The sequence below is a fragment of the Phoenix dactylifera genome, chromosome 3, assembly GCF_051530095.1.
Source record: "Phoenix dactylifera cultivar Ajwa chromosome 3, Ajwa_hap1_PhDact_Kaust_v1.1, whole genome shotgun sequence".
NCBI lineage: Eukaryota > Viridiplantae > Streptophyta > Magnoliopsida > Arecales > Arecaceae > Phoenix > Phoenix dactylifera.
In genome coordinates this window covers 14458103-14590113 of record NC_143192.1, presented here as the reverse complement: position 1 = coordinate 14590113, position 132011 = coordinate 14458103, and the positions used below count along the sequence as shown (strand labels likewise).

Sequence of the window (132011 nt, the reverse complement as noted above, 5' to 3'; positions counted from 1 at the left end):
ATTCGTGGGTATCTTTAAATAAAGAACTCCAGGTTTCTTAATGGTCGGGTGAGGAAGAAAAGAAACGTAAGATTTGGTTTACAAACAAATCACTCAATTAACCTTCTCTGATAACACGTAGCACAACAAAATAAATTTTAAGTAAACCAAACAAAAAGGAACTTGTAAATTTCTATTTATCAGCACATAATTGAGAAATCCGGGTGAAAGTGCCGAAAAATGTAACAGTGGTTTGGCAGCGGTGGTGTTTGGCGGAGGGAGATATAAAGAGGGAGGGCAATCAGGACCATCGGCGAAAATATTATTCTAAGCATGTAATGGCAACATTTTTTTTTTTTTTTATACTAAGATGGGTGTTTCACACTATTCGAATATGAATACATCTAAGAGAGTTAGAAAATAACAAGTTTTGAAGAGCCCTCGAAGCAAACATCACATTAGTCCAGAGCACTCCACCGGAGTGGTCAGCCACGAAGGAGGCTACCTAATCTGCATCCTTATTTGCCTCCCGATAGATATGCTTCATCATAAAGGAGGTGCTCTCTCTCGGGGGGGTCCGAGGGACGAAAGCACGGACCACCCCTTGATTCGGGATATAGAGATGATGACGAGAGATGGGGTGGCCATCTAGGCCAAGTATGTATTTAGAGAGGCCAACGGAGCGGCCGACTGGGTGGCTGCCTACGTGGCTCACCACTCAGAGTACACCCTGTGGTCAGGGGAGGAGGAGCTGCCATTAGCACTCCGCAAGCTTGTGTTTTTTGATTTTATTGAGTGTATTCGTACGCGCATTGTATGAAGACCTGCAAGAGCAAAAAAAAGGTGCTGCTCTCTCTCGACAGACTCTAAATATTTTGAAGCAGGAGGTTATCCCGCTCCTAGATCTAATCGATAATCATAGCAGATTTGTCCTCAACCAGGATGAAATCAGTTCTCAAAGTGCGTCGAGCAAGCTAACACCAGCCTCAACATCCCTCAGCTCCACTCTTGGAACTGAGGTGTTGAAGATCGGGCTATTGCCAGCTGCGATGAGTTTGGAGTTCGAGCCTCTAATTACAAACCTTGTGATGAGAGTACAAAAGTGCGATCTACACATCACTTAAATTGGTATTATTGCTAACAAATAATAATAAAAGTGCTACATTAATATTATATTTTTGTTGGATGCAGTTAATCGTAAATCAGAGTTAAGATGCGTATTTGGTACAGATTGGGATGATGCATAACTCCGAACCTGATCATGCTGAAGCATAATTAATCTGATCAAGTACACTTGCACTTGAGCAACACTTGGCAGTCATCCGGAGGCACCGCATAATGGATTCGCCAAGGGCCTAGTTTCATTATCCGAGAGGATCCAAAAGCCCGTGGGGTTCACAGCAGCGGATCCGTGATCGCGATCCATCCGCGCCTCCCAACATCCCACGCATCCGTCCGTTCCTTCGAACTAGCTTCCGTGTCCGCGTCTCAAGCGTCCGCGTCTCACCCTCCGTGTCACAGATCCCAGCATCCCGCGTCCAAGCCTTCTGCGATGGAACAGCGGCAGACTTTGGATTCGCGATCATCCCAACAGCCATTCCATCTCTGCGTCAACCTTCTTCTTCAATCAATTCTAGCTGATCAGCTCCTCCCGCGATGCATCTACTCCATCCACCCCTTCCGAATCAGCTTCCGGATTAGCAAGCAATCAGCCTCCCAGCTCTTGGTCTCCACGATCAACTCGCTTCCCAGCTGTCCATGGTTCATCTCCCGCGCACATCCTCCGTTCCTAGATCCACTCTCCCGCATCCCAGCTCCTTCCCAGCCTTCCGTTTGCGTGCAATCCTCCGCTATCAGCTTCTTCCCGTGACACATGCCAAAGATCCCGCTACAATCTTCTTCTCCAGCCATCCACGATGCTTGTGGAGCCCGCGATGCATGCCAAGCGTCCGCAATCTCCCGAGCGTCTTACGCGTTCCAGCTTCCAGCCTTCCAGCATCCCGCGATCAACGTTCGAGATCCCTCTCCGTTCACCCATCTCCACCGCGTGCACTCAGGGGGGGATCGAATGCTATCTATATAGCTCTCTCGGCTGAAGAGGGAGGGGGATGACTCATTCGGAAAAACAGAGGACGTTGTTTTGGTTCCCACACAAAAAGAACATAGGAGGGAGGAGAGGAGAGAAACAGGGTATGCCCTGTTTTTGAAAATAAAAAGAAAAAAAAAGGGAAGAGGAACAAGGGAGATTTTTCATGTTGATGGCCGGCTAATCCCTTTGGTCAAGGGTGATGGGAGAATCCTTGACTTGTTATTTTCTTGATGTAAACTCTAAACTATTGTTCTATTTAATTTAGATCTTTTGATATGTTTTGGTTTCTTGCTTGCCTATGTTGTAGATAGTTCTTTAATGATTTATATCTATTGATGCATGGATTACTTTATTATTTGATTTGTCGTAGACATAACCGGCACGACGAATGCTTAGAAATTGAGTTCGTGTGTTCAAACAATATATTCCATGATTAGATCTATCCTACATTTGAACTTTTAAATCAGAAACCGTAAAGTTTATATCTTGACTGTACTATTGTCAAGGGGGATTCCGGATCCCTAACCATCTCTTTATTATCGAACTTAATCTATTAATTAGTTTCTCTAAACTTCTATAAACCATCTGAAATCACATCTGAAATTAAAATGATAATTCATAGACCGCTCCCTGAGGAATTGATCTCGGACTTCCGAGTTTTACTGCTTGTGCGATTCTCCTGCACTTGGGAGATTAGTTTCGCGAAAGCATTTTTGCTAACACATCACCTTGCTCCACCTCCACTGCTACCATCCATCACATACCATCGAAGTTGACCTCGAGAAAACTCGAGAGTGAGGACTCTCAAGTAATGAATACCATCCGAGATGCTGCAAGAGCTAAAGTAGAGTCTTAAGAGCCTTGAGCTATCAAAGGTTCTCCAAAGGACATGAGTGGATCTCAATAGCCTGCACTCGAGCCCTTTCTAAGAAGAACCTCGGTGGCTAACTGCTCTCCTAAAAAATTCAGATATTTCTGGCTAGCCAAATATGATAAGCAACATAGGCAGTCATAACTATTATAGATCTGGAGTGTAGCCTGCTAAAGTTGCCTCTCAAGTATTCTAGAAAGGTATCAACTCGAGTTGCCGACTAGAGTAATTGCCAACCAATCACCATACCCACACTACTCTTCCACATTTGAAGAGGATATGATCAACACACTCCTGCACCTCGCAATAAGGGTAGGTTGGCGAGATGCTCAGTCCTTGACTGTTAATAATGCCCTGATTGGAAGGCGCCTCCATGTAACCTTCTAGATGAGCTACTCTCGGATGGACACCTAGCTTCCATATCCATCTATGCATAATCTAACCTTTGTGTAGGCTCTCCTATGAAGAGATCGTAGAGATCCTTGGTTCTAACCCTCAAGTTATAGGTGGATATTCGAACCCTCACATTAGGAACATTAAGCCCAGGGATTGCGATGGACTGCACCCTCTCGGCCAAGTGCTCTTCAAACAACTGAGCAACCAAACTAGTGTCCCACCTCCTCTCTTTAGGCAAGAGCAAGTCACAAACCTGCATGCTATCCGCCATCTTGGTGCTGATCGTGGTCGACCACTACCTCAAAAGAAAGTCATCCACCTAAGTATCCCTCATGACATTCACACTCCACCCATCCCCAATCAGCCATTTTGTGTTGGCTATCATTATTAAGGCATGCATGCAAATCTCCCTCCAGATAAAAGAGCAACTCTGGCCAGCCTGAATCTCCACATCTGATGTCCAAAGGTAGTACTTGGCCCTCATCACAGAACTTCAGAAGTTATCAGGCTCAAGCAAATACATCACATCATGCCTACCAATCAATACCTCTCTTCCGATCAATAATGACTGAATGCCCCGTCCACTTTCTTGCAACGACTGATAATCAAGCCCTAGGCAATAAGATGCATCCTGTGTCCACCGCCATGTGAAACCCATAGAAAGTTATGGAACATCTGCTCATGAGCGAGGATTTTGATATGATGGTATTGGACAAAAGATAAAGCAGCATAGAGCTAAGGACAGATCTCAACAAAGTCAGCATGTCCATCATAGATAAAGATGTCTCCTGCTAACCCGCCTGCCATTCCTAAACATACTAGCACACTCGGCCCTCCGGAGCTTCCGCCTGGTGATGGGAACACCTAGGTATCTTCATGATTCCTCCTACTTCCAGATCCTAAAGAACTCCCTAATAGTGTGCTTCACATGTGGCTTTGTGTTTAGGCCAAAGTGGACAACAGGTTTGAGCAAGCTGATTTTCTATTATTTGATTGACTATTTTTGTTTATGAATAACAAAATGGTAAAAATTCTTGAAAAATCTTCTAGATCTCCATTTTGGCATTCTTCATTAGAACTTTTTTTCTCTCTCATCCATATTATTAGCATTACCACTTGTTTATTGCTTACACTTAAATCTTCAGTTTCAATATAATATTAGCTTTTACTAATTGTTGCTGGAAATTGGACCCGGGGGCGACCATGGGCTGAGAGGGGAGGAGCTCCGCTGCTGGAACAGTAGGTGGCGGCGCGTCAGCTGATGGCGTCCTCCTGGAGAGTCCTGCAAGAAGCCGGTGGCCGGGATCTCCGGTGCCGGCCTTCCGATGCTTAAGTCAGAGGGTGGCTAGTATATGAGTGGAGTAAAAGAGGAAAATGTTTGTTCTTGTGTCCCCCCCTTTTTTTCCCCCCAGGTTTCCTTTTATAGAAGGATATTATGTTACCTGAGAGGTGACAGGGTAAATTGTCTTTTTCGTGATAATTGGGCACGATCATGCTCATTAATGGCGTTGTGGAGAATAAGACCGGATCAGACCGGAGTCAGCGAATTGTCATGGTTGATCGGACCTGTTGGAGTGGTTGAACCGCCGGCCGTGGTGGGCCTGGGGTTCGTAGATAGCAAGTGCATTAATTGCTGAGTGAACCGGTGATCAGGGAGAGCCATACGCTTTAATAGTCTAGTGATCTGGAGATCATCTTGAGCTGTGTTCATTTAATGGTTGAGTGCATTGGAGGCCCGCAGGGGTCACACGCATTAATGATAGGGCGTGCCGAAAGCCTGCGGAGGTCACGTGCCTTAATGGCTTGACAACGGCAACAGAGTACGGTGGAGTCAGGTATCTAGTTGTCAGATTCTCTAAGGGATTAGGCTGGGGTCGAATATTTGGACAAGGCATGGGCTCGGCACCTGGTCGGGTGCCGAGCCGAGCCAGTTGCTCAGCGGAGTGCCTCCAGTTTGAGCGTTGTGGGGTCGGGCGCCTTTATGGCCGGCGCCTTCCTGGTCGGCGCCTTCCTGGTCGGGCGCCTTGGTCGAGCGCCTTCCTGGTCGGCGCTCCCTGGTCGAGCGCCTTTCTGGTCGGCGCTCCCTGGTCGAGCGCCTTTCTGGTCGGCGCTCCCTGGTCGAGCGCCTTCCGGGTTGGCACGACTTGGTTTTTCCCCCAATACTACCCCCCGACTTCCGAGTTCCAGCTGGCCACCAGCTCGAGCGCGGGAAGTAGTTTTAGTCGGGCCATCATGAGTTAGGAAATTTCGAATTATCGCGTGCTTCAAGGCGCTTTTAATGGGCGGCGTCTCTTCTTTTCCGAAATGTCTCATTATTAGGGTGCCTTTCTCGAAGCGTCTTCGCGTCGTGGGCTCATGATAGGGCCACACGATCCGACGAAGCGCTTCTGCGTTCGAAGCGTCAGCTTGAATTAAATGCGGTGCTCCGGCTCTCGAGCCTACACGCGTCATGATCTGAACGGGGAGCAGCATTTTGCTCGCTGATCTGAGCCGTTGGAGGAACCTATATAAGCCCTCACCTGGCCTCCAGCTACTTTCTTATTGTCTTCTTCCTCCAGCTTCTTCTCAGTCCGAAGTTTCCAATCTCCGGCGTCCTTCACAGATCCCTCCTTTTTTCTATCCTTCCAGAATCCTTTCCTCTCTTCTTCCTAATGGGTCCCGGTCCGAGCGATATCGAGTCCACAATGAGTGAGCTAGAGGTCGAGATGGTCGAGGAATGGTTCTTTCCTCGACGAGGGTTCCGTTTGGAGCCCGCGGGATTGGGGGATCGAGTAACGAATCCCCCGGTAGGCCGGATCGGAGTGTACCTAGAGGCACTCTGGGCTGGCCTATGATTTTTCTTTCACGGGTTCGTAAACGAGTTGCTTACGGAGTACCAGTTGGTCCCGGCGCAACTCACTCCGAATGCCTGGAGGACAATTGTCGGTTTCCTGTCGCTGTGTTTGGCGTACGGGATTCCGACCTCTGTGAACGTTTTCCGGCGACTTTTCATGTTAAAGTCAAACCCGAGAGACGGAGAGTGGCTCTACGTCGCCCTTCGGGCAGGTCGGCCACTCTTCCAGGGCGCCCCATCATCCATTCATGAGTGGAAGAAGAAATTCTTCTTCCTGGGCTTCGAGCGGACATGGGGGTTTGACCCTAGGTGGAGGTCGAGCCGACTTAGGACCGTCAACAAAGTCCCCAAGCTTTCTACGCGCGAGCAGGGGATCCTTGACGCCGTTTGCAGCCTCGGAGACAGTATTCTGCTGAGTGGCCTCAAAAGCGAGGACGCTCTAGTGAATGTTGGCCTGAGCTCGGCGCGTCCTCAGGGTAAGGGTAATAATAGAAAGTCCTATTTTTTTCTGCTATCATTCTGCGTTCTAATCCTGCTTGTCCTTGCAGATATCGCGAAAATGGTGACCAAGAGCGAGGTTCTGTACGCCCGTTTTCAGAAAAGGGCGGCCGAGCTTGCGGGAGAACTGACCGAGCCAAAGAAGAAGGCAAAGGTCTCGGCCGCCGTGGTCACCGAGAAGGGTGCTCCCAGTACCGCGCACTCCGAGGCTGGTCGGGGGGAGGGCCCAGGTTCTAGGGGCGTGAGCTCTGGTGGAGCTACGATGGCACTCCCGTGCCCGGCGCCAATTTCGCAAGTTCCTGGTCGGCAAGAAGCCCCGAGCACCGACCAGGGAGTGATTGTTTCTGCGGCGGGTTTGGCGCTTGCGCACCCTGCTCCAATTTTGCGGCAGTCAGATCGGCCGTCTGTCCGACCCCAATTCCCCAGTCCTGAGCCGGGGAATAGCCAAGGAGCCACGGGGCCGCCTCCACCCAGGCCAGCAGAGCCCAGTCTTCCGGGTTCGTCGGGTCTCCGGGAGAGGGTGCCTTACGCTCCCGGTTGGGCGGTTTTCGAGGGCGACTCAGCCCTCGATAATCCCCAGATAGCGCGCGAGGTTCTTCGGGTCGCGCTGCTCCCGGCCGACCAGGCCAAGATCCGGTCCATGAATTATGGCGCCTTCATGGACTCAGCCCTTTGCTCTGCCATCCGGGTAAGTTAACCTCTTTATTTGTGCAAGTTTATTTCAAATTGGATTCGCTTCTCACGTCCCTCTTTTACAGCATCTGCACGAGACCGAGACGCTGATGCACATAATCCAGGATTATCGAGAGCGAGCCCGAAGGCATTAACGGGGGCACGAGGAGGCCGAGGCGAGGCGTCTGGTGTTCGAGGCCGAGCGCCAGGAGCTCCAGACGAGGATAGGGGCGGCCGAGGGCGAGATTCGGGCTCTGACCGCCGAGCTCGAAGAGGAGAAGGGCGCGCATACACTGGTCAGATCCGAAGTGCGCGCCGTGGAGGCTCGTCTGGCCGAGGCCGAGTCGACGCTCGCTATCCGCGAGCAGGAGGTGGGGGAAGCTCACCTCAAGGCCCAAGAGCTCGAGGCCCGTTTGCTCGACGCGCAGTCCTTGCTCGTCGCTCGCGAACGAGAAAAAAAGAATCTAGAGCGGAAGGCCACGTATCACGAGGCTCGGGAGAAGGAGGCTCGGGAGCAGGCCCAGGACGCCGTTAAACTCTTCCGTGAATCGAAAGAGTTTTGCGACCTACTGGAGGAGGAAGGCGTAAATGGGCTCATCCAGGGCTTCAAGGACTTCCGCAACCAACTACGGCGACTTCTCCCGGACTTCGACCTTAACCTGCTTCAATCAGGAGCGGGGGTCGAAGAATCGGAGGCGGAGGCGGAAGCTCCGGCGGTCGACGAGGCCGCCCAGGAGGGCCCGGCCGAGGCGCCCGAGGCTGCTCCCGAGGTTGCCGAGGCTACTGAGGTAGAGACCTCGGTCGCGGAGGAACCAGCCGTCCCTGAAGTTGCCGAGGACAATAGAGCCGAGCCTTAGATTTTTCATTTTCTTCATTTTTGTAAATTGGGATGGCCTTCATATTGTTATAAGGCCGAGCCTACACTTTGTACTTAGCCTTCGGGCTCCTTTAAATGAATATCTTTTCGTAACTTGCAATCGGTTTATGTTTCGATTTTTGGTAGACCTAGGTTTCTTCAATCGGATCCGCTTTAGGTTCCAAGGACTTGGGCTCTGCAGCCCCAATTTCGTCTGCTACGCAGTTAGACCTGTATTTAGGTTCGGCATATTTGTCCAGTCCGGGCTCAGGTCCGAGTTTCCGCTGCTCGGACCTTCGACCAGCGATGTCGCGATGCTTAGGTCTGAGGAGATGCGCTTAGGCTCGGCAAGCCTTCTCGAGCTTAGCTCAGAATTCGGCCGAGCCCTAGGACCAAAGGTCACTAACCCAACTCGAATTTTATTCGGACTCCGAACTCGAACCTTAGGTTGCCGAGGCAGATTGTCGGACCTCTTCCGACAAAACCAAGTCGGATATCCCGAGGCTCGGGATGGGAGTTCATCGAGCTGCCGGTATAGACCAGGCTATAGCTCGTTGTCGAGCAGTGCATGCGGGACGGGCGAGGCCAGGGAGAGGCCCGGCAATGATTGGCCCGGCCAGGTACCTTGGCGCTAGTCGGTGTTTCATTCAGGTACTTAATTAATTAGGAATGAAGTAAATGAAATAATGTAAGACATTAATCGAAAGGGTACCTGGTACCATGAGCGTCTTGCGATGAGGTTGTGAACTTTGCTCGGCAATTTTAAAAACGCTCTTCTGCTCGGAGTCCGTTCTCTGGGGACGCCGGCATGATAGAAGAAACCAGTTGCCATCAGAGATGTTTCACTGACCACGAACAGATGGAGATCGAGCCGAGCTCGATGTTTGATGGAGATCGAGCCGAGCTCGATGTTTGGTGGAGACCGCATCTCGAACTCACGAACATCTTCGGGGAGACCACGAAGGTGCTCCATCATCCCGAAATATCGGGGCATCCCGACCGTAGTCGAGGTATTTGATGGAGATCGAGCCGAGCTCGATGTTTGATGGAGATTGAGCCGAGCTCGATGTTTGATGGAGATCGAGCCGAGCTCGATGTTTGATGGAGATCGAGCCGAGCTCAATGTCGACACTCTAAGGTTTCGTAAAGGCGTTCGGCTTCGCTCTATGCTGATTGACGAGCTGGGCCAAGTCGGGCTCTACCCGATTCTTCTGAGGGCCGACCCGTGCCTCCAGGGTTTCAGCCGAAGGCTGGTCTGTTGCTGGGACCGACACCTCGGCTGGTCGCTTCGCCTCATGGGTCGCCATGTAGCATCATCTCGCTACCGCCTGGTCCCTACGGACTTCGCCAACTCCTTGGCTGGTGGAGAATCGCATGAGCAGGTGGCGAGTTGAGACCACGGCTCGAAGGCGTTGAGCCCTAGTCTTCCAAGAATGGCATTATAAGCCGAGGGCAGGCGTATCACAAGGAAGCCCATCCTCACGGTACTTTTCTGGGGGGCGAGCCCGACTGTGACCAGGAGATCGACCTCGCCCTCTACTGGGACCGAGTCTCCAGTAAATCCGACCAACGGAGCATTCATCATCCGTAGTTGCTTTTCTGTCATCCCCATTTTACAATAGGCATCAAAATACAAAACGTTCACCGAGCTTCCATTATCGATTAAGATGCGTTTTACATCAAATCTATTCATGACCATAGAGATGACCACAACATCATCGTGGGGAGTTTCGACTCCCTCCAAGTCTTCATCTGAGAATGAGATGGCTTCCGAGGCGCGTAGGCGCTTCGAGGAGGTCCCTTCCCCTGAAGCTTCTACGACCGAGGCCCCGCCTCGGATGGTGTTGATGGTGCCGGCGATGGGCCTGTTGGCGTTTGGATCTTCAGGCTGTGCGGCCCTCTCCGCTGGCCTTTTCTCTTCACGCCGGCCTCGTACAAACCGATCGAGTACCCCTCGGCGAATGAGTGCTTCGATCTCGTCCCGGAGCTGGAAGCAGTCTTCCGGGGATCGTGCCGGGCTCCGGGATCTCGTCTCGGGGGCGGGGGCCGGAAATAATCCCGGCCCTCAATCTCCATGAGGATTTCGGTCCGAGGAGCAGTAAGGGGAGTGTAGTTTTCATACCTCCTTTCGGGTATGCGGGCCCGTGGTGGGAACCTCGGGCGGAGCGGTGACCTCTGCTGAGGTGGTCCCCGCAATCGAGGTGGACTCTTCACACGGGGCGGATTCTTGGCCCGGCGCGGGGACGGGCTCCTAGGATGGCCACGCTCCTCGCGGCGTCTTTTCTGCTTCTTGGAAGTCTGCTCGGCCCCGCTCCGTCTAATGGCAACAGCTTCCTCGGCTTTCGTGTACTTCCGCGCTCGAACCAGCATTTCGGTGAGGTCCGTAGGAAAGTTCTTCTCGATGGAGAAGAGGAACCTGTAAGACCGGACTCCAGTCTTTAGTGCTGACTGTTAGATGTATGCCCTAGAAGCCAATTTGGCTGACACATTGTTGATTCTAAGGACATAATTTTGTACTTGACTATTTATTATTGAATAAATAAAATGCATCTTTTTCATTCATATTATTTATGTGTCTATGAATCGTCCAAGAAATTAATAAGATGATGATACATATTCTCAAGAGTTGAGAATTTGAGCCATGTATTATTGGTGATTAATTTCTAAATGCTCCTGATCAATGGATCATCACGAGGACGGTGATCGATCCGATCAGTGCACAGATCACTTTCCTTCTGGATGGACGAGACTTGAGTCCACAGTGTAGGGACACTGAAGTGATAGTGCAGGTGCTTGTTAGAGAACAAGGGTACTGAGCGTGACCAAGACAAGAAGTCACTTGGATGTCTATCCACTCGTCAGTGACTTACTTGATGTTGCAGTAGTGTGACTGGTCCTTTGACCTGCGGTGCTTCGGCTACTCACAGTGAGGTTATTGTAGTTTGACTGCACACATACATGGTCTCTAGCCATATGGGTCCATGCAGTGTAGATTGGCTGCAGTAGGTTCACTGTAGGAGTAGGGTATGCACCTATAAGGAATCTATCGACCTTGATAGAAGAGGAGTGATCCTATGTGATTTGTTAGACTGAGTTCTAAGACCTTGGCCAGGGCAGTAAAGTGGAGAAAGAGTTTTCCACTATCGAACTCAAGTCGAATAAATCTTGACATATGACAGACGATGGGGTTTGACGAGTTGTCCATGACCTCCGTCCTGTAGGGATCCACGATAGTAGGACTGTATCACACGTTAACTGCACCTAGAGGTTCATCATTCCATTCTGCTGGGTAGCCACTACATGCTGCTAGGTGTCACTGGTGGATGGTGGGACTCATAGGGATTATCTTGATGATCGATAAACCCTAATGAGTTGAGTTGGAATCGTTCCAACCCATTGAAAGGAGTTTTCAATGATATTGAGATAGAGATCACAATATATCTCACTACCAGTCAGAATAGAACCTATGGGGTCACACACACTAGAAGTATTGACCGATCCGATGGTTGAAATCGTGATTAGGAATCACAAGAAATCAATTTGATTGATAAGAAGTTGAAGAAGGAACAAAGGGAATGAATTAATTGGACTTGAACACAAATCCTACTTCGGGTAGGATTCCTAGAGTCCTAATTGGATTAGGGCTGGGAATCCTAGTTGGAGTAGGACTGGAATTCCTACTTGGAATAGGATTCCTACAATCCTAATGAGATTAGGAATTATGAATTAAAATTGGATTCCTACTTGGAGTAGGATTCCTAGAAATCCTAATTGGATTAGGACTTCGGATTCAAATAGAGTCCTAATTGGATTAGGACTAAAATTAAACAAATCCTAATTGGATTAGGATTCCTTAAGTCTAAATTAATTATTAATCTAATGAATCAACATGACTCCTAATTGGATTAGGATTGAAGAGTTCAATTGAGTCATGATTCATTCAAGTCCTAATTGGATTAGGACTAGCATAGATTGAACCTAATTGGCTAATCCTAATTGGTTTGGGATTAAACCATGAGAGAGGCACCTAATCCTCTTTGGAAGAGGATTAGGTTAACCAAGTAAGAGGGAAATCAGCCCCTCTCACATGGCTAGGGCGACATGAAGAAGAGGGGGCCGGCGCCCCCTCTTTGGAAAATTGTCTTGGAGCTCCTAATTGTTAGGAGCTCCAAACCTTATTAAAAGAGGACTAGGGCCGGCGCCCTATGAGAAGCTTTTTCTTCCTCCAAGCCGTGGCCACCCTCTCCCTCTCCTCCCTTGGTTCAGCCGCCATTAGCTAGGAGAAAAGAAGAGGAGGCGTCTCCCTCCTCTTGGGCTTCTTCCTTGGCTTCAGCGCATGTGAAGAGAAGAAAGCTGCGAAGGGATTTGATCTTCTTCCTCTTCTTCATCTTTCTTCTTCCTCCTCTCAAGTGCAATCAAGAGTTGATTGAAAGAGAGGACATCAGCCATCAAAGCTATCTCTGCAAGGGAGCTAGCACTCCGGTGAGATAGAGAGCTTGGATCGGATCCTGCTTCGTGTGGATACCCGTAGAGACCGGACGTTTGAACGGCTTCAAGCCAACCCTCTTCCTAAAACCACGAATTCAGATTCGCGGTGATCATCTACCCGCGCAAGGTAAAGATTTGATCTTCCTATTAGTTTTAAAAGTTTTAATTCTTACCTAATTACGAAAGGTCTCGAAACAACGTTCATGCGATGAACGTCGAACTCGTGCATGCCGATTCCGCTGCCATCTGAAAATTTTTGAAATATCAGCGGCATGGGCGGGTTCCCAACACTGACATGGCAATTGACTGGTCAAGTTTCCGGACTTCTCATGTCGCGGCGGTAAATCGGTCCAAATATTCCCTAAGGGACTCTCCCTCCTTTTGTTTTATATAAAGGAGGGAGTCCGATGTCCGTCGCTGGGGTTGGCTGGCAGCGAAGTTGCTGGCAAACTGTCTGTCAAGCTGCTCGAAGGAGGAAACAGTGCTTGGCTTCAGCCCGGTAAACCAAAGCCGGGCTGGTCCTCGGAGTGTTGCTGGGAAGGCTTTGCACAGCATGGCCTCCGAGGCTCCCTGTAGGGCCATTAGGGCTCGATAGCTTTCCAGGTGGTCAAGGGGGTCGGTCCTGCCGTTGTAAGGCTCCACCTGGGGCATCTTGAATCGTGGCGGGACCGGCTCATCTTCAATCTGTTGGGAGAAGGGGGACTTCGTGGTGAATTAGAAGTCACCATCACGTTCCGACCTCCTTCTGTGGAGTGCCTGAATCTGGCGCTCCAGCTTCTTGACCTTCTTGTCGAGCTCATCATTCTGGAGGATCGCCGCGGCGGTCCGCTCTGGTGCAGGTTGCCCTGGGACCGACTCAGCCTCTGATGGTTGTGGCCAGCCACCAGGACCCCTAACCGGATGCTCTCTCTAGAGGGAGGCCTGAACTTGAGAATCCTGACCTCGAAGGGAGAGTCCGCTTGTAGGAGGCACCGGCTGAACTGGGGCTGGAGGGAGCGGTGCTGTCGGGATGCCCCTGGGTTGCAAGCTTTGGACAGCGGTGGCCAAGGCCTGGACTTGTTGCACCTGGGCATCAAACTGCTCTGGCCGAACTTGAGGAGTTGACTCGGCCGGAGGTGGCGAGTTCTGGACGGAGTGTCCGGGACTGAGTGGAGGACGTCGAGAGGCATTGGAAACTCCTTTACTCCTCAGTTTCATGGCCGCGACTCGGGCCCTTCCTCTAGCGCCACCTGTTGCTGGAAATTGGACCCGGGGGCGACCGTGGGCTAAGAGGGGAGGAGCTCCGCTGTTGGAATAGTAGGTGGCGGCGCGTCTGCTAGTGGCGTCCTCCTGGAGAGTCCTGCAAGAAGCCGGTGGCCGGGATCTCTGGCGCCGGCCCTCCGATGCTTAAGTCAGAGGGGGGCTAGTATATGAGTGGAGTAAAAGAGGAGAATGTTTGTTCTTGTGTCCCCCCTTTTCTTTCCCCCCAGGTTTTCTTTTATAGAAGGATATTATGTTACCTGAGAGGTGACAGGGTAAATTGTCTTTTTCGTGATAATTGGGCACGATCATGCTCATTAATGGCGTTGTAGAGAATAAGACCGGATCAGACCGGAGTCAGCGAATTGTCATGGTTGATCGGACCTGTTGGAGTGGTTGAACCGCCGGCCGTGATGGGCCTGGGGTTCGTAGATAGCAAGTGCATTAATTGCTGAGTGAACCGGTGATCAGGGAGAGCCATACGCTTTGATAGTCTAGTGATCCGGAGATCATCTTGAGCTGTGTTCATTTAATGGTTGAGTGCATTGGAGGCCCGCAGGGGTCACACGCATTAAACATAGGGCGTGCCGAAAGCCTGCGGAGGTCACGTGCCTTAATGGCTTGACGACGGCAACAGAGTACGGTGGAGTCAGGTATCTAGTTGTCAGATTCTCTAAGGGATTAGGCTGGGGTCGAATATTTGGACAAGGCGTGGGCTCGACACCTGGTCAGGTGCCGAGCCGAGCCAGTTGCTCAGCGGAGTGCCTCCAGTTTGAGCGTTGTGGGGTCGGGCGCCTTTATTTCCGACGCCTTCCTGGTCGGGCGACTTTCTGGTCGGCGCCTTCCTGGTTGGGCGCCTTGGTCGAGCGCCTTCCTGGTCGGCGCTCCCTGGTCGAGCGCCTTTCTGGACGGCGCTCCCTGGTCGAGCGCCTTTCTGGTCGGCGCTCCCTGGTCGAGCGCCTTTCGGGTTGGCACGACTTGGTTATTTTAATTTAAAACCGTTAATTTTTTAGCATCATTAGATAGCATGGGTACATATGCAAAAACAAAAATAAAAAAAAGGGTAGAATAGCAAAACAAGTGTTTTACGAGGATATACATGCAAATATCAATTTTGAAAGGGTATTCATGCAAAATCCGATATTTAGGAGGGTATTCATGCAAAATTTTTTTAAAAATGATTAAAAATTAGAGAAAAGAAGTGGCAAAATAAAAAATTTATGAAAAGGTGTGAACGGCATCTGTAAATAGGCGGGGTCCTGAAAAAACTCATATTTTTGAATTTAAAAATTATTTTAAATTTTTTATTGAGACGAATGGAGAGTTAATTTTTTTTTAAAATAAGTATTTTATATATTGTGTGAATGAATACACCTAGTAAAATCAGCAAAAATTAAGTCACAGTGCCCCAGGTAATTTGCCCTTCTCTGTCTATAGGGTGTCTCCTGAGTAGCATGCCATATACGCCGCCACCTAATTCGTTTCTTTGTTGGCCTCTCGATACACATATTTATTAGTCTGAAAGGCCACTCCATCACTCACCATGTTTTAAATATCTCGAAGTAAGAAGTGTACCCCTCCTCCGCTCGGGCCTTTTGAACCCATAGTTGAAAGTTCTTGATAGCCAAGTTACACATCCTGCTTCGGTCCTTGTGCTGGAAAGTTTTTTAGGGTGAATTCACTCTAGATCGCAGGGATGGGGTTGGATTGGATAGGTGGCAAATGCTAGATTAGGCCCTTTTTTTCCCTTTTTTTATAGGATGACCGGTTGCAAATATTTTCTTACCTTCCTATCTCTCTCTGGAATGTGTGGGGCAAAAGGATGAGAGAGGACTTAGAAGAGCGATGCAGGGCCAGCACATGTGGAGGAGGAGAGCATAGAAACAAAAGTCCTTGTGAGTTGCTACCTTTTGTTAGACTCGATTCCGATCTGCTCCAATCTTTAGATCTACTTTCTAAATATCACAATCCAATTCTTCCCTCAACAATTTATTATTTTTTTCTGCAATAATTATGTTAGTCATAGGTAAACTGTATTCACATAGAGGTGCAATTTTTGCTGAATATTTTTTCAGTTCAAATACAACATGATTTTTCAGTTGCAATTCCGAAATTTCTAGATTATAAAGAACTAAAATATTTCTTAATATGCAAATAATATTATTTAAATATATTTTTAATAATTTAAGCGGATCAGCTACCTCGTAATGAATGACAAAAGTCACAAAATACTGTCTTAATTCAGATGAAGTCGCCTAATTAGAAGCTTCATTTAATGCTTCGTGTCATTCCATGTCATCTCCTGCAGATAAACCAAGCACATTATATGTTGATTGCAATATGGGAGAAACAATGTTATTAACACTCTTGATTTCATTGTAATTCCTCGATCTTTTTATCACATTTAGAAGCATTCTTAAATAACATAACTCGCCAGAACTGGGATAAAGGTAGATGATTTTGCCTTTTTTTTTTCTTTCTAGTCCATATTTTATCTTTGGTATTCCATACCTATTTTATGAGCAATTCTGGATAAGTTAGATGACATGCATCCACGATCGTTTTATTAGTTTCCATCCACTCAGGAAACATATTTTTTTTTCTTTTTTTTTTGACAAAAAGGATGACAAATTCTAATTCTCACGATAGACAACTGTATTCATGTAAGATAAATGAATAACCAAACACTTAACTGTTGGTTTTTTGAAATATATGTCAAATTGAAATAGTCTCCAAATAGAATTATATGCCGACAGATATCTACAATCTAAATAAGTTTTTTTATTTCATCGACCTTTTCATATCGCTGTTCTCCCGTATTATTGTTGAATAGCATATTTTTAGTTATAAGCACTCTTATTCTATCAAAATCTTTATTGACATATTTGAACTAATTAAACGCACCATTCAACATTGATATGAGCTTGATATCGGACAACTAAATTTCGATTATGAGGAACAACAAATTTGTTATCAAGCTCGATTCCATTCTTGATCACACCACAACCATCATTTCTTCTTTTATAAGTAGTGAATTTATTTTTATCAATAATTATTTTTGATTGAATTTTTTTCGAAAAGTGCTTCGAATCCGAACTTTTGACCATACATGGAGATTTAGTATTCGCTAATCTGCAAGGAACATGCATCATAAATTTCACAATACTTTTATATCCTATCAGATCGGTATCTTTATCAAAGATTTCTGCAGAAATTATGGAATCTATATCTGTAGGTGTTGGATACTTATGAGTTTCATTTAACCAAAGCAATTTATGAATATGAGGCAAACCATGTTTCTAAAATTCTACCATGTATAAAACTGTAGGAAAAGAAAATGAACATGGAAAATAAACTACCCATTGGTATTAGCTGGAAGAAATTGCAACATTGAAAGGAAGCAAACCATACCGGAAACAACTTTTCCAAAATATTCTCTTTTTTGTTATATCAAGTATTTATTCTTCTACTTTCATCTTGAAAGCTCTGCTGATAATATCAGGCCTATCCTCCAATTTTTGCCCTGGTATGAAGCTTAGTTCGAAATGAATTTTAGGCCACTAAGCATTGCAAGTGAATGTGATAAATAGATCAAGATGTCCATAACATCTACAAATAGCTAATGCATCTTGATAATTTTGAATATGTATCTAGGACTTTCAGCAAAATTTGAGGGTAATATAATTCGTTTGCCGATTGCATTGCCACTTACATCACCTCTTGTTACAACATCTTTGATACCTTGATAAATTTCTGATCTAAGATAATTTTGATTTTTTCTTATATAATCAAGCCTTTCTTCTTTAATGCATGAGTAAGCATCAAGTCATCAACTATATATTGCTGAAACAAATGACCTCCTCTAATCAATGTTTTACCTTTATTTATTCTCTGCTGCAAGCTATAAGCGTAGAATTCCCACATAGTAACATACTATCTAATAGTAGATTTTTTCTGGAACATTTCATATATTTGATATTAATTCTAAAACCATCCTCACCAAAATAAAATAATATCGGATATTGCATCACCATGAAGCTACGGTGCAAATTACTCAATCCTTCTATTTTATGCTCAACAATGATGTCATGATGTCGATCAAATTGACCTAAATCACCTACTATCAATCTAGCTATTTCAGAACACAATGGAGTATTATAATGCAAATTATCTCCTTGACGCTTGTCCAATAAATTTAATTTGATAGGTAACAATTCAGATTGTTTGAATCGATCCCTTGCCATTCTAAAAGCTCCTACAATTTGATTTTCTTCATCAAACATTTTTATCAAACCTTCAATAATTTGTGGATCTATACCCACAAATCATGATCTGAACTTAATATTTCATCCAATTACTGATTTAATTTTCAATATCGTATATGTATAGCTAAGTAAACTAAGGACTTCCTCCATTGACAGGCAACAGAGAACCCATTCTATGATGATACTGATCATTGATCCTGAATACATACAAGTCCGATTTAGAATTAATCATGATCTGAACTTAATATTTCATCCAATTACTGATTTAATTTTCAATATCGTATATGTATAGCTAAGTAAACTAAGGACTTCCTCCATTGACAGGCAACAGAGAACCCATTCTATGATGATACTGATCATTGATCCTGAATACATACAAGTCCGATTTAGAATTAATCTTGTTATCGACTTTTGCATTGATCGATGTAAATGTAAACATCGAGTTATACACCCTAATATTTTTTGCAAAATTTCGAAGATCTTGCACCGCTGCTATAATCCAACAACTCATCCAAAACAAGAGGAGTTTGTTTAAGCAATGATAAGAAAACCTTTCTTTCTTGTCAACATAGAGTAGAAGCTGGTATAGATGTATTTCGTATTTTTTTTAGAGATTCATTGTACCATAATCCAAAATTCAATATCTCTCTAAATTTTCCAACATAAAAATAGCTATCTTTTCTTAATCAACGCAACATAATAAAGAACAACTTTGAAATAGGGAAATTACTTACCTATTTTTTTAGAGAAAATGTCATGTTTTTTGCCGACAAAAAGAATGTGGATCAGCCACCACTTCTCCAACATTTTTTTTAGAAAAACCAAATATCAGATAATTTTCCTAATCACGTAAAGTAAATATATATTTTTGTGAATGTGAAAAATATATATCTTCACTTATCGCAGGTGTGAGATCTTCCTCCTGAAAAATAGCATCAATCCTAGTATCAAAAATATCCTCATCCAAAATAATCTTATCAGAATGATCATGATTACCCACTGATTGCGCAAAAATACTTTCAGAAGCAAAAAATACATGTTCAATCAAACCAACAGTCTCCTCGCATCTATCGTCATCTATACTTCCTTTGTTCTAAGCAATAGAACTTGAACTAATATCGGCAGCTTTTTTTTGTAACTACAGGACGCAAACATTTTTTTTTCTTTTCTAATCTTTGAGCTCTTCGTTCAATAATAATATTCATTCTTCTTATCCTATGTTGTTACCTATTTCTGCAGACTCCATTCTACGCCATCTAGCAAATTTTAAACAATGTCAAAAGGAAAACAAATTGCAAAAAAAGAAAGAAAAAGAAGATGTAAAAGATATTAGTAGACTATGTTTTCACACCAAGCATTTTTTTTTCCTTTTTTCCCCTATAGATACATACAAACATATACAAATATATAGAAAGATATGTAAATACGTATGCGGATAAGCATGCTTATACATACATACGCATATATATGCATAAATATATAAACATGCATACATATGCATAAACATACGTGCATAAATATTTTTCTTAGGTTGTTTATATTTTCTGCAGCATTTTTTTTTATTTTTTGTATTCTTTCCATTCAATTTTCAAGCTATTTTAAAAAAATAATTACGTGTATTCTTGAGTTCTTATTATACACAAAAGCTTCGACCAAAAAATAATCTGATTTTTCTCAAATATTTTTCCCCAACATCCACATGCACATAGAACATTTCGATGTATGGCTTATTTACATAAACAACATTACATGAACACTACGAGATCTTCTCACAATTTCAAAAATCCAACTCTAGTTTTATGTATTCCTCATTTATCTCGCTCTCGCTCTCTATGTGTGTGTTTTAACAAATCAATCAAAGCTCTCACTACCGTCATTGAAATTGCAACTGTATTGTACTTTTTTATGTTTAACAGAGTTTAGACCATTAATATTTAGGTCTTATTTCTTTTTCAATTTAGCATTTATTCTTATTTTCTTTCCTTCAATCAATGCTATAACTGTATTTCCAGAGATTTTGTGCGTGCGCGCTTTTTTTTTTTTGGTGGGGGGCGGGGGTCGGGGGGCGGGGGGTGAGGGGTAGAGTAATGCAAGAATCCCTCATTAGGTTAGGCGGGAATATCAGAAAAGGAGAGAAAACGAGAAAAAAAGTAAACATCAGAAGACATAAATAGACATGTAGAATCATTAGGTAATGTTAGATAGACATACATTAATACATTGATTAAGATAGAATTCTTTGAACATTAATTAAGCTGATTTTTTACATTTTTTTTTGATTTACACACATAATAGACATACATATTTAGGCGGGAACATCAGAAAAGGAGAGAAAAAGAGAACATCAGAAGACATAGATAGACACATGGAATCCTTAGGTAATGTTAGACATAGATAGACATACATTAATTAAGCTGCTTTTTTACATTTTTTTTTTTAATGTACACACATAGATAGACATACATAAATAGAAATACATAGATATACTTTGATACAAGAGAGGAAAGGAGAACATCAAAAGATACCAAAATATTTTCATCCAGAATTTTCTCTAACAGGTGATTTGCACAACATTTTCTATACTCTATCAATTCTTTTTGTATTTCACCAAATTCAGCAATTAATTGTTTGTGCCTTCCAAGAAATACTTCATGATCCCACTTTGATTGTCTGAGCTCGATCTCAAATGTATGAGCATTATACATCCTTTGATATATATGTTTAAAATATTCTTTATCAGTAAAATCAAAATCTTTAATTTCAAATTCAAATCTTTTTTTCAATCTTTTAATAGCAAGTAAGGCAGCATCTTCATCCGATCCAACCTCATCATTACCGGAGTATTCGCCCGATTTCTCCTTCAGTGACGGTCGACTTAGCTCTTCTGTGGTCGAGAGGGAGGTTGCACCATGAAGTCGCCACTCCGCCTGTCACGCCCCGAACCCAAAGTGTAATAGGCACCGCTACCTGTATGGCGGACCATACAAGTATGCAAGACTACATATCATATCAAAGCAATAATAATTCTTAAAAGTTATTTAATCAAAAACTTATTTAATTAATTCTTACAATAGTTCCAAAGTGACATAAGTCAACATATGCTAACTATTTACTTAAATCAAATAAAATATTCTAACTAGTCTAAATAGTCTGACTAAAACTTTAATAAATAAAAGTATTTTCAGAAGACCAAGCACACTCCCCAAGTCCCGAGCAACCATGCATCTGGATATGAAAAATAGGAAAAAATAAAATAACAAGCTACACTAGCCCAAATAAACAACGTAATACCCAAAAGTAGGGTCTAAGCATGCCAAATAATTAGTTAAAGAATAAAATATTGACTGAAAAATAAATTAATTCTCAAACAATGCATATTTCTCTTTTTTTTAAGTTTATCAGTATTTTCATAAATTGATACTAGAAACCCAACATCAGGCAAAAATCACGTAAGCCATTGGCATGAGTTAGAATGCATAGAGTGCTAAATACTACTATTCATAACCACTGATGGTACAGTATCCAAATATCACAATTCTAATCATTGGTGGTTCAGTGTCAAAATCAATTTCTTAAATTATAAGTCGACAGGGCCAATAAATAATCTCCATTAGCGGGGCCAGATCATAGCCATGCTGAAAATACATACACATAAAATAAATTTTTTATAATTTGCCCAGTCACATTTTTCATAGAACGTAACATAATTTAAAATAATTACTATTATAACATTAATATGCCTGACCCATTTAACTAAGTACAAACAAATATCATAATCAAATTTAATCAACTAATTATTATTTTATCAAAAATTTAAAAAGCACACTTTGAAACATTAGGTTACTTACCTCTGTTCGCTTCAAAACACTACTTCATGTAGGCAGGTCAAGTTCACCTATTTTAATATTATTAAAATATCATTAATTTCATCATCATCTTATAAGCAAGCAAGGTTAAAAATTAAAATACTATTGGAAAACAACCTCATGCCCCCAAATCAGGTCGATCAGGTGGCAGTGTCGAACTGTCCAAGTCGGTTTGAGCAAAAAGAATTCAACTGATCAGGTGACAATTAATAGTGGCCAAATTTCAAAAGAATCTAGCGGGGTTGAAGTAATAGGCCTATCACCGCCAGGGTACCAGGGTGATTCAGGGCCTCAGGGTCAACTTGGATCTAAGCAAAGAAAGTCAGGGCTTTGAGCTAGGATCCCTGGGTCTCCCTAGAGAGAGCAAGAGGGAGAAGAGAGAGAATCTCAGTCTAAGTCTCGGTCTAATCCTGATCATGAGCCTAGTCCGAGTGGTCCGGGTCGATCATTAGGGAAAACGTCTAGTCTAGTCGGATAATGGGCTTAATCTAAAGAGATAAGATCACATCAGGAGATGTTTATATTATAATAATAATAATAATAATAATAATAATAATAATAATTGAGGGAAAATAGGGAGAAACGAGGATAATTGAGAAGAAGATGATGATGAAACGAAGAGGAGAAGGAAGAGAGGAAAGAGAAGGCTGGGGGTGGGTGCCAGGGATCCGGTGGCCAAGCAGGGTGGAGCCAATGGTAGCTATGGCGGCAGCCTCTGTGACAACGATGATGGCCAAGGACCATAGCCACAGGCGAAGATGGTGGTGATCTGTGAACAGGTTGAATTAAGGCCCTGTGATGGATTTCAAGCTAAGTAGGGCTCGACTTGAAGGAAGAAGAGGAAAGGAGGAAGGGAGCTCACCGCCAATGGCGATGGCAAATCTCTGTCGACTACGATGGTGGATTTTGTTGGATCCCATCGAGATAGGTCTCGAAATAGAGCAACAAAGCAATGGAGAAAAATAGAGAGAGGAGGAGGGAACTTTGAATGGCGGTGCCTAACCAGGGTGGCACACCGGCCATTGGAGATGAAGATGAAGAAGAAGAAAATGGGAAGGGTCTCGGTAGTAATCTGTCATAAGGGATGAAGGGATTTAAAAGCTTTTGGATGAGCATGACTTAACGGTGGGTTAGGTCGGCCTTTCACCGATTGCACCAGCCCTAAACGGTCGTCGGTCGTTCGTGAAAGTGAATCCTAGGTTCTTCGGTGTTTAGCATGCTGAATTTTTTTTTAAAAAAAAACCATGGCTGAACCTGATCGGGTTGCCTATGTACCCCTTCATAAGGGGGATCAAGCCATACGTAGTTCTTTTTAAGTTTTAAAAAATACAGCGGAAAATCGAATCAAATAATTTAATTCATGCATGTTTACAAGATCAAATCTAGAAATCAGCACCTTAAGAACACATAGGATTATGCCGGAATCGTTTAAACAATTATGCTAAAACTTTCATGCATGATTAACTATCAGATCTGAAACTTGAAAACTCTATTCCAATTAATCTCCAAATATCCATCGAATGGATTTTGGAAATATCTCCGTGAGGAGCCCCAAAAGAGGGTAAAACCTCGAGAATCAGACCTAGATTTGACACCATAATAAATAATTAATGCTAGATTAATATCTTTTATGATGGATGAAAGTTGTGGATCTGATCCTTGACTTCGCAGCCACGCACATGAATGGCCTCTACGAGTAGTACACGCGAAGTTCCTAAAGAGATCCAATCCTGCGGAAGTGCTAGCTTGCGCAGAATTTCTTGAGGCTGAAATTTGATCTTCCCAACGCTATCAACTTTTGAACTGCCTTCTTGGAAGAACTTGGACGAAAGGTTTGGAGGAATTGAAGAGGACTTAGATCTGATCTAAAGTCTCTTATCAGGGACCCCTAACACTGACGGCGTGATGGACTTAGAGGAGGAAGAAGTCAGCTAGATTGAATGCAGAATTTTTTCATGCATGAACTAGAGTTCCTCTCTTTTCTTTTTCCTTTTTTCTTCTTCTTTTTTCTCTTTATTCCTTTGAATTCGACCACCAGCTGATGGAGGTCATTTTAATGTTGCTATCCCCTTTAACTTCATGCCAACCATCCTATATTTGTGGAGGATTTTGTGGGGTTTTGAATTTTGAATTCAAAATTCAAGTTCATATGCCATTACATGATGAAGCTTGATCTAATCTAAACCATTCATCATGTTGCCACTTCCCTCTTTCAATTTCAAAATTTCCATGCCCCCAATCAGATTAGAGGGTCACGTGGTGATTTTGTGGTGATTAGATTCGAAATTCAACCTTAATTAGAAGTGAGATAAAGATAAAGATGACATATGTCATGAAGAGAGAGAATTTGATCTTATTCAATTCTTTTCATGAATTTATCTCTCCATTTCGACCCATCTAATAATGAAAGAGGTCCCTGATGTTGCCAAGTATCCCATGGCACCATTAAATAAATTAAATTAATTTTTAATCATATTAAAAATCAATTTATGGCGCCATGCATGGATATGTGAAGTGGATTTCAAGATCTAAACACTTTTAGATCAAACCCATTTAATTTAATTAAATCCTAACAATTAGAATGATCCAACTACCATGGGTTTAACCTAATCCAATTAGGTCAATCCCTAATTAAGCACAAATTTAATCTAATTTAATTTGGTCAACCTAAGTCCTCTTGATTCAGACCTAATCCAATCAGGTCAAAAACCCTGATTGAGCCCAGAATTGAATCTAATTCAATTTGGCTCATTCTTAGTCTAATTACTCAATCCAATTGAGTTCATTAGCAATCTAATTACTAATTAATCCTTCGATAATTACTTTAATTATTTTATAAGATAATTTGCCAATCGAATTGACCAAATTACCTCGAATGATTCTTAATCATTCATCAGCCTTCTTGATCAATCAGAAATCTTCTATGCGTGTGACCTCATAGGTTCGAACCTAAGCCGGTAGTATAAGAACGACTTTCTACACTAATCGATGTGACCATCTAGCAATAGTATCCGACGTCCGGATAGGCCGAATATATGCGAAGCAAATATTCTGGAACCCTGAACTATGGTTACTGTATAATTCAATACCTTTGACTCCTAATGCCAGGATGACTTAGAGCTCACTGTCAACCCTATAATTAGTACATCCATTATGTGATTAACTTTAGATATCCCGTGACTCCTCACTGAGATTACTCTGGCTAAAGTTTTGCTAAATTAATTACAAGACATTATCTCCTGTTTTCAGGAGGGGTCAATTCCATCTCGACTCACAACTGACTAGACAAGTACTTGACTGCACCCAGTGACCTTCCGTCACTGAATTAGAAATCCAGATAGTCTGGTACCAAAGTACAATGAGTTGCTTGCTAGTCACAGGTTGCAGTCTCAGGTCAGAGGGCCAAACTTATACCCATATCCACTCGGAACATCTCTTGACAGTAGAGCGTTCCGGAATTGGTCACGTTCAGTGAAATGTACTCCTACACTTCACCTGTGTGGCATACCAGTGTCTCCACACTCCTTGGTTAAGAGGACAACCAACATATATGTCACACAATGACCTAATCTCGATAATGCTGTCGTCCTTGTAACAACATATCATTTGGTCGCGAACAAGTTTAAGGAATCAAATATAAATCCTCCTTTATCATAACATAAGTCCTAAGGACTTCATCATATAAGAATTCATTTGAAGATGAAATGATGGATAATACCAAATAACACTATATTAATTTGTCAATTCATTTACAAAATTCAATCATCAATATGCTGACGATTGACATTTAGGATATAATTCCCAACAACTCCCACTTAGCCTAAAGCCAATCGGCATAGTATCTAATACCCATCTTCGACTTGTGTTCGTTGAACTCCTTGATGCCGAGGACTTTGGTAAATGGGTCAGCTAGATTTTTTTTTGTATCAATTTTCTGTAGAATCTGCCACTGTGTGCAGCTTGGAACTCTTCCAGCAGATAACACCACCCTTAAGAGTAAAGATATAACCTGACATGCTCTTGCTATCATCTTGATCTGACTGAAAACTTGAGTCGGTATATCCCTCAAGTTTTAAGTCAGAATCACCGTAGACAAGCCACTGGTCTTTAGTATTTCTCAAATACTTAAGGATGGTTTTTACAACCTTCCAGTGGTTGCTTCCTGGATCAGACTGGTATCTGCTCACTACTCCTAGTGAGTATGCCACGTCTGGTCTAGTACATGTCATGGCATACATTATAGATCCCACTACCGAAGTATATGGAATTCTATCCATACTCTCTCTTTTTTGAGGGGTTGTCGGACAATCCCTCTTAGAGAGGTTAATTCCATGGCCCATCGGAAGATAGTCTTTTGAAATTAATCATATTGAACCTCTTCAGTGTAATATCAATGTATGTGGATTGGGATGATCCAAACAATCTTCTAGATCTATCTCTATATATCTTCATCCCTAGGATGTAAGATGCTTCTCCCAAATCCTTCATGGCAAATTGAGATGATAGCCATACCTTTTTTCCTTGTAATGCCGGAATGTTATTCTCGATTAAAAGAATGTCATCCACATACAAAACAAGAAATATGATAACTGAACCATTTGCCCATTTATAAATGCAAGGTTTCTCTTCATTCTTAATGAAGCCATATGATTTGATCACCTTATCAAATCGTATGTTCCAACTCCGTGAAGCTTGCTTTAATCCATAAATGGATTTTTGAAGCTTGCACACCTTAGACTCGTCGGCAGATATAAAACCTTCAGGTTGCATCATATACACCTCCTCTTCTAAATCTCCATTTAGAAAAGTGGTCTTTACATCCATTTGCCAGATTTCATAGTCTAAATGTGCTACTATCGCAAACACAATCCGAATGGACTTGAGCATTACCACAGGAGAAAATATCTCATCATAGTCAATACCATAATGTTGACGATATTCCTTGGCAACCAGACAGGCTTTATAGGTCTCTACCTTTCCGTCTGCACCCCGTTTTCTTTTGAATATCCACTTACACCCCATGGGTTTAATCCCTTCGGGTGGGTCAACTAATGTCCATACATCATTGACCTTCATGGATTTCATTTCGGATTGCATGGTTTCAAGCCATTTATCAGAGTCATACCTCTGCACTGCATCCATATATGTGATCAGATCCTCATCGTTTTCATCAAGTTCGATAGGATCCCCGTTCCGGACCAAGAAACCGTAGTATCTGTCCGGCTGACGTGGTACTCTACCTGATCGCCTTAATGGTGCATCTAAGATGGGTTCTGGATCTGATCTAATCAAATCCGACTCAATTGGTTCAGTGGATGGTGTCGGGTCTTCTACATGTTGAACTTTCCTAAGCTCAACATTAGAGCTTTTAGTTCCTTCACTAAGAAATTCTTTCTCTAAGAAAACAACTCTATTGCTTACGAACAACTTTTGTTCTTCAGCAAAGTAGAAGTAATATCCTTTAGTTTCTTTAGGATAACCAACAAAGAAACATCTGTCAGACTTGGGTTCAAGTTTGTCTGTTTTCAAACGTTTGACATATGCCGGACAACCCCAAACCCTAAGGTGAGAGAGCATTGGCTTACGTCCAGTCCACATCTCATGTGGTATTTTATTTACAGACTTACTTGGAACCTTATTTAGAATGTGGCAGGCTGACTCAAGTGTATATCCCCAAAAGAATATAGGCAGACTCGCAAACCCCATCATGGATCGAACCATGTCTAATAGAGTTCGATTTCTTCTTTCTGATATACCGTTATACTGTGGTGTACCAGGAGGAGTCCATTGGGAGAGAATTCCATTCTCTCCTAGATATGTCAAAAACTTACTGGAGAGGTATTCACCTCCTCGATCTGATCGAAGAGTTTTAATACTCTTTTCAGTTTGTTTTTTTACTTCATTACGATATAATTTGAACATTTCAAATGATTCAGACTTATGTCTCATTAAATAGACATAACCATACCTAGAAAGGTCGTCTGTAAACGTAACAAAATATGAATACCCACCTCTAGCATCTGTGCTCATTGGCCCACATACATCAGAATGTACAAGGGTTAATAAATCACTGGCTCGTTCACCTTTTTCAGTAAAAGGTGATTTGGTTATTTTACCAAGAAGATATGATTCATAGGTTGTCAATGATTCACAATCATTAATATTGAGGATTCCCTCTTTACTTAACCTGTTCATCCTGTTCTTGTTAATATGACCTAGCCTATGATGCCAAAGGTAGACATCCGTGACATATCTATTCTAGGGTGCTTACTTGACGTGTACATTACATTAACAGGTTGTGATAACAAGTAGATGCCATTGCTCAATCGTCCATTTATTACAATAACACCATTCATAATGATATCACAAGAACATTTCTTTATTGAAATTTCATAACCGTTCATGGCCAAAAGGCCTACGAAAATTACATTCAATAAGAACGTAGGATAATAGTGACAATCACTCAAGACAACTATATGAGAATTGAAAACAAGTTTGAGATTTTCTAAAGCTAGAGCTGGAACAGATCTTCCATCTCCAACATTCAGGAATCTCTCGCTGTTTTCAAATCTCTCATTGACCTGAAGTCCTTGCAACAAATTGCATATATTAAACGAACTTCCAGTATCTAATACCCTGGTCGAATTATCACATATAGAGAAATTACATGGTATTATCATATAAATAACTTGATCAACAACTAATTGCCCTTTTCTCTTGCTTGGCCTGTTCGGGTCAAGTGAGGCAAGATACTGAGGACAATTCCTCTTTCAATGCCCCTGCTTCTTACAATAGAAGCATTCTGCCAGATTGTGGTCAGCCTTAATCTTTTTGGTCTGACTTGGCTTAGCACGTTGCACCTTTTTCTTGTGATTCTTATTTTTCTTCTTTCCTTTCTTAAAGGTACCACGAACCCTGGACGAACCTCCCACTAAATTCACCGGCCCTTTTAGGAGTTGGTGATCTTTCTCAAAAGTTTGTAGTAAACCCAACAATTGGTGATAATTTATTACAGATTTCATCATACGAAAATAAGTGAGAAAGGGATGGTATGATCCAGGCAATGAGTTTAGTATGGCATCCTTCCCCAATTGATCATGAAGGAGAAAGCCAAGAGTGCTTAGACGTTCGATCAACTCATTCATGTACAGTACATGATCAGTTACCGAGGTCCCATCTTTCATTCGGGCGCTGAAGATGGCACAACTGGTTTTGTGCCTTTTAACATCATCAGAAATACCGAAAGATTCATTCAACACTTGAATGATGTCTTCCGGCTGCGCATTCTCAAAATGCCTACTAAACTCATCATTCATTGCGGCGAGCATAATGCAACGGACAGTGATATGTGTTGGCGACGCCCTGCACCGGAATCCACTCACACCGGTACAACCACCAACGTCGGACAAGCAAAGAGAGAAGCAAACGGATAAGCACTCTCTCGCTCCCTCGACACCGGACTCAAGGATCACCGCTTCGCTTCCGCTACGAGGGCAAAAGATTACCCCGTGGTTTCAATAGGGTAAAACACTTGAGCACCGCAGCGGATTATCAAACCAAAGGAAGAAGAAATAGGAAGAAAATAGCAAAGCAAACACAAAGATGTAACGAGGTTCGGCTACAAGTAGCCTACGTCCTCTACCGCTCCAAATCTCAATTAGGATGAACAGATTACAGAGATAGCACACACCCGAACGATCACACGCGATCGCTCTACAAGAGATTCACACAGAATTCCCCTTGCACAAGAAGTAGGATCCCAATCCTCTTCTTCTCTAGAACTCTAGCCGCACAAAACAAGAGTCTCTCTCTCAAAATATCCTTGAATATCTCACCTCCTAGGGCTCTCATGAGTCCTATATATAGTCTCAAGACCTTCAGATGATCATAGCCGTCGAAACGCTACCAAAAAACACCAAAAGAAAATCGTCCGTACGATTTTTCGCGAGCCCGAGTCGACTCGGCTGTGGTTCGAGTCCACTCTGGCACGTCTGGACAAAACTGGCACGATCTAGGGTCGACTCGACTGTAGCTCGAGTCAACTCGACGATGCTTCGAGTCGACTCGACTGTAGCTCGAGTCGACTCTGACAGTCCAGACAGAAACATGGTTTTCTCGGTCTTCTGGTCTTTCTCCTCCCGGGTCGACTCGACTGTTCCCGAGTCGACTCGACTGTTTCCGAGTCGACTCGACTATAGCTCGAGTCGACTCCGACAGTCCGCCAGACAGAATTATGCAGAATTGATTCTCCTTTAATTCTCTTCATCACCAATGGTCTCCACATACCCCAACAATCTCCCACTTGGAGACCTTGGGTATATCCTCTTGTTACTTGGCTCTCCTCTGTGCTCCCACTGAAACTGAATCATCCTAGTGAGATAGGTACGATGCCTCCTCAACGTCTTCAAGCATGAAGACCAGCAGAAGCTGAACAATTCCTCAGCTTCTCCACCGTGACGACCTTTGTCAACATATCTGCAGGATTCTGACTTGTATGAATCTTCTCCAACTTGACGAGTCCCTGCTCGAGCAATGACCTCACGAAGTGGTACCGTATGTCAATATGCTTCGTCCTTGAATGGAAAGCTGAATTCTTTGCCAGATAAATTGCACTTTGACTATCTGAATATAACATGCAATCCTTCTGCTCCTTCCCAAGCTCCTTCATCAAGACCTGAAGCCATATTAGTTCCTTGCACGCCTCTGTGGCTGCCACATACTCCGCCTCCGTAGTCGACAATGCAACAACTGGTTGCAACCTGGAAATCCAACTGACGGCTCCACTGCCCAAGGTGAACAAGTACCCTGTCGTGCTCCTCCTGCCGTCCAAGTCCCCTGCCATGTTTGAGTCCACAAAGCCCTGTAACCGGATCTCAGAACCTCCATAGCACAATGACATGTGCTCCATGCCTCTCAGATACCTCAGTATCCATTTGACCGCACGCCAATGCTCCAAGCCTGGGCAGCTCATAAAGCGACTCACAACTTCCACTGCTTGAGCAATGTCAGGTCTCGTACAGACCATAGCGTACATCAAGCTCCCTACCGCCGATGCATACGAGATTTTTGACATATTGAGCTCCTCCACCCGCGTCTTCGGACTTTGTCCTTTTGAAAGCTTTAAGTGGGCACCTAGTGGTGTGCCAACAGGTTTGGCACCCTCCATGCAGAATCTCTTGAGTACTCGGCTGATGTACTCCGCCTGAGATAGTCTGAGGATATGTTTAGATCTATCTCTGCTGATCCGCATCCCAAGGATCTGTTTCGCTGCTCCTAGATCCTTCATTGCAAATTTTCTTGACAGCTTCAGCTTCAATTTTGCAATCTCATGCATGCTAGCTCCTGCAACTAACATGCCATCAACATATAATAGCAAGATAATATAAGATGTACCGAAGTCCCGGAAGTAGCAACAGTGATCCTCCTGACATCTCCTGTATCCTATCTCAAGCATGTAACTATCGAACTTGAGATACCATTGCCTGGGCGCCTGTTTCAAACCATAGAGGCTTTTCTTCAATTTGCAAACCAAGTCACCCGTGCCAGCTGCAACGTATCCCTCCGGCTGCTGCATATATATCTCCTCATCGAGATCTCCGTGAAGAAAAGCTGTCTTCACATCAAGCTGCTCTAAGTGAAGATTCTCTACTGCCACCATGCTCAGCACCGCCCGAATAGAACTCATCTTGACTACAGGAGAAAAGATCTCCGTGAAGTCGATACCTGCTCTCTGCTGAAATCCTTTTACAACCAGCCTGGCCTTGTACCGTTTCTTCCCATTCTGCTCTTCCTTCAGCTTGTAAACCCATTTGTTTGACAGTGCTTTCTTCCCCTTGGGCAGATCCACCAAATCCCACGTTTGATTCTGCTCCAATGACTCCATCTCATCATCCATGGCCAACTTCCACTCCTTCCTAGTATCAACCTCCAATGCCTCCGTGAAGCATTCAGGTTCGCCATTATCTGTGAGCAGCAAATAACTAAGAGTCCCATCATATCTTTGAGGAGGCTTCCCATGAGTACTACGAGTGGACCTTCTTAGTTGTGGAAAGGGTGCCAATACTTCAGGTTCTTGCTCTGACTGAGTCTTCTGACCAGAATTTGTAGACTCCTCTTCAGGATCCACAAAACACGGCTCAACAGGTTTTGTTTCTAATTCAGTGCTCTGCTGCATTTTCTCATTAAATACCACATCATTACTACGAATGATTTTCCTGTGTTCGGGATCCCAAAACCGATACCCAAACTGTTGACCTCCGTATCCAACGAAAATGCACTTCTTTGATTTGGCGTCTAGTTTGCTTCTTTGACTGGAATCAACATGGACATAACTGGTACAACCGAATACTCGTAAGTGCGCCAAATCAATCTTCTTCGCTGTCCATGCTTCCTCAGGAATTCCAAATTCAAGTTTCTTTGATGGCCCTCTGTTGATCAAGTAGGCAGCAGTGTTAACTGCTTCTGCCCAAAACTAATGTGGCAATCCAGCATGTATCCTCATACTCCTGGCACGCTCATTAATTGTTCTGTTCATCCTTTCAGCAACTCCATTTTGTTGTGGTGTCCCTGGAATTGTCCTCTGCCTGACGATCCCAGCCTCTGCACAGTAGTCCTCAAACTCCCTGCTACAATACTCACCACCGTTGTCTGATCTCAGGCATTTTAACCTCCTTCCTATCTCGAGTTCTACCATTGCCTGCCATCTCCTGAAGACCCCAAATACCTCTGACTTGTGCTTCAAGAAGAACACCCAAAGCTTCCTGGTAGCATCATCAATAAAAGTAACATAGTACTGAGATCCACCAATGGAAGAAACCGGTGCAGGCCGCCACACGTCCGTGTGCACAAGATCTAGCTTTTCTTGCTTCCGAGGTTTACCTTCTTTGTTGAATGAAACACGCTTCTGCTTTCCGAGAATACAATCCTCACAGAAGTCCATCTCAACACTCCTGAGACCCTGCAGCTTTCCCAACTGGTGCATCACCTCCAGTCCCTGATAACTCATGTGCCCAAGTCTGCAATGCCATAACTTGGCGTCCACATCTGCTGCAGCAACTCCAATAGAGTTCTCCGTGCCGTTGGCGATATAAAGTGTCCCAACCTTCTTGCCACTAGCCACCATCAACGAACCCCTGGATATCTTCCACTGATCAGCTGTGAAAATAGTCTTGTACCCCTGGCTCGCCAACTGTCCAACAGAAATCAGATTCCTCTGCAGTTGAGGCACGTGCCGTACGTCCTCAAGCTCAAGTGAAGATCCAGAAATCAACTTCACTTCCGCGCTTCCCCTTCCTTGTATGGTGCAAGGCTCTCCATCCCCTAAGTAGACTTTGCCGAAGTCTCCCTTCTCATATCCTCCAAGAAGCTTCCGTTGGGATGTAGCATGGAAAGACGCGCCCGAGTCTATCACCCAAGACTCGTCACTGGTAGATAAAGATAGAACGAGGGCATCCATGTCACCGTTTTCAGCAAGATTTGCCAGATCCTTGCTGACTCCTTCGGTGTGGTCGCCTTGCTTCCCTTTAGGAGATTTGCAGTCCCTCCTAAAGTGCCCCATCTTTCCGCAGTTCCAGCACTTCGCTCCCTTGTTCTGAGGTGCTCGAGACCTGCTGGATCTCGACTTCGAGTCGCTTCGAAATCGACCGTCCTTCTTTTGTCTTCCCCGATTAGAGATGTTTAGTGCACTTCCAGACGACTCCGTAGCTCCAGAAGATTTCCTTCTTGCTTCTTCACTCAGAAGCACTCCCACAACGTCATCAAAGATCAACTTCCCCGTCGCCGAAGAGTTGCTCACCGCCATCACCAAGCCCTCTGAGGATGATAGTGTTATTTTGATGATTAACAAGCATTTAACAAGAGTATGTTATAAGTTAAAACGATACTTCATTTATAAGTCTGTTACTCTCAGTATATTTGTATAAATTGATATAGATACATTTCATTGTTTATTTGAATGAATCTAACCTTGAGATGCAGCAAAGTGTGGATTGAGTCGACCCAAAGGATGATTGGGTCGACCCCGGCACATCAAGAAATCATTTGGCACACTTCTGCAAAAATGGCACAGATGAACAGTGTGTTGGGTCGACCCAAGGAAAGCATGAGTCGACCCAAACATCAAGATCCTCAAAACAACTCAGAAAATGGTTCTCTTTACTGAGAGGGTCGACCCAAGATGAAGTTGAGTCGACCCAAGCTTGAGTCGACCCAAACTCTGTGTGGGTCGACCCAAAGGCAAGACAGAACAGAAGACAGAAAAGGTTCTCTGGAAACCCTGTTAGGGTCGACCCAAGAAGAAGTTGAGTCGACCCAACTGAACCTTGAGTCGACCCAAGAAAAGGTTGGGTCGACCCAAGTGAAGGAAAGCTGAATTCCAAGTTTCTGTGTTTCTGAAGGTTGGGTCGACCCAAGAAAAAGTTTGAGCTGACCCAAGGTTTGGGTCGACCCAAGAAAAGTTTGGGTCGACCCAAGCATGGGCAGAAGCATAACGGCTAGTTGTGCAGAAGTGCTTTTTGGACTCCCAACGGCTATAAACGGCTAGTTTCTTCAATCCAACGGTCAGAAAGGACTATTTGGAGGTTGGAGAAGTATTTAAGAGGGAGTATTCATCAGAGGAAGTAAGCTTTGGATCATACATCAAGTGCATTCAAGAGAGAACCCTAGCAAGGCAAGCTTCATCCAAGTGCTTCATTCAAGAATCAAAAGAAAGTGGTTGAGCAGATTCAAAGAGTCATCAAGAGCTCCATCCACCCTTGAAGAGTGAAGCATCCTTGACAAAGAAGAGAGAAGTCACATCAAGCGATAAATATTCTCTGAACTCTTCTTTGTAGATTATATTGTTATATTTGCTCATCTAGGAGTTTAAATCTTCTTCCTTTGTTTATTAAACTACTTGTAAAGGTTGGTTGGTTAGCCCGCAAAACCAACGGAATAGGTTGATTGGTGAACCCGGAAAACCAATTGTAAAGGTTCGTTGGTGAGCCCGTAAAACAAACATAGGTTGTTGGTAAGCCCGTAAAACCAACGTAGGTTGTTGGTGAACCCGTAAAACCAATTGTATAGGTTCGTTGGTGAGCCCGTAAAACCAACATAGGTTTGTTGGTGAGCCCGTAAAACCAACATAGATTTTTGGTGAACCCGAAAAACCAAAGTATAAAGGTTTTTGGATTGTGAGCCCGGAAAACAATCTAACTGTAATCCGCGGGATTATAGTGAATTCCCAAGGAGTTGCTTGGGGAGTGGACGTAGGTGCTAAGGAGAGCACCGAACCACTATACTTCTTGTTGTTTGCATTGTGATTTGTTTAAGTTCACTAACTCATCATTTAACACAAGTAAGATAGTTAAAATTAAAAGAAACCAATTCACCCCCCCTCTTGGCTTGTCACCTTGGGCAACAAGTGGTATCAGAGCAAGGTGCTCCAATAGTACTCATTGATCTCACAATCAAGAGTTAAAGATCATGACAATCCAAGTGGGATGTTCTATGAGTGAGGGGCAATCCACAGATAGACCTCCACTATTTAATGGTATAAACTACACACATTGGAAAGCACGCATGCGCATTTTCATTCAAGCACATGACTACGATTTATGGAGTATCATAGTCAATGGGCTACATACAAATGCTAATCATGATAAGAAAATGGCTCAGCAAAATGCAAAAGCCATGAATATTCTATATTGTGCATTGGATGATAGTGAACTTAATAACATATCTTTTTGCATGACTGCTAAGGAAATATGGAGTATGCTTGAAGTTAAATATGAATGCACTAACATTTCTAGTGAATTTGAAACTAGCTCCGAAGAAGAAGAGCAGCAAACTGAAATTGAAAATCTATGCTTTGTGGCACATGAAGATGAGGTATGTACTCGAATACAAAGTGATTTCTCATTCAAAAATCAAGTACATACTGAAGCTCAATCTGATTTTACATTTGATGAACTTCATGATGCATTTTCTGATTTATACTTAGAATACAAGAAGCTTAATTTAAAGAATAAGAAGCTTAGTTTAAAGAATAAAAGGCTACATCTGAAAATGTCAGAGGAAAGAAATTCTACTGCTGAAATGAAAGACAAATTAAATTCTGAGAATGAACGCTTAAGATTAAATTCAGAAGAATTGATTCAAAAAAATCAGAATTTAATTAAAGAAAATCAAAACTTAAGTGAAGAAGTTAACCAATTGAAATCTTTTATTAACAAATTCACTGTAAGTTCAGAAAGATTAAAAACGATGTTTGAAAGTCAACATGCTGTTTTTGATAAATCAAGACTTGGCTGGATTTCTTTGCTCAACAATAAACCCCTAAAGAAAAATGTTATCAATTCGCCAAGCAAACCATTAAATAAGATAACTTATTTCAAACATAAAAAGATTGGGCATAAAAACTTTACCTATGGTTCCAATACGAATAAATCAAATGGTAAAGTTATTATGTTTAAACAGATTTGGGTTCCAAAAGGAACCATATGCACTAACCCTCAAGGACCCAAGCAAGCTTGGGTACCCAAAATGAAAATATGAGGGTGTAGATATAAGTGTGCCAAGCTACCCATGGAACAAATGAAACCTTCATACAAATGGGTGCATTGACACATAATTAAAAATAAGTCTCAATTTATTCATTAAATCTAGTACAAGGTTTAACATTCTACATCGTGTATCAAAATTATCTTTTTATGAAATTACGATACTCTCTGCATCAAAGTTCTTAAATGCCTCATATGTTGAATTTTTATCTCAACGATCTTAGCATAAAATTTTTCTAGTGCTTGCATGATAATAAGAAAACAATGAATGAATATGTATAACCTTCTCCTTTAAGTTTTTCAAAATCTAATATAAATGGTTATACTTATGAAATGTATTAATTCATCATAATATAAATGGTTGATGCTGATTTCATGCTAAAACTTTATTGAGCATAATACTTATGAAATCTTAGGTTATCCTTCGTGAAGGTATGAATGTAATTCATCATGTTATTATACCATTCATTCCTTATATGATTATCTGAAATGTATTATGATTTGTTTTATAAGTCTCATATATGCATCATAGGTTAAATCATAATCATTTCAAATTGGTTCAATCATAAATGATTAATGTGTTATGATCATAATAAGAAACTTACTTAAAAGTTTCTATAATAACAAATCGTCTTCCCTCTTACAAGTAATGCTCAAGACTATTCTAAAATTCAAAATCAATAAATCTGATCATTAAAAAAAAAATATTTCATTGAGCATAATCATTGTATCCATGATTAATATCTTTTCCCAAAAAGATCTCAAATTTCACTGATTAATTTTAACTCATCATGTTTAATCTGAGCATAAAAATCTGTTAAAGCATGAATATTAATTTTCTTGAGCTATCTCTCATAAGTCAAAAATATTTCTTATTTTTTTCTACAAGAAGATTGCTTGTCTTCCTGAAACAAGAGTATCTGTGTTGAAAGCTAAATCATAATCATAATTTTGATGGAAACAACTACTTAAGATAATCTGATTAAAATTCAACTTGTATACTTTATTGATAATTATCTTATGCAAATAGAATCTAAGCTAAATTGATTCTGAAAACAAGAAATTGATTTGACCTTGATGAATCTTCCTATTGCCTCATATGCTTGTTCTTGAACCATCTTGGTTAATGAAACTATCTCTTTAGTTCAAATGACATGTGCTTGCTTATATTTAGGCAATCTCTTGAGTAAAGTGACTCAACATTCAATTATTGTCATATCTTATGTTGAGTCATCTAGTTAAGAAATATGTTGTATGAATGTTTTGTATCTTGAAGCAACTAATGACTTTCTTTCAAAAAAGAAAAGAAGTTTGTTAATAATGCAGGATCCTTGAGCAAGAAAATGAGTGTTGCCCAAGGTGACAACCCAAGAGGGGGGGTGAATTGGGTTTTCTAAAAATTATGTTCCCTAATTTTTACTTTAAATTGAATGCAGCGGAATAATAAGATGTTATTTACTTAAGCTCTAGGCAATTACAAGTAAGGCAGTGGAAAATTAAGCTAGAGCAATTATACTATGGCTTTAGGGTGCAATTGATCTAAAATTAACTTATAGTTGTATGATCAATTTTAATCTATGTGTATGGTAAGGATGGAGTGGAAGCTAAGCAAATTCTAAACAATCACTTATAACTCTATAGAAAACAAAGCTAGAGATATTACACAATCAAGCATGAATGTAAGGCATGAAATACAAGAGATAAGGCATCACAAACACAAAGATGTATAGTGGTTCGGTGCACCCCAGCACCTACATCCACTCCCCAAGACCTCTTGGGAATTTCACTATAATCTCTCAGATTACAGTCGGTTGTTTTACAAGCTCACAACCCAACTTGTTGTTTTGCGAGATCACAACGAACTCGGTCGGTTTTCACAGGCTCACCGACTAGAACCAACCGATTGTTTTCACGGGCTCACAATCAACCCAGTTGGTTTTCCCAAAGGCTCACCAACCACAACCTTACAACGATTGTTTTCCGGGTTCACAATCAACCCAGTTGGTTTTTCCTAAGGCTCACCAACCACAACCTTACAAAGTTGGTTTTTTCTTTGGCTCACCAACAAACCTTAACCCCTTGATTCAATCCCTTGATTGAATCAAGTTACAAGATAATAGAGCAAGAGTTTAAATCAAATACAAGCTTCTCAAATAAGCAAATATAGCAAATATAAATAAGTAAAGTAAAGAGATGAAGCCCTCAAACAAATTTGTAGATGGAGGAACTCGGCTTCTTCTTTACTTGACCCTCTTCTGATTTTGCACGAAGTAGAGGATCACCGAGGCAGCACACGGATGGAGAGGAAGCTTTGGGATTCACTTGGATGCTCTTCTTCTCTCTATTTTACTTTGAATGGCCCTTTTGTGCTTATGGGAGATTTTCCTTGTAATCTCTTTGAAATCTCTTCTCTAAATGTTTTCTCCCACTTCCATACCTTCTTTCCTAGCTCTCCTCTTGATTTTATAGCTTTAGATGGCGTGGAAACAAGAATCTAGCCGTTAGAGACAAAAATAGAGCCGTTGGACACAGTCTGTACCTCCTGACAATATTTCCGTTGGGATCGGAGTCGACTCGCGCGATCTGGAGTCGACTCGCCTGTTGCAGGAGTCGACTCGTGCTTGACTGGAGACGACTCGGCCACTGTTCCAAATTTGAATTAATGTGCTCGCTTTGTCCTAGAGTCGACTCGGACCAAACTGGAGTCGACTCGCCAATAGCTGGAGACGACTCGGGCACTTAGGGGTCGGCTCATTCTCAGGAATCCAGAGGACATATTTTCTGATTTTCTTCCTCGAGTCGACTCGGATTCTCTTGGAGTCGACTCGGCTCTCAGAGCCCGAAAACTGATCCTCTGTATTTTGGGGTCGCGCTGCCTTGGAGTCGACTCGAACTGTCTTGGAGTCGACTCGCCTCTCAGAGACGAAAATACCGTCTTCTGTCTTTGGGGTTGCGCTGTCTTGGAGTCGATTCGGACTTTGCGGAAGTCGACTCGGCTCTCAGTGTCTGAAATTGGCTCTCTGACTTTTTGCCTTGTATTTCTCTGAGAGTCGACTCTCACTTTCTTTGGAGTCGACTTGCCAACCATCGGAGTCGACTCGCGTTCCACTGGAGTCGACTCGAATCTCAGACCCGAAAACTGCTCTTTGACTTTTCTGCCTGTGACTCCTAGGAGTCGACTCATACTACCCTGGAGTCGACTCGGTGAACATCGCAGTCGACTCGCGCAGTTCAGGAGTCGACTCGAGTTCCTCAGAAGTCGACTCGGGGACTATTCTTTTGGATTTTCCTTTGAATTTGCTCTTCCAACTTGAGTCCTTTGAACTTGAAACTTGGGTCAATAAATTGTAGCTTTCTTCCAACTTTTCTTGAGAGCTTTGGAGGCCTTCTTGTGTTCTTCCAACTTGCTATATTCCTTGCAAAATAACTATCTTTCTCCTTGCAACACAAACGTTAGTATTTATACTTCAAGGTTTTGTGATCATCAAAATCAATCTTTAAATCAATCTTTGGGTCATCAGTCTCCCCCTTTTTGATGATGACAAAACTTAGAGTATATGCAATATAAAATATATTGTGTTCTAGAAGTAGTGCATAGCTAAGTTGCATGAAGTAGAAAACATATATATTTAAAACATACTTCATGATAATGCTTTAGATTTAATCAGCTTAACACAATCACATATTTCAATTTAGGCTGATTTGTATTCAATTCAACACATAAAACATTATGAGCATATACTCATACTCAAATATTTCTCCCCCTTTTTGACAACATCAAAAAGGTTGCAAAGTAATGAAACATTAAGCACAAAGGTTGCAACAAATGATACTCAAATATTCTTTTTCCTTAGTGTACTCTGAGTTGCATGTCAAATTATTGCCAGAATATGAATCATATAACTCAAGAAAATAATGTTAGAAAAAGATTAATGAGCATAGATCAGAGCCAATTAGGATAATTTCAGAGGAGAACACATCGAATGTGATTCCAAGGATAGTTTTCAAATCAAGTGTAGGTGGAAACTTTCTCAAGTTAATTCAAGAAGTACCACGAATGATATTCAAAGAAAGCACGAATGGAAATCTAACCTCTCTTCAATAATAAGTATGAAAGCTCGTTCATTTAAGATCTTTTGCCCAATATATTAAGTATTTTATCAACATGAGAGCAATTTAATTAATTTTCAGAGTATAAGATCAAAACTTATATACTTGAAAAACATACCATCATGTTGGATCATTAGTTCTTAATAACTTCAAAGTTCTTTTATGATAATAAGAGCATTGGGGCACAAATACCAAAACATGGATTCAACACATTATTCTCCCCCTTTTTCATTAAGTTAGAGGCTCTTAAGATCAACTGTTTGAATTGCAATTTGGTTCATGATTTATTCATAAGATATATTAACCAAATAACAAGCCTCAAGGTGTATCATAAATTTTTTCTCTCTCCTTTAGTTATAGATTTATGCGATTAAGTTCCATAAAATTTCTTCTTCTGAAATTTTCTTTCTCCTCCTCAATTGATCATTCCATTTAAGAGTTTAGAATTTGAAGATAATGTTCAATAAAATTGTCAATCTCGAAAATATATTTTCTATAAGTTTCAGCTTATTTTCATAAGACTCAAGGTTTGAGATAAGATAATCTTTATAGAACTCATCTCAAAGTATAAACTTATTATATAATTAAAGCAAGTCTTGCAATATAAGGAGGTTCATCAAAATCAATCCATAAAATTCAAGGTATGCATCAAATTAAAGTAACTTTAGGATAAGATACTGAATATCTAAAGCTCTCCCTCAAAAGATGCATTCTTCTTTAATTATTCTTTTCTTTTGTTGAATTTCAGATTTTAATGATAAACATGAATAAAACTAAAACTTTATGATATCAAGAATGTAGAGTGATCTAGAATTATTCAAAATTTATAGCAATCACTTTTTTTAATCTTTTAAGAACAAGTTATGCTTCCTCTTAATTTTTGAAAAAATGTACTGAAATATTAATCAGAAAATGATTCATTTGAAGCTCAAATTCTTTCAAAAGCATTTACATTTTCTTTCCTTTAAGAATCATTTGAGTGAGCTGAAATATTTCTAGACTTAAGATCATTCACTCTTTTAATAATATATATATATATATATATTTTGATGGAAGTCTTTAATAATGTAGGAAAGAGAAAAACATATAGATGATCATTGAAGTATATATAGTTATAGAACTCAATTTCTTAATCATAGTTTTTCAGCAATGTATACATGAAGCACAATAAATCTTTTTAATATCAAAATAAAATTATATATTCAAAAAATATTTGTTTGCAATCAAGATCATTGAAAGACACATCATTTAGACTAATATTAGTACACTTTAACAATAAGAAAAGATATGTTTCGGATGCGTATCGAGACAATCAACCAAGGGGTCAAAATTAATTCTGTTTTTCTTATATTAAAATGTTCATTTAGAAATCATATTGAGTTATTCTCCTGAATGACGTGATCATTGAAGCATACAACTAAGGTTACAAAGATGTAATGATATAAGCATTTTTAAGTTAAGTTTAAGCTTTTATACAAAATCAGATTATGAAATTTCATAAGTATTTCCAAGAAGGCTTTCAAAATTATAATTTAAGATATGTATCTTCTACATTGTAGCTCATCTTAATTTACTAAGATTGAAAACACATATTTCAATAACATTAGAGCACTTTCAGAATATTTGTATTTAATTTTGAGTTTTGATACAAAATGGAGGATATTTTAACAAGTATTAGGATATTATGTATCAAAGTTAGGCAAGTAGAAAGATCAAGATTTCATTTTGCCTAAATAGAGATATCTTTTTCTTCTCCTTTTTACAAATTTATTTAACTTTCAGATTTTAAAGATGATTGTGAACGACAAAATCTGAAATTTCTTTTCAATAATATCCAAAAATTTATGCAGTATTTCAAACATTCAATCAAATTATCTAAGCATGGAGCATTACAAAATATTGAGAACCCATAATTCAAAACATCATTCCACATGCAACATATATTATGTGTTAAGTCATGCATTAGAATATTAAGAGTAAGCATGTCAAGGATCAAAATCAATTCTTTTCAAATAAACTCTCCCTATTTAATTATAATCTTGCACTGATTTCATCCTTAAGGTGTGTTTCTAAGTGACTAAAAATTTGAATTGATTCTTCTTATATATTTTCATTTACTTTGTCTTTCTTTTTTACTTTCTTATGCTCTATACTCTATTTGCTCCCTATCCGGTGGAGTTGGAAGGGGCACGAGGTACTACCACTAGCCTCCCTCTTGTGCCGTCCCTAATATACCCTACACCGAATAGTTGGGTCAAATAGTGCCGGGTACTACCACTAGATTTCTTATGTACGAACTTTTGGCTGAAGGAGGTCCTCTCTCTTGTTTGCATGTGAATGTTTATTGTATCTTACATGGAGATATCCTTCAAGTTGAAATCTCTCATTTTCTTGCTCAAGGATCCTGCATTATTAACAAACTCCTTTTCTTTCTTGAAAGAAAGTCATTAGTTTCTTCAAGATACAAAACATTCATCCAACATATATATATATTTTTTTAACTAGATGACTCAATATAAGATATGACAATAGTTGCATGTTGAGTCACTTTACTCAAGAGATTGCCTAAATATAAGCAAGCACATATCACTTGAACTAAAGAGATAGTTTCATTAATCAAGATGGTTCAAAGACAAGCATGTGAAGCAATAGGAAGATTTATCAAGGTCAAATCAATTTTTATTTTCAGAATCAATTGAGCTTAGATTCTATTTGCTTAAGATAATTATTAATAAGACATGTTAGCTAAGTTTTAATCAACTTTATCTTAAACAGTTGTTTCTATCAAAATTCTGATTATGATTTATTTGTTATCAATAAAATATGATTCATTAAAGTTAGATTGAAGTCTTGCACAAGGTCACATAATGAGCATACAATCTGGTCTACTAGCTGCATGATAAAATAATTATTCTATCATGCTTCAATACAGCTTTAAAACAATAGATCTACTTTGCTCATCCTTTTCAAATTCTACAAGATGGGGTCATAGACATACCTTCTTCATGCCAATCTTCTATAAGATTTTTCTTGTGGACTAACTTTGGTCAATGAAGATCCCCTTTCTTGTTTGTCTTAATTTGGAGTTTGAGAGAAGATGTTAATTCATTCATCATACATATTTTAAACTCACCTTACATGAGCTAAGTAAAATCTTCATATAACTCTTCATTAGTAGAACCAAAAATGATGTCATCAATGCATACTTTGAGCAAATAAGATATCACAAATTCTTCTTTTTGATGTATAGATTTATCACTATTACTTTCTATCAAAAAGGTTACTTAAGCTTTTATATCATGCTTTTGATGCTTGTTCCAAATCACAAATTGCTTTATCATATTTGTAATGAATGTTTTCAAATAAGGTGGTTATTTTACATAGATCCCTTTTTAATGAAATAACCACATAGGAGTGTATTCTACACATTCATTTGACAGAATATAAAGCTCATAAAGCAAGCAGATGATAATGGTGATCTTTACTTCTAATCATGCAAGAATTTCATCAAGATCTATTTCATCTTTTCTTGATTTAGTTTTTAGTTATCAATTTTTCTTCATTAAGTGCATTTCTGAAGAACTCAATTTGGTTCTAATTATTAACAAGTTTTCAGATTGTTATATGTAAAAGATTAACCATATACATATATAATTTGATTTTAGTATCTTGATAATAAATCATTAGTCTCATAAAGAATAAAATGAATTGATATTTCTACAACTAGGATCTTTTCATTGAATATTCTATATGCATTGCTTGATGAATGATATCCAAAGATAGAAGTATCTTTATCAGATTTGGCATTATTTTCAAAAGAACATATCAAGCATAACGTGTATGACTGAAAAATATGAAAGATATGCAATGGTTCATTTTCCATTTTTCAGAAGATCAAAAGGAGTTTTCATCAAAAAATAGATCTAATAGAAATCATATGTATGACAAGCAGTGATGATAGCTTTTAAAAATTATTTAAGTAGATGACTATCATACATAATTGTTTTTTTCATTTCTTCAAGAATTCTATTAACCCTATTTTACTTAAGGTGTCCTTGGTGCTGAAATAATTAATTTCTGTATAAACTTTATCAGAATTTTGGTTTTCAACACTGTGCCATGATACCTTCACAGTTTGGAAACCTTTATCATTTGAAACACTTTTACAAGATTTAGCAAATACAGAAAATATTTCAATTTTATTTGCCAAGAACAAATCCAATGTAAGCTTTTGAAAACTTAGTGATGGAAACAACATCTTTAGATTTAGAAATTGATTCTTGTTTGTTTCCTTAGTTAACATGCATAGCAAACTTTGACCTTTCAGAAGATAATCTAAGTAAGGCAATGGCAAGGTCTTTTGAGATTAAGTACATACTAGCATGAGTTGATTTTATATGCCAAAGATCGTTTCTTTAATCTTGGTATTCATAATGCATATATTCAAAAGCATACCAAGTACACATTATCATATCTATGATCAATAAACAATAATGCCATGGATAAAAACTCTCAATCAAGCATATAGAGAATTCATAGAGTTATTCTTAATAAATTGATTAATCATTTAGCAACTTATCCAATAGTGAGTAAAGCAGACTATAAAATGAAGTGATTTGATTATATTTCCAAAAGTATTATCACAAAATTGATCAATACTTGCAAGTCAAATCTTAATCAAATACTAAAGCAAAAATAATGATGAGATGCAAGGATTACTGATTTCATTATTATTATTTTTGTTAATAACTTTTCATAAGTATATTATAAGTTTCTTTTGTTCCATGGGTATCTTGGCACATCTATGTTTATATCCTCATATTTTCATTTTGGGTACCCAAGCTTGCTTGGGTCCTTGAGAGTTAGGACATATGGTTCCTTTTGGAACCCAAATCTGTTTAATAGTAATAACTTTACTATTTGATTTAATTGTGTTAGAACGATGGGAAAAGTTGTTATGCCCATTCTTTTTATGTTTGAAATAAGTTATCTTATTTAATGGTTTGCTTGGTGAATTGATAACCTTTTTCTCTAGAGATTTATTGTTAAGTAAAGGAGTCAAGCCAAGTTTTGATTTATCATAAGCAACATATTGGCTTTCAAACATCATTTTTAATCGTTCTGAACTTACGGTGAATTTGTTAATAAAAAATTTTAATTGATTAATTTCTTTACTTAAGTTTTGATTTTCTTTAATTAAGCTATGATTTTTCTGAATCAATTCTTCTGAAAATGATCTTAAGCTTTTATTTTCAGAATTTAGTTTGTCTTGTATTTCAGCAATAGAATTTCTTTCTTTTGAAATTTCCAAATTTAGCTTTTTAAGATTTTTATTTTTCATAGCTAATTTTCTACATTCACCATACAACTCATGAAAAGCATTTAAAAGTTCATCATAAGAAAATTCTTCATGAAATTCATTTGGTGTAAAATTAGATTCAGATTATACCTTATCTTCTTGTGCCATAAAGCAAAAGTTAGTTACCTCTTGTGGTTCCTTGGAGCTAATATCATCATTGTTGCTCCTAGCTTTTATTTTCTTGCTTGACTCTTCCTTGGTCAAAACTTTCTTCCTTTTTATCTCTTTCTTTCTTTCTTCTTGCTTCCTCTTCTTCTTTGTCTTTAGGAAGCTTTTGAATTTTTTGTTGTTCTTTCTTCCTCGAGTCGACTCGGGTTTACTTGGAGTCGACTCGACTGACTTGCGAGTCGACTCGAGATCTTCAGGAGACGTCTCGTTCTCAGAGGCCTAAAAGATGATTCTCTGTCTTTTGAACTGTTCTGCCTCGGAGTCGACTCGGGCCTTATTGGAGTCGACTCGGCTAACTTGGGAGTCGACTCTAAAATACTTGGAGTCGACTCGTTCACAGGATCTCCAAAACTAAGTCTCTGTTTTTCTCTAGGAGTCGACTCGGACAACCTGGGAGTCGACTCGGCTGAGGTAGGAGTTTCAACACCTTTCTCTGTAGTCTCATTGTTAGTATGTAATTGAAGCACATGTGAGCTAATCTGAGATTTATCATAAATATTTTCTAAAATATCCCAGATCTCCTTAGCAGATAAGCATGCAGAAATTTCATTAAACTTCGTTTCATGAATAGCACAATATAATATGTTCATAGCATTAGCATTCAATTGTGCTAAGTCCTTTTCATTAATAGTTTGAGAGAGTGTGTGAAGGTCATTTATTATGATTTTCCATAAATAATAGTTTTGTGATTGAATAAAAATGTGCATGCGTGCTTTCCAATATGTGTAGTTTATGCCATTAAATAGTGGAGGCCTATCAATTAACTGTCCCTCTCCTAGAAAACTATCTATTTGAGTTGTCATGATCTTTGGCTCTTGTCGGTTAAGACTATAATTAATAAAAGAGCACCTGCTCTGATACCACTTGTTGCCCAAGGTGACAACCCAAGAGGGGGGGTGAATTGGGTTTTCTAAAAATTATATTCCCTAATTTTTACTTTAAATTGAATGCAGCGGAATAATAAGATGTTATTACTTAAGCTCTAGGCAATTACAAGTAAGGCAGTGGAAAATTAAGCTAGAGCAATTATACTATGGCTTTAGGGTGCAATTGATCTAAAATTAACTTATAGTTGTATGATCAATTTTAATCTATGTGTATGGTAAGGATGGAGTGGAAGCTAAGCAAATTCTAAACAATCACTTATAACTCTATAGAAAAAAAAACAAAGCTAGAGATATTACACAATCAAGCATGAATGTAAGGCATGAAATACAAGAGATAAGGCATCACAAACACAAAGATGTATAGTGGTTCGGTGCACCCCAGCACCTACATCCACTCCCCAAGACCTCTTGGGAATTTCACTATAATCTCTCAGATTACAGTCGGTTGTTTTACAAGCTCACAACCCAACTTGTTGTTTTGCGAGATCACAACGAACTCGGTCGGTTTTCACAGGCTCACCGACTAGAACCAACCGATTGTTTTCACGGGCTCACAATCCAACCCAGTTGGTTTTCCCAAAGGCTCACCAACCACAACCTTACAACGATTGTTTTCCGGGTTCACAATCAACCCAGTTGGTTTTCCCAAAGGCTCACCAACCACAACCTTACAACGATTGTTTTCCGGGTTCACAATCAACCCAGTTGGTTTTCCCTAAGGCTCACCAACCACAACCTTACAAAGTTGGTTTTTTCTTTGGCTTACCAACAAACCTTAACCCCTTGATTCAATCCCTTGATTGAATCAAGTTACAAGATAATAGAGCAAGAGTTTAAATCAAATACAAGCTTCTCAAATAAGCAAATATAGCAAATATAAATAAGTAAAGTAAAGAGATGAAGCCCTCAAACAAATTTGTAGATGGAGGAACTCGGCTTCTTCTTTATTTGACCCTCTTCTGATTTTGCACGAAGTAGAGGATCACCGAGGCAGCACACGGATGGAGAGAAAGCTTTGGGATTCACTTGGATGCTCTTCTTCTCTCTATTTTACTTTGAATGGCCCTTTTGTGCTTATGGGAGATTTTCCTTGTAATCTCTTTGAAATCTCTTTCCTAAATATTTTCTCCCACTTCCATACCTTCTTCCCTAGCTCTCCTCTTGATTTTATAGCTTTAGATGGCGTGGAAACAAGAATCTAGCCGTTAGAGACAAAAATAGAGCCGTTGGACACAGTCTGTACCTCCTGACAATATTTCCATTGGGATCGGAGTCGACTCGCGCGATCTGGAGTCGACTCGCCTGTTGCAGGAGTCGACTCGTGCTTGACTGGAGACGACTCGGCCACTGTTCCAAATTTGAATTAATGTGCTCGCTTTGTCCTAGAGTCGACTCGGACCAAACTGGAGTCGACTCGCCAATAGCTGGAGACGACTCGGGCACTTAGGGGTCGGCTCATTCTCAGGAATCCAGAGGACATATTTTCTGATTTTCTTCCTCGAGTCGACTCGGATTCTCTTGGAGTCGACTCGGCTCTCAGAGCCCGAAAACTGATCCTCTGTATTTTGGGGTCGCGCTGCCTTGGAGTCGACTCGAACTGTCTTGGAGTCGACTCGCCTCTCAGAGACGAAAATACCGTCTTCTGTCTTTGGGGTTGCGCTGTCTTAGAGTCGACTCGGACTTTGCGGGAGTCGACTCGGCTCTCAGTGTCTGAAATTGGCTCTCTGACTTTTTGCCTTGTATTTCTCTGAGAGTCGACTCTCACTTTCTTTGGAGTCGACTTGCCAACCATCGGAGTCGACTCGCGTTCCACTGGAGTCGACTCGAATCTCAGACCCGAAAACTGCTCTTTGACTTTTCTGCCTGTGACTCCTAGGAGTCGACTCATACTACCCTGGAGTCGACTCGGTGAACATCGGAGTCGACTCGCGCAGTTCAGGAGTCGACTCGAGTTCCTCAGGAGTCGACTCGGGGACTATTCTTTTGGATTTTCCTTTGAATTTGCTCTTCCAACTTGAGTCCTTTGAACTTGAAACTTGGGTCAATAAATTGTAGCTTTCTTCCAACTTTTCTTGAGAGCTTTGGAGGCCTTCTTGTGTTCTTCCAACTTGCTATATTCCTTGCAAAATAACTATCTTTCTCCTTGCAACACAAACGTTAGTATTTATACTTCAAGATTTTGTGATCATCAAAATCAATCTTTAAATCAATCTTTGGGTCAAATGAGAGATTTCAACTTGAAGGACACCTCCACATAAGATACAATAAACATTCACATGCAAACAAGAGAGAGGACCTTCTTCAGCCAAACGTTCACACATAAGAAATCTAGTTTAACTTGAAGAATATAGAATGAATCGGTAATTTTAGATACCTCTCTCATAAATTAGCTGAGCAAAGTCTATAACTTAAATCTTATTGTGGCATGGTTAAAATCTTTAATTATTAATTTTTTGATATCATGTCTATATATGTATTAATTGACTTATGCTTTTAGAAATTGATTCATGGTTTGCTCAAACTAAAATATTCCTTTGCCTATATCATAACCATCAAATACACAAGTATATGCTTAAAATGCTGATTTGAATTGACTTGTGAGAAGCTATGAATTCTTGAGCATAATGAAAATGTTGTTTGCATGATATACATCTATATGATACATAAGATTATTTCTTTATTCTGCTCTTTCATGTAAATTACTTGAGAATAACAAAAAGAGAGAGAGATAAAGAAAAGAAAATGGATCTTATTCAAGAGAAGTAAAATCTAAGTAAAGGCAAATACTTCAATCTTAAGAAAAAGAAAAACAAGCATAATACATTCGGCATATTTGTGAGACTTGTGAAAGGGATGGATAAAATCCGTAATTAATTACACTTAAACAGGGAGAGTTTGAAGTGAACATTTTAACATTTCTATTTTGCTCATCATAGGGATGGTGCCAATGGGGAGGCTAGTGGTAGTACCCGGCACTATTTGACCCAACTATTCGGTGTAGGGTATATTAGGGACGGCACAAGAGGGAGGCTAGTGGTAGTACCTCGTGCCCCTTCCAACTCCACCGGATAGGGAGCAAATAGAGTATAGAGCATAGAAAAGTAAAACCAAAAGAAATGAAGATTAGAATATTCACTGAGTGGTTAAAGGAAGAAATTCAAGAATGAGGAAATGAATGACAAGATAAATGAAAGTATATAAAAAGCTTGTAAAAAGCCAAATGAAGTTTCGATCACTTGAAAACACACCTTAAGGATAAAAGCTTAAACTTAATTTAAAAATGCTTCTATCATTGCATTTTTGTAACTTTCATTATATACTTCAATGATTGCATCATTTTAGGGAATAACTCAATATGATTTCTAGATGAAAACTACGGTTTAAGAAAAATAGAATTACTTTGGATACCTTGGTTGTTTGCTCCGATACGCATCTGAAACATATCATTTTTTATCTTATAAGTGTACTGAAATTGGTCTAAATGATGTATTTTTCAATGATCTTGATTGCAAATAAATGGTTCTAAACATATGAAAAAAATTATTTTGATATTAAAAAGATTTATGGTGCTTCATATATACATTGCTGAAAAACTATGACTAAGAAATTAATATTTTGAATATACACTCCTACATAATTAAATGCTTCTATCATTAAAAAGAAAAGCTATTTTTAAGAAGAGAGTTAATGATCCTAAAGCTTAGAATATTTCAACTCACTTCAATAATTCTTATAGGAAAGAAAATGTAATTACTTTTGAAAGAAATTTGAGCTTCAAAAAAATTATTTTCTGATTAATATCTCCATACATATTCAAAAAAATAAGAGGAAATATAATTTATTCTTGAAAGATTAAAAAGAGTGATTGCTATAAATTTTGAAAAATTCTAGATCACTCTACATTCTTGATATTATAGAAGAACAAAAAAAAGGTTTGAAAGAAAATGCATCTTTTGAGGGTGAGCTTTAAATACTCAATCTCTTTATTGAAAATTATCTTCAAACTCTAAACTCTCAAATGGAATGATTAATTAAGGGGGAGAAAGAAAATTTCAGAGTGAGAGATCATATAGAACTTAATCGTATAAATTCGCATCTAAAGATGAGACAAAGAATACTAAATATAAAGTGGTATTAAACTTTGTGCTTCATTGAATATCTTTTGAAAGTTGGATTTCCATCTGTATTCATCGGTAAATCATTTATTTCTGAAAATTTAATTGAAAATGATTCCATCTGTCTTAGTTTCGAAAATTTATCTTGGAATCTACTTATGAGTTCTTATTGGCTTGCACTTTAGTGTTTCAATCCTGAGCCAATTCATTTTAATTGATTTTGATTCTATGATCTTTAAAGGAGTAAAAGAAAGTCTTTAAGAGAGCTTTAAAAGAATTTTCAAAGCCTTGAATTTTATGTATCCTACATTGCATAAATTCATATTTTGGTATCTATGCTCCAATACTTTTATATCATGAAAGAACTTTGAAGTCATTAAGAATTAAGGATTCAACATAATCTTATGTTTTTCGAGTATATAAGTTTTGATCTTTATCTGCTCTTATACTATACTCTAAAAATTAATTAGATTGCTCTCATGTTGCTATATACTTAATATGTTAAAAAAAAAGGGTATTGGATTTTCATTCGTGCTTTCTTTGAATATTATTCTTGATACTCTTTGAAATAACTTGAAAAAGATTCTATCTACACTTGATTTCAAAACTATCTTTGGAATCTACATTTAGAGATCACTTCTGGCTTACATCCTTAATATCTCATTCCTAAAGCCAAACACATAGAAATAAGATATCATTTTATTAGGGATCGTGTGCAAAATGGAAACATATGTATTGAGCATATATGGACTGAAAAATAATTAGCCGACATATTCACAAAACCCTTGAGTGAAGATAGATTCTGCATGCTAAGGAGGGAATTAGGCATATGTGATCCTTTTTATTGAAGAGATATAAAAGGGAGCAAGCAGTCTCATGATACATTCCTCCCATTTCTAAAAACCTATGAAACATGAGTCAAACTTGTAATCTATAGATTCCTTACTCATGTATCATTGTCCCAGAAAGAATTTGTAAGGATTGGAAGCAAGGAAAATTTTTAGAAGCGAAAAAGAAGAGAAAGGAAAAATTTCTGAACTTGGGTCGACCCAACCCAGAATAGGGTCGACCCAACGTTGAGTTGACCCAAGAAAATTCTTGAGTCGACCCAACGTCGGGACCCCACTGTTAAAAGGGGGACCCGTGAGCTATCTAGGGCACTGTTTACCCTTTGTCCTCTTTTGAAAACCCTATTTCCCACTCTCAAATCTTCTCCAATCATCTCCAAACAGTAGATTACTTCAATATCTTGGAGAAATGGGACCCAAGAGAGCCGTAGCCAAGCGATCCGGGAGAGTCTCCCGATCTTGTTTAGAGCCTAGGATATGTATCTAGTTCTCATATGTATTTTGTGTTAATCATGTATTTTGAACCTTGATTGAGGAACATTGTATTTGCTTTTGTTTTTGGCATGATTGTACTAAAATGTTCCTATTTTGATCAATGAAGTTTGAATGTTTGTTATTGTGTCCTTTCCCATGTACCTATTTGATGATAACAAAAAGGGGAAGAAGTAAAGAAAGAGTAATAGGGGAGAAGTAAAGATAGAGTAAATAGAGGAACAAAAAGAGGAAGAAGTAAAGAAAGAGTAATAGGGGAGAAGTAAAGATAGAGTAATAAGAGGAGAAGTAAAGAAAGAAAGAAAGAGAAATAATTTGTAAAACAAATTGAAAATCATATAGGAAAGCATATACATCCAAGGGGGAGCAATTTGCAACAATGAAAATGATCAAGTCAAAAATTTATATCAAATTTCAGAATTTGGCACATATAATTTCAGAATTTGGCACGCACCTTTCACACCTTGATACATAACCTGAAACTCATGTTTTATCTCAAATTTTTGGAGTTTCATCTTTAATGAATTATAAATGAAAGGGGGAGTAATTCAAAAAGTCAAATTGGCAACATTTGAATGATATAGGGGGAGACTTCACTCTTATATATGAAAAGCTGAAATTCAGCAAGTTAAACCCTTTCAAAAAACTGATTTTAAAGACAAGTATCAATAGGCTCATACTCTTTATTTTGTAATCATCAAAAAGGGGGAGATTGAGGATGATAGTGTTATTTTGATGATTAACAAGCATTTAACAAGAGTATGTTATAAGTTAAAACGATACTTCATTTATAAGTCTGTTACTCTCAGTATATTTGTATAAATTGATATAGATACATTTCATTGTTTATTTGAATGAATCTAACCTTGAGATGCAGCAAAGTGTGGACTGAGTCGACCCAAAGGATGATTGGGTCGACCCCGGCACATCAAGAAATCATTTGGCACACTTCTGCAAAAATGGCACAGATGAACAGTGTGTTGGGTCGACCCAAGGAAAGCATGAGTCGACCCAAACATCAAGATCCTCAAAACAACTCAGAAAATGGTTCTCTAGATTTACTGAGAGGGTCGACCCAAGATGAAGTTGAGTCGACCCAAGCTTGAGTCGACCCAAACCCTGTGTGGGTCGACCCAAAGGCAAGACAGAACAGAAGACAGAAAAGGTTCTCTGGAAACCCTGTTAGGGTCGACCCAAGAAGAAGTTGAGTCGACCCAACTGAACCTTGAGTCGACCCAAGGAAAGGTTGGGTCGACCCAAGTGAAGGAAAGCTGAATTTCAAGTTTCTGTGTTTCTGAAGGTTGGGTCGACCCAAGAAAAAGTTTGAGCTGACCCAAGGTTTGGGTCGACCCAAGAAAAGTTTGGGTCGACCCAAGCACGGGCAGAAGCATAACGGCTAGTTGTGCAGAAGTGCTTTTTGGACTCCCAACGGCTATAAACGGCTAGTTTCTTCAATCCAACGGTCAGGAAGAACTATTTGGAGGTTGGAGAAGTATTTAAGAGGGAGTATTCATCAGAGGAAGTAAGCTTTGGAAAATACATCAAGTGCATTCAAGAGAGAACCCTAGCAAGGCAAGCTTCATCCAAGTGCTTCATTCAAGAATCAAAAGAAAGTGGTTGAGCAGATTCAAAGAGTCATCAAGAGCTCCATCCACCCTTGAAGAGTGAAGCATCCTTGACAAAGAAGAGAGAAGTCACATCAAGCGATAAATATTCTCTAAACTCTTCTTTGTAGATTATATTGTTATATTTGCTCATTTAGGAGTTTAAATCTTCTTCCATTGTTTATTAAACTACTTGTAAAGGTTGGTTGGTTAGCCCGCAAAACCAACGGAATAGGTTGATTGGTGAACCCGGAAAACCAATTGTAAAGGTTCGTTGGTGAGCCCGTAAAACCAACATAGGTTGTTGGTAAGCCCGTAAAACCAACGTAGGTTGTTGGTGAACCCGTAAAACCAATTGTATAGGTTCGTTGGTGAGCCCGTAAAACCAACATAGGTTCGTTGGTGAGCCCGTAAAACCAACATAGGTTTTTGGTGAATCCGGAAAACCAAAGTGTAAAGGTTTTTGGATTGTGAGCCCGGAAAACAATCCAACTGTAATCCGCGGGATTATAGTGAATTCCCAAGGGGTTGCTTGGGGAGTGGACGTAGGTGCTAAGGAGGGCACCGAACCACTATACTTCTTATTGTTTGCATTGTGATTTGTTTAAGTTCACTAACTCATCATTTAACACAAGTAAGATAGTTAAAATTAAAAGAAACCAATTTACCCCCCCCCCCCCTCTTGGCTTGTCACCTTGGGCAACACCCTTCCAGCTATCAGGCAATCCGGAGAGGATTAGCAATGCCCGAATCTCATCGTCAAAACTAATCTCCACTGACTCCAACTGGGCCGTGAGTCCATTGAACTCGTTGAGGTATTCTGCTACGCTGCCGCCATTTTTCATACGAAGATTAAACAACCTCTTCATGAGAAATACCTTGTTTGATGCTGAGGGTTTCTCGTACATTCGCGACAATGTTGCCATCGTCGTCTTCTCATTTTTGATGTTGAATGCCACTTGGGATGCAAGTGACAATCTTATGGTGCCGAGCATCTTTCGATCGAGGATCTCCCAGTCTTCATCGGACATCTTCTCTGGTTTCTTCGCTCTACCTCCAAGAGGTAAATAGAGATCCTTCTGGTAAAGATAATCCTCTATTTGCATCTTCCAAAATCCGAAGTTCGTGCCATTGAACTTCTCAATTCGCAACTTTCCTTCATCCGCCATTGCAGAATACCAATAGCTCTGATACCACTTGTTGGCGACGCCCTGCACCGGAACCCACTCACACCGGTACAACCACCAACGTCGGACAAGCAAAGAGAGAAGCAAACGGATAAGCACTCTCTCGCTCCCTCGACACCGGACTCAAGGATCACCGCTTCGCTTCCGCTACGAAGGGCAAAAGATTACCCCGTGGTTTCAATAGGGTAAAACACTTGAGCACCGCAGCGGATTATCAAACCAAAGGAAGAAGAAATAGGAAGAAAATAGCAAAGCAAACATAAAGATGTAACGAGGTTCGGCTACAAGTAGCCTACGTCCTCTACCGCTCCAAATCTCAATTAGGATGAACAGATTACAGAGATAGCACACACCCGAATGATCACACGCGATCGCTCTACAAGAGATTCACACAGAATTCCCCTTGCACAAGAAGTAGGATCCCAATCCTCTTCTTCTCTAGAACCCTAGCCGCACAAAACAAGAGTCTCTCTCTCAAAATATCCTTGAATATCTCACCTCCTGGGGCTCTCATGAGTCCTATATATAGTCTCAAGACCTTCAGATGATCATAGCCGTCGAAACGCTACCAAAAAACACCAAAAGAAAATCGTCCGTACGATTTTCCGCGAGCCCGAGTCGACTCGGCTGTGGTTCGAGTCGACTCTGGCACGTCTGGACAAAACTGGCACGATCTAGGGTCGACTCGACTGTAGCTCGAGTCGACTCGACGATGCTTCGAGTCGACTCGACTGTAGCTCGAGTCGACTCTGACAGTCCAGACAGAAACATGGGTTTCTCGGTCTTCTGGTCTTTCTCCTCCCGGGTCGACTCGACTGTTCCCGAGTCGACTCGACTGTTCCCGAGTCGACTCGACTGTAGCTCGAGTCGACTCCGACAGTCCGCCAGACAGAATTATGCAGAATTGATTCTCCTTCAATTCTCTTCATCACCAATGGTCTCCACATACCCCAACAATATGATCACTGAGCTACTTCTGATAAGTATCTCTGACCGTACCCCGTACATTAGCAGTGGGCTGTTCAGGTGCCGGATCCGTTATCACATAAAGGATCCGTTCATGCTCTAGCATAATTTTCAGTTTTCTATACCAATTATTGAAGTTAGGACTAGTCAACTTGTCATTATCCAATAATGAGCGAAGTGACAAACTTGTGGCTATTCTGCATAAAAGAAAATTTGGCTATTAGTATATGAATTGACCAAACATATTAGACTTGGACTTTAGTCTAAAGGTACTCCCACTATTTTATACAAATTAGTAGCCTCTACCTTCAATTCGAAAAATTACTCTTAATTCTTTAGTGGGCACTAGAACCCAATAGATCGCATATAGGCCCGAGTGTGGCTCGGCTAACCCATATGCACCTATTGGTAAGTTCTTAACCAATTGCTTCACCAAGCAACTTCTAGTGATGATTTTGCCCTAAGTTCTTCGGCAGGCGTGTGGCGCCTCCACCGAATACCCTAGTCAGGTCCAACCATTAAATGATAGGGTTAAGTCTAATCAACTAATAGACAACCAAGTCCGAGTGTGGCTCGGCTCACCTGACCGCCTATTGAAGGTACACTTAACTCATCATATATTGAATGACAATTCCAATGCTTGATAAGTACCAGGCGTGTCGCGCCTCCAATAATTATCAAAATATTGGACCCATTATCACCCAACTTAATGGGAGGCTATGACCTAGTTATCCCCATAACCATTTTATTTTAAGGACCTAATAATTTTAGAGAATTTCATAATTGGGATAGATAAGAGGATCCGGTTAGTCTAATTTCTCCCACTGACTTCACCAAATCAGATTAGACTCAAACCAGTTAAGGAGGTACCTAAATCAGTCAAACTGATTTTCCTTATAGGCATGGGCTAACTCGAATAATTAAGTGATCCAATCAAAATGTGATTGACCATGTCGGCCAGGTAAGTGAGATCGGTGGAAGGAATATGCCATTAACTCGACAAAGACGAATCAGTGCGAGTAGCTCCCAATTAAAAATCACCGGTAAAAACTGCCAAACTTACCTTAGACACCGATTGGTTAATCAATTTCGATTTGATTACTCAAATGACTCGGGTTACACCTCTGAGCCTAAATCAAGTTCCATCTTGGTCTAATCAAAGACATGGACTTGATCCATCTACAACTATTGTAAATTGATCTAGAATTTTTTTGACCTAATCTAGTACTACTTAATTAGATTTGATCAATTAATTCTATTTGTCCATGTATGATTCTAACCTTAGGTCTAACCCAATCCTAGAAACTTGATTCAAGCTAACCCATATGCCCAAAGAATTATGCAATGTCAATTAATTAAATTACAATTCTATTTCATAACACTTAATTCTCAATTAAGTTTAGACTTATGAAAGTTTTGATCATTGCATATTTCTTTTTAATTACATATTAATTACAATCTTTCAGTTCTTAAAACACATTTTCAGATCTGAGTTTTTGTAATTAATCACATGTAATCAGATTTAATTCATGTTTAAGTCATTATGTTTTATGTTCATGCATCACATATACATAACAATATGAATTAATTCAAACAACATACATCTTATGTATTTATTTTTTTTCACTTTTACTTTCAGATCTGATTTGTTCATTAAAATCAGAGATCATATGAATCATAAACTTTATTTAGATCTAATCTAAATAATATTATGATTTCAGATTTATTCATGTTACTAATCCTAACACAAACATGCATCATTTGCATCCAAAATTTCAGATCTAGTTAATCATGTATAATCAGCAATTAAATCAATCATAAAAATACTTTAGATCTAATCTAAACATGTTCATGATTTCAGATTTAATTACAAAAATTAAAATATAAAAGTTTAAACACGAACCTGGCTCTGATACCACTGAAAGTGGGAGAGTCTCCACTCCTACATGGGTTCGGTCCTATTAAAAATAGGGTGACACCCATGTATACCTATCAAAGAACGCATCTCTATATGCCTTCGGACGGAGAGCCACGCTTCATCACACGATCACGCGTGAGAGTTTCCGGAGATCGGTCACAACTCTTGAACCTTTGCTCTGATACCACAAAAAGTGGATCCTAGGTTCTTCGGTGTTTAGCATGCTGAAATTTTTATTTTTTTAAAAAAATCATGGCTGAACCTGATCAGGTTGCCTACGTACCTCTTCATAAGGGGGATCAAGCCATACGTAGTTCTTTTTAAGTTTTAAAAAATACAGCAAAAAATCGAATCAAATAATTTAATTCATGCATGTTTACAAGATCAAATCTAGAAATCAGCACCTTAAGAACACATAGGATTATGCCGGAATCGTTTAAACAATTATGCTAAAACTTTCATGCATGATTAACTATCAGATCTGAAACTTGAAAACTCTATTCCATGTCCAGGTTCAACTGAGTCCCAGCTGCATCTGACTTCTCTTAATTCCCACAGCCATCACCCTGATGGAGTCAAGTCAGTGCCGACTGCCATCCCACCGTTGTTTCATTCCAACTGTGATTCCAGCTCCCAATCGCGCGTATCAGCGTATCAGCCATTGATTCTGCAATCAGCCCTTCATCCACATCGTAGCGCCCGCGTCCCCAGCATGCCAGCCAGTAGCAAATGTCCCAGGGTCTCCAAATCAACCGCGTGCCAGATCCCGTGCGAACGAAGGGGAGAAGAAAGGATTCACCAGCCAGCGTCCCCACCTTCCGCATGCGTCCCAAATCCATTCCATGATCCCAGCGCCTCACAGCCGCCCCAGCCATCCACGAAGCTTCCAATTCGGCCATCCTCCCTTCCGTTCCAGCCGTGAAGCTTCCAAGATCTCTTCCGTGCCCCAGCAATCGGATCCCCCAAGCATCTTCTGTGATCACGTTCCCCCCATCTCAGCAATCAGCCCGTCGTTCCGCATCGCTGCCAGCGTCCCAACCGCGTCCCTGCCTTCCGAGCGTACAAGCTGGCAACCTTCCATCCGTGTCTTCCATGATTCCCTGCTCCCATTTCTTCCGCCCGTGATGCAGCAAAAACTCCCCATCCCAGCAATCCGGATCACGCGTGATCCCAACATCTCAGCCTTCCCGCGATCAACGCCTCCGTCCGCACCTCCAGCCGTAGCAACCTTCCATTCCAGCACGTCCGCATGCCAAACCAGCTGCCGTTCCGAGCGATTCCAAGCTCCATTCCGAATCATCCCGTGGCCAAAGAAGGAAGTCGTCCGGAGCGATCCGCCCAGCAATCCTGCAACCAAATCTCTTCCGTGATCAATCCTTCCAGCATCCCATGAGATCAGGCATGAGCCGAGTGAGAGTTGGCTATATAAAGAGGGGAAGACGAAGAGGGGAGGAGGGCTCGGTGGAGGCAAAGAAACAGAGGGGGAGCTCTCAGCTGGGTGTTGAGCCAAAGAACAGAGGGGAGGAGAGCTCGGTGGAGGGCCAAAGAAACAGGGGAAGAGGCGAACGAGGGAGAGAGAGAGAAGGCCTTACTCTGTTTTCAACTTCATTGAAAACAGAGTATTGCAATTTTTTTTGATTTTCGGTTTGAGTTTAGTTTTTTTTTTATTTAGGAGAGCAATGTATATTTTTTTTTGTTTTAGTTGTACTTTAGTTGAAAGTTTTTATTGAGAAGTATATTTTGAGTTTGAAAGCATATTGTTCTTATTTTTAGTTTTATTTTAGGTTTTGTTTTGAGTTTTAATTTTGTTTGAGAGTTTATTTGGGTAGAAAGTTATATTTATTCTGTAATTTTAATTTCTGTTCTGCAATCCATTAAATCCTCTTTCATGCAATCTATATTCTAGTCTGCAATTTTTCTAACACTGTTTTCATCCATTTTAATTTATGTCAAAGTTTTTTCTTTAATTAGTTAAATACATAAATGCTCTTTGAATCTGACTACTTGTCTTGTAGTTAATTTCAATTAAAAAACATTCTCTGGTAGCCCAGAGAATCATTCAACATCTCCAACGTAAGATTTTTCTTTCGTTATTCAAAAATCGATTTCGAATCCAAGTGAACATTTTTTTTTAAGCAACTCCAATCGCCTCCCTGTGGATCGACCTCTTACGACCGCTATTCTTCGAGTAGGAAAGGTAAGAGCAGAATTAAATTAAATTTTGTTTGTCGGTTCTAACAACGATCTGTTTAGCGTATTTTTGGGTAAATAGGAGGTGGACGGACAACAAAACTTTGGCGCCGTTGCCGGGGAGGCAAATCGAGAAGCAAGAACGATCACGAAGATCAAATCGGATTTTGGATGCCCGAAGTAAACACACTCCGGTAGTAAGTTTTTTTTATTATTAATTTTTCTTATTTTGATAATTTCTAGTTAATAATTTCGTAGTTATTAAATTCTGAAATTTGAAATTCGAAATTTAAAATTCAAAAAAAAATTAAAATTCAAAAAATTCAAAAATTCAAAAATTCAAAAAAAATTTAAATTCAAAATTTGAATTCTGAGATTCAAAATTTGAAGTTTAAAAAAAAAATTAAATTAAAAAAAATTTAAAAAATTATTATTTTTGCTAGTAATTGATAGGGTGCAATCTCCCGAGGTTATCATACCTCTATTGGGACTACTCACGGAGTAATCTCCAGGGCTTATTTAACGGGCATTCGGAGATTGACTGACGCATAAGGATTGTGTTTAGTTTACATTCAAGTTATTACTAAAAAAGAAAAATAAAAAAAATAAAAAAATTAAAATAATAATAATAATAAAAAAATTTGTTTGCTCATTTAATCAGTACAACCTAATGACATTGCAAAAACTTTAAAAAATTATTGATTATTTGCTGCATTTAGTATTAAGCATTTGCATAAAAGAATTTAAGGGCAAAACCCATTAAAAAGATAAGGTTGGGAAGTCATTACCTGTCCTTAGCCCAAAAATCACCACCTTGCATCCATATCCTAAGCCAAATTAAATTAAAATCAAATTAGACGTTGGCCTTAGGATTTTCGAGCTCGATTAGGCTCTTGGAAAAAAGCGGCTGAAAGCCACTCCAGTGAGAATTTAGTAATTGGTAATGTCTAGAAAAGTTTTACAACAGTGAGAACTGTTACGGGTATTGTGGTATCGGTGTATCTCTTCTGGCACCACCACACACCCTGGGACTTTTCTGGTCACTGGTTACTGGATCGCTTAACTGGTAAGCTCAAGCTTAATCTGAAAGGGAGATTAGGAGCTGTCTAATCTAGAGAGAATTTCAGAAACTTCTTAACCTGATAAATCTCTGTGCAACTAGATTTAAGAAGCTACTAAACCTCACTTAATTCTAAGACTAATAGGGTCAAATTGTTGTGTGGTGTTGGTTGTGGTCATCTATGTCTAGCCCTTCTCTTCTCTTAGGATTTCATTTATTTTAGGAGTCAAATCTAATGAATTGTTGATAATGTATGCATGGTAGAAGGTCATTAAGGGATAAGTTAACCCCATTTGATCCCGAGATTGATAGAACTTTTCATCACAACCTGCGAACTGTAAACCAACCGTCAATCTCTATAATGGGTGAACATATCAGAACTTTGAATGAGTTGTTTGCACCCGCATCTGCTAGTCCCCCTACTTGCATAGTATTACCAATTAATAATGCAGCCCAATTCGAGATTCAGGCTGCAACAATAAACATGTTACCCAAGTTTCATGGGTTCGAGAGGGAACAACCCTACATTCATCTAAACAAATTATTGACAATCTGTCAAACATTTAGAAATCAAAACTTAGATGAAGAGGGTATTAAATTAAGGTTGTTTCCCATGACTTTAGAGGATCGTGCCGCTGCATGGCTGTATTCTCTTGCTTCTAATTCCATCACATCATGGGAACAACTATCTAAGAAGTTCATGGCTAAGTTCTATCCCATGGTAAAAACTGAAAAAATTAAGGATGCCATCAGAACTTTTAGAGGAAAATCTGAAGAGGAATTTTTCCAACTTTGGGAAAGATTCCATGATCTTTTGGTCAAGTGCCCGCACCATGGGCTTGACAAGGCTGATCTAGTCCACTTCTTTTACAAAGGACTACCTCCGGCATATAGAAACATAATCGAGTCCATGCACAAGGGTAGGTTCATAAACCAAACCCCGGATCAAGCCTATGAATTTCTTGTTGACTTAGCCGAGAATGCCCAAAATTGGAGTAGCTATGGTGAGGAAGTAAATAGAGATGAGTTCGGGTCTAGAAAACCAGGTAATTATGAAATGAAAGCAGGCCCAGAACTCAAAAATGTCATGTCCAATCTGGTGACTGGAATGAACAACTTAAGCAAAAAGTTTGATGCTTTCACTGTTTCCACTAGCTCGAGTTCATACAAAGAGCTAAATCCCATCATGAAAGTGGATCACGAGTCACATAGCTTATGTATCTTGTGTAATAGTTCTGAGCACTAGTGGAGTGTTGTCCTAGTTTACCCAATATTAAGGCTGAGCAGGCAAATGCTCTAAACTCATATAGTGCCTTCAAGAAGCCCACTCCCAATTCATTCAGCCCAGTCTACCACCCTGATAATAGGTTCCACCCAAATTTCTCATACAAGCAAAATGAACCTATTCAGCATCAAGGTGGTCCACCAGGTTTTCCGAAGAATTTTTCCAGGATAGGTCCATCACAAATAAACCAATCATTGGCTCCACCTATTCCTACTTATAGTGCCCCTATCCCTCAGCAAACTACATCATTGGAAGCCATGATGGCTAACATGATGAAGCAGCAACAAGACTTCATCCAACAGCAACAACAGACCAACATGGCTCAAACCCAGACTAACCAATTTCATGTGCAAGCAATTGCAAAACTTGAGGTTAGTCTAAGCCAAATAGCAAACTCTCTAGGGGATAGAAAGAAAGGTGAACTACCTAGTCAGCCAGTGCCTAACCCTAGTAGGCAACAGAATCAAGGGCCGAGAGGTCAGTTTCAGATTGATTCTAATGAAAATCCTACCCATGAAGTCCAGGCAATTACCACTTTACGGTCTGGCAAACAAGTGGACAACAAGGTCCAACTTCTTGTACAAGAAAAAGAAGAAAAGCATGAACCGAACCCCACCCAGAAAAAGGCACAAGAACAGGGAACACAAGGAATAGAGAAGAAACCAATAGAGACGTACACACCCAAGGCTCCCTTTCCTAATAGACTACAAGATTCAAAGAAAAAAATCTCAGTACGATGAAATCATGGAAGTCTTTAAAAAATGTCCAAATAAATTTATCCTTCCTAGATGCCATCAGACAGATCCCCTCCTATACAAAATTCTTAATAGACTTAACCACGGTGAAAAGGAAAACCAGTATTCCTAGGCAAGCTGTGATGGCGGCACAAGCCTCATCTCTTATTCAACAACAGATTGCCCCAAAATACAAGGACCCTGGTTGCCCCATTGTTGAAATTAAAATAGGAGAAACCATCATTCAGAGAGCCCTATTAGACTTAGGAGCAAGTGGAAACCTATTACCCTATTCTGTCTACACTGAACTAGGTTTGGAGGAATTAAAGCCCACAAACATTACTTTGTCATTAGCAGATAGGACTGTGAAGTATCCTAAGGGAATTGTAGAGGATGTAATTGTAAAGATAAATAAGTTTTACTACCCTGTGGATTTTGTAGTCCTCGAAACTGAACCAGTGAAAAACCCAGGTAGTCACATCCCGGTAATCCTTGGTAGACCATTTTTGGCCACTTCAAATGCTGTGATCAGTTGCCGAAATGGGATAATGACCTTAGCATTTGGAAACTTGACCGTCCAACTCAATGTCTTTCACAGTAGTAATCAACCATCTGAGATGGACGATTTAGAAGAAATTCACATGATTGAAAACATAATCAGCAAGTCCTTCGAGGAATCAAATTATTCTGATCCACTAGAAAGATGTTTGGCCCAATCCAGTCAAGATTGTGAGGAAGGAGAGTCGAATCAGGAGGTTAATGCATTACTAGATTCCATTCCTGTAATGGATACTAGCAGATGGGCTACTAAATTTGAATCATTACCTATACCTGAATCCCAGCTAGTACCTTCAAGTGTCAAACCTCCCCAGCTTGAACTTAAAGATCTGCCTGAAAACCTAAAATATGCATTTCTAGGGGACAACAACACCTTACCTGTTATTATTGCATCAAATTTAACTGAAGAACAGGAAGAGAAGTTGTTAAATATCCTTCAGAAAAATCAAGAAGCGATCGGCTGGTCTATAGCTGATATTAAGGGGATCAGCCCTTCTGTGGTCCAACATAAAATTCATCTAGAAGAGGATGCAAAAACCTCTAGAGAACCACAAAGGCGACTTAACGCAGTCATGAAGGATGTGGTTCTAGCTGAAATCATTAAACTCTTAGATGCAGGGATTATATATCCTATTTCTGATAGCCAGTGGGTGAGCCCAGTTCAAGTCGTACCCAAGAAATCTGGAATTACTGTGATCAAGAATGACCAAAATGAGTTAGTCCCGACTCGAATCCAAACTGGATGGCGAGTGTGCATCGACTACAGAAAGCTGAACGCCATGACTAGGAAAGACCACTTCCCACTACCCTTCATTGACCAAATGTTAGAACGTCTAGCTGGCCACTCTCATTACTGTTTTCTTGATGGTTATTTTGGATATAACCAAGTTCCAATTGCACGTGAGGATCAAGAGAAAACCACATTCACCGGTCCTTATGGCACTTTTGCCTATCGTCGCATGCCTTTTGGGTTATGCAATGCACCGGCTACATTCCAGCGGTGTATGATGAGCATTTTCTCCGACATGGTGGAGAAATTTTTAAAAGTTTTTATGGATGACTTTTGTGTATTCGGATCTAATTTTAATGAATGTCTCCATCACTTGACCCTTGTTGTAGAACGATGTAAAGAGAAAAATTTAGTTCTTAACTGGGAGAAATGCCATTTTATGGTCCAATCAGGTATTGTTTTGGGATATATTGTGTCACAAAGGGGAATCGAGGTGGATAAAACCAAAGTAGAATTAATTGCCAAGTTACCACCTCCCAAAACTGTTAGAGAAGTCAGATCCTTTTTAGGGCATGCGGGTTTTTACCGCCGCTTTATCAAGAATTTCAGTAAATTGTCGAAACCCTTATGCGATCTGTTGGCAAAAGATGCTATTTTTAATTTTTCGTCGATTTGCATAACTGCTTTCGAAAGACTGAAGTTTGAACTAACCTCAGCACCCATCATAAGGTCCCCTGATTGGAATCTGCCATTTGAAATCATGTGTGATACATCTGATTATGCAATAGGTGCCGTCCTAGGTCAGCGAGTAGGGAAGCTTCCCCACGTGATTCATTATGCGAGCAAAACTCTGAATGACGCCCAACTTAACTATTCTACAACTGAAAAAGAGTTGTTGGCTGTTGTCTTTGCTTTTGACAAATTTCGTCCCTATCTGATAGAATCCAAGGTCCTTATTTATTCTAATCATGCCGCCCTTAAGTACCTTCTCACAAAAAAGGATGCCAAGGCAAGACTCATTCGTTGGATCCTATTGCTTCAAGAATTTGATCTTGAAATACAAGATAAAAAGGGATCTGAAAATGTTGTAGCTGACCACTTGTCCAGATTAATTGTTGAATCATCCGAAGAATCCATGCCTGTGTCCGAGACCTTCCCTGATAAACAATTAATGATGATTTCCCATACCAATGTTCCATGGTATGCTGATGTAGTCAACTATCTAGTTACTGAACGAATGCCCCGTTCATGGACCAAACAAGAGAAATTCCGCTTCCTAGCTCGTGTAAAATGATATTTTTGGGATGAACTATACTTGTTCAAATACTGTCCTGATCAAATCATTAGACGATGCATCCCTGAACAGGATCAAAGGAATGTCCTTTTCTTTTGTCATGACCATGCTTGTGGTGGTCATTTTAGTGGAAAGAAAACTGCTGCAAAAGTTTTGCAGTGCGGATTTTATTGGCCCACACTTTTTCGAGATGTGCATGACTATTGTAAATTTTGCGATCGATGTCAACGATTAGGAAAACTTTCGAGAAAGAATGAGATGCCCCTGAACCCTATCTTAATTATAGAAATTTTTGATGTTTGGGGTATTGATTTTATGGGTCCTTTTCCTATATCGTTTGGGCATCAGTACATTCTTGTGGCAGTTGACTATGTATCAAAATGGATTGAGGCTATCGCGTGTAAGACCAATGATCACAAAGTGGTGATCAAGTTCCTTAAAGAATCTATCTTTGCTCGTTTTGGCACCCCTCGTGCTATCATTAGTGATGGGGGAAAACATTTTTGTAATAAAATCTTTAAAGCCCTTATGAGAAAGTACAACATTAATCACAAGATCAGTACACCATATCATCCACAATAAGTGGACAAGTCGAAATTTCCAATCGGGAGATCAAAACCATCCTTGAAAAAACTATTCATAAATCTCGGAAGGATTGGTCTCTTAGGCTAACAGATGCACTGTGGGCATATCGGACGGCTTACAAAACACCAATTGGAATGTCTCCATATAGAACTGTCTATGGCAAGACCTGCCATTTACCTGTTGAGTTAGAGCACAAGGCCTATTGGGCTATTAAACATTTAAATTTCGATCTTGACAAAGCAGGAGAACATAGGAAGCTTCAACTCGATGAGCTTGAAGAAATTAGAAACGATGCTTACGAGTGTGCCAAGAAGTACAAAGATCGCATGAAGATCATGCATGATAAAATGATCATTCGTAAGGAATTTCACCAAGGACAAAAAGTCCTTCTATATGATTCTCGATTACATCTATTCCCTGGAAAACTTAAATCTCGCTGGACTGGCTCATACACAGTAGAGAAAGTGCACCCGCATGGTGCAGTAGTAATATGCAATACCAAGGATGGTAGTTCCTTTCAAGTCAATGGACATCGTTTAAAACTATACCTTGAGTATCTGAGTCCAGAAGTTGAGGAGACACTTCTGACCGACCCTGTCTATCATGAATGAATTAGAATTGTCTGGCTGAAGACATAAAACTTAGCGCTCTTGGGAGGCAACCCAACATATAAATATTATTAAAAAAATTAAATAATTAAAATTAAAGATTAAAAAAAATTACTAACATGCAGGTTTGGGGGTATTTTCCCCAATCTTCAAGTTATTAGCCATATCAAGGTCCAATATCAGGTAATGTCTATCCTCTGTCCTCTTACTGCTTTAAATTTTCTTTAACATTGAGGACAATGTTAGATTTAGGTTTGGGGGTATTTTTAAGCATTTGGAATTTTATAAAAAAAAGTTTTTAGTTAATTTTTTTTAAAAAAAATTACAACACACAAGGCATAAGAGCCCAATGACTAGTCGGAAGTAGTGCAAAGTGAGTTCTTTTTATTAAGTTCCTTTTAGTAAGTTGTAAGCTAATTAGTGCTTTAAATTTTACAACACATCTGGCCTGCATTTTCTAAGGTATAGGTTCGACATTGTGTTGAGAATATGGTAGCAACCTCGAATCCTGATGAACCATATGTTTCTGATCCAAAAAAAAAAACTATTTGGTGGATTTAGTCATGTACATCGAAAAGGGCTACCTATTGTCAAAGGTCAGCGGGCTTGTGATGAGGAACCCGAGCATAGGTCTGTAGGGGAGTCTTGATGCCCGACACCTCATGCCAACTGGTGTGAGAATTGTCGACTAATTGCTCGCTACATGAAGGAATCATCACAGGAGTAAAAGTGCACAATATAAACATTTTCATGTTTCCTAAAAAAAAAGGTAAAAAAAATGTATTTTGACCTTAAGAAAGACAATAGTGTGAAAGCCGTCGTTGCAAAAATTTGAGTAAACTGGAATATTATAGATAAAGCCCATGAGGTATTAAAGTAAACATCCACAACTCTCGAAATCCTGCAGATAAGATGATTTTGAATCAGTAAATAGGTCTTGTCCGACCAATTCTTGGAAACTACTAGCATTAGCGATATTTTGGAGATCCAAAACCTTAGCTGGTGCATGGTCCAGACTTCACTGAGCACTCAAGTATAAATAAGTATTACGACTTCCTAACAGAAAACTTAATAACTTCAACTTAAATTGCATACTAACCTAGAATTTGGGCTACTTAGTAATTAAAACCTTGTGTGCTTTCGAAATTCTTATCAGTTATGTACTTGAAATTAAACTTTCATTTCATACAACAAATTTTATTTTAGGATTGAAGTTTGTGGGTAACTTCACTACAAACCTTCACGAGACAACACTCGTCCACTAGGGTAACCTAAGGGTTTAACAGCTTGTTGCACGTGCTAAGTACAATCGTAATGCTATACGAAAGTGAGTATTTATCTTAGTTCATGTATATAAATAAAACTTTTGCACTCCCATTTTATCATTGTCGCACTAAATTGCTAGAGACTAGCAATAAGCTGGTTGGGGGGTGTGATGAGAGCACAAAAGTGCAATCGTCAGACCATTTTAATCAGTATTTTAGCTAATCATTAAAAATAAAATTAACTAATTAATGTTTTATTCGTGCAAGCATCCCACATTCCATGTCCAGGTTCAACCGAGTCCCAGCTACATCTGACTTCTCTTAATTCCCACAGCCATCACCCTGATGGAGTCAAGTCACTGCCGACTGCCATCCCACCGTTGTTTTAGCCCAACTGTGATTCCGGCTCCCAATCGCGCGTATCAGCGTATCAGCCATTGATTCTGCAATCAGCCCGTCGTCCGCATCGCAGCGCCCGCGTCCCCAGCGTGCCAGCCAGCAGCAAACGTCCCAGGGTCTCCAAATCAACCGCGTGCCAGATCCCGTGCGAAAGAAGGGGAGAAGAAAGGATTCACCAGCCAGCGTCTCCACCTTCCGCATGCGTCCCAAATCCATTCCGTGATCCCAGCGCCTCACAGCTGCCCCAGCCATCCACGAAGCTTCCAATTCGGCCATCCACCCTTCCGTTCCAGCCGTGAAGCTTCCAAGATCTCTTCCGTGCCCCAGCAATCGGATCCCCCAAGCATCTTCTGTGATCACGTTCCCCCCATCTCAGCAATCAGCCCATCGTTCCGCATCGCTGCCAGCGTCCCAACCGCGTCCCTGCCTTCCAAGCGTACAAGCTGGCAACCTTCCATCCGTGTCTTCCATGATTCCCTGCTCCCATTTCTTCCGCCCGTGATGCAGCAACAGCTCCCCATTCCAGCAATCCGGATCACGCGTGATCCCAACATCTCAGCCTTCCCGCGATCAACGCCTCCGTCCGCACCTCCAGCCGTAGCAACCTTCCATTCCAGCACGTCCGCGTGCCAAACCAGCTGCCGTTTCGAGCGATTCCAAGCTCCATTCCGAATCATCCCGTGGCCAAAGAAGGAAGTCGTCCGGAGCGATCCGCCCAGCAATCCCGCAACCAAATCTCTTCCGTGATCAATCCTTCCAGCATCCCATGAGATCAGGCATGAGCCGAGTGAGAGTTGGCTATATAAAGAGGGGAAGACGAAGAGGGGAGGAGGGCTCGGTGGAGGCAAAGAAACAGAGGGGAAGCTCTCAGCTGGGTGTTGAGCCAAAGAACAGAGGGGAGGAGAGCTCGGTGGAGGGCCTCTTACCCCTAAGGTTCTCCATGAAAGACCTTGGGGAAGCATCCTATATTTTGGGAATAAAGGTCTATAGAGATAGATCTAAAAGGATGCTTGGCCTATCACAGAAGATGTACATTGAGGAAGTGCTGAAACGGTTCAGCATGGAAAACTCTAAAAGGGGTCTCTTACCCCTAAGGCATGGAATTAATCTCTACAAGAAGATGTGCCCCAACACATCTGAAGAGATTCAACGCATGAGCAAGATCCCCTATGCATCAGCAATAGGGAGCCTCATGTATGCCATGCTATGTACATGACTTGATATAGTACATGCTGTGAATGTCACGAGCATATGTCAATCAGATCCAGACAAAAAGCACTGGATAGCTGTGAAGAACAGTCTTAAGTACTTGAGAAGAACTAAGGACATGTTCTTGGTCTTTAGGAGAAGATCAGAGTTGAATGTAGAAGGATGAACACATATTGATGATAGAAAGTCTACATCAGAATATGTGCAATGGTGGTTCAGTAAATTGGAAGAGTTACAAACAACCGATCATTATAGATTCTATCTTAGAAGCTGAATGTTAAGTCGTATCTAAGGGTGCAGTGGAAACATTCTGGTTAAAAGTTCATTGCAGAGTTAGGTGTAATGTCATTAGATGCCATAACACTTTACTGCGATAACATTGGCACCATAGCACTAGCTATGGAGCCAAGGTCTCATCAGAAGTTCAAGCACATAGAGCGGCGCTTCCACCTCATACGCGACTATGTTGAGAAGAAATATGTAGAGGTGCAGAGAGTAGATTCCGCGGATAACGTGGCAGACCCGTTCATTAAGCAGCTAAGTCAGCAAAAGACTGAAGCCCACCTTGAGAAGATGGGGCTTAGATATATGACTGATTGGCTTTAGTGCAAGTGGGAGATTGTTAGATGTATGCCCTAGAAGCCAATCTGGCTGACACATTGTTAATTCTAGGGACATAATTTTGTACTTGACTATTTATTATTGAATAAATAGAAGGCATCTTTTCATTCATATTATTTATGTGTCTATGAATCGTCCAAGAAATTAATAAGATGATGATGCATATTCTTAAGAGTTGAAAATTTGAGCCATGTATCATTGGTGATTAATTTCTAAATGCTTCTGATCAATGGATCATCACGAGGACGGTGATCGATCCGATCAGTGCACAGATCACTTTCCTTCTGGATGGACGAGACTTGAGTCCATAGTGTAGGGACACTGAAGTGATAGTGCAGGTGCTTGTTAGAGAACAAGGGTACTGAGCGTGACCAAGACAAGAAGTCACTTAGATGTCTATCCACTCGTCAGTGACTTGCTTGATGTTGCAGTAGTATGACTGGTCCTTTGACCTACGGTGCTTCAGCTACTCACAATGAGGTTATTGTAGTTTGACTACACGTATACATGGTCTTTAGTCATATAGGTCCTTGTAGTGTAGATTGGCTGCAGTAAGTTCACTGTGGGAGTAGGGTATGCACTTACATGGAATCTATCGACCTTGATAGAAGAGGAGTGATCCTATGTGATTTGTTAGACTGAGTTCTAAGACCTTGGCCAGGGCAGTAATATAAAGTGGAGAAAGAGTTTTCCACTAACGAACTCGAGTCGAATAAATCTTGACATATGACAGACGAAGGGGTTTGACGAGTTATCCATGACCTCCGTCCTGTAGGGATCCACGATAGTAGGACTGTATCACATGATAACTGCACCTAGAGGTTCATCATTCTATTCTACTGGGTAGCCACTACATGCTGCTAGGTGTCACTGGTGGATGGTGGGACTCACAGGGATTATCTCGATGATCGATAAACTCTAATGAGTAGAGTTGGAATCGTTCCAATCCATTGAAAGGAGTTTTCAATGATATTGTGATAGAGATTATAATATATCTCACTACCAGTCAGAGTAGAACATCGGGTCACACACACTAGAAGTATTGACCGATCCGATGGTTGAATCGTGATTAGGAATCACAAGTAATCAATTCGATTGATATTCAGTTGAAGAAGGAACAAAGGGAATTAATTAACCGGACTTAAAACAAGAGTCCTACTTCGAGTAGGATTCCTAGAGTCCTAATTGGATTAGGACTGAAAATCCTAGTTGGAGTAGGACTGGAATTCCTACTTGGAATAGGATTCCTACAATCCTAATGAGATTAGGAGTTTTGAATTAAAAATTGGATTCCTACTTGGAGTAGGATTCCTAGAGTCCTAATCAGATTAGGACTTCGGATTCAAATTAGAGTCCTAATTGGATTAGGACTAAAATTAAATAAGTCCTAATTGGATTAGGGTTTCTTAAGTCCTAATTAATTATTAATCTAATGAATCAACATGACTCCTAATTGGGTTAGGATTGAAGAGTTCAATTGAGTCATGGTTCATTCAAGTTCTAATTGGATTAGGACTAGTATAGATTGAACCCGATTGATTCATGACTTGGTTAAAACCTAATTGGATTAGGGCTAGACCAAATTAGGGCCACCCAATTCTCATTAGATGAGGATTAGGGCATCATAAGAAGGAGGGGATCACGCCCCTCCTCCTTATCTTCTTGGTGCGGCATGAAGAGAGGGTGGCGCCCCTCTTAGGCAAGACATCAAGAGCTCCTAAATGTTAGGAGCTCCACATGTCTTTAAAAGAGGGTGTGGGCGGCAGCTTGGGCAAGCAATTGAAGCCCTCTCCTCTCTTGTGCCGTGGCCCTCTCCCTCCCCTTTGCTTTCAGCTGCAAGCAAGGAGGAAAGCCAAAGGTGGTTGGCGGATCCTCCTTCCTCCTCCCTTCCTTCTTCCAACGCAGGAAAGGAAAAGGCTGAAATCAGGGCTTTGGTTCTTCATCAAGTCTTCATCCTTCTTCTTCCTCCTCTCAAGCACATTCAAGAGTTGAAAGAAAGAGAGGAGATCAGCCATCAAAGCATATCTCTGCAAAGGAGCTAGCACCCCGGGGAGATTAGAGCGATTGGATCGATTTCTACTTCGTGTGGATACCCGTAGAGGCCGGGCACTTGAACGGCTTCAAGCGAACCTTCATCCTAAACCACGAACTTCAGTTTGCGGTGATCATCTACCCGCACAAGGTGAAGATCTGATCTTCTAAAGGTTTTAAAAGTTTTTAATCCTTATCTATCTACGAACGGTTTTTGAACAACGTTCATGCGATGAACGGTTGATCTCGCGCATGCCTCTTCCGCTGCATCTGAATTTTTTAAAAATTTCAGCGGCATGATCGGGGTTTTCTAACAGTGGTATCAGAGCATAGGCTTCATAGATTAAGATAAGGATTAATTATTAATAGGCTTATTAGATTTGAAAATTGAAAGATTATGCATGCTGAAAATTTTCTGCATGCAGATTTTTTCTAGGGTGCTGATTTTTGCATGCTGATTTTTATGTGATAAGATGATGATTCTAATTGCATTGTTAATGAGATTACAAAGTTTAGAATCATGATTAGCATGATCAGCAACCTATGTTATGAGATAATCAGTTAGTTTTCAGATCTGAAAATTATAATTGCTGCATGTGGTGATGATCATAGGATTCAAACCCTTTTGGTATCAAATGTAATGACCTGCGATGTGATCTGTGATGTCATGTAATTTTTCAGATGCTTGCATGCATCTTATTTGATGTTTTGAGAGGCCTGCGTGCCTCCTAAAAAAACATATAATTTATTATTATTTTTATTGTACATCTGGTTGTATTTCTATGATGTGATGTACGTCAACGATCAAGTTGAAGACAAGGCATGAGATGAACAGGGGTCTAAGCGGTTGATGGCGATTGGATCAAGAGTTGGTCAAGGATCGAATCAAGGAGGCTTGGAACCAATTCAAGAGTTGAAGACCAATTGATCGATTGACGTGCATGTGCTTGTAATACGACCTAATTAGAATCCATGATCATCACCTATTTAAAGTTTAGTATTATTTACTGCTGCGATTATAACTGCCTGTGATGTGCCGTTTGCATGTGATGTGAATGAAAGCCGGGTAGATAGGTTTACATGTGATGTAGCAAACCCAATTGAGACCTAAATTAAAATCTCCTCAATTAAGTCGAGAGTGAACCAACATGAGCAAGTCATATTAGATTAATTGATCTAATTGGTGTCTAGGAAAGCATGAAAGGTGGTTACTTAATTAGGACCTTACTCTCTGAGTAAGGGGAGCCTCCCACCTGCTTACCTGGCCAATTGTTCGATTACCTCTTATGAAGAGCTCAAGTTGCAAACACTAAGATCTGATTAACCAATATTAAGTCAATAGGTCTTCCACTGTAGTAGAGCTGCTAAGGCCTTTCTGATGTTGATTTGTCTCGGCTGGATACAGTGGTCAAGTTGCATCGGGGGGTTGGACCTCTCTATAGACATGAGATGTTGTAGGGTAAAGGTGGGGTTGGGCACCAATAACTGTTAGGTGAGGACCCAATGACAACTTTATTTCTACGGTTATACGGTGGGTCTGACTTAACTAAGAAATGGGACCAATAACTGTTAGGTGAGGTCTTCATGGCTTAGAGACCAAGTTGCACTGCAACATGCTTGAGAAGTATTGTACAAGAGTTGTACACTCATCCATCTATGTGTCACCAATAACTGTTAGGTGAGGTGCCATGTAGATTGGTGAGACCGCAGTATCTACTAGAAACCCTAGTCGCGTAGGATTTCCGTTTACTTACCAGGGGAGTGTAAGGGATTCGAGAAAATAGTGGGAGGTACATTTGTTCTAAAAGACCTTAGAACAGATTGATGATCAAGTACAAAAGTCTTACTAGAATCTTTACTCTCTGCAGATACAATGTCAGCTTCAAACCCATTGACCCGTATTCTTGAGTCCAACCGATTGACTGGAACCAATTATAAGGACTGGCTTAAAAACCTCAAAATTATTTTGAGCTGTGAGAAAATAGGCTACATACTCGATTCAGATATCCCCACACTACCAACAAGTCCTACTGATGTTCAGCGACAGATGCATCAAAAGTGGATGGATGATGACATTAGAGTCAAGTGCTATATGATGGCATCCATGTCCATTGAACTCCAATGCCAGCATGAGAATCTCAAGACTGCTAGGGACATACTAGCACACCTGCAAGAGTTGTATAGTGAGCAGAGTCGCACAGCTCGTTTTGAAGTGTCCAAGAGGCTCTTCAAGACAAAGATGCGCGAAGGGCAGTCTGTCCATGATCACGGTCTGACTATGATCAAGGACCTAGAGGAGCTTGAGAAGCTCGGAATGAACATGCACAAGGAATTGCAAGTGGATTTGATCCTACAGTCACTTCCTGATTCATTTGGTCAGTTTATAGTAAACTACCACATGAATAAGATTGAATGCACTAAGACTGAACTGATAAACATGTTGGTAACTGCTGAGGAAGCCTTGAAAGGTTCAAGGGGCAATGTCCTTGCTGCTGAGTTGACTTCTGGTTCCAAGAGAAAGTCTACTTGGAAGAAAAAGAAGCCTGCTAAGAAGCAGAAGAAAGACAAGAAGCCAAAGAAGGAAGTTCAAAAGAAAAAGGCTAATGACAAAGGAAAATGTTTTCACTGCAATGTCGATGGTCATTGGAAGAGAAACTGTCCTTCATATCTCGAGAGCCTGAAGAACAAGAAAGGTGACACACCTTCAGAAGGTATAGACTTGCTCATAATTGAAACTAATCTAACGGTTTCTTCTACTTCTAGTTGGGTTATAGATTCTGGTTCTAGTGCTCATCTATGCACTACCATACAGGGTCTAAAGGAAAGTAGAAGGCTGGCGGAAGGTGCGGTAATCCTTCAGGTTAGCAACGGGGCAAAAGTTGCTCCTGTGGTTGTGGGCACCTACCATCTGCGACTACCGTCTGGTTTTAGTTTATTACTTAGAGACTGCTATTATGTACCTGCTGCTAGCAAAAATTTGATTTCTGTTTCATGTCTAGCACAGGCAGGTCATGTTTCTACATTTGACAAAGACTGCTGTTCTATTTATTTCAGAAATAAAATAGTCGCACGTGGTTTTATGATTGACAGTCTCTATCATTTGCATATGGATGTATCTGTAAATGTTACTGAGCAGGAAGTGAATGCCAAAGGATCCAAGAGATCCAGGGATGAGATAAACCAAAAAATATTTGTGGCACCTCAGGCTTGGCCATATTGGAGAGGACAGAATGAACAAAATGGATAAAGATGGGCTTCTCGGCTCATTGACTTCCGAGTCATATCCAGTTTGCGAATCCTGTCTTCAAGAAAAAATGGCTAGATTGCCCTTTGTAGGACATGGGGAGGGACCACTGAAATACTTACCCTAGTACATACAGACGTATGTGGCCCATTCGATGTGCTAGCCAGGGGACGTTATTCATACTTCATTACCTTTACCGATGATTATTCACGGTATGGGTATATGTATCTTATAAGACACAAATCTGAATCTTTTGAAAAGTTCAAAGAGTTCAGAAATGAAGTAGAAAAACAAACTGGAAAACTCCTTAAGGCTCTTCGATCAGATTGAGGAGGAGAATACCTTAGTGGAGAATTCCGGGACTATCTCAAGGACAATGGCATAGTCTCACAATGGACACCTCCTGGTATACCTCAACTCAACGGGGTGTCAGAGAGGAGGAATCAGACCCTATTGGATATGGTCAGGTCCATGATGAGCTTCACTGATTTACCTATGTTTCTTTAGGAAGATGCCTTACTCACAGCAATTTATTTATTGAATAGAGTTTCCTCTAAATCCGTTCCTACCACACCGTATGAGATATGACATGGTAAGAAACCAAGTCTTGGTCATCTCAAAATTTGGGGATGTCCGGCCCACGTCAAGAGACTACAAGCAGACAAGTTAGAGGCTAGGACCATAAGTGCTCGTTTTATAGGATATCCTAGAGAGTCATTAGGATACAATTTTTACGTCTCAGAGGATCACAATGTGTTTGTGAGCCGTCACGCCATCTTCTTGGAAAACCAGTTTATCCTTGATAGAGGCAGTAGGAGGAAAATTGAGCTTGAAGAGAAAGTCTCTGAAAAGCAACGAGTCATGGATCCTATCAAACCCATTCATACAAAGCTAGTACACGATGTCCCTCAACCACCTCGTAAATCTAGTAGGGTCTCCCATCCTCTCGATAGATACTTAGGTATACTAGAAGAGGATACCGAGGAAATGTTCCTAGTGGGAGATAGGGATCACATGCAGGATCCTAAAACCTACGACGAGGCGATATCTGATATCGATTCCGAGAAATGGTTGGAAGCTATGAAGTCAGAGTTAGACTCCATGCATTCCAACCAAGTCTGGACCTTAGTAGACCCACCAGAAGGTATTATACCTATTGGATGCAAATGGATCTACAAAAGGAAAATAGGTTCGGATGGAGAGGTAGAGACCTATAAGGCAAGGCTTGTGGCGAAAGGGTATAGTCAGCGCGAAGGCATTGACTATCAGGAGACCTTTTCACCTGTAGCCATGCTAAAATCCATCCGAACATTGCTTGCCATTGCAGCATTTCATGATTATGAAATCTGGCAGATGGATGTGAAAATTGCTTTCCTAAATGGATATCTTGATGAAGATATCTATATGGAACAGCCTTTGGGTTTCACTTTCAGTGATGGAGATCACAAGGTCTGCAAGCTGCAAAGGTCTATCTATGGACTAAAGCAAGCATCTCGGAGTTGGAACACTCGTTTCGATGACGCAATCAAAACGTTTGATTTCATCAAAAACGAAGAGAAACCGTGTGTTTACAAAAAGGTTAGTGGGAGTGCTGTCGTATTTCTCGTACTGTACAACATCCTTCTGATAGGAAATGATATTCCCATGCTAACCTCGGTCAAGGTCTGGTTGTCAAAAAGGTTCTCCATGAAAGACTTTGGGGAAGCATCCTATATTTTGGGAATAAAGGTCTATAGAGATAGATCTAAAAGGATGCTTGGCCTATCACAGAAGATGTACATAGAGGAAGTGCTGAAAAGGTTCAGCATGGAAAATTCTAAAAGGGGTCTCTTACCCCTAAGGCATGGAATTAATCTCTACAAGAAGATGTGCCCCAACACATCTGAAGAGATTCAATGCATGAGCAAGATCCCCTATGCATCAGCAATAGGAAGCCTCATGTATGCCATGCTATGTACATGACTTGATATAGTACATGCTGTGAATGTCACGAGCATATGTCAATCAGATCCAGGCAAAAAGCACTGGATAGCTGTGAAGAACAGTCTTAAGTACTTGAGAAGAACTAAGGACATGTTCTTGGTCTTTGGGAGAAGATCAGAGTTGAATGTAGAAGGATGAACACATATTGATGATAGAAAGTCTACATCAGAATATGTGCAATGGTGGTTCAGTAAATTGGAAGAGTTACAAACAACCGATCATTATAGATTCTATCTTAGAAGCTGAATGTTAAGCCGTATCTAAGGGTGCAGTGGAAACCTTCTGGTTAAAAGTTCATTGCAGAGTTAGGTGTAATGTCATTAGATGCCATAACACTTTACTGCGATAACATTGGCACCATAGCACTAGCTATGGAACCAATGTCTCATCAGAAGTTCAAGCACATAGAGCAGCGCTTCCACCTCATACGCGACTATGTTGAGAAGAAATATGTAGAGGTGCAGAGAGTAGACTCCGCGGATAACGTGGCAGACCCGTTCACTAAGCAGCTAAGTCAGCAAAAGACTGAAGCCCACCTTGAGAAGATGGGGCTTAGATATATGACTGATTGGCTTTAGTGCAAGTGGGAGATTGTTAGATGTATGCCCTAAAAGCCAATCTGGCTGACACATTGTTAATTCTAGGGACATAATTTTGTACTTGACTATTTATTATTGAATAAATGAAAGGCATCTTTTCATTCATATTATTTATGTGTCTATGAATCGTCCAAGAAATTAATAAGATGATGATGCATATTCTCAAGAGTTGAGAATTTGAGCCATGTATCATTAGTGATTAATTTCTAAATACTCCTGATCAATGGATCATCACGAGGACGGTGATCGATCCGATCAGTGCACAGATCACTTTCCTTCTGGATGGACGAGACTTGAGTCCATAGTGAAGGGACACTGAAGTGATAGTGCAGGTGCTTGTTAGAGAACAAGGGTACTGAGCGTGACCAAGACAAGAAGTCACTTGGATGTCTATCCACTCGTCAGTGTCTTGCTTGATGTTGCAGTAGTATGACTGGTCCTTTGACCTGCGGTGCTTCAGCTACTCACAATGAGGTTATTGTAGTTTGACTACACGTATACATGGTCTCTAGTCATATGGGTCCTTGTAGTGTAGATTGGCTGCAGTAAGTTCACTGTAGGAGTAGGGTATGCACTTACATGGAATCTATCGACCTTGATAGAAGAGGAGTGATCCTATGTGATTTGTTAGACTGAGTTCTAAGACCTTGGCCAGGGCAGTAATATAAAGTGGAGAAAGAGTTTTCCACTAACGAACTCGAGTCGAATAAATCTTGACATATGATAGACGAAGGGGTTTGACGAGTTATCCATGACTTCCGTCCTGTAGGGATCCACGATAGTAGGACTGTATCACATGATAACTGCACCTAGAGATTTATCCTTCTATTCTACTGGGTAGCCACTACATGCTGCTAGGTGTCACTGGTGGATGGTGGGACTCACAGGGATTATCTCGATGATCGATAAACCCTAATGAGTAGAGTTGGAATCGTTCCAATCCATTGAAAGGAGTTTTCAATGATATTGTGATAGAGATCATAATATATCTCACTACCAGTCAGAGTAGAACCTATGGGGTCACACACACTAGAAGTATTGACCGATTTGATGGTTGAATCATGATTAGGAATCACAAGTAATCAATTCGATTGATATTCAGTTGAAGAAGGAACAAAGGGAATTAATTAACCGGACTTAAAACAAAAGTCCTACTTCGAGTAGGATTCGTAGAGTCCTAATTGGATTAGGACTGGGAATCCTAGTTGGAGTAGGACTGGAATTCCTACTTGGAATAGGATTCCTACAATTCTAATGAGATTAGGAGTTTTGAATTAAAAATTGGATTCCTACTTGGAGTAGGATTCCTAGAGTCCTAATCGGATTAGGACTTCGGATTTAAATTAGAGTCCTAATTGGATTAGGACTAAAATTAAATAAGTCCTAATTGGATTAGGATTTCTTAAGTCCTAATTAATTATTAATCTAATGAATCAACATGACTCCTAATTGGGTTAGGATTGAAGAGTTCAATTGAGTCATGGTTCATTCAAGTTCTAATTGGATTAGGACTAGTATAGATTGAACCCGATTGATTCATGACTTGGTTAAAACCTAATTGGATTAGGGCTAGACCAAATTAGGGCCTCCCAATCCTCATTAGATGAGGATTAGAGCATCATAAGAAGGAGGGGATCACGCCCCTCCTCCTTATCTTCTTGGTGCGGCATGAAGAGAGGGTGGCGCCCCTCTTAGGCAAGACATCAAGAGCTCCTAAATGTTAGGAGCTCCACATGTCTTTAAAAGAGGGTGTGGGCGGCAGCTAGGGCAAGCAATTGAAGCCCTCTCCTCTCTTGTGCCGTGGCCCTCTCCCTCCCCTTTGCTTTCAGCCGCAAGCAAGGAGGAAAGCCAAAGGTGGTTGGCGGATCCTCCTTCCTCCTCCCTTCCTTCTTCCAACGCAGGAAAGGAAAAGGCTGAAATCAGGGCTTTGGTTCTTCATCAAGTCTTCATCCTTCTTCTTCCTCCTCTCAAGCACATTCAAGAGTTGAAAGAAAGAGAGGAGATCAGCCATCAAAGCATATCTCTGCAAGGGAGCTAGCACCCCGGGGAGATTAGAGCAATTGGATCGATTTCTACTTTGTGTGGATACCCGTAGAGGCCGGGCACTTGAACGGCTTCAAGCGAACCTTCATCCTAAACCACGAACTTCAGTTTGCGGTGATCATCTACCCGCACAAGATGAAGATCTGATCTTCTAAAGGTTTTAAAAGTTTTTAATCCTTATCTATCTACGAACGGTTTTTGAACAACGTTCATGCGATGAACGGTTGATCCCACGCATGCCTCTTCCGCTGCATCTGAATTTTTTAAAAATTTCAGCGGCATGATCGGGGTTTTCTAACACTTTGACTCCTAATGCCAGGATGACTTAGAGCTCACTGTCAACCCTATAATTAGTACATCCATTATGTGATTAACTTTAGATATCCCGTGACTCCTCACTGGAATTACCCTGGCCAAGGTTTTGCTAAATTATTCACAAGACATTATCTCCTGTTTCCAGGAGGGGTCAATTCCATCTCGACTCACAACTGACTAGGCAAGTACTTGACTGCACCCAGTGACCTTCCGTCACTGAATTAGAAATCCAGGTAGTCTGGTATCAGAGTACAATGAGTTGCTTGCTAGTCATAGGTTGCGGTCTCAGGTCAGAGGGCCAAACTTATACCCATATCTACTTGGATCATCTCTTGACAGTAGAGTGTTCCGAAATTGGTTACGTTCAGTGAAATGTACTCCTACACTTCACCTGTGTGGCATGCAGTGTCTCCATACTTCTTGGTTAAGAGGACAACCAACGTATATGTCACACAACGACTTAATCTCGATAATGCTGTCGTCCTTGTAACAACATATCATTTGGTCGCGAACAAGTTTAAGGACTCAAAGATAAATCCTCCTTTATCATAATATAAGTCCTAAGGATTTTATCATATAAGAGTTCATTTGAAGATGAAATGATGAATAATGCCAAATAACACTATATTAATTTGTCAATTCATTTATAAAATTCAATTATCAATATGCTGACGATTGACATTTAGGATATAATTCCCAACAGTTCGTACCTGCCTTGGAAAGCTCGCAACGACGACCTTATCACCCAGCAGCAGATGCTCGAGCGAAGGATCGCGATCCCCTGTTCCGATCGCCACCCTTCCCGACCCTCCTTCATTTTGTTAGGTTGAAGTCAGTTGAGCTTGCCGACTTTAGTCCAATATGGACCTAATTCAGGCCGATTATCACACCGCCGGCCGAAATGGCCACCATCCATAAGGGTGCAAATGGGTCGGGTTGGACCGGGTCATAAGAAACCCGACCCAATTTATTTTTTGTTCGGATTCTAATTTTGGCCCTATACCCAAGCCAATTGAAGATCGAGTTAGATCGGATCAGGTCCATGGCTATAATTTTTTACCCATTGACTCATTCGGGTTGGGTCAGATCTATGTATAATTCGGTCCTAACCCAAAAAATTTGGATCTAATTCGGGTCTAGTCCAGACGCCATTTAACTTTTCAAAATAAACACAAACATGAATGAATTTGGCACAGAGACGTAGTAACAAAGAATCAATACCATAACGATCTTCAAGTGTTGCAAAGACTAAAAAAATCATCTTATTTTCTGGATAATTCTTTTAAAACTGCTTTTCAGCATATTTCTCTAGTATGTGATGGGGATATCAGAGCCATTCGTTCAAACGATCGAGCCATCATAGCCACTCACTTGCGTTCGCACCAGAGGTTGACATCATTATGGCTAGGAGATGATCTTGAGCTACCGGTTTGAGTCAGGCCTAGATTGGATCCATTTGAATCTGCTTCATTTTTATTTTTGCATTTTGCTTTTATTTGATCGAGTCAATTTGGCCATTTGCTTTTAGTCAAGTCAATTTGGTCAGTTGTTTTATTATCAGACAAGTCAATTGGGTTAGCTGTTAAGTCATGTAATTAGGTTGAGTGATTGGATCGATTTTGGTATGTAATCAATTAATTGACTTTGTCAATTGATTGAGTTGATGTAAAGGTCCAAGTTTGGTATGTAGTCAATTGATTGACCTGATGTAGAGCCTATATAAAAGCCATCCCTTTCATGAATTAGGGCATTGAAGAATTGAATAAAATCTAGCCTCCCTTTCTTCTCCTCTTTCCTCCTCTTCTCTTCTTCTTCCTCCTCTTTTCTTCTTCCTCTTCTCCCTGTAGTGGTTCTCCATCAGTATGTTTCGAGATATTGCAACCCCAATCGAAAAAGAAAGGGAAAACAGAAAATTCCTTAAACAAAAGTAAAAAGAAAAAAAACCAAACTTTCAAAAAGAATAAAAGAATTGAAGGATTTCTAGAAAAGCTGCGGTACCTGATTGGAAGCGACTCCTCTCGGCAAGAAAGAAGAAATAAGACCCCATTAAAATGGGTTGAGTCAGATCAGATCGGGTCAGAATTTAATAAACCCAAACGCAACCCAAAAAATTGAACGAGTTCAATTTTAGAACTTGATTCGACCCCATGGTTCCTTTAAATCAGATCGGATCGGGGTCTAAACGGGTCAGGCCAAGTTGAATCACAGGTCAATCCAACCCATCTGCAGCCTTATGAATGTCCGTCCACCATTGCATCGTGCAATGTCCTCTTGGAGCGTTGTGCAGAGAACAAATGGTGCTCGGGCGCTTTAAGAATTATGCCAAGAGCTATCCAACGGTCGACGTCGCGAAAAGACGATCAATCATTTTTTTGGCGCGAAAGATACGACCCAAACCCCCTCACATTTATCAATGGCATCATGTTCTTGACATTAGAGGACTCTCTGCTGAGGCTCAGATGGTTGAACCTCTTAGAGAGCCGGACAATGACTAAGAAGGTGAGTGGTAATAGGAGCTCTCTTGAAGCTGCCCATCCAAATGGAGGAGCTCGACTTCCCTTCTCCTTTTCCATGTATTTTGGTTTTCATCATCTTGGCCTAGTGGAGAGGGCATGGCTATCTTGGCCTAGTGGAGAAGAAGAGAATCCTTGGGTGAAGCTGATGTGTCCAAAAGATGCTGAATATAAAAAATCGGGAAGTTAAGAAGAAAAGAATAAAAAAGGCAGTTGGCGAGTCATAGGTAGTTACTTAAAAGAGAGTTTTATTGGCAAAAAACCACTAAATTGATCCTTGCATGCTCCTCCCTTATCATCCTTTTTCATATGTATATGAGGAATCAATAATAGTTTCAACATTATTTTTTTCGAAAAAGGAGAAAACAAAGATTCCTGGAGTGCAGAGAATATTTTATAGTTGGAGTGACAAGTTCTACGACAATAAGCTCAAAAAGTGATCCTTCAATTGAATCATTAACCTATGTTGATAATATTGATCATGTAGATAGCATGGTATGCTGAACCAGCTCGTATCGGACCGGTTTGGTCCCTGACCGGTCCGATTCAAGCGTGGAAAATGGTATAAGCCCGAACTCATATCATTTTCAATCGAGCGGTATAAGCCCGGTACTGGTGCGAACCGGACCGGTACAATAAGCACCATAGCATTACCAAGACACCCATATCTCATAATATTGATCATGCAGATAGTTCTGCTATTCTTAATCTCCTTTGTCCACACCACCATCACCGGCTCCAGCGACCTGCGATCCCACATCATAATTTTATAGGAACATCAGGTTTGGGATGCATTCCATTTGGCAACTTGGGTCAGCGTCAAAGATACCCATATTTTATATAGTCAGCACATCTCCTTTGCTCTGCCCATCTCATTATAATTCATCTGCACTCAAATAAATGTTACAGGGTCTGCAAAGTACTGCCGAGCCCTGGCTTCATACCATGAGAAGTTCTATTAATTTGATTGATGAATTACTCCTCCTCCGCTGAGCCCTTCTTTTTGTTTGTCTGCTGCTACTTCAAGAATCAAGATAAAGGGGAAGTTTTTGATAAACTGAGCTTCTCGGGCCATTCAGCGACAGATATAAGTACTACAATTTTAACTAATTTGCAAAGTTTCGGAACCTTAATGTATATAACTTTGCTGTGACTGAGACCGAACGCTTACCCAATCAAAGAGGATCGAAGCCAAAATCTCCAGGGAAACTGCAAGATTACATGAAGAAAAATCATTCACTGTTGCAAAAAATTAGAAGCTCTATCAAGTGGCAAAGTCATTAATATGTAAAATTTGAAAAGATTAAAAAAAAACCTTCCATCAAAGCCATTCTGGAGGGGTGCTCCCAGGGAACCACGGAGGCCAATCTTGGGAGACTGGTTCACACACTGCACACCCCTCTAGTTGCATTTGTTAAGAGTTGGAAGACTCCCAGAAGTCCTCATCATCCTTGATGATGGGTTTGGGGCCTTTCTCTCTGTCATCAAATAAGTCCTAATTATCCCACCAGTCAAAGGGAATGAAAAGAAAGATCGATACCTCGTGCAATATAAGAAAGTTAAGAATTAAATATTCCTACCTAGAAAGACGTATTTTTTTTATTTTTTAAATAAGGCAGATCAGTCCCTTTGTCCCTTCTGAAGAAGCATTATTAGCCTCTGTACCAACATATAAATTAGAAGTTGCTCTTCCGGTTGAGAAAGCCAACAATTACATCTGAATCTTTGTTCCGAATATCTTAGATCAAAGATCACAAGCCAAATCACTATAATTCACAACTTACTTCCGATTGATAACAGATGCCTCCATCCAACCTCAATAGTATTGAATACTCCTTCCATCAAAGCACAATTATTGCATTTTATGGTCAGAACTTAATCCCGAGATGGTGAATTAGACTAAGCCTATGTTGGCCTTATACTCGATCCACTGCTCCTCCAGCGGTATTCTTATATCTTTAAAGTGTGCATACTGTTATCTGGCCATATGTTTAGAGTTTTTTTTTTTTTTGAATAAATCATAACTAACGTGTACGAGTACATCTAATGGACGGTGTGCAGCCACCCAGAGATCTCGATGGCTGCCAACAGCACTGATACCGTGGCAGGTACTAAGTTCTTGGAAGAACAATAAACGAAGGAAAACAAAGAACGAAGACCCGGATAGGCAAAACAAAATTTTGGCTTCGGATTTGGGCAGGGGCCGCGCGAACGCGAATCCCCCTCTACCACAAATTATGACGTCCACTCTCCCACTTGGGGAGATGGTAGGCCGAGGCTCCCTCCAAGTGCAATGAGGGCCCCTGACCCAGGCCATGGGCCTTCTTGTTCACCCATTGACCCCGTCCAGGTAAGTATGGCTTCAAGGCGCCCCAGCTTCTCTACTTATGGAGAGCCCCGTCCTCTCATGCTCTGCTCACATCCGATATGGGACTAAAAGCTGTCAGTGTTTATTGATGCAAGCTTAATTACCGCAGAAAAGGCTCTCACAAATTACTATACTTATTTTGATTGGCACATATATGTTCATCATTTTAAAGTACTACAATTGTTTCTTGACTTGGTAATCTAAGTCTATACTACAGTGCATGTTTGATTTAGTTTCATATAGTCATCTTGAACAACATGAGTGAATGTGCCTGTTTGATCGTAATTGCTTAGATTGAAGTAACACAGTTTGGTTAGATTAGATGGCAAAAAAACCACTTGGTGAACTCATCAGGACAGCAAGTTTGGTACCAGAAACCTAACGTTGAGAATCCACAAGGATACCATATGTATGGAGTCAAACTTGGTGAATCTCTAATCAAATCCGGTCAAGTCTAGATTTTATAATAAGGATCCCACATCGATAATTCGAGTCATTGAATGTGATCTCTGTTTGCCTTTTACTTTGTTTCATTCAGTGGCACATTTCACAGTGTTAATTAAAGGTGAATGATGTCATTAAAATACACCGGTGGAGTGATTTCTGGAGTAACATTTTTTGAGTACTCACCTTCTCTCCCTGGAAAAGATTCTAAGTTTGAAACTTAGATGGTGCATCCCTAAATATTTAGATCTAATTGTTAATCATGAGGTCTCCCTCCCTCTCTCAAATAAAGCCCACAATTCATCTCTCTCTGTGCACCTCCTCTTACCATGTCATATGACTAGCTAGATGTGCCATGGATATAAAATGAGATGATTTTGTCTTCTCGTCCTTTGTAAATGACTCTTATAAATGGTCATGTAGATCTAGTGTTCTACATCCTAATCTATTAATGGACAATGAGGATAAAGCTAAATATGTTGAAAACTTAGAGCAGCAGTTCCTCTATGAATTGACAAATTAATTTCAACATATATATAAGGTCCAGTATCTTTCCTAGTCACTTTGGAGAAGTGATTAATTGACTTCAAAAAAAAAAAAAAATCCACAGGAAAAGCATATCAAATTAATAAGATCTTCCAAAATCCATGGGAAATTTGTACAACTAGGTTTATATGGTATTGACACCTTGCGAATTGGAGTACAACTAACACCACTTTACTGAAAGCCTGATCCTAGAAATTTATAGAATTCATGTTCAATGTTTAGCTACCATCAATTTATGTCCATGGTTTCGCATTTTCCAAAAATAGCCAATGTGATTTACTGTTTTTGGTAAGGTTCTTGGTGCTTTTATTGACGAGCAAAATAAAAAAAGGCAATTATTTAGTGAATTGGTGCTTATCCTCATGGTCATATATGAGTCTTGGATGATGCACCTCCAAAAATCTGAACTTCGATAATTATAATATGGGTCGGTCTCCCTCCCTTTTTTTTCTCAAAAAAATTATAGTTCTCGAGTGGTAAAAATATGTCTGCCGGGGAACAGGGAGCTATGCAGGGGCATCTAAAACTGATCTTTTAAATAAATTAGATGCAGGTTTGAGTTGTAGCTAGAGTTGTTGGTGCACACTACAAGATCAGCAGCCGATCGATGAATTTCACAAGAGATACTCTGGATTTTTGAAAAATAAGCACATTTGGTTCGCATACAGGGACCAGCACCATCCAAAACATTGCAACAGAGGCAAGTGAGCTTTTAATGCATGAACCATTTTAAACACATAGTCCCATACTCAATAAACATGCTCACTCCATGTGCTCTTGATACACTTTGATATACTTTTCAACATTTTAGAAGGTACTAATGTCACAATATTTTATGATTGATATGGTGCTCAGGAGAGAGATAAGAGGACAAAGACTTTGTGATTTCTTTTGAATCTATTTATTTGAGAATTTGTAACAAATTGCAGAATATACTGATCTTGTCGTGCAAAGCCAGGCACCAGGTTATGTAGAGCTATTCGTTGGAATTTTATTTTGGTACAGCCTTAGCCAAATTTGCCTCTAGAGCAGATAGAACCCTATTGATGTCACAGAGGATGACACAATAGAATTACTGTAATCTCATGGAAGTGGGTGTGATCTTCATGTAACATCAGAGAGAAGCCAATAACTTTTTGGGCAAATTGATAGCCCAGTCCTTTGTTTGCCTGCCATTTTACAGTTAGTCCTTGCACGAAAAAGTTTTTTTTTTTTTATCATATTTCCGCCACTTCATGGGTTGATCTATATCCTTTCAGTTCTCTGTTGCAACTCTTGCTCAGTTTTAAATAATAGTTGTTTTCTGGATAATTTGTATCTTCAAATATGAAATTGGACTAGAATCTTAGCATGGGTTGATAAGACTCCTTGCTTGCTTCATTTTTAAACATTGCATCTCATTGAAGGCCAGATTGCCCACATAATAAGAAACTAATGGACCAATCCCAATCCTATTTTCAGTTGCCTCAAGTGCATGTAAATGCTGCAAATGATATTGGTCTAACTTGACCTGACCTGAACTAGGCTGGCCCAAATCATTGTCACCTCTGCTAGAATTCCTTGCTTCCTTCAACTTTTCTATTAATCTTTCCAAGTGTATGTCTATAGATGCAAATAAACAGAGCTATTCATGAAGAGCTTGGGCTTGATTTAGTAATTGGCTTCTTCAAGTTCATACAAGTAGAAGATGAGGCAAACTCGTAAGATCTTTTTTCAGAGACTGACTTTCAAATGAGCCAAGCATAAATAGCCATTAGTTTATGAAAACATAAGTGTAACCCTGGTCACCGCACAAGTTTTACTTAAGGATCATGGAGCTTAGCCATCCTGTTGATTTGATCTAAATAAACCAATGCTCGACTCAACTCATTGGCAACCCTATCCCATGTTTTGTTAGAGATTTAGGCTTGTTCTTTTCTATAATAGGAGCCTATTGAGTAGCCGGCATGAGTTAACTAGATCAACTTTTGCAGAAAATTTTGATTTCATATTATAACCCTTACCAAGATTGGCAAGCTAATTTGCTTGTTGGTATTATCAATTTGTTACTTAGACCCCTTCGAGTATCTCTAACTATTAGGAGCAGTTTGGAGTCTTTATAAATAGAGTCACATGCAGCTCAAGATGCGGATGTAGATCATCCTGCTTATTTGGATGCCTGCAACTTAAAATACATAGTAAGTTGAGTTGCTTACTAGGCGATAATTTAAGGCTATCTTGTATTAGGTCGACTTATAGTTAAAATGGCCATGTGATAAGTTGTAACCTCTTGAGCAAGTGTTTTAATTAAAAGGAAGATTCTCTTCTCTTCTTCCTTCCCTTCTTCTCTCCTCCCCCACCTTATTCTCAACTCTTTCATGCCATCGCCCACCAGGCCCCGTCATCTCAATGAGGCCCATAGTCATCTCCTTTGTCTCAAACTTCACTGCATTGCTCTCCTCCACTCCGCCTTTTCCTCCATTGTTACCCACCCTTTTGTCACTCTTCTTCACCTTTTTCACCCTTCTCAAGGTTTACACTGTCGTCCGCTCCCTTCCCATAGGTGCCCAGGACCATGCCTTTGTTCTCTCAACTGATGGCTTCAAAACTAACTTCATTGTTCACAATACCCTCATCTTTATGTACGTCGAGTCTTCCGGCGTGGAGTTTGCTTACAAGATGTTTGATATAATATCTATCAGAGACGTTCATCTTTTTTCTAAACTCTCCTCCGAACACAAAAAAATATTGACATGTAACTAAGCTCCCTGAAGCGTACTTGTAGATGCATGTTAAACTAAACTTTCAATCCAGCAGTTTGATATTGGCATTATTTTTCAGATGGATACTTTATAGTTTCATCTTACCTAGGCGGATTCATGTTTATTTCAAATTTTCTTGTTCTCTCATTCTCTTGTATCATATGATGTTAGTACTGTATATCAACATATGACTTCTTCTAATCCAGTCTTTAGAGGGGACTGCTACAATTGCAACAAGCATGGGTGTGGAGCCTCTGGATTGGGAGGGGAGGAGGGAATTTGGGCATCCAACATATTAGTTAGAGTCCCAGAATCCTTTGCCTCTCCCTCCATCCCAAAATTTTGGGTTCAAACCAATAAAAATAGGATTGAGAATCTAGGATGATGCGTACACCTATTTTAGTGAGATAATCTTTTCATCATGGAACTGCAAGAGATATGTTGAGCCAATAATCATCATCCATATTCTCATGGAAGGCCATGATCAACTAAAAAATATGTTTCTCTTTCATTATAATGTTAATTGATGATCCAGCATCGATGCACCCAACTTCCTTCTTAATGCCTCACATCATTTCCACGAGGACTTTTGTTGATTATGATTTTGGATCTAGAATAAAAGAGAAGAGGAAAGAACAAGTGAATGAGGAAAAGAAAGGAGACAAAGAAGTAGAAAAAGAAGAAAACTTCTGTGAAGATTTAAAGAATGACAAGGAAATAAAAGGAGGGAGATTAGGGCTTGTTTGGTATCATTTTTTACTGTCTTTTTAAGTAGAGACACAAAATTTGATGCAAAAAAGATGTTTAGTTGTCATTTTTCTTTTTTTTTAAGTAACTTTCATTACTTCTAGAAAAAGTGAAAGTGAAAAATTTTCTCTACCACTTTTTGTAAAAATAACTTTTGGGCCTCCTCCCCCGTGTGTCCCAACTCCACTTGACGTCCTAACTCCCCCCAACTCCTTGTCCATTTGGCTTCCTTCCCACCTCATTCTAGCATCCCCAGTGACCTCCCATCCTACCACTGCACCACCCTCTACTCCTCCAACACTGCCCTCTTCATCACCCTGTGAATCCTCATCACCGACCTCTCACTTCTCATGTTCCCCCCTCCATTGTTAGCCTCCTTGTCCTCAATGCCTACAGCCTCTCCGACACCTCCACCAGTTTGTGCCTTCTTCAACCGCCCGCATCCAATGGTCGTCGGCTTCGCCATGGCTGAGCACATCCTCAAGTGCCTCTTCCTCTGTTACTTCCATCTTTGGCTTCGTTTACCAAATATATTTTCTTAGTTTTGTTGTTAAAAAGGACAAGTAGCGACTACCAAACATGTTTCTATTGGCAGACATTTGAAAAAAATGGAAACATAATTTTTGTTACTATTTTTTTTTAAAAAAAAAGAAAAGTAACAGTGATACCAGATGCAGACCTCGTCTTCTTGGCAATGGAGTTTTGTATGAGATGTCTCTTCTATTTTCTTATTTATTTATTTATTTTTAGAAAAGCAGAAATAGTATTTTTTTTAATTATTGTTTAGCTACTTCTTTCTCATTTTTTTTGTGGTTGGCAACGATAGAGCTTAAGAGACATGAATATTTAATAGTTTAGTATTGCAATTTTTTCAAATTGTGTTTATAAATTATTTTCTCAAATATTAAAATATTTCAAAGGTTTGGTATTCTATGTATTGATATATTTGCCGAACTGATGCCAGAGGACGTATCAACCGGCGACCGGTTCAACACACTACGGATCTATATTTTGTCGTTCTGAGATGTACCAATACAAGAAGAGTCAGAGAGGCAGGGGGAGAGGGAGAGGGAGGGAGGGAGGGAGGGTAGAGGGAAACCCTAACCCTAACCTTGGAGTGAGGGAGGGAGGGAGGGAAGAAGAAGGGCAAAGGGAACCCTAACCCTAACCCTTGGAGCGAGAGGAGGGAGGGAGGGAGGAGAGGATACACTGGTGTTGCCCAGTAGATACAACCCAAGAGGGGGGGTGAATTGGGTCTTTCAAAACTTTTATGCTACTTCTAAAACTTTTTGATTAACTATGCTAAGTTGTATAGATGCACAGTGAAAGTTAAACTTAGCAAGGGTTTGATGTATAGACTTCGACTTGATTAAATATGCTTGCAACTAAAGGATGTGCGGATAAGAATTAAGCAAGCAATTTATCTAAGTAAGTAAGTGTGTTAGTTAGACAATAACTAGAGGCATTACAAACACAAAGGACATATAGTGGTTCGGTGCACCCCAGCACCTACATCCACTCCCCAAGACCTCTTGGAAATTTTACTATAATCCTACCGATTACAGCCGGTTGTTTTACAAGCTCACAACCCAACTTGTTGTTTTACGAGCGCACAACGAACTCGGTCGGTTTTCTCAGGCTCACCGACTAGAACCACTCCGATTGTTTTCCCGGGATCACAATCGAACCCTACTCGTTGGTTTTACCCTCGGCTCACCAACAAACCTAACACAGTTGGTTTTCCCTTTGGCTCACCAACAAACCTTACACAGTTGGTTTTCCCTTTGGCTCACCAACAAACCTTAACCCCTTGATTCAATCCCTTGATTGAATCAAGTTACAAGATATTAAAACAAAGTATAAAACAAAACAAAGCTTCTTAAACAAGCAAATATGACAATATAAACAAATAGAGTAAAGAGAAGCCCTCAAACGAGTTTTGAAGATGAAGGAGCTCGGCTTCTTCTTTACTTGACCCTCTTCTGATTTGGCACGAAGTAGAGGATCACCGAGGCAGCACACGGATGGAGAGGAAGCTTTGGGATTCACTTGGATGCTCTTCTTCTCTCTATTTTACTTTGAATGGCCCTTTTGTGCTTATGGGAGATTTCCCTTGTAATCTCTTTGGAATCTCTTTCCTAAATGATCTCTCCCACTTCCATGCATTCTCCCCTAGCTCTCTTCTTGTTTTTATAGCTTTAGATGGAGTGGAAACAAGAATATAGCCGTTAGAGACAAAAATAGAGCCGTTGGAACCAGTCTGCAGCTCCTGACAATATGACCGTTGGGTTTGGAGTCGACTCGCGCGATCAGGAGTCGGCTCGGCTGTAGCAGGAGTCGACTCGAGCTTTTCCGGAGTCGACTCGGCAACTGTTCCAAGTTTGAATTAAAGTTGCCGTCTTGACTGGGAGTCGACTCGACTTAACCCGGAGTCGACTCGCCAACTTCTGGCGCTGACCTGGCAATTTTGGAGTCGGCTCATCCTCTGTAGTCCGTGGATCCAAATTTGAATTTTGTCCACTCGAGTCGACTCGACTGTCCTGGGAGTCGACTCGAATCTCAAAGCCCGAACTCCCGATTCTCTGTCTTTTGGCTCATCCAGTCTTGGAGTCGACTCGAACTTCCTTGGAGTCGACTCGGCTCTCAGTTTCCGAAAGTTGGTCTTCTGCCATCTTAGTGTAGCGCTGCCTTGGAGTCGACTCGAGCTGTCTGGGAGTCGACTCGAATCTCAGAGTCGGAAAACTGATCCTCTGTATTTTGGAGCCGCGCTGCCTTGGAGTCGACTCGACTTGTCTTGGAGTCGACTCGCCTCTCAGAGACGAAAATACCGTCTTCTGTCTTGGGGTTGCGCTGTCTTTGGAGTCGACTCGGACTTTGTGAGAGTCGACTCGAATCTCAGTGTCCAAAAAACTGCTTCTCTGAGTTTTTCCTTGTGTACCACTGAGAGTCGACTCTCGCTTTCTTTGGAGTCGACCCGGCAACCATTGGAGTCGACTCGAATTCCTCAGGAGTCGACTCGAAGACTATTCTTTTGAATTTTCCTTTGAATTTGCTCCTCCAATTTGAATCTTTTGAACTTTAAAGTTGGGCCAATGAATTGTAGCTTTCTTCTAACTTTTCTTGAGTGCTTTTGGAGGCCTTCTTGTGTTCTTCCAACTTGCTATGTTCCTTGCAAAATAAATATCTTTCTCCTTGCAACATAAACATTAGTATCTATACTTCAAGGTGTTGTGATCATCAAAATCAATCTATGAATCAATCTTTGGGTCATCAATCTCCCCCTTTTTGATGATGACAAAACTTGGAGTATATGCAATATAAAAGATATTGTTTTCTAGAAGTAATACATAGCAAAGTTGCATGAAGTAGACAACATGTATATTTAAAACAAAACATACTTCATGATAATGCTTTAGATTTAATCAGCTTAACACAATCAATATATTTCAGTTCAAGCTGATTATCACTACATAGCAAAGTTGCATGAAGTAGACAACATGTATATTTAAAACAAAACATACTTCATGATAATGCTTTAGATTTAATCAGCTTAACACAATCAATATATTTCAGTTCAAGCTGATTATCACAAAGCATTATAAGCATATACTTAGATATTTCTCCCCCTTTTTGACAGCATCAAAAAGATAGTGAAACATTAAGCACAAAGATCAGAACACTCAAATATTTCTTTCCCTTACTGTACTCTGGTTTGAATGTTATATTATTGCCAGGATATGAATCATTTAACTCAAGGCAATAATATTGGAATCAGATTAGTGAGCACAGATCAGAGCCAATTAAGATAATTTCAGAGCAGAACACATTGAATGTGATTTCAAGAAGTTTTCTAATTTGATACCACAGATAGTTTTCTAATCAAGTGTGGGTGGAATCTCTCTTAGGTTAATTCAAGAAGTACCACAAATGATATTCAATGAAAACACGAGTGGAAATCTAACCTCTCTTCAATAATAAGTATGAAAGCTTGTTCAATTAAGACCTTTTGCCCAATCTATTAAGTATTTTATCAAACATGAGAGCAATTTTGATTAATTTTCAGAGTAAAAGATCAAAACTTATATATGTGAAAGACATATCATCATGTTGGGTCATTAATTCTTAATGACTTCAAAGGTTCTTTATAATAATAAGTGCATTTGAGCACAAATACCAAATTATGAAATCATGCAATTTGTGATACATCTTAGAGCTCTTTTAAAGACTTTCTTTTATTCCTTTAGAAAATAAGCACAATTTGATACATAAAATAATGAATTGGCACAAAATAGAAGTTCTAAAGAGTAAGCCAATTAAAACTCATTAGTGAGGTTCAAAATAGATTTTCTAAGAGATACTCAAGAAAATTTAATACATTGTTCTCCTCCTTTTTCATTAAATTAGAGGCTCTTAAGATTTGCAATTTGGTTCAAGAGTGATGCATGAGATATACTAACCAAATAACACGCCTCAAGGTGTATCATAAAGATTTTCAGATTTAAATTTCAGATGATACATATTGGAGAGTATTAGAATCACTTTTCATTTAGTATTCTTTCTCTCTCCTTTAGTTATAGATTTATGTGATTAAGTTCCATAAGACCTCTCCTTCTGAAATTTTCTTTCTCCCCCTCAATTGATCATTCCATTTAAGAGTTTAGAATCCTAAGATAATGTTCAATAAAATTGTCAATCTCAAAAATATATTTTCTATAAGTTTCAGCTTATTTTCATAAGACTCAAGGTTTGAGATAAGACAACCTTTATAGAACTCATCTCAAGGTAATTTAAAGCATGTCTTGCAATATAAGGAAGTTCATAAAAATCAATCCATAAGATTTAAGGTATACATCAAATTGAAGTAACTTTAGGATAAGATACTGAATATCTAAAGCTCCCCCTCAAAAGATGCATTCTTCTTTAATCATTCTTTTCTTTGGTTGAATTTCAGAATTTAATAATAAACGTGAATAAAACTGAAATTCTATGTTATCAAGAATGTAGAGTGATCTAGAATTATTCAAAATTTATAGTATTCACTCTTTCTAATCCTTTACGAACAAGTTATGCTTTCTCATAATCTTAGAGAAAATGTGTAGAAATATTAATCAGAAAATGATTCATTTGAAGCTTAGTTTCTTTCAACCGCATTTACATTTTCTTTCTTTTAGAATCATTTGAGTGAGCTGAAATATTTCTAGCTTTAAGATCATTCACTCTATTGATAGAAGTGTTTAATAATGTAGGGGAGAAAAACATATAGATGATTATTGAAATATATATATTTTTAGAACTCAATTTCTTAATCATAGTTTTTCACCAATGTATTCATGAAACACAATAAATCTTTTTAATATCAAAATAAAATCATATATTTAGAAATTTTTGTTTGCAATCAAGATCATCGAAAAACACATCATTTGGACCAATATTAGTACACTTTGAAGATAAGAAATGATATGTTTCGGATGCGTATCGGAGCAATCAACCAAAGGCATCAGAATTAATTCTGTTTTTCTTACATTAAGATTTTATTTAGAAATCATATTGAGTTTAAGCTTGTATACAAAATCAGATTCTGAATTACATAGGATTTTCAATTGAGGCTTTCAAAATCATAATTTGAGATATGTATCTTCCACATTATAGCTCATCTTAAATCATTACGATTGAAAATACATATTTCAAACATATAAGAGCATATTCAGAATCTTTGTATTAAATGTTGAGTTTTGGTACGAATTTGAACATTATATACCAAATTTAGGCAAGTTGAAGGATAGATCAAGATTAATTCATTCTGCCTAAATAGAGATATCTTTCTCTTCTCCTTTTTACAAATTTATTTAACTTTCAGATTTTAAAGATGATTGTGAACGACAAATCTGAAATTTCTTTTCAATAGAACCAAACAAAAGATGTTATGTAGCAATTCAAACATTCAAACAAATTGTCCAAGGATGAAGCATTACAAAACATTGAGAACCAATAAATCAAGACATCATACCATATGCAAAATAAATCATGTGTTAAATCATGCATTAAAATATTAAGAACAAGCATGTCAAGGATCCAAATCAATATTTTTCAAATAAACTCCCCCTATTTAAATATAATCTTGCAATGATTTTATCCTTAAAGTGTGTTTTCAAGTGATTAAAAAAAAATTGACTTAATTCTACTTTCATTAACTTTGTCTTTCATTTATAACTTTCTTATGCTCTATACTCTATTTGCTCCCTATCCGGTGGAGTTGGAAGGGGCACGAGGTACTACCACTAGCCTCCCTCTTGTGCCGTCCCTAATATGCCCTACACCGAATAGTTGGGTCAAATAGTGCCGGGTACTACCACTAGCCTCCCCATTGGCACCATCCCTATGATGAGCAATATAGAAAATTTATAAAGTTCACTTCAAACTATTCCTGTTTAAGTGTAATTAATTACGAATTTTATCCCTTCCAAATGTGCCGAATATATTATGCTTGTTTTGCTTTTCCTTAAGATTGGGGTATTTGCCTCTACTTGGATTTTACTTCTCTTGAATAATATCCATTTTCTTTTCTTTATCTCTCTCTCTTTTTGTTATTCTCAAGTAATTTACACGAAAGAGCAGAATAAAGAATTTATCTTGTGTATCATTTATATGTGTATCATGCAAACAACATTTTCATTATGCTCATGGATTCATAACTTCTCATAAGTTATTTTACATCAAAATTTTAAGCATATACTTGTGTATTTCATGGTTATGATATAGGCAAAGAAATCTTTTAGTTTAGGCAAACCATGAAACAATTTCTAAGAGCATAAGTCAATCAATATGTATAGAGCCATGATATCAAAAGTTAATAATTAAAGAACTTAATCATGCCATAATAAGACTTAAGTTGTTGACTTTGCTCAAGAAGTATCTAGAATTACCAATCCATTCTGCATTCTTCAGTCAAATACCTACTAGATTTCTTATGTATGAACCTTTGGCTGAAGAAGGTCCTCTCTCTTGTTTGCAAGTGAATGTTTATTGTATCTTACATGGAGATATTCTTCAAGTTGAGATCTCTCATTTTCTTGCTCAAGGATCCTGCATTATTAACAAACTCCTTTTCTTTCTTGAAAGAAAGTCATTGGTTTCTTCAAGATACAAAACATTCATCCACCATATTTTTAACTAGATGACTCGATATAAGATATGATACTAGTTGAATGTTGAGTCACTTTACTCAAGAGATTCCCTAAGTATAAGCAAGCACATATCACTTGAACTAAAGAGATGGTTTCATTAACCAATATGGTTCAAGTACAAGCATGTGAGACAATAGAAGGATTTATCAAGATCAAATCAATTTCTTATTTTCAACATCAATTTAGCTTAGATTCTATTTGCTTAAGATAATTGTCAATAAGGCATGCTAGCTAAGTTTTGATCAAATTGCCTTAAACAATTGTTTCTATCAAAATTCAGATTATGATTCATTTGTTATCAATAAATTATGATTCATTAGAGTTAGATTGAAGTCTTGCACAAGGGCACATAATGATCACACAATCTGGTCTATTAGGTATATGATAAAATAATTATTCTATCATGCTTTTGATGCTTGTTCCAAATCACATATTGCTTTATCATATATGTAATGTGTAATCTTTAAATATGGTGGTTATTTTACATAGATCTCCTTTTTTTTTAATGAAATAACCACATAGGAGTGAATTCTACACATTCATTTGACAGATTATAAAGCTCATGAAGCAAACAAATAATAATGGTGATCTTTACTTCTAATCATGCAAAAATCTTATCAAGATCTATCTTTTCTTGATTTAGTCTTTTAGTAGTTATCAATTTTTCTTCATTAAGTGCATATCTGAAAAATCCAATTTTGGTTCTAATTATTAACAAGTTTTTCAGATTGTTATATATAAAAGATTAACCATATACATATATAATTTGTTTTTAGTATTTTGATAATAAATCATTAGTCTCATAAAGAATAAAATGAATTGATACCTCTACAACTAGAATTTTTCATGAATGTTCTATATGCATTGCTCGATGTATGATATCCAAGGATAGAAGTATCTTTATCAGATTTGGCATTATTTTCATAAGAGCATATCAAGCATAACATGTACGACTGAAAAATATGAAAGATATGCAATGGTTCATTTTCCATTTTTCAGAAGATCAAAATTTTCATCAAAAATAGATCTAATAGAAATCATATGTATGACAAGCAGTGATGATAGTCTTTTAAAAAATTATTTGAGTAGATGACTATCATACATAATTGTCTTTTTCATTTCTTCAAGAATTCTATTAACCCTATTTTACTTATGATGTCCTTGGAGCTGAAATAATTGAATTTAATATTATTTTCTGTATAACCTTAATCAGGATTTTGGTTTTCAACACTGTGCCATGATCTTCACAGTTTGGAAACCTTTTTCATTTGAAACGCTTTTACAAGATTCAGTAAATACAGAAAAATACTTCAGTTTTATTTTCCAAGAACAAATCCAATGTAAGCTTTTGAAAACTTAGTGATGGAAACAACATCTTTAGATTTAGAAATGATTTTTGTTTGTTTCCTTAGTTAGCATGCATAGCAAAACTTTGACCTTTAAGTAGATAATCTAAGTAAGCCTATGGCAAGGTCTTTTGAGATTAAGTACATACTAGCATGAGTTGATTCTATGTGCCAAGGATGGTTTCTTTAATCTTGGTATTCATAGTGCATATATTCAAAAGCATACCAAGTACACATTATCATATCTATGATCAATAAACAATAATGCCATGGATAAAAACTCTCAATCAAGCATATAGAGAATTCATAGAATTAATCTTAATAATGATTAATCATTTAGCAACTTTATCCAAGGGTGAGTAAAGTATCCTATAAAATGAAGTGATTTGATTATATTTCCAAAAGTAGTTTCTATATCACAAAATTGATCAATACTAGCAATTCATACTAAAGCAAAAATAATGATGAGATGCAAGGATTACTGATTTCATTATTATTATTATTTAAAATTACTTTTCATAAGTATATTTTAAGTTTCAATGTGTCTAGAATGCCCATTTGTATGAATCTATTTGTTTCATGGGTATCTTGGCACATCTATGTCTACATCCTCATATTTTCATTTTGGGTACCCAAGCTTGCTTGGATCCTTGAGAGTTAGGACATATAGTTCCTTTTGGAACCCAAATTTGTTTAATTGTAATAACTTTACTACTTGATTTAATTATGTTAGAACGATAGGTAAAGTTGTTATGCCCATTCTTTTCATGTTTGAAATAAGTTATCTTATTTAATGGATTGCTTGGTGAATTGATAACCTTTTTCTTTAGGGATTCATTGCTAAGTGAAGGAGTTAAGCCAAATTTTGATTTATCAAAATCTGTATGTTGGCTTTCAAACATCATTTTTAATCTTGCTGAACTTACAGTAAATTTGTTAATAAAAGACTTCAATTGGTTAATTTCTTTACTTAAGTTTTGATTTTCTTTAATTAAATTTTGATTTTTCTGAATTAATTGTTCTGAATTTAACCTTAAAATTTTATTTTCAGAATTTAGTTTATCTTGTATTTCATTATTAGAATTTCTTTCTTTTGAAATTTTCAGATTTAGTTTCTTAAGATTTTTATTCTTCACAGCTAATTTTCTACATTCACCATACAAATCATGAAAAGTATTTAATAATTCATCATAAGATAATTCTTCTTGAAAATCATTTGAGGTAAGAGTAGATTCAGATTTTACCTTGTCTTCTTGTGCCATAAAGCACGAGTCAGTTACCTCTTGTAGTTCCTTGGAGCTAATATCATCATTGTTGCTCCTAACTTTTAATTTCTTGCTTGACTCTTTCTTGGTCAAGGCTTTCTTCCTTTTTATCTCTTTCTTCCTTTCTTCTAGCTTCCTCTTCTTCTTTGTCTTTAGGAAGCTTTTGAATCTTTCTTCCTGATTTAGAGTGTTTCCTGCATGCTCAATGTTAGTCTTGCAATTATCCTCAAGTAAACTAACATGGGGTTCTTCGAAAATATCATAAGTTGCTTCAAGAGTATCCCATATTTGTTTGGCAGATGAACATATATAAATTTGGTTGAAAATATTTTTATTAAATGCACAGTAGAGAAGGTTCATAGCCTTAGCATTTTGTTCAGCCAAATTTTTATCGAACATACTTTCAATTAATTTCGTGGGTGTGTGTAGGCCATTTGTTATGACATTCCATAACTCATAGTTTTGTGATTGAGTAAAGATTTTCATTCTAGCTTTCCATTGAATATAGTTAGATCCATCAAACAGTGGAGGTCTGTTTGTGGAAAGTCCCTCAGCAAGTAATACGTTATGTGGGGTTGTCATGATCTTTGGCTCTAGTCGGTTAAGACTACAAATAATATTTGAGCACCTGCTCTGATACCACTTGTTGCCCAGTAGATACAACCCAAGAGGGGGGGTGAATTGGGTCTTTCAAAACTTTTATGCTACTTCTAAAACTTTTTGATTAACTATGCTAAGTTGTATAGATGCACAGTGAAAGTTAAACTTAGCAAGGGTTTGATGTATAGACTTCGACTTGATTAAATATGCTTGCAACTAAAGGATGTGCGGATAAGAATTAAGCAAGCAATTTATCTAAGTAAGTAAGTGTGTTAGTTAGACAATAACTAGAGGCATTACAAACACAAAGGACATATAGTGGTTCGGTGCACCCCAGCACCTACATCCACTCCCCAAGACCTCTTGGAAATTTTACTATAATCCTACCGATTACAGCCGGTTGTTTTACAAGCTCACAACCCAACTTGTTGTTTTACGAGCGCACAACGAACTCGGTCGGTTTTCTCAGGCTCACCGACTAGAACCACTCCGATTGTTTTCCCGGGATCACAATCGAACCCTACTCGTTGGTTTTACCCTCGGCTCACCAACAAACCTAACACAGTTGGTTTTCCCTTTGGCTCACCAACAAACCTTACACAGTTGGTTTTCCCTTTGGCTCACCAACAAACCTTAACCCCTTGATTCAATCCCTTGATTGAATCAAGTTACAAGATATTAAAACAAAGTATAAAACAAAACAAAGCTTCTTAAACAAGCAAATATGACAATATAAACAAATAGAGTAAAGAGAAGCCCTCAAACGAGTTTTGAAGATGAAGGAGCTCGGCTTCTTCTTTACTTGACCCTCTTCTGATTTGGCACGAAGTAGAGGATCACCGAGGCAGCACACGGATGGAGAGGAAGCTTTGGGATTCACTTGGATGCTCTTCTTCTCTCTATTTTACTTTGAATGGCCCTTTTGTGCTTATGGGAGATTTCCCTTGTAATCTCTTTGGAATCTCTTTCCTAAATGATCTCTCCCACTTCCATGCATTCTCCCCTAGCTCTCTTCTTGTTTTTATAGCTTTAGATGGAGTGGAAACAAGAATATAGCCGTTAGAGACAAAAATAGAGCCGTTGGAACCAGTCTGCAGCTCCTGACAATATGACCGTTGGGTTTGGAGTCGACTCGCGCGATCAGGAGTCGGCTCGGCTGTAGCAGGAGTCGACTCGAGCTTTTCCGGAGTCGACTCGGCAACTGTTCCAAGTTTGAATTAAAGTTGCCGTCTTGACTGGGAGTCGACTCGACTTAACCCGGAGTCGACTCGCCAACTTCTGGCGCTGACCTGGCAATTTTGGAGTCGGCTCATCCTCTGTAGTCCGTGGATCCAAATTTGAATTTTGTCCACTCGAGTCGACTCGACTGTCCTGGGAGTCGACTCGAATCTCAAAGCCCGAACTCCCGATTCTCTGTCTTTTGGCTCATCCAGTCTTGGAGTCGACTCGAACTTCCTTGGAGTCGACTCGGCTCTCAGTTTCCGAAAGTTGGTCTTCTGCCATCTTAGTGTAGCGCTGCCTTGGAGTCGACTCGAGCTGTCTGGGAGTCGACTCGAATCTCAGAGTCGGAAAACTGATCCTCTGTATTTTGGAGCCGCGCTGCCTTGGAGTCGACTCGACTTGTCTTGGAGTCGACTCGCCTCTCAGAGACGAAAATACCGTCTTCTGTCTTGGGGTTGCGCTGTCTTTGGAGTCGACTCGGACTTTGTGAGAGTCGACTCGAATCTCAGTGTCCAAAAAACTGCTTCTCTGAGTTTTTCCTTGTGTACCACTGAGAGTCGACTCTCGCTTTCTTTGGAGTCGACCCGGCAACCATTGGAGTCGACTCGAATTCCTCAGGAGTCGACTCGAAGACTATTCTTTTGAATTTTCCTTTGAATTTGCTCCTCCAATTTGAATCTTTTGAACTTTAAAGTTGGGCCAATGAATTGTAGCTTTCTTCTAACTTTTCTTGAGTGCTTTTGGAGGCCTTCTTGTGTTCTTCCAACTTGCTATGTTCCTTGCAAAATAAATATCTTTCTCCTTGCAACATAAACATTAGTATCTATACTTCAAGGTGTTGTGATCATCAAAATCAATCTATGAATCAATCTTTGGGTCATCAATTGGAGATGCTTTCGGACAATTGCAAGAAACTATTAGTGGAGAGGAGCTATTGGAGACTGGTGGGGAGGGGTATTCTCTCAAAATCATGAGCAAAGGCAGTGGAGGAGGGGTTTCATAAGTGCAAGCTAGGGCTTAACCAGGGATTTAACAAAGCTTAGGCCAGCTTAACCATCTTCTGTGCAATATGTTATAGCATTATGTATTTTTACAAATTTGTATGTTTAAGTTTTTGGAGTAATATATACTTTTAGTACGCCACCCCTCGAATAAATCTTGTCCCTACCACCAGCAATAAGACCGGTCACTCTTCAGTGCTTAAGGTTGGAAGCACTATTTCTTCTCTATAAAGCCTGGTTCTACTACCTGAAAAGCAACCTCAACAACTAAAAAAAAGAGGCAAGAGATTGATTATCAAAGTGATGTGCCAAGTCGCCATCAACCATGGCTGGTTCTTCGCCATCGTCACTTTCATGTGAGGCAGTCTCATGGGTCTTTCCATCTTTTCATGCCTTGGTGGCTTTAGGGCCTGTATAATTATGGTATGGCATCCCCTATATACGGGATCTTTTTTTATTAGACATCAGTTGGTTTGTATTAGTTCTATTGGGTTTGGGCAATAGGAATAGGATGAGGTTGTCTCTTTTGACTCTCTCTGCGCTCAAGCCAAGCCACCTTGGCAGCTAGAGCTAAGCAATTGAGACAACCAACTAGCTCTTTATCACTACCAAAGCCAACTAGTAGAATGCCGTTCCTCTCCCTTTCCTCCCTATTTTCATCTTTGTCAGCAATTATACCTAACACTCCCACTCTTTCTCTCTATCAATTGCCCATTCCCATTATCTTTTCCGTTGTACTCTCAATCTCTCTCTCTCTCTCATTCTCTCTCATTTTTTACACTCTGCTTCCTATTGACCACCACCTCTCGAGTCATTCACAAAGTTGTTGAACTTATTTAATCATTAATTTTTACCACTATTAATTTGCCTCATAATTGATAGCTCATACTTTATTTTTATACTTTATAGCAGGTTGGAGAAAAATATAATTTATTATAATTATTAAAAAAAGGGTAAAAATAAGGGAAGAAGAAGAAGTAACACCCCTTTCTCCAACTGAAGATGGTATGGTAAAGGCTAGAGCCAAGTCTCGAAAATATTTGGGTGGATGTGCCTTAGTGAAGATATTTGCAATTTGGTCGCCAGAGAAAAGAGAGTAAAGCTGCACAGTACCACGATAAGTGTGCCAACAAATGAAGTGATAAGTAGTTTCAATATGTTTATTAGCCTCATAAAAAACATCATTGTTAGCAATCTAAGTGACACTTTGATTATCACAGGAAATAATAGTAGCACCATGATGAATAACTCTCATATCCTCTAGTAACCATATAAGCTAGAGAAGTTCATTGGTAGCATCAGCAACAATCCTGTATTTAACCTTAGCACTAGATCCGGAGGCAATAGTTTGCTTCTTACCATGCCAAGAGATAGGAGAGTTGCCTGTACGGAAACAATAGCTTGTAGTAGAGGATCTATCAGTAGGATCTCTAGCCCAATCAACATCAATATAAGCACTCAGATGCAAGGAGGAATTGACAGTAATATGCAATCCGCGCGTGAAAGAAAGTATATATGATATAACACATAATGTGCAAAACAGTAGCATAATGAGTAGATCGAACTGGCTAATGATATGAATGGCATAAGCTATGTAAAGGTGAGTAATCATAAGATATGTAGGACCACCAACTAATTGTCTATGATGAGTAACATCAGAAATACAAGTTCCATCGGTGGGTGTTAATTTGGCATGAATCTCAAGAAGCTCAAAAGTAATCTTGCTATGTGTCAATCTAGCTCTAGAAATGAGATTACATGCATACTTGGCCTATGATAAATAATACCCTCAAGGCCCTAGAAGTAATTCAATGCTTTCAAGTCTTTCATCTCAAATTCTTGATTAAGATACTGTTTGAGAACATAAATACTAGTGAGATCATTCTCGGTTATAATCATATCATCCACATAGAGTAATAATAGGATGATACCCTCAGTAGTTTTGCTGATGAAAAGAGCTAAATTATAAGAATTATAAGTGAACCCAAATCGAGAGAATGGTACTGAATTTTGCAAACCAAGCATGAGGAACTTGCTTAAGACTATATGAAGCACAAGAAAACCAACATACCTTATTTGATGGATGAGGATAGCCTGGTGGTAGCTGCAAATACACTTCTTCTGAGAGATCACCATTGAGAAAAGCATTCTTGATATCCATCTAAGGTGGCCATCCAATGGCTGCAACAACACCAATAAAGCTCCTAACTGAGGTTAGTTGAGCATCTAGAGCAAATGTTTCTTCATAGTCAATGTTGTGCTCCTATGTAAAACTTTTGGCAACAAGTTGAGCTTCATAACACTTAACTAAACCATCTGATCGGGTTTAAATTTTATAAAGCCATTTGCACCCTGATGAGGGGCAAAATGGATCGTCCTATTTTTTGGCGTAAGTCACCCTATTTTGGCCAAGCCCACCTTAGAAAGCCGAGCTCAGGAGGCCAACTCCAAAAGGCCGAGCTCCGCAGGCCGATCCCAGGAGGCCGAGTCCAGAAGGCCGAGCTCAGAAGGCCAAACCCAGAAGGCCGAGCTCAGAAGGCCCACCTCAGAAGGCCGAGTTCAGAAGGCCGAGCCCAGAAGGCCCACCTCAGAAGCCCAGGAGAACGAGCTCAGAAGGCCGAGCCCAGAAGGCCGAACTCAGAAGGCTCAGAGGCCAACCTCCGAAGGCCGAGCTCAGAAGGCCGAACCTAGAAGGCCGATCTCGTCATCCATATTTTGCAGCCATGCCCTGCAGCAGCCCACCACACCATGCTTTGCTTGCCGGCCACGCCACGACATATCAACCAGGAACCATACCTTGCAACGACTGTCAACGCCTCACTGTTCCCAAGAACGGACTGCGCTGCGCGCCACAAGCAAGCTCTGACTACGCGCCATCTCCTTCCATGATGGGAATGGGCCATACCTCCACCACCTAGATACCTCTACAGGAACTATAAATAGCCCCATAAAGTAACGTAAGAGGAACCTTTTCTTGGCTAGACCAAATATACCCCACTCTAACTTGAGCGTCGGAGGACCCTCACCGGAACCCCACCGGTGAGACATTGTACAGATCTGCCGCCGCGCGGGAGGTGGCGCTCGTCCTCTTCTTCCACTCACCGGCAGCTCCCTTGACTCCTCCAGCGTGGTCACCCTAGGGCCAGATTTGAACCACAACATATTTGGCGCTAGAGGAAGGGCCTTGAGTCGTGATCATGAAGTTGAGGGGTCAAGGAGCTTCAAATGCATCGAGGAACCAGTCACTAGCTCTCGGCAACTCACTCCAAAGTTCACCCCTTGCAGAACCGGCGGACCAAAATTTTCAAGTCCAGCCAGAGTAGTTCAACCTACTTGTACAACAAGTCCAAGTACTCACTGCGGCCGTTCAAGGCCTACAGCAAGTAGAAGACCAACCTCTACTCCCTCCTCACGAGCATGAGTTCTCAGGACACCGCTCACGACGTCATTTTTCTGTAGAGCGTCGCCACCACCGAAGCTCCCACCAAGCTCGACCCCCAAGCCGAGAGGGCTTGTCGCGCATTCATTATCTTGAGAACTCGCGCCGAAGCCTGACACCTCAAGCACGGGAGCACCCATCTGAGGCGGGGTCTGCCCCATGCCGAGCTGCAACAGGAGCCCCATCCGAGCTCGGCAGAAAAGTCAAGAACTTGGAGCGGCAGATACAGACGCTTCGAGACCGAGCCCCGAAGCGAGACGCCGACCTCAACTTTACAACAGAGTCTCCATTCTCTCAATGGATCATGGATGAGTCAATCCCCCAGAGGTTCAAGATGCCACAGATTGAGCCATATAATGGCTCATCCGATCCTCTGGATCATATGGAGAGCTACAAGGCCCTTATGACACTTCAAGGAGCCATAGACGCTCTACTCCGTAGAGCCTTCCCAGCGATTCTCCGCAAGGCAGCTCGTCTTTAGTTCTCTGGACTAAAGCCTAGCTCAATTGTGGAGTGATTGATTATAACCCTATTTGATTTGATGAGCTCAAAGCATTTGAGTATATCTTATGTTATACTAATGAATTCAATCTAGTGTTTCAGCCAAATATTTGTGAATTTATGTTTAATTGTCTCTAGCCTTGGTTCAATACATTTTGGCTAAGTATGGAACTCAGTTTGAACCAAAGTCTGGAACTTGAGTCGACTCCGGAAGATTTCGAGTCGACTCCAAGTGTTTCAGACGTTCTGGCACAGACTCGAGTCGACTCCGGCACATTACGAGTCGACTCCGACTGAGAACAGACAGCAGGACAGAAAGATGAATCTCAGACCCTGTCACCGAGTCGACTCCTGAAGAATTCGAGTCGACTCCGATGCTTGCCGAGTCGACTCCAGCAAAGTGCGAGTCGACTCCAAGGAGTAACAGACAGAAAGACAGAGAAGTTGTTTTGGACTCTGAGAGCCGAGTCGACTCCAGAAGAACTCGAGTCGACTCCGACGGTTGGCGAGTCGACTCCTAAAGAAGCAAGAGTCGACTCTCAGAGGAATGCAAGACTAAAAGTCAGAGAGCCAACTTCAGTGTCTGAGAGCCGAGTCGACTCCAGCAAAGTCCGAGTCGACTCCGAGGCAGTTCTACTCCAAAGACAGAAGACCAATTTTTTGGTGTCTGAGAGCCGAGTCGACTCCAGCAAAGTGCGAGTCGACTCCGAGGCAGTTCAGCCGAGTCGACTCCAAGAGAATCCGAGTCGACTCGAGGAAGTAAACCCGAAAGCAAGATCTTTGGATTCCTGAAGAACGAGTCGTCTCCAGAAGGGAGAGTCATCTCCGGACATTGGCGAGTCGACTCCAGAACGGGACAGCACTTTATTTCAAATTTTGAACAGTGGGCGAGTCGTCTCCAGTAAAGCATGAGTCGACTCCAGCAACAGCCGAGTCGACTCCAGATCGAGCGAGTCGACTCCGATCCCAACGGACACTTTGTCAGGAGTTGCAGATTGTGCAGAACGGCTCTAAAAGTGTGTCTAACGGTTAGTTTTCGATGGGGATTGCTTAAATAGCCAGAGTGAACAGTAATAGAGCAAGAAAGAGAGACTCCATTCAAAGCAAAAGGGATTTCCACCCACCAAAGCCTCTCAAGAGTTAATACAAGAGAAAGAAGGAAGAAGTGCATTGAAGTCCATCCTCCAAACGTCTTCCTCGCATTCAAGGCTCTCCTCTGACATCAGATCACCAGTGCATTCAAAGAGGAGACTCAGAGTTCGAGAAGCCCCTTCTTCCTCTTCCAAAATCTGTTTGAGGGCTTCTAACTCTACATTATTTATATTGTTCATATTTGCTTGTTAAGAAGCTTTTTCTGCACTCTTTACAAACTTTTTTCTTGTTACTTGATTCAATCAGGGGATTGAATCAAGGTTGTAGAGGTTTGTTGGTGAGCCGAGGTTAAAACCAACGGTGTAAGGGTTCGATTGTGATCCCGGAAAAACAATCGGGTGGTTCTAGTCGGTGAGCCTGTGAAAACCGACCGAGTTCGTTGTGATCTCGTAAAACAACAAGTTGGGTTGTGAGCTTGTAAAACAACCGGCTGTAATTCGAGGAATTATAGTGAACTCCCAAGTGAAGCTTGGGGAGTGGACGTAGGAGCAAGGGTTAGCTCCGAACCACTATAAAATCTCTTGTGTTTGTGATTGTTTAATTGTCTCTCCCATTCCCCTCATCCACTGCATATGTGAACTAATTAATCCACTTGCAATAAAGTTTAATTAGTTACTCATTAAGTTTTTAATTTGCAATTATTACTTAAAACCTAATTCACCCCCCCCCCCCTCTTGGGTTGTCTTCTTGGGCAACATCAATTCTCTCCTTCGAACAGCTAGACAAGCAGCTCGCCATCCATTTTGCCGCTAGCTGGCGTCAGCGCCGGACCTCAGACTCCTTCACCATCAAGCGGAAGGAGGGAGAATCCTTAAAAGACTATATCAATCGCTTTACCTCAGCCATATGGAAGGTTCGCGATCTCGACCAGTCAATCGCCATGTCGGCATTGAAGACTGGAGCTCGATCCTACAAATTTCTCTTCTCCATCGAGAAGAGCTTTTCCGCCGACTTTGTTGAAATGTTGGCCTGAGCTCGCAAGTACGCCAAGGCTGAGGAAGCCATAGCCTCTTGGCGGGAGGCAACCGAACGACCTGCCAAGATGCAAAAAAAGCGCCACGAGGAGCGATCCCCATCAAGCAGCAAATTTTCCTGGCATTAGAAAGAGCCTCCTTGGCCCAAGAGCCTAACTCGCCCGAGGTCGCCCCTCCAAAAGTTTCAGACATACACTCCCCTCACATCCATCCGAGCAGAGATCCACATGGAGATTGAAGGTCAAGGCTACCTCCGATCTCCATTGAGGATGCGACCGACAGAGTCGCGGAAGCGCTCGAAAAAGTACTGCCACTTCCATCGAGATCGCGACCATGATACAGAGGATTGCTACGAGCTCCATGATGAGATCGAGGCACTTATCCACCAAGGTCGGTTGAGTTGTTTTGTCTGTGATCAGGCCTACAGGAGAGAGCCCAAGGAACAAAATCCAGTGCTGCGTGAGGAGCGAAATGATAACTGACCTCTCGCAGGCATCATCAATACCATCAGAGGGTGGGCGAGTAAAGGCACCTGAAGTATCGAGCTCGGGAGAAGGAGCTTCCTCAAAGCATCCGTGCACTGCAGAAGTCATCTCCTTTTCCGATGAAGATCAAAAGGGTGTTGAGCCCTCTTTATGATGACGTTGTAGCTATTTCCTTTATCATTGCAAGGCTTTAAAAAGGATTTTAGTACATAATGCGAGCTCGGCTGACGCTTTATTTTATAATGCCTTTCAAAGGATAATCGCTCCTCTGGCTAGATTCACAGAATATTCCACCCCAAGAAAGTACTATGAAGCTAAACCTTCTCGTGACCCAGGTCAGCTCGGCCAACAACACTATTCTTGGCCAACCAAGGCAACAACGAGATTAGTCCGGCCTGGCAAAAGAAAATGCTCTTGGGTAGCCATGGATCCTGCATGATCATGACTCCTCGACCTCGAGGGGCAGCGACGCGGCCCAGGGCTCAACGCCTACCGCCTAACGACCTCCAACGACTCCCAGCCGGTGCTAAGCCAAGTCCTAAGGGATCTTGAAGCTTGGGAGCTGTCAATATGTCTCCAAAAGGTATCTCAATCCCCAACATCGCCCCCCTCATTTATATTTTCAAGCTCATCTAAGTGCTCGAGCTCTTCGGTCCTCGAGCTCATCTAAGTGCTCGAGCTCTTCGGCCCTCGAGCTCATCTAAGTGATCGACGCCATTTCAATGCCATTTTGATGCCAATTTGACGTCATTCGACGATATTCAATGCCAATTCGACGCGATTCAATAGCATTCAATGCCAATTCGACGCCAATTCGACGACATTCGATGCCAATTCGACGCCATTTCGACGCCAATTCGATGACATTCGACGCCATTTTGATGCCAATTCGATGCCTTCTGCGACGACGCGCTCCGATCTGAGTGGGGGCGCCCTGCTGAGTCGACCACAAGCCAAAGAAGGCCGTTGAAGTTGACCTCGGAGCAGAGTCGCTTAGCTCGGCTTGAACAGCTTGGCCTAAAGCCCTTAGCTCCAACTACACGAGAGGTACACCCTACTTGGCACATACTTCTCCAAAGATACTTAGCTATATTACAGGACGATCAGCGATTGGACTACTTCCTTCGCCCGAGACAAAAGACACCTGGACTCAGAAGTCGGGGGGGGGGGGGGGGCAAATAATGGGGGGCAAAATGGATCGTCCTATTTTTTGGTGTAGGTCGCCCAATTTTGGCCAAGCCCACCTCGAAAGGCCGAGCTCCGGAGGCCAACTCCAGGAGGCCGAGCTCAGAAAGCCAATCCCAGGAGGCCAAGCTCAGAAGGCCGAGCTCAGAAGGCCGACCTCAGAAGGTCGAGCTCAGAAGGCCAAGCTCAGAAGGCCCAACCTAGAAGGCCGAGCCCAGAAGGCCGAGCTCAGACGGCCGAGCCCAGAAGGCCGAGCTCAGAAGGCCAAGCTCAGGAGGTCGACCCAAGAAGGCCGAGCTCAGAAGGCAAACTCCAGAAGGCCGAGCTCAGAAGGCCGAACTCCAGAAGGCCAAATCCAGAAGGCCGAGCTCAGAAGGCCTAGCCCAGAAGGCCGACCTCATCATCCACATGCTGCAGCCATGCCCTGCAGCAGCCTCACCACACTATGCTTTGCTTGCCGGCCATGCCACGACATATCAACCAAGAACCATACCCTACAACGACTGTCAACGCCTCAACGTTCCCAAGAACGGACTGCACTGCGCGCCACAAGCAAGCTCTGACTGCGCGCCATCTCCTCCCATGATGGGAACGGGCCATACCTCCGCCATCTGGATACTTCTACAAGGACTATAAATAGCCCCATGAGGTAACGTAAGAGGGACCTTTTCTTGGCTACACCAAATATACCCCACTCTAATTTGAGCATTGGAGGGCCCTCACCGGAACCCCACCGGTGAGGCTTTGTGCAGGTCCGCCGCTGTGCGGGAGGTGGCGCTCGTCCTTTTCTTCCACTCACCGGTTGCTCCCTCGACTCCTCTGGCGTGATCACCCTCGGGCCAGATTTGAACCACAACACACCCCACTAGAGATTTGTTAGGAGGTTAATCAACAAGATCCCAAGTGCCTATTTTCTCTAAGGCATGTAATTATTTTGTCATTGATTGCCACCAAAAAGGATCAAATTTGCCTCGCAAAAGGTGCAAGGTTCATGAAGAGAATTAATGGCAGAGAAACAATAATAGTCATGAAGATGAGAAGGAAGTGCTCTTATCCTAGTAAAACGACGTAATGCTTTGCTCTTAAAGGAAGATGGAAGAGTAGGATCTACAAATGGAGCAATCATATCAAAAGAGGGTGCATCAAAGGAGTCTTGAGTGAGCTTACTAGAAGGCACTGCATTGGAATCTTCAGAAAATAACTCAGTTGAAGGATTGGTAAAGAATGAAGGAGGAGAAGAAGCAAAGAACTATGACATAGAAGCAAACATTTTTTATTTCCAGAAGACAACATGATGAGAAATATGAAGTCGTGTCCCAACACCTCTAACGCTTATGCTCATTTTCCTAACCAAGAAAACAATACAAATGAGAGCGGCATTCCAATTTGGTGCACTCATAAGATTGCAATTGCATAAAGCAAGCACATCCAAAAACCTTGAGTAAATTATAATTGGGAATAATGCCAAAAAGATGCTCATAGGAAGATCGATGCTAGATAATTAGAGAAGGAATGCGGTTAATAGTATAGGTGATAGTGAGAGCAGCTTCTCCCCATAAATGTTCAGAACACACAACAGAAATAAGTAAGGCATGTATTGTTTCCAATATATATGTTGTGCCCTCCCATTTTGTTGAGATGTGTTTTGACAAGAATGTTGAAGAATGGAGCCATTTTGTTTCAAAAAAATGAGATGATTTTATTCTTTATATTCCATAGCATTATCAATACCAAGGATTTTAATTTTTCGAAAGAAATTGAGTTTGAACCATTGTGGCAAAAGTGGAGTAAATATGGGGCAGTTTAGATTTATTGTGCATAAGATAGATACAAGTAAAATGAGAGAAACCATCCATGAATATAACAAAATAGCATGAACCACACATACTAACTATAGGAGATGGACCCTAAATATCAGAATGTACTAAATCAAATGTTCATAAGAGGCAGAATCACTATTAGAAAAAGGTTATATGGTTTTCTTTGCAAGTTGACAAGAATGACAATCAATAATTTCATCTTTAACAATGCCTAATTTGCCATTGGAAACTAAAGAATGCAACCGACCAAAAGAAATATGACCTTAACGAATATGCCAGATACCTAGAGAGGAAGAGGACGAGGTTAAAGTAGCTGCAGTGTGAGAAGAAGAAGGAATTTGAAATGAATTGACCTCAAACATACATCCAACTTTACACTCTATCCCAATAATCTACTTTGTCTATGGATCCTACACAATACAACCATTATGAGAAAAATGTAAGTCAAGACCCGTATTGTGTAGATGACCAACAGATAAAAGATTTAGATTAATTTTAGGAACAAGTTATGTATGAGGAAGAGACAGGTTAGGAGATGAAATATGACCTACATGACTAATAGGCATAATAGATCCATTTGCAGTATGAATACTAGACAAATATGATGCAGAAATTTTGAAAGAAGAAATAGGTGGATCAGAGATCATATGGTTACAGCAAGCAGTGTCAAAAAATCAAGCGGTGGTCACTCAGGGTACACCCTCTGGGCGGAGAAGGGGGAGTTGTCATTGGCACTCCGCGAGTTAGTGTTTTTTGACTTTATTGGATGTATTCGTACACATATTGTATGAAAATCTGCTTTCAACAAAAAAAAAAAAAAATCAAACGGTAGTACTTGAAGTGACAGGCATGATGGAAGATGAATGTTTACTAGAGTTGGCTACATACTGAGTTAAAAAGGCTTGTAAACCACTTAAAGAGTAAGAGTAGTTGGTAGGAGAAGAATCCTCGCTATAGTGGTATGTGGAGACCGAGAAGTGTTTCTGGACTGATTGGATCAGGCCTGAGTACGTCTAGAAGTCTTAGCATTCTTATGAGCCAGTTTATGATATTCTGAAATGTGATGCCCAGGTTGTTTGCAATAGCGACATTCTTGCTTTATGGAAGAGCCAGCATGAACTAGAAGATGCAGTAGTAGTTATGGTGACACTAAGAGTTGGAGACAGAGGAGGATGTTGAAGGAATAGCCATAACAACATTTGTATGTTGAGACCTAAGAGAGCCAAGATGAGTTTCCTCAAAAACCGAGCAATAGCCTGATCAAGTGGAGGTAACGGAACTATATAGAGTAATGATGCACGAATATGCTCAAACTCATCTCTGAAAGCCATCAAAAATTGAATCAATCGATCCTCATTCCAATAAGTAAGAACTTTTTTGCATCAGCGATAATGTCCTTTAGAATAAAAATCTCGAATATAGATTGACCAGGCTCTTGACGCATATGGTGAAGGTCACCTCAAAGCTGATATCTATGAGCAAGATCAACTGTAATATATCACCTCTGTAGCATATCCCAAATCTCTTTAGCAGTCTCATAATAGCCAAATTCCTCATAGATAGATGGAAGAGAGGTATCTATGAACAATGTAATTATTTGATGGGTTTTTTAATCCCAGTCTTCAAGTCGATCAAAATATGTAGCATCATCCTTATTATCCAGCTTGGTGGGTTGTTTGACATCCCTAGCAATAAATCGCCATAACTTCTTAGCTTTGAGAAAGCTACGCGTAGCTTGAGACCAAAGAACATAAAGAGGGTCCGGAAATCTTAGAACGACTTTGACCATTAGGCATAAGTGTAGCTTACAATTCCAAATGAGAAGAGGCTGAATTTGCAGAAATAGATACCAAAAATGGAACCAGTGTATCCAAATTAGCAAAGATAGATCACTATGCTGGTGCGGTAGAATTGCTGACATGGCGCTATTGTGATGCTGACGTGGTAGATATATAGGCACTTTCTGCTGACGTGGTAGATAACTAGACTGGAACTGTAAAGGTTTGATTTTCCATTTCGGATTCGATTGGGCGTGATTCGGTCCAATTCAATCCTCCTTTCTTGCGAGGGCTTGGATCAAGGCCCTAATCGCGAGGGTGGCGGTGAGGACTTGCCGGAGCAAAAGGCACTCATGTAGCTTCGGCGGCGGCAACCTCTTTGATGGTGATCAAGACTTCGGCACTGCAGATCATGTAGCTTCGGTCGGTGAGGAAGGGCCTAATCTCTTCAATCTCTAAGAGAGGTCTTCAGCCAGGCCGTCGTCGCTGAGAAGAAAACGACGGAATTAACGGCGATGGAGATGAAGCTGAAGAGATCTAAGGGCTGGCGGGCAACGCTGTGAATCTTGGCACGGGAGAAACCAAGGGGGCCGGTGGACGGCGCTGAGTAGCGGCGCCGGAAGAAGGTAGTCTGCAGGTAGCGGCGAGCTAAGGCTGAAGAAGAAGGTGTAGGAGCGGTAGAGAGGGTAGCGGTGGGGTTTCCTCCAAGAGATTTGTGTAAGAATATTATTAAATTAATATTCTATTAAAGTGTCCCACACATCCTAAAATATCCGATTAAATGATTATAGGTTATTACTAGTCCAATTGTATTTATGGGTAGAAGGCCTAAAGGAGTCCTTTTGTTTTCTTGCTGGTAGAAAAGCTATTAGAAGAGCCTTTTGGTCTTCTTGATGGTGGAAGACCTATCAAAGAACTGAGATTTTAGGGTTCATACCTATAATTTAATTTATGCCTCTAACTATTGTGAAACACTCTTGAGGAACGTTGTTAAGGTAATCGTTTTCTCTAAAAGCAAGAGCAGATTTTAACCATAGATATGGGTACGTCTTTATTATTTTATATTCCACATTATGATTATGATTAACATGATAATCCAAGATCTTCTTAATGTTTTTTCATATTTCAAAAATATAACAATCTGAGCTTGGATTTGCCGTTGGCAGAGAGACCCGAGTAGGAACAGAGAACAATGCTCTGATGCCATGTTGAAGAAAGCGTGAAAACAAGGGAAGAAAAAGAAGGAAAAATCACCGTGTCATATATCTCTCTTTACAACAATGTATGCATCAATATATAGCCTAATCTATAATGAATTAGGGTGATAGAGAACAGCAAAAGTTGTTTCAAAAATGCTAAAAAAAATTATTTTTTGTAGTTTTATATACCTATAATTTTATCTAACTTTTATGTAGAAATAATTAATAGTTAATTTATTTATATATCATCATGATATCATAATTTGATTTTGGTTTGATGAACAATCTGGATTTTGAAATATCACTATAACTCTAGTATGTGCAATTGGATTTACAACCTAGCAATTTGTAGACAAATAAGCTTCTTCTAAACAATTTGTAAATTTTTTGATTAGGACAAAATCTGTTACCAATAAGTTTCTTAGCAGCTAAACTATATCAAGGTGGTCGCATGCTATTGGGAGCCAGCTTAATTTAGATGAAATTATTTTCTGCCCTGCATGATTTGGCATGGCCGTGCATGCAGTCAATCATCGTTATTGGATTTTATGATGATGCGATGCATGCTTAGCGACTGCTGTTATTGGTCGCCGGCGGCGGGTTTGTTGAGTTAGCATACTCTGGCTTTGTTGACTTAGTATTGGCGGGCCCAGATGACTTTTGTTATTGGTTGCCGGCGGCGGGTTTGTTGAGTTAGCAGACTCTGGATTTGTTGACTTAGTATTGATGGGCCCGGATGACTTTTGCTTACGTGTACATAAATGGCACCCGCAAAGTATTTTTTTTGAAAAATGTTTGTGTTTACGGCAGCCACAAGTATTCTATTGGGTGGCAAACACTATAATTTAGGCTTCGTTTGGCAAAGCTTTTGATGGGTCAGAAAGTATTTTTTGACTCTCCAAAACTATTTTTAGATGGAATAGAGATGTTTGTTGGAAGAAACTCCAAAATAGGGCTTTTTTGAAAAAAAACACTTTGATGCATCCAAAAACTATTTTGATTTATATTTTTTTTAAACCAAAATACCTATAATAAAATATTATAATTCCAAAAAAATCCATTTATACTTAAAAAACCCCAAAAAATTCCTAAAAATATTATATTAATAAAATATTAATATATAATGATGATAAGAATTATAATATTTTATATTTTTATTATTGTATTGTACTATAAATATGATATTATATTACATTATATATTTATATCATAATATATTATTTTATATAATACAAATTATGTTATATTATTATGCTACAGTATATAATATTATATTACTATATTATAATAATATTATATTACATTACAAAAATATTATACTATATCATATATTTATGTATTAATACATATTATATTTTATTATGCTCTATTGTATGATACTACGCAATGTCTTTTATGGTCATTTTATCGTACCAAAAGTAATTTCTTAATTTATTTACCAAATACATATTAAAGTTCCGCAAACCGTTAGAAATGTAGTTATCAAATAGAAAATAACTTTTTATAGATGCTCTATTTCAAAAAGATCCACTTCAAAAAGCTTTACTTCCGAAAACTATATTACCAACAGCTCTACCAAACGGGTGAGTATTCAGAAACACGAGGTGAAAACGTTTTGAATCTATGCTAGCAAAAATATTTTCCACCATTGTCAACGATGGCCTTAGTTTCCAAGGGCCGATAGAAAGTGCAGCCAAGGGGACAAGGGTAGTGTCTTTGGCACAAAAAAAAAAAATTCATCTTTCTTCGCATGAATCCATCGCTGGATCATTAAAACAGTGTGTCAAGAAGTTTATGACACTTATATATATATATATATATATATATATATATATATGTGCAGGGCACGATCTAACGATCGAGGTAATAAGCAACTTGAGTTGTTCATATACATTTTAATTTGTCCTTTAAATAAGCTGCAGCGTAATAAGCAAACCATTAGGTATGCCACGTAGATTATTTTGCATTGCGACATCAGAGAGACTAAAATAGTGCAGGTGCATAACATGGAACAAACTATGCCCAAACTAAATTACTACTTGACCTGGCAAGGAGCAAAACGCCTTAACATGTGAGCCGTGTGGCCAAGCGGTCTCAAGATCCGAGTCCAACAGCCGACAGTTCTCACCTCCACTAGCTTCGATGTCATTCCTTGATAAAAGGAAGAAATCGCATGTCATTCCGCGTAGCAACCATGGGACAGCTCTGCAAGCTCCCTTTTTGACCATCTAATAAAATTCAGCACTCTATATTTTAGTACCATTGGCTTCATACAAGTGTCATAAAGAAAGATGGTAGGAGTCAAAGTGGAGAATATTTTGCATGCAGATGGGCCTTCACCTAATATTAGGTATCCCCTTCCTTGGTTCCACACTTAAAAAAGAGTTTGTGGAACCTAGTGCCAGGTGGCGAAAAAGATGGTGCCTTGCCGAGACAAAATAAAAATCAAATGATGGTGGAGGGTAGGTGGTGAACCGTAAACCTTGGCTCCACAAAACTTAGGACTTTTTGATACCAAACTGTGATGATGGGACTTTTAATATTTAATATTTTGTAGCAATGCATTGTGTCATGTAGCTGGACTTCCAAATTGATCGAGAAAATTGTACCCCAATGCTGAAGTCAGCATTTGGATGCAAAAAAAAACAATAATGAAGAGCTTTGTATTTTTAATTTTTTAATTATTATTATTATTATTATTTTGTAAATTAAAGTTGGCGACTTAGGTCACACTTCTCTAGCTACAAATATTTTTGGGACCTCCATTTAGGATGGTGTATTCTAAAATTTTGAAATTGACTAAGGCCCTGTTTGGAGGAGCTGTTGGCAGTAGAGCTGTTGGAAGTAGAGCTGTTGGAAGTAGAGCTGTCTGAAGTAGAGCTGTTATAAAAAGCTGTTTGTTGTTTGGTAACCACATTCGTAAAGTGCTGTGGTACTTTATTTTGTGTTTGGTAAACAAACTGAGAAAGTACTTTTATATAACAAAATTACCATAAAGGACATTGCATAGTATTATACAACACAACATAATAAAACATAACATAAATTAATACATAAATATACGATATAGTATAATATTATTGTAATACAAAATAATATTATGTTAATATAGCATAATAGTAATATAATTATTAGAGTAAATTAATAATTGGTAATATAACATAATATTAAATTATTTAACATAACATATTAATGTATTATGATATAATGTAATATATATTATATTTATAGTATAATACAATAATAAAAGTATAAAATATTATAATTATTAGTATAAATTAATTTCTCATAAATAACATAATATTAAATTATTTAAAATAACATATTAATGTATTATAATGTAAAATATAATACAATATTTATAGTATAATACAATAATAAAGGTAAAAAATATTATAATTATTAGTATAAATTAATTTTTCATAATATAACGTAATATTAAATTATTTAACATAACATATTAATGTATTATGATATAATATAATATGATATTATATTTATAGTATAATACAAAAATAAAGGTATAAAATATTATAATTATTAGTATAAATTAATTTTCCATAATATAACATAATATTAAATTATTTAACATAACATATTAATGTATTATGATATAATATAATATGATATTATATTTATAGTATAATACAAAAATAAAGGTATAAAATATTATAATTATTAGTAAAAAATAATTTCCCATAATAATTTTTCATAATTTTTCTAAAATTAATTTTCTGCGGTCCAGGGGCTCTTCTTCGTGGTCCACGCTCGAGGAGGACCTCATCGTGGGCCGCGAGGTTGATGATAAAAAAAAAAAATAATAGATTGATTTTGGAAGGTATGGAAAAGGATTAAATTTTTTTTTTCTAAAATGTGGTTCAAGAGATGCATACAAAAATTGAAAAGAAAAATACCTTTTCTTACGGAAGGGAGTCTGACGGCTTGGGTTCTTGGCTCCAGCAGATTTTTAGGTTCATACAGGGATAAACTATGTAATTATGTTATTTTAATATGGGCATTTTTGTCAAAAATACAGTTCTCCGAAAAAGCTGAAACAGCTTCCTCCCAAAAGCTCCAAATTGGAGCTTCCTCGCTGTTTTCAGCTTCCCGCAAAAGCTGAAACAGCTTTTTGAAAAATTTACCAAACACAGTTTTTCATCTAAAAGTACTTTTGGAGGGCCAGAAAGTGCTTTCTAGCCCTCCAAAAGCTCCCCCAAACAGGGCCTAAGGCTTCGTTTGACAGAGCTTTTGGTAGGATAGAAAGCACTTTCTAATACTTCAAAAGTATTTTAGATAGAATAGAAATATTTAGTAAAAAAATCAGAAAGCTATTTTAGTTTTGTCAGAAAGCTAAAACAGTTTCTTCATAAAACCACTTTTAACATGCGTCGGAAAGCTGTTTTGATTTATAAATTTTTTATCAAAATATCTATAATAAAATATTATAATTATCCATACTATAGTATATAATATTATATTAATATATTATAATAATATTATATTACATTAAAGTAATATTACACTATATTATATATTTATATATTAATATATATTATATTTTATTATATTTTATTGTATAATACCATTCAATGTTTTGTTATGATTATTTGGTTATAACAAAAATATTTTTTCAGTTTATTTATCAAATATATATTAAAATTTTACAGTATTTTAGGAACATAGAAATGTAGTTATCAAACAATAAATAATTTTTTATAAGAATTTTACTTAATAATTTTGGATAATTATTTGAATTCTGCAAGAGGAAAAAAAAAAAATTCCGTTTATATCACTCTGCTTCCCATTTTTGTATTTATTATCCCAAACGAAGGGACCACGGCACAAAAATTAGTTGCCCAGATCCTCCAGGTCTGGTGGTATACTTTCCAGCTGGATCCATCAATGCCATTATTACTCTGACGGCGTGACACTGGCCGTCCGATGCAAGGACGTACTCGTTAAGTCATAAAATAAATCACGTCACTTCCATGTCACAGGCTTCTCTGACCATCGTGATGGCCCAGAGGGAACAATCCCCGTGATCAACGGCGTTATTGGACGGTCATTATTTCCGGTTTCCGCAATCTCTTGTGCTGCTATGTTCCACGTGAATGGGACCGAGCCTAACTAATAAACGCATAGGATATGGGATTCATTAAATGGACGATTATGATTTAAACTCAGCCATAATCGGTCAGTCTCGTCCAAATCATCCTCAAATAATTTTTTTTTTTTAAATGTTGTCAATTGTCAAACTTGAAGAGCCTAGATAGGGAGAGAAGTGTCGGCGAGAAAAATAGAAAATGTTATCTACTGACAAATGTATAGAAATTTATATGGGGGAGCATAATCTACCGTCAATTTTTGCTATCGGAGCCCAATAAAATAACTTGGACGGTAGATCTTACTTCCGCATACAAATTATCTATAAACATCTCTGGGAAAGGTACCTTTCGGGAGAGGGACGTAAACGGAATAGCGGAGTGAATGGAGATGGAAGGGAGAACTAAAAGACAAAACATTACTCGCAGGTCCAAATCGTTTTCCATGCATCTTCCTCCAAAGATTTGAGATGGGGCATGGGGTCTTCCCTTATTTACACTTGAACCAGAGAACATTTATCTATCGCCTGATGGTCTCTGTATGATAAGAGTTAGGCTAGTGTATTATGTATTTCAAAACTATCAAATTAAATTACTAGATTTAATCTACTCCCATTAAAAAAATAAAAAATAACATTTATCTAATAAAAGAAATTGATAAAAAAAGGATGATAAAGTGATACAAAAAGAACTCTGTTTTTGTTAGTCCTATTTATAACAGGAGATCATAAAAAAAAATGTAATCGATTCTTTTTTTTTTCTTGGATCACTAGCCATCCGCCTGGAGTTTCAGGTACAAGACAATGTCTCATCTACTACCAAACTCTATTGCATCTCAAGATATTATTCGGAGTCATGATAGCAAGTTTTTGAGTTCGAGCATTCTCTAGCGCGCCGTCATAATCATTTATATGTCACCACAATATGGTAAGATTTATGCATTATATAAGATGATATCGTGTGCATCATCGGGCTCCATCCTATATATTATCAGGTATTACATGACATAAGAATGGTTGCGATAGAAATGTTAGATTTTTTGGATTCAGGTATAGAACAGAGAAGATCATAACTTGGTGATTTATGCCACAGCTTCATTTGACCTTGTGAAGTTCAAACCATCGGTACAGTGGTGCTTAAAAAATAAATGGAAATTTCTTTATCCGAGATGGACAGCATCGTAATAATACGAAAGGTCGAGGGCCTCTGTGAAGGTTGAGCGGAAAGCAGGGGACGAGAAACCAACGCTCAGCGGGTCGGAAGAAAATTTTGACGACAGCCGCTGGAACAGCGCCACGTGGCGTGAGTTCCAGAAACCGCGTCCAACCTGGTGGAAGCTTCATAAGCCGTCGCGTCCCGCTCACCCCCCCCTCCCCCTCTTCCCCTCTTATTTTCCCCTACCCCTATTTTGTCGCCGGTTTTGGGGATTTCGGACGCCCAAATCGAATCAGCGCGCGGTTCAAATCAATAATTCCGAGGAGGCATCAACGGATTCCCGATCGGAAATCGTGACCCGGAGCACCGGATCTACGGACCTAGGGTTTTTTCATGGTTTCATTCCCGCAATTTTGGATGTAATTAGGTTGAGCATTGGTTGTGGAAATTAGGTCATATGAGAGAAGCTCTCCGTTTCCGGGGATTTTAGGTTTGTTTCCCATTTTTTCGGTTAAGGAGACGGTAGATTTCTGTTTTTTTTCGGAGATGCAGGCGGAGAGAGTTAGAAGGAATGGCAATTCTTTCCATTATTCTGAGAGTTTGATGTATGGGTACGTAGCCCATTCGAGAGAGTTTGATAGCTCTGCGACGATCCCAGTGTCCTCTTCGTCTCTGCCTTCTTCTTCCTCTTCTTCCCCGATGGCTGTTAAGTATATCGAGCACCGTGTCTCGAAGATGGATACGCTTGCCGGTGTCGCCATAAAGTATGGTGTCGAGGTAATTGAAATGCTTTTTTTTTTTTTTGCTGTTTTCTTTCGTTGGACCGGCGGTTTGAACAGTTCTGGGGTTCTGGGTGTTACGCTGAATTTAAAAATTTGATTTCGGGTTTATTTGTCATGCAGCACAGGAAGTGTAATCACCATATGCTAATTAAAATTGCATCTTTTAATGGCTTTACTATTTGTTTTGGGTGTTTTGTTGAATTTTCAGGCATGGTTGCTATTTTAATAATTTGATGCATAGTAGAAATGGTTGTACTCCTATGCTTAATGATGCTAGTTTATTTGTTCGCTATTCACGTAGGGAGCAATTGAGCCAAAAGAAACTTTTGGGTGACAAGTTGATGAAATTGCCATTTTATATGTTAATCAACTCTACCCAGATTGATGTCATAGTTTAGCCTTTTTCTGTATCTCCTTTGTGTTTGATTGAATCAATGATTTTGGCTGAGATAGATGTTCTGTTATATTATCTGTCGCTGAAGTCCGACTTACGCAATAAAAATGTGTTTTTCATGCTTTAGGTAGCAGACATAAGAAGACTGAATGGTTTGGTGACAGATCTTCAGATGTTTGCTCACAAATCATTACAAATTCCTCTGCCAGGAAGGCATCCCCCATCTCCAATTCTTTCAAATGGTTCAGCCAATAACGGGTAATTATCTTTATCTTTTTGCTTGTAATAATGCTCATAATTAGTGAAATTTGGAAATTTGAACCACTAAACTTGGGTGCAGTCGTTTGTAGATTTTTTAGTGCTTTACTACTTCTTCTAGTCTGATATTTGATTTCTTTCTTTTGCATGGCTCTAGTACATGGGCATGTGCATTACATGTGTGCAGCAAAAAAAAAAACTTATTTAAAATATTTTAAATTTTTTATTTAGTATATGGTTAAGTGCTATACTATTTCTTCTAGTCTTATATTTGATGTCTTTCTTTTGCATGCACTAGTAAATTGGCACGTGCGATGCATATGGGTGGTAAAAACAAACTTATTTAGAATATAAGGAATAGTGAAAAAAGAAATGTGCAGTGGTAGTACATAAAATAAATGATAACTAAAATTCTGGTTGTTATTATGTTCCAACTTAAACTTAACTATAGTTTCACACTTTACATGTCAAAAAGTAGCACATTTTAATGAAGAAAATGATGAAAAGGAAAATTTTTAATTTTTAAATAACAAGATTTCTTATGCAAAAAGGATATTGGCTTACCATTGCTCCATCTTAATATGACTTTGTTTCTATTAGATCTTGGTATAAGATTGCTTGCAAATTTAAATAAGGGAATAAATTAGAGCATAATAGTTTATTTTTAAACATGAGAGATATGTGGGTAATTAAGGAACATGGGATGAGAAATTAAGAAATGTAGGACTCTTAGCCAAGATATAGTGGAGGAAAGATATGGACACAGGGATAATTAATAGGAAGTCAAGGATCATAATGCAAGTGGCAAGATATAGATACTCTCTTTGTTAGCAGGGTTGAAGAGTGTGTGTGTGTTTTGGGGGGGGGCACCCACATCCGCGTATGCTCACGTGCATGTGCACGAGAGATAGAGTGAGAAACCTTTCTAAATTAGATTGGGAAAGTTAGAGAGAGAGAGGATAATAATGGGAGATGGGCTTATTTGGGCATCACGAGATAAGATCACGGCTAGATTACTATAAACATATCTTCCTTTCCAAAATCACCATACTTATTATGTATTTCATGATAAAGTTTCCTATGTAAACTAAGTAGTTTTCCACCCAAATGCAAATTTAACACAACTGAAGATCCTAACTCGCTCTTTTTACTATAGTATAGATTTAGTTTCCTGGATGCAAACACAAAACTAATTGCAGTTTTTCAGTCGATGCTTTATTTCTTTCTTACGTTGTATGCATATCCATAAAAATATCCTTTAACTATGTTATGGACAAGGTTTAAACAATTATGGACAACGGACATGGGGAAGCCATTGATGCTACACAGAAATTTGAACTATCCATATCTGTGTGTGTATTCACCACTTTGGTTGCATTAAGTGACTGAATCGCAACAGATCTGAATTTACTGATATCCTGCAAGAAATCTGCTGGTTGACATCTGGATTTTGGCATATAAAAGAGAAATTTTAAGAGAGAGAGAGTAGAACAGAGAATGCCAAAACCAGTTGTAGCTCAGTCAACAGCCTGCTCCACTTGGGTGAGGTTCAAGGTTCAAACCCTTGTGGTGGTGTCTCCACCATATTTCTTCAAAGCAAAAAGGAGTAGAAGGAAGAGAGAGAGAGAGAGAGAGAGAGAGAGAGAGAGAGAGAGAGAGAGAGAGAAGAACAAAAGAAAGAAGGAAAAAGGTGACCTGCATCATCTTGTTGTTTTCTCATGTTAAAGTATTTAATAACCTGTCCATCTCAAAGATGGCTAATGAGGGCCCTTTTAAGTAAGTGGCATTTCCTCTTTCGAAAAAAAACAGAAACAACCCACTGTCAAACATCTGACTAAGCCATGCTATTTATTGTTATTCTTATGTGCTGTCTGAAACTAATTCTTAGCATATTCTTGTTTCATTGGGATTATCCTCTATTTTGCTATAATCTAATTGACATTTTCACCATGCATGCTTATTATGCATCTAAAGTAACTATTTGCATGCGTACTTTTATCATTTACCTAATGGACATCATCATTATACCACCAATATTGTTTTGGTTTGCATGTTTTACTTTCAGGCTCATGAGGTACTTCTCAAGCTACTTTTTTTTTAATATGTTATGCTATCTATTCCCAAATTATAATAAGATTCACATACAGATTCTTCTTCATCTTTTTGGTTTTTGAAATACTCTTTTTTGTGGATGATGCATCATTGCTCTTGATGCTGTCTCAATGAGACCTAATGCCTGCGTCTACCCACCTAAACCTCAACTACCCCCATATTGGTTTGAGTTGTATTTATGTTCTAGAAGTAGTTAAAACATATTCTATATTGGTTTCTATTAATAACACTTGAATTTAGGAGTCCTTTGTAAGTTAGTGAAGGATTTTGTTGATTGTCAAGTTATAAAGCTAGTTGCTTTTTAGTTTATTTTTCTTATAAATTTTTGATCATTTTTTAGGCTATTTTTGGGGAGGTTTTATTTCATGATTGATCATTCACGGTATTTTAAGTGTGCCAGTTTAGGTACAGGTTAGGTTAGTGAGGTCTTAAAGTATGAACTTGTAGGCAGTTTTTGCTGTCTTTAAAGATGTTCATTTTTATTATACATGTCCTTTCTAACGGGAACCCCTGTTTCGACAGGAGGATCTTCATTGTTTTTTATATTTTGTATTGAATGACATGTAAGGGCTAATGAAACATATACCTGTCAGACATCTCAAATGTTTAAGTTGTGCAAAAACATAACATGGGTTTTGTCTCTGCATCATGTTGTGAATCCATGATGATGCTAGTCCACAACTAGACATGGTTACCATGTCCTTTGAAGATCTGAATCGACTTTTTACCTTTTTCCTTTAATTCTATATCTTCTTTATGACTTTTAGAGAACTGCATTATGACACCACCTTTCCAGCAACATATTTACCAATCCCTGTAGCTTTATCTGGTCTGCTACAATCTCATTTAAGTCAGATATTGGCTTGCTGAACTAACTAAAATGTAAAATCAACATCAAGATCCTTTGAAAATCTAGATTCTCTTCTCCAATAGCTAGCTTTACGAATTCATTGCATGGTTTTGTTAGGATTTTTTTTTTGGGTTTTGTTTAAGTTCAAATTTGATTTTAAACATCAGCAACTATAAATTATTGGTTTTTTTACCTTAAAACCACTAAGTTAATCCTACTCAACATCTTCTGCTGCATTAATTTTGGTATTGAAGCTTTGTATAATAGGTTAACTTGTATCAACCAGTAGTTTTTATTGGGTTCTCATATTATAAGGCCAAATAGTCTACCCAGAAGAATATGTTCCCTTCATCATATGTTAGGCACTAAATATTTTTGCCACCTGATACTGTTGAAGCTCGATGACTTTGTGTTTCCATTCAGCATTTGGCAGTAATAGCTAAAATGGTTAAATATTGTTGTGCATGGAGCAAAGAATGCCCCAACAGGTATAAATAGGCGCATGACTTTGGCAGGGTTTTGTAAGGTTGATTACTTGATATATTAGTTGGTTCTTTGGCACAAAATCACATGTATGATTGACTTTATTTTTTTAAATAGTGCAATTGCTGTCCTGAGTTACAACCGGTTGCAAACTCATAAATTACATAATTTATCACGAACCTTTTTGAAACTGGTGTCCTCAGTGTGGTCTCTTGTACCTCCTCTATTTAGTGATCCTTCACTTTATTTAAGGTCCATCCTTGAAATGTCTTCACCATGCTAATCCTTGACTTATGCATATATGCACCTACCATAATATTGTTGAGAAAGTCTTGTAAAATCTATATGATGTCTATTCTATGGATCATAATTTATTTTGTCAAAATTTTGAAAAGTTTATATGCTAGTTCTTTGGTTGAATGCATCCTCTACGAGTAGTTGAATTCTAGCAAAGGTTAGTCAAAAAAGAAACCTCCAAGATCTCCTGAACATAGAAGGAGGCTATATGAAGACATCAGAAGGTTGGGTTTTTTGATTTGATACAGAGGAAGCATGAAAAATAAGAAACACATTCTATGGGTCTTTGGGCAGTTGAGCAATGGCTGCTAGTCTACCAAAAATTGTCAGATGACTTTTGTTTGTTTTGTACTCCAAATTATACGATTTCCCTGCCAGGCATAGTAGTGAAAATACAAGATGGCACTGATGAATAAAATGTAATAAAGGAGTATTTGTTTGTTTGGATGAAACAGTGCCAAGGTCATTCTTTGCTTAGGTGCCATGACTTTTTAAGCATTTGGGTGCTGCTTTGACAGCACTGGTTTGAGTTCGAGGTGGAGGCATTTCTGGGATATATATATATATATATATATATTCTATAAATTGCATGCAATATCCATCAGACACTGATTTGCACTGAATATGGCTGGGTTGTGTGTCATATATTCATTTAAATATGCTATTTTTAAAATCACAAAAATGATCGTGATGCTTCTGAAAAGGTTTGAGATTAGGGGAATGGAAGCCTTTTTTGTTTTAGCTGGTGGATGATGAATGTTGATTTCTTAGTGATGGTAGTGGTGGGCATGATGGAAGTTTGATATTAGAATCTGTCTTGTTGATAATACTGGATGAAGTATGGACTATGGTCAATGAATTTTGATTTGATGACTAAAAAATGGAGATTGTGGATGTTAATATTTTTGTAGGGAGTATGGACCATCGTGGATGTTCATATTTTTGTGGGGGGTATGGACTATGTTATTATGATAACTTCTTATGAATGATTATCATATCCTACCTGTTAAAATTTGTTGCACCAGTGTTTTGCATTGATGTTTCATAGAGGTCTTTTTAATCATTGTGAGCAATGAAGCTAAAGGTTATCTACTATGGTGCCTCTTGCTCTGAAAGCAAGTCCTTCAAAGCGTTAATAGTTAATGATCCAATGTCTTCCTTCCATCGTCTCACTTCTTTCCACCACAAGAATGAAAATATTGATGGAGCGTGGGTGCTCACCAACATTTCTTTGGCCTTTTCACTGTATGCCATTTGCAATGTCTGTTTCAGTGTATGTGGATATATAAAAGAGCATGCTTCTTCTCATATGTTATCACGAGGAGTAATGATTCACATGCTTAACAGTTAAATCCACCATGCAAGAACACTATTTTGCCTGGTTGTCGTTTTTAAGTCCACCATACCAGGCCCATTTATCTTTGCAAAGTAACCAGCTCAAATTTGTACATTGAACCAGAGGTTTGCAAGTGGCTATGAACTAGCCTACCTGCCTGTAAAGAATTTTATGCAAAGTTTTGTTGACTTTTGGTTGATAGCCGTATATTATATAGGAAAACCTATGAATGATGATGGTGATCATCATAATTGTTGTGATATTGGCTATGGGTCCAATTCCTAGATTTGATGCGTAACAAGGTTGGGTCCTGTCATGCTAGATCTGTACCAGAATCTTAATTTGGAGCAAAACGTGGGCTGGACTTGACCAACTTTTACCTTTTCAAATTATGAATTGGATAAGGTAGTTGTGCTCCGTATGCAGAGAAGTCAAAATGGTTTTATCTATTTGTACAATTTGTATTATTGTTGTCATTCTTTGAGACGATAATAACTTTATGAACTGTATACTATATATCATCTGTATGCACAAGATTCTCCTGTATGTTGAGTATAAAATGTTTAGATCACACCGAGTTCATTTTCTATTGTAGATTTACTAATTCAAATGCTTCTGCCAAACTTCAACAATCCTTAGGTTAGTGAGTGATGTAGTTTTCAGCTGAAATCCAAATGGTAGGGCACGAGATGAGTAAGTCTGCCAATCATAGGGAAAAAATGGAAGGTAAGGTAAAGAAAGGTGAACACATAATTTTTTGACTTACTCAATGCCCGAAGACTGAATGCAGTTGACAAGAAAAGTGCAGTTATCTTGTCCTGTTTTCTGCTGACTCTTCCACTCTCAAATTCTTTCCTAAGCTTTTAACTGTCAAATGTCATGCTTCATCTTTTTGTTGAATGATTAGACTGCCCACAGTTACACAGGCATTAGTAGTGGTGGATTGACGCACACTAAGTTACCTCATTTTTCTCTGCTATCCTGCTAAAGCTTTCATTGCTTACTTTTTCCTTAATCATCTATATATTAGTCCCCTTGTCCTTCTTCTTTCGTTCTTCATATGTATGTGCTGTGGCCCTTCTTTCTTGACCATTCCTTATCATCATTTTTGGGTTACCTTGATTCTTTCATTTTAGATGTCAGTTTTTAGTTTTAGAACTCATCAGTTGATGTGTATGCTGTCCCTTTGAACTATAGATGGATCTACAGTGATAACTAACTGCCCAAGTTCCACGTGGTTGTCTGACAATCTGTCCCTGTTAATGGATCAACTATCCAACTTGCAGAAGTATTCACTTAATCCCCATCTTTATTTTGTTTTTGTTTGGTTAGTTACTTTACATGTACATCCATTTCATACTGATCACAATCCTATTTTGATTGGAGCATCACATAGTACATATTGCACATGATTGGGCAACCTTATCCAGTTTTCATTAATTCATCTTTTATATGGAAAACTACTAAATTTTTAGCGGCATTTATGTTCTTCCTAGTTTACACGTCATTTTATTAGAATCACTACCCAAGTGACTATTCTTATTAGATTAGTGAGTCCTTTATGTTTCGAATATTTAGCAGTAATACTCCATACACAACACTTACATTCATGTGTTATGAATCCAAATATTTAAATTTCACAGGAAGTTCCAATCAGAAATGTCATCTGATGTCTTAAATGGAGGATAGTTTATGCTACTTGATTTTAATAGCTGACTATTTTCCCTCTGCCTTTTCTAGCTGGGGACTTGTCCATGTCTATAATCTTTAGCTACCTTTCTTTTTAACTTGCTTTTGCTCATCTTTACTATTGAAGCTGCTTAACAGACAAGGATGACAAAAGTGTCAAACTGTTATAGGCTGGGAACTTTTACTCTGGGTCATATCCCTTGTTACAATAGAACTTTAATCTGCATATCCAGAAAATGTTTATTTGTGAATTTCTTAACATCTTAAAAGAACAGCTATTTTCTATTCCTTCACCACATTGTCAAGAGATCGGTAAGTTCAGTGTGGAGGAATCTCAGAATGTAGAATTTGATGTTGCATGCACGAACATACTGTAATGCAGTAACTCCTGATTGATATGCTAAAAGTTTGATCTGAGCGGACCAAGAAGAAGAAAATCGTTTGGATTTTTGGATGTTTGCCCATATAAGTATCTGAAATTACATGTATGCTCTTGCAAATTTTCTGTTTACTGGTATACCCTTATAATTATTTCTTTTTGGATATATAAATATCTAAAATTATGTGTATACCCTCACAAATTTGTTATGTACATGTATACCCTTATAAATTATTTTTGTATGTGTATATCCTTATAAATTATTTCTTTTTTGTGTATGCCCTCAATAAGGGAGAATGAGCAAAAAGAAATAATTCATAAGGGTGGACATGCAAATAGTGAATTTATGAGGGTATAGATGCAAAAAGAAATAATTTATCAGGGTATCAACACAAATAGTAAATTTGCGGAGGTATACATGTAATTTTAGATATTTACAGGGGTATACATGCAAAAAACTAAATCATTTGTTTAGAATGGGCTAGAATCATTTTGGTTGATGGTTATTGGATGTCATTGACATGCCCTTTTTGCAAAATAGCTATGAATTTTAGATGGATTGGTTAATTGTTTAACTGCTTTTTTGATTCTGATGTTTGATGGTTTAGGAGTAAGGTGTTACATCTGAAAATGTCTGCTTGTGCATGACTTATATGGTTTCTTTGGGAGAAAGGATGTGGTGACATAAATGAAATGTCCGGCTTTTCAACTACCACCATTTATGATTTATGTTATCTTGTATTTACGAATTCTAACTGTTGAGAATTTCAAAGTAGACTCTGGTCATCAACAGTACACGCTTGTGAGACTATGATTAATGGATGGTTGTTGATTTAGCACTCTGCCAGATCTCTTATAAAACCACGTTGTCCTTGCTCTTGTATTATATTCTTGCAATTTTCTTGCTCTTAGACAGCTGTGTACATGATTTGTTATTTGATGTAGAACTTTTCTATTGTCCTGCCATTTTTTTTTTTTTGGAAAACTGCAAAATAGTTTCCCCATTATATTTCTCTTATTATGCTAGAAGTTATTGCAGAGAACAGACACCTCTCCGTCAACCTCATATTGATGTCTTAGATTCATTCCAATCACTCAAGTTGAAACCCCCTCCAAGCAGAATCTCCCCAGCCATGAACAGTTTACAGGGTTACTATGGCCTCACACCCCCTAAAAGGCGTCCAACACCTGAAGGCACGGAAATGGCCGTCTACAAAGCGCGCAGGTCCCTTTGCTTGGAGGATGAATCTTTGTGCGAGTCACCGATCTCGGACCCACTTCATAGCTGGAATAGGAAGTCTAGAAGCGTGGCAAATGGATTCTTATCAGAAAATGGGGAGACTGAGGACAAGATTGTAGTAGAAGCTGTTGACAACAGTGAGGCTGAGAGATCTATCAGGAGGCGTCAAAAAGCTGATGCCCATCCATCACATCAAACACCAGAATTATTGTTGGAGAATAGCAGTGGAGGATTCTCAGGGAGGACAGCGAAAGGCCTAGCTCTGAGGCCAAAATCAGGGAGCCGAACTGATATGGATATGGGTCGCCCAAATGGTGTTCTTTTTGGAGACCCTCTCATGGCTGATGGGTTTTCTGCCGTCCGTAAATCATCCAGCACTTCCAATTTGCAAGACCCTGATAACTGCCCTATATGGCCAACGAGCAAGTG

At 39.6% G+C, this 132011-nt stretch overlaps 1 protein-coding gene, 1 non-coding gene and 1 pseudogene across 2 annotated transcripts in view; 1 reads left to right on the top strand and 2 right to left on the bottom strand.

Moving 5' to 3' along the window:
• Positions 1–17379: 17379 nt before the first annotated feature.
• LOC148714259 (uncharacterized) lies at positions 17380–90821 on the bottom strand (annotated as a pseudogene).
• LOC113461006 (U1 spliceosomal RNA) lies at positions 85706–85867 on the bottom strand. Its single transcript, XR_003382881.3, has one exon. It is a non-coding gene; the product is annotated as a U1 spliceosomal RNA (small nuclear RNA).
• A 31136-nt stretch (positions 90822–121957) lies between the features above and the next one.
• The window catches only part of LOC103723258 (uncharacterized), a 10562-nt gene continuing 508 nt past the window's right edge, over positions 121958–132011 (top strand). The window contains exons 1-3 of the mRNA XM_008814126.5: positions 121958–122539; positions 123066–123196; positions 131382–132011. The exon at positions 131382–132011 is cut by the window's right edge and continues 508 nt beyond it. Coding sequence (XP_008812348.3) covers positions 122309–122539; positions 123066–123196; positions 131382–132011 — 992 coding nt within the window. The 5' untranslated portion in view covers positions 121958–122308. The remainder of the gene's footprint in view (positions 122540–123065; positions 123197–131381) is intronic.